The 143,334-nt window shown below is 45.7% G+C and overlaps 1 protein-coding gene across 1 annotated transcript; it reads left to right on the forward strand.

The window, feature by feature from the left end:
- Nucleotides 1-37,419: 37,419 nt before the first annotated feature.
- Nucleotides 37,420-98,856, forward strand: SLC24A3 (solute carrier family 24 member 3). The gene is made up of 14 exons (XM_059828491.1): nucleotides 37,420-37,494; nucleotides 44,647-44,731; nucleotides 46,673-46,776; nucleotides 67,674-67,748; nucleotides 72,911-72,936; nucleotides 74,638-74,691; nucleotides 76,230-76,375; nucleotides 79,007-79,167; nucleotides 79,750-80,026; nucleotides 81,633-81,799; nucleotides 83,351-83,465; nucleotides 84,367-84,479; nucleotides 97,611-97,676; nucleotides 98,707-98,856. Exons 1-14 carry the CDS (start codon nucleotides 37,429-37,431, stop codon nucleotides 98,854-98,856), a joined length of 1,605 nt encoding a protein of 534 aa, XP_059684474.1. The 5' UTR covers nucleotides 37,420-37,428.
- The last annotated feature ends 44,478 nt before the right edge of the window (nucleotides 98,857-143,334 follow it).

A 143,334-nucleotide genomic window follows, 5' to 3' on the forward strand; every position in this document is an offset into this window, starting at 1 on the left:
GAGCCGAATGGCTGATTGGACATACAGCATTTGTTAGCTTGCTGGCTTTTTAAGCCACTAAAAATTCTGGCTGTCTTTCTGAGACAGGGCGGGAGACTCTGCCGAGCAATGTGGTGTCATCGTCTCGTTTCCTCTTAAATGTCCCTGCGTCTCACCTATGCAAGAGTGAACTCTCTTGCTACCCCATTGTGCTTTTGGAAATCTAGTTTAGCCCCAGAGATGCCGATAGCAGCACTGTATATAAAATGCTGTATATGATTTTTTCCTTCCTTCACGGACAAAATCTGTCTGAGTCGGAACGTGTTCGGTTACTATCTCATTCTCACCTTTGACAGCTGTGCTTGATGTATTTTGTCCTCTGCTTTCTTTGGCGGGGGCGAGAGGGGTGTAAGGTTCAAGGAAGAACATTGGATCTGAAGCTAACCATATGATTACAAAGCTTACTGCTATGAGAGTCATCTGAGCTACTTGTGACTAAGAAGGGTATGGCAGTGCTGCTAATGTATGTGTCAGTATGCATGCTGTAGGTGTTCAGAAGTATGCTGCTGAAGTCTCGGCATTGACTCCAGCGAGAGCAGAGCCGGCCCGGGAGCTGAGCATCTCCCTTGGCTGTAGGCACCCTTGTGTTGCACGCCCTGTCTGGACCAGGCTCACTGGCTGCCTCTGCCGGCGTCGCTTCTGGGGTAGCCTGGCCGATGAGCGGAGCCTGGCTTTCAGCCACCTGCAGTGCAGTGAGATGAATCTGCTCCAAGCTCCCAAGAAGCTCTCTTGCCTTTCAGTAATACTTTTCCTTTGAAGCCATCCGGGCGTTTTGGAGGATCCTGCCATAAAGTGGGTTGTTAGCATGCACAGGAGTGCCTTGCCTGGCTGGAAGCAATCCCATTTTCCAAGACCGCTTCAGCCACAGTATTCTTCACTGTTTCGTGCCGATTTCCTAGAGATCTCAGTGACAGCCGAGTGCTCAGCAGCCTTGCGCCGTGAAGCTTGGCAGTGTTTAGTGTTGCATTATGCCCTCTGTCTTTCACAAACACCCAGAATTCCACTGCCGGCAGGACTTCCAGTCACTGCACACACACATGTCCGTAGGTCCTCCCCGCGTACATGACAGCCTGCAGGGAAGGCTGCCTTACAGTGCTTTATCCCCTGAGGGGAGACAGACCCTGGTGACAAGCGTGAGGCATGAAGTGGGAGACAAGCTCCTAATCCCCTCAGGCTCCCTGCCTTGGTTTTGACTGGGAGCCCAGCAGAAGGAGATGCTGTGTTTGGCCTTCTGCATTGCTAGAATGAAACCTGGAAACACACTGTTGGAGACCGCTTTGGGGTGCATGGTGTTTCTTAGCGTGTGCAGCTGTGAAATGGGAATGTTTGTGCAGGAGAGGGTGAGAGGGCCTTTGTAAGGCTGTTTGCAGATTATTCACTGCAGAAAAGTGTAACAGTTATGCAAAGGTTATGCCACGGAGGGGTACGTGGTATTTAGCTGTGTGATTGCCACTGAAATCCATTGCCCTTCTAGCTAAACCTCCCTGAAGCATTTTGGAAGTGCCTAGTATTTGTTCCCCGAGCGTGACACAAGAGGCATATAGGTCAGAAGAGGAAATTAGCCTGTGCAATCACCTCTTTGGTGCCTGCATCATTTTGGGGCTGAGGAAAGCCTCCTCCTCACACGCTGAATCACCAGAAACAACTCAAAGCCTGCTGGTTTGCCGCAGCTGTTTACAGTATATTACTTTAAATACCCGCTCGCATCCCAAGGCCTGTGTACGCCCTCCTTCCCTGGAGCACCTCAGCCATTTCTCCGCCCGGTGCCTTTGCAAGCCGGTGTGTTGCGAGGCCTCTGGCCCAGCATCCTTAGTGATGCAGTGCTTTGTCTCTAGCCTGACAAAATGGAGGGGAGATGCTTAGCATCCTCTTTGGCTTTGCTTTAAATGTTTTTTATCTCCTTATAGCCATTAAAACTGAAAGCCACATGTTACGCAAGTGGATTTTCCCTGTATTAATGCTTTCAGGAGCCCTAGTCCACTTCGTTTTACAGCGTGTGTGTACATTATAAAGAAATGGAGTTGCACTTGTGGGATTCAGTGAATTTGCAATATGAAATGCTTGAAGTTTAAACACTTGCGTTTTTACCGTGGATCAGGAAGGTCCCAAACATAGTTTAGGAAGAGTGCTGTTGCAAATTTCCAGAGTGGGTCATAGGAATCAGTGCTGGCTTCCGCAGGTGCCTCTACAGCAGGCAACAAGGTAACACCCCTGTTTTCATGCAGTGCCCTCTTAATTGTGTTTGCGTATGCTTAAGGTGGAATGGATGGATTTTGTGTAAATCGGGATGCAGACAACAGCTGCGGAGTTTTCAGTTTGTGCATAGCAAATATTTGGGTGCAGCAGCTGAAGGCAGTTGAGACCTCTGTGTGGGAGCCTCTCCTGAACCCATCAGGGTGCAGGGGGAATAGGTGGGTCTGTCATCCAAAGAGAGCTTCCACAGCCTCCAGTGCAGGGTGAGCTAATGGCCCTTGTTGCTGGTCTGCGTAGTGTGCTTCTTACCGAGTCTCTGGCACTTAATGAAAAGCAATGCCTAACGGGAGATTCTTGTCTATTCGCGCATCCCTTCACCAGTTCCAGCCCTGCCGAACAGCAAAAATATATGTACAAAATGTGTATTTCATGTCTTGTTTCTTCGGGGACACAGCCCTTCAAACAAAGAAACTTCTCTTGAGGATGGGAATGCTGCTTTTTTGTTTTTCCATTTTGGAGGGCAGAAGAGCAGAAGGGGGAGATAGGGTGATGAGGTGTCTGATGTTTGACGTAAAAGTGGAAGGTATTAAATAAGGCTTTGATAGGAAAACATGTCTGTGATGCTGTTCTTTTCTCTCCAGCTGTAGCTGTAACCCATAAGTAATGCAAGCACCACCCTGACAAGCGGACCTTTTGATGACGTAGGATTTTGCTGTGGAAAACAGAGCTGGGAGGGTTGCAAGAGGAGAAATAGTTTAAAACCCCCTTACAGATCGCTGTGCTGTGCCCAGGTCCCCTTCCTGCCAGCTGGCTTTTCCTTCCTCAGCTGTGTGTCGGGCTGGTGGTACCTCTGAAACCGAGGCCACCCTTCTTCCTCTTCTGGCATGTCGAAGGAGCTCCATCTTGCTCTGTACAACTTCTCCCTCTTTGTTGGGAAAATGCTGGGGATAATTGTTGACGGGCCAGTGTCACTTATGTCATTAAAGTTGGCGGTGAAAAAGCTCTGGAAGAGCACCAGAGTGCCTGGTGTGCTCTCAGGGAAGGAGAAGCCGGAGAAGGCGGCTTTCTTTGAACTCGTCTGCCATCCTGTGAACGCTTCTCATTTGTTGCTCCATAAACGTAGCCTCTTCCAGAGTAATGAAGTTGTAAGCACATCCTCTGAAATTGATTGAAAGCCTAGTTGGCTGTTGTAATGTATAATCCCACTTTAAAGACTCTCTCATTTAAAAACATAATCTTATTTTAAGACTCTTGATATTACCACGGCAATGCTTCCATTTAGGGAGGAGGGGGAGGAAAAGAATATAATTGGGATTAAAAAGAAAAAAAAAAAAAAAAAGAAAAAAGAGCCTAGTATCTTCGTAAAACAGATGGTCCTTTCTCTAGCCACATGTGAAATAGTTCTGCCCATGTGGGATTTACATGTAATTACAGCTGCCCTCTTTTCCTCTTTTTTCCTTTCCTTTTTTATTTTCTGTAAAGAAGGAGGAAGCAAATCGTCTGTGCACCATTGTCCCCCTCAGGCATTAACGGCCTGAAGGCCTCGCAGTCTATAGAGTGCCCTGACGGCGTGCGTTTGTCTCCTAGGATTTCTTGTGCTCTGACTGATGTTCAGCCAGGAAAACAGGCCTAGGAGGAAAACCCCTGCCTGGATGTGCACAGCAGCACCTGCCTGGATCTCCACTGTGGGCTTGGAGCCTGGCGCCCAGGTCCCTGTAATGTCACCAAATTGAGCAAAACCCCTTTGGTCAGACTGTAGCCTGGGCTGTGCTGGGAACCACTGGAGAGCCACCTGTGGGAGCTCACTTAGGTGGTGACCTGAAGCTGTGTCCCAGGAACTGCTTCGAAATGATTCGTGTTCAGTGACTCTCACCACCTCTTCGTCCAGTCCGTCCGAGGGGCTGGTGGAGGGTCCAGGGTCGCAGGTCCCTGGTGGGGAGCTGGATGCCTCAGTGCCCCAGCACTGTGACTCCCAGGTGCCCTGATGTCTGACTGAGGTTGCCACCTTCTTCTCAATTAGTGAGCCACCCAAAGGGCTCTGCCCTTAGTCCTCTTCAGCACCCTGCCGTGAAGGTGCACCGTTGAGGGGGGCAAGGGGATCTTTGGCCTCAAGCTTGGGATGGTGTTCAGGCTGGATATTAGGAAAAATTTCTTTACTGAGAGAGTGGTGAGACACTGCCCAGGGAAGTGGTGGAGTCACCATCACTGGAGGTGTTCAAAGAACGTGTGGACAAGGCACTGTGGGGCATGGTTTAGTGGGCATGGTTTAGTGGGCATGGTGGTGTTGGGTTGACAGTTGGACTTGATGATCTTACAGGTCTTTTCCAACCTTAGTGATTCTGTGATTCTGTGTTGTGTCAGAGGAGAATGCTAGGAGATCAGATAAGTGGGAGACCATCTTAGCATGCCAGCTTAGGATGGAGGGCTTCCAATGGGATGTACCGGAAGGACACTTTTAAGAGAAAAGGAGTACTGATAGTTCACTGATAGCATCTTTGTTAAAGGTGACTGAGGTAAGTTGGATGTATTCTATCCAACAGACGTGAAGAAATTCACTTTGAAAGACTTAATGAACTAGTCAGTGTTACCTCTAAATGTGTCTGCAGGTATTGGGGAGAATTTGTGGAGGACAGGCCATCTCTTGGGACTGGAGGAGGGCTAACATGATGGGGAAAATGAGGGTGAAGGGAGTTAAGCAGCCAGACAGACTAACTCAGATCACTGAGGAGATATTAGAACAAATTATTAAACAATTGGATTCCCCCACACATGATGCTCACCTAAGTGGTTTAGGGAAATACTGGAGTGGGTGCATGACTGATTGAGAAACAGCAACGGAAGAGCAGTTCTCAGTGGTGTCCTGTAAACTGAAGGGCCTTTCAATGGGATACATATCCCAGGCTGCCTTGGTTTTGGTCAGGTTCAGCATTTCTCATCATCCAAGCTTTTGAATACAGACAGTGCTCTCAAAGTTTCCAAATTATACCCAACTTCAAAGAGCTGGAAGACCTCTGAGGGCAAGGTTTGGACTCAGTGACTTTGATAAACTGGATAACTTGTTTGAACATAATGAAAAACAAAAGTGCAGTTACCAATAAATGAATGTGTGTGAAAGATTACTGAAACATCTCGGGCACAAATGCAGAATAGGAAAAAAAGTGGATGGTACCTGGTTAAACAGCAGAGTAACATCCATGGGTTGTAGTGGACCACAAGATGACCAGGGCAGCTGGTGGATGGGTGCTCCTCACAGGAGGTAAGGCATCAGGAGGCTGTGCTGATGGCTGGTGAGGCCTCGGCTGGCATGTGCTGTGCTGTTTGAGCATCCCCTTGCACAGGGGGATAGGCAGGCTGGGGGCAGCCCCGAGAGCACCGCTAGAATGAGGTGAAGGTTAGAAAACCATAATAAATACCTAACGTTGTGGGTTTGTTCAGGCTGGAAAAAGAAGGGGACAAAGAAGCGGGGGAAAGCAAGGAGCGTGTGGGTAGGGACCACAACAAAAGTTTCCCTGTGTAAAAAGGTTCAGATGTCCATCATTTATTCTTTGTGCAGGTAGGCCAAGAAAAAGCCAATTTAGTTTGCAGTGAGGAGGACTCACGTTGAATGTTAGGTAAAGTGTACTGAGTGGTCCATCTGTACTGGCTGCCTTCCTCAGCCCAGCGTCTGTACAAAGCATCGCCCTTCCTTCACGTTTCCAGGAGTTAATGTCAGTGCCTATTTGTAAGCTAAACCTTGTACAAGCCTAGGAGAGGAATTCACCATAGGAATCATGTGCATCCTCTAAAGTCTTGGTTTAGAAACACCTTTCATTATATGCTTAGTCCTTAAGCCTGTGAGTAGTCCCAGGGTATTTATGTCCTTGAAGGTAATTACACATGTGCCCCAGCACATTGCTGAATGGGGTTTAAATGTGTGTTGATGCGCATATAGCTTGTTACGAGCTCAGATAATTACACGTGTTTTGGTTCAGAGAACTTTCCAGCTCAAGTGACCCATTTAGTGGCGCTCGTGACGCATGTTCACTGCACCATTATTTCTTTCAGCTTCTCCCCTTTCCCTCCTGAATTTCCTAGTGTTTGAACACAAAAAAGCAGCAGTGGAAAACCCCAGCCATCTCAGTGCAAACGCTTAGAACAAGGGGCTTTGCAAGCTGAGTTGTTCTTGCAGTGTCAGCTTGGCACTTGTGCAGGGTTTTCTTTCCCCCCTCCTCTTGCTGACTGTAGATCATGGTTTATGTTGTCCTTCACTGCTACGACGTGCAGCCTTTCGGCAGATGTGGGGCTTGCAGGACAGGTGAGTTGATGGAGCAACCTTTCAAATCCCTAACTCTGATTTCACAGTCTCGCTTAGGGTTTCCTTGCTGGAGTCATACATTTTGGTCAAAGATTAATTACATGAGAGGGGGGCACACATCTAATGGGCCAGGACTCTCTGCCCAGCCTCCTTAAGCCTGTGCCAAGGGAGTAATTTATACCAGTTGAGATTCTGCTCTGTAGCTGCATCGTGTTTGGAAGGAAGTAGATGCCTGGAGGGAATAATACCAAAAATAAAATATTTCTATGAATAAGAGTATGCTGTTGCTGTCACCAGTCCGGAAAAGCTTTTCCTTGGATGCTTCAAAAACATGTAGAAGGGAAGAGGATAAAACATTTTAAATAATGCCTCAAATGACAGCCGTAGCTGCTAGAACATAAAGCTGCTTAGTGATGTTGTTACAATGTTGTTTTGGAATCGTATTAAAGGTGTGAGCTGCAAAGGATGTAAAAGTTAAAGAAAGGGGAAGACGGTGCTGAGGGAATGATTTGTTTATTTATGAACAAGAAAGGAGTTTTTCTCCTTCTTTTTAAAGCTTAGAAACAAGCAGGAAATCATGTTTGGCTTTCCCCAGTGTGCTAGGATGGACTTTAGAAGGCTGAAGGCGGTTGTTCTGATGCAGTATCAGTCTTTGGCAAAATACTTCTGTTGGTATTTTGCAGGGAGGTTGTGGAGTCTCCATCCCTGGAGAGATCCAAAACCTGAGTGGACCCAGCCCGGGGCAGACTGCTCTGGGTGACGCTACTGGAGCAGGGGTTGGACCAGCCCATCTCCCGAGGTCCCTGCCAGCCTCAACCACTGTGTGATTTTGTGGCCTTACTGAGCTGTGTGCAGGCACCGAATGCAGTTTCTGAGCCACACCTGTGTTTCCCATGTGTTTCTGCCAGGAGATCAATAGTAATCCTATAACGCAGGTGCTGCCCAAGTCCTTCATGGTCTTGATACCGTAATATTTTCTCAGGACAGTGGCTTCAGCGTAGCAGCTGGTGCCAAACCATTCTTCCCCTTATGATTTCTTCTTTTGCTGCAATAGGGTAATCATGACTTTTCCTGAATTCCACAGATTTCCACAACTTTAAGGCCAGACTGGCCCCAGGGAATGTAGTCCTACCTCATTTTAGCCAAAGCTTCCTGACTTTTGTCCAAAAGGCTTAGTGACAGATAGAGGCACATGTACACTTGCAGGGTGACAGCTGTTGGTCAAGTTACCTCAAGAACCCCTTTGGGAAGAGCAAATTCTCAGGGATCCACTGAAATCAAACTACCCAATTTTTGTGTCCAGTTTTCTCTTGATGTGTGAGGGGAGGTGGAGGGGTTAGTCCTTCCTTTCTGCTGCTTCTTTCTGCCATTGCAGCAGACAGCAGCGAATGCTTCTTCCATGTTGACAGAGAAGGTGTATAAAAGTTTGTGTATATAAAAGATGTAAAAAATCTAAACCATCACAGAGAGGAAGAGTTCTTTCACCTCTTCTATATGCAAGTAAGGCTATATTCTGATTAAATCCTTAAGATCGAGTCATTTCAGACTGAAAGTGGGGGGGTAAAGGGAGCTGCCTTCGATAATGAAGGCAGCATCCCAATCAGCGTTGTCATCTGCCATGGGACTGTAGCAGCACTCGTGATGCAATCATTACCTGCTGATTTGTCACCGTGCAATTAACCAGGGTGATGCTGCATATTTGCAGTGGCTTCTGCCACGGAGAAGCTGGGACTCTGCAGCAGTCTTTGCCATTCTGCAACCCGGCTTTGCTCTGAGGAGAGCATTCAGTAAGTTGGAGGAGGGTGTATTGTTAAGTATGGTCTAGGACATGGTTAGTTGAGAGGAGCACCAAAACACCACCCCATCTCCAGGAAGCAGCACCCGGCCCTTCTTGGCAGCCTTGCGCAGGCATGCTTCACAAAGCTGGCATGAGCATCATCGTTTGCGAACTAATAAGCGTGAGGCATCCAGATGGCAAAAATAATGTGTGTATTGTAGCAAAGCCTAATGCTAACTCTTAGTGATAATGCGATGTTCCTTGGGTATCGGTAGCAATGTTCTGTTCTGAAATGGTAATAAAGTGCACATTTGCTTATTAGTAATGAATGTCAAGCGATTCACCATCGTGGAAATATCCTATTTCCATGACTTTGATAAATAGCTGCTGAAGCTCATGAATTTTTAATAGTAGTCCTATATTTAAGGGCTTTCAGTTTCTCAGAGAGATAAAAGACTCTTCGGAGATGGAGTTCTGGAAGCACGTTGTCTTCTGCAACTGCTGGTACCTATTTAAAGCCAGTGTTGTCCTTCTGATATATGAATATTATGCTGACGTTGATTGATATGATTTTCATGCCGGAGATTAGGCTCTAAGCCTGCCTGTCACCATAAAGCAAAATGCGTAACTGCAGAGGAACCTGCTGTGTACTTTGCTTCGTCTGCATACGATGCTTGTTCACTTTTCCCCAATAATCATAGTGTAAACCCAAATGCACTGATTCCCTTTTACCATGAGGCTCCCCTACTTCAGACAAATAAATGCATGTAGTATTGCATGTGTATGCATGGGGGATGTCTGTACGTATGTGTGCATGTAGGTAAGTACATGTCTGTACATACATATATGTGTGTGTAGCCTCTGTAAGACCTTTTTATAGGCACATAAATGAAACTCGTGTATCAGTTTGTATTTCGGTGCCAGCCAGGAAAGCGATATGCACACACAGAGAGCGAGCAAGCGTGTGCGTGGTGAACACGCTCACCACAACATAACTGTCTTCTCTCCTGCCAGCTAGCAGGATTGCAGGGTTTGTGGTGCTTCTCCAGCTCAGTGTAGTTCATCACGGAATAAATATAGTTAAGCAGTGGTAAAACCACAGAAGTCTTTTAAGTATCTTCTTTGCATAGAAACCAGCCAGGACAAAAACAGAAAAGCAAACCTGAAATCCATAAGTGAAACTCCAGAGGCAAGGGCAGCCCACAGCCCACCGTGACCGAGCTCTGCTGTATGTCGGAGGGTAGCCCTCAGCCCTCCATCCTGCCAGGGCTATCAGGTGCTCAAAGCAAAGCTTGTGCATGAATTTTCCAAGGATCTTGCACCCTGACGGCTCTCGCTTTCTGGCTGAATCCCCTAAACAGCACTGAGCTCCCCCATCAAGGATGCTCTTCTGGACAAAATGAGAGCAAGACAGAAGAATGGCACTATACAGGTAATTAAAAAAAGAGGCAAAAATCTCTTGAACTTCTTCTGGTGAAATTCTGAAGTTGGGATGTGGGGAACAAAAAGTATGCACTCTGTCTGCGCTGTGCTGGAGAGGCAGAAATCTCAGTTTCACTCATCTCAGCCCTCAGCGTTCAATTTCAAAGAGGCATTGTGACAAACTTTCTGTTGGAGTCAGTTTGTAGCAGACCAGGGAAGTCATTAGAGATCCTCAGTTAGGGCTAATTACTGGGGCGCCCTCAGTTTGGACAGGGCTATGTTGGTTTCCGTCGGTGGAGGATCTAGCTTGCTGCATCCAGTTCTTTCTATGGTCATCTCCAGTTTTCAGCTGGCTCAGAGATGGTTTGCAGTTGCTGGAGACTATCCGAATGTTTTCATGCTGTAACCGGCGACAATGAGCAAGCTATAAATAGTGTTCATGTGGTGAGCCCGCAGGTGTGATGGCCTGCCCCTCCCTTGGATCAGAAGGTGCTAGGAGGGCTGTGGATGCGATGCCCATGTGGCTGAGCAGAAGCAGCGTTTTGTGTTGTGCGGTCAGGGGCCAAAAACGAAATGTCGGTGCTTGGCCCTGAAATGAGTCTGGTTTCATCTGCTCGCCAGAAGCAAAGCAGCAGTGATGTAAGGGCTCAGTTGGGAGGCTCTGGGCATTTACTTCGTCTCCATACGTGGGAGCCCTGACTGTATTTAGAAAGTAAGTGATTTATCAAACTTCTTGGGACGGCATGTGTATCAGTCCTCACTGAAATGGTCATTGGCAAGCGCGTGATTAATGGATATAACACTAAGAAAAATGGCAAAATCTCAGCCTGAAGTAAGGGAAGAACTAATTCGCTAGCTGAGAAGCCTCCCAATTGAGCCTGGGCATGATGAACCTTGTGGTGTGGGAGCTGAATAATTGGATTAAATAATCCCCAAACCCGTTAGCTGATAATGCTGAGGACCTGTCGGATGTGCAGGTGACGTAAAGCGTTGAAGGTCCTGGGGTACATTTGGAGGAGCAGACTGATATTCAAAAATGCTGATAAACTGAAAAAGTGTCTGGAGAAGATGTGATGACGTTCGAAGGGGGCAAGTAAGCGCACTGTGCTGTGGGATAACCAGCCAGGCAGAGAGCTGACTGCGACTCTCTGCCAGAGGGAGCTGGGGTTGTGGCTGATTGCACACCGAGTTCAAGCCCATGTTGTTATGCCTTGGAAAAGGCAACCCGTCAGCCTGAGAAGGCAGGGATATAGCTTAGGAGAACAGCAAAACCAATTATTTTTTTACATCAGGTAGGGTTTATATTTCACTTAGGCAGAGATCGCTCTGTCTCAAGGTGATGTCAGTCTGCTGTAGCACTGTTTTCTATGTTACTTCGATTTGCAAAGGATCTGTGCTTATTCCTGCAGGTACCTGTAAAAAAACCTACCCCCAGGTGTGAAAGCACAGCAAGAACATGGGGGAGCTGCACGGCTTTGTCACCTGAAAATCCCTCACAACGTGCTTTTTCATTGAAGGCACAGGCCACAAACTTTTATGCAACATGTGCGAATGAGGATTTTTCTCTTGGGTGCACACTTGAAAATGGCTATCTGGATGACAAGAGAATGCTTGTCCATGTGTTAGTGAATGTGTTTGTGGGAATCTGGTCCTCTTCAGATAGGTTTTTGTTGGCTAACTTCAGTGGTGGTTTATTTCAGCAGTATTGCCAATACTGGGCATCGGTTGTAAGATTGATTGCAGCAATCATCTTTTTCATTTGAGTGAATGCTACTTGTTTACATCCCCAAGAATTTCTTTTTAATGTGCATACATTAATCTATCTAAGTAAAGGATTACTCTAACTTCGTTCTTATAGATGCATCAGTTACGTACATCATTTTCACTTTGCAATCTTGGAATGGAAATTTTTTGTGTCACTTTTATATGCGACGAAGAAAAAGATGGATGTCTGAAGTATGTAACTCACTCTGATTTGCTAAATATATTTACTTAAAATCTAAGTGCCTAAGCACTTTAAGCACCTTGCCGATGATAGTGTTGGGACGGAAAAGTGAAAGGCTGGCTTTGCTTCCGTTTTCACTGAGAGGGGAAGGGAAGGGAGCAGATCCTCTGTGTGTCAGGAATGTAAGCTTAAAGGAAAAATCTTAACAGGTTTTGGGGTCCTATACTTGGTAAAACAAATAATCTTCACCCTGTGTGTTTTGTGTGTTTCAAGAAAGTAGCCAAAACAAAAGGAAGCAGCTTTGAAAGGTTGTTGCATAAGGTGGTCTTGTACCTTGACTTTGCAAACGTTCGCTCTGTAGAGGAATGGGCTCAAACGGTGGCAGAGTAGACCCCAGGCATGGGGACCGGCACGTCCCAGCAGGACGGTGCTGCGGACCATGCCGAGAGCTGCCTTGCCCATCTCCAGCACGGTGTTGTGGCACCGGGGACTGCTCACATCACGTGCTGCCTGCCATGCCAGCTGCGGGGACAGCCCGGCAGCTGGCTGATGGCGGAGGGGGCGGTTGTGCTTGGTGTGCTCCCCAGGGTGGCAGGGCCGGTGGCTCTCTGACAAAGGCAGGGCTGCCCTGCCTCGCAGACCGGGCTTCTCTATTCTAGGCCGGGCTTCTGGTAGAAAAGACAGGCCATGTGGCCTCATTGTCCAGAGTTAATCTCCAAATAATGTAAAACACTGATTACATCAAAGTAAGAAAATAGTTAATGGGATGCCTAATGTAAAATAACAAAGGGATTGTAATAGCTTTAAGCATTTAGAAATTGGAGGGAGCTTAAAGAGTATTAGAGTTGCTACGCAGATGAGCCTGGACGGTTAAAACGTTGAAATTCATTTGCGGGCAACAAATCCCTGCAATGACGGCATGTGAGTGGCAGAGCCTGCGGCAGCTGTGTGGCTCAGCTCTGCTCCCGGGGGGCTGGGAGGGCAGGGGGAGCCCGGAGCAGAGCCAGCTTCCAGGGCGGGGGCAGTGGGGCTGGCCCGCCCGGAGCTCCCTGTAGCTGCAGTGACTCCTGGCACCGTGCTTTGTCCCAGCTCCCAGCTGAAAGAAAACCGTCCTCCTCGGCCTGGAGAAGCGCTTTGGCCAGGCTTCACTTGGCATCCTCCCCTCGCAGGATCTCACCGTCCCCTTACACGCTCCTCCAACCTCGGGTGCTGGCCCTGCGCCACGCTTCCAGGTACAGGCACTCTCCGTCCTCTTGCTTGCAATAGCATTGCCATACTTTTTACCTGGCAGTACTGGCTTTGAATGACCCAAGTTGAAGCTGCCTCCTTGGAAGAGAAGAGAGTAAACAAGCGATAAGATGGAAAGAAACATTTCAAAATTGTCCAGAGGCATTTTTGGCTGTAGGCTGTGGCTGACCCCATCCCCTACTCAGATGCAAAAGAGGAAGACCAAGGCTCAGACTTGAGTACTTGGCATTTCTTCTAAAGACGTCTGAACCAGTAGCAAGGAAAGAGTTGAGAGCATTTTCATTTCTTCCTTGCTTTCTGCCTTTCCTGCTTAAAGAGGAGACTGTCAGCTTTTGGTGAAGGGTGCAAGAATAAATAGGCAAAGCTGAAGCCTTCATTCCTGGGAGGTTAAATGTCAAATACCAGGGCTGCTTGTTCACTGAAGAGCTTAGAGACTAAAGTCTGAACACCTCTGAATGTTACGCTGCTGCTCAGAAGTGGTGCAGATCACTTGCACCCATCTCAGGGTGCATTCTCAGGGAGTGAGAAGGTAGGAGACAGAAGAGCCTCTCTAAAAATGCCATCCCTCATCTACAAGGATGGGGCTACAAGACCCTATTGTCTTGTACTCAAGCAGGCAAGCAAGCAGTTAGTCGGTTCTGCTGTTGACTTGAAGCTGATGACTTCTTGCAAGAGGGGTTAGAAACAAAGCCCAGATGAGGAGCCGTGCAGGGGCGATGTTCATCACTGATAAGACACGGTGCTTTACGCAAGAGACATTGACAATTCTGTCAGGAACCGAACAAGAGCTAGCGAGTGAGGTTTTGGCTGTGTCACACCGTAAAATAAATTGGCTTAAACTGGACGTTTTTCCATCATGCAACCTGTTATTAAACTTCATTATGCCCTCTAGCGCAACAAACTGGAAGCACCAAGTGTTTCAGAATTGCTCGTGCCTGTGCAGACCAGTTGTGCACAAATTGGAATCGTTTTATTGAAAGCACTGCAAAGCCCCTATGTGCACCCTTCAAAACTTCTTTAAAAATGCTATCGAGAGTTGATCCTTTGTAAAAGTAACTAAAGTGCTAGCATTTTAAAAATCAGTCTGGGACTGCACTGGGATTTGTACTTCGTCAGCTAAATCAGTGAGGGATTACAGAATTACTTTATACCAGAAGCAAAATCCAAAGGGGTTGATACTAGGAAGGACACGTTGTCTTCTGTGCATCTTGAAATGTAAAACTGAAGTTGTTTCTCTTAGATGAAGGAGAAGGGGAGGTCTGAGAGGGGCCGGGGTGGATGAAGCATCCTGCCTGGGGTTGTGGGAATGTCTGTCAGTCACAATTGCATGCTTAAAATGTGGAGCAAGGAAATGATAACTAGGGACTCCTGAAGGCTGGATCAATAGTAAAATGAGGAGTGTTGCTTTTGATGCCAACTTACATTCCTTTGGCTTCTTCTGTGATTGCTGTCTGTGGAAAGAATAGGCTAGTTGAGGCTAGTTATTTTTCCTGTTATTTTCCTGGTTTACAAGACACATCAGAGCGGGCATCGTGAGCTGCTGCCCTTCCTTTGATAAGGGCTCCTCTGTCAGCCATCAGTCCCCTCTGTCCCTTGACGTGGTGTTTGGGTGCAGATAAGTGCTGATAACTGATAACACTGGTCTGGGCCTTTCTGTAGGGATCCTGCTCCACAAGTTGCCACGGCTGTGGGAGAGCCAGAAGACTGTAGGCAGCGAGTGGCTGGTTTTGGGCTAAGAAGCATTGAACAGACATGCGTGTCTTGCCTTTTGCTGCCAGGACGTGGGCAAGGCCCCTAAAAGGACCCATGGGTCCCCTGGCAGATTTCAGAGGTGATCTCTTGTGACGTACTGCCTGTTTGCTGTGCATCCGAGTCCCAGGAATCAGCTAGAGCTGGGCGTTTGAAAGCCACCAGGAGCTGGTTTCGAGCCTAGCAAGTCAGGTAGGCGTGTGCTTGTCCCGCATGAGGGGAAAGCCACAGCTGCCCAGGGTGGTGGTGGCATGTTCTCTGCTTGTTTGAAAAAAGTTGGCTCCATCTGTCTTCTGTTTCAGCTGTGTGCCCAAGCTTCTGCTTGTTGTGTATCCAACAAGTTGTATGCAGATCTGTGCTCGAGCAGAACGGGCTTCATGGCCCTGGGCACAGTGGTGGGTTTGCTGGTGCTGGCTAACACGTATCCCATCCGTCCTGCAAGCACTGTCATGTGGCTGATACTTAGCAGGCGGATTGAGTTTTCAAAATAGGTGAATATAGAGGGAGGGGAAAGCCCTGGTGTCTAATGACGTCAACAGATATGTCTGCAGGTAGCCTGAGCTTGATATGGCCACTACATGACCAGCATCCTGCACCTGGCAAAGGTGATGTCCAGCTGGAAGGAGCATCTGCAGTGGAAAACATTCCTGGAGCATGTGTGTAAGCTACAACTTTGACGTGTTTTGGGCAAAGTCCCAGGAGTTTGTTTATTTGCAGGAGGTTTTTTGCACTAATCCAGGTTCCCAGTCACCCCTATAATGGGGATATGGCTGAAGCATACCAGGGGAAATTTGCTCCCCTCCTTTAGACTCATGACATCCCTGCATCCAGTGCTTGGGATCTTGAGAGGTGAAAAAGTCCCTCCCTTTTCTCCCCAAGATAAGAAGAGGTGTGACAGCAGCATCTGTTCCTTTCCAGGTGGCTTTATAAAAGTGCTTCTTGCAAAAAGTTGCCTTTTTGGTTAGCCTACCCATCGATATGAACATAATGTAAATATTTGTTCCCCCAAAATAAAGCTAACGAAAGAGGGACTGTATTCTGTTCCCAATCAAAAGAAGTCCAGGAAGTCCAGAATAGCTGTAATTAAGCCAGTAAGTTATTAGGAATTTCTGGCAGTTCATGTGAGGACAGGACCTAGCCAGAGATTTGTTCTTTTCTTGCTGTAGTTTTGCTAAGAACCTCCCTCGTGCCAGTTATTCCTGACCACAGTGTGTTTCTGGTAATGGGTAACTTTGCACAAGTATTGAATTTGTCAAGGGAAACATCTTGATCCAAGGCCAGCTGTGCTTAGGTCTGTAAAAGTTACAACTGTGGGCAATTCTGCTAATGCCTCCATGCATTTTCTTCTAGAAGCAGTAATTGCTGCTAGTGATGGGGCACGGGTGGGAGACAGAAACAAAGCAAACAAAAAACTACAGCATGTTCAAATGAAACGCAGAAATATGAAAGCTAAGAGATCCTGGAAAAGAGTTGCCAGAATCTCACTGTGACAGAAGTAAGTCTTCTACTGAACAAAAGAAAATAAAATCTTCTCTTTAAAGGTCACTTGCTGTTGTTATTTGACCTAAACTCTCTCTGAACCATATGCTGTTGCATATTATTTATTATTTTTTATTTCTTTCCCATTTGTGTTTAGATACGTTTGCCTGTTGTCCTCAGATCTCAGATGTGCCTCTGACCTTGCAAGCTGTTCATTCATGTGCATTGAGGCCAAGGCAGACCTTTTTGACTTCAGAAGGGCTCTGCTTGTATGTAGAGGTTTGTTCCTTCAAGGCTATACTTTCTGCATCTGGGGAAAGCATCTGTTTCAGGGAAACCTCTTCTGCATCTGACTCGTGTTTTGTGTGTGTTACGCTTGCCATAATGGAAGAGCCACATGATGGAGCAGCATTCGAGCCTGGAGGAAAACTGCGGTACAACGCACGACCAAGAGAGTCTAAAGAAAGGGGGGGTGACAGAATATGGGGTGCCTAGGGTTGAGCGCTTTACACGTGCCTCATTTCAAAGGAAATGCACTTTGCAATTTCTGTACAACTCTGAACATCTTAAATATTGAACATGCGAAAATCAGATGTGCATAGAATTACGAGCAGGTAAGCCGTTAGGTACGCCAACAAAGCCATGCATGTTTTATACACGTGCGTGTTTTACACATAGTTAAAAGATCACTGCAATCTAAAATCACATGCCTGACCAGAGCTTCCCTTCCTAGAATTGGTGCTACAAGGCAGAAATGGGGCTTCCCAGGAGATTTAATTGAAGGGTGTTTGCATAGGCGGGTAAATGGGGAAGCTTTCTGTGCCCCGTGTTTTCAATCAGTGATTTCTCATGAGCGCTTCCTCTAGAATAGGAAGGAGCGATGTTTATTCTCGCTTCCCATGCAAATGAACTGCCAGCTCTGAACTCCCTATGGTGCATGTGGTTCATCATCTCATATTCCCATTCCTTCGTCTTCTCCCTCCTTTCTTTCCTCCAGCCCATACATAACCTACCATACTCAAAAGAAATGCAGACCTCTCCTCCCTTTTTATTCATACCATGTCTGTTTTGTCTCGCTCATCCCGCCAAGAGGCACCTGTAAACAGGTACTTGGCAAGGCTCAGCAGCTTCACTTGTGATGCTCCCGTCACTTTGCCTCTTGCTGCGATCTCTGACAGAGGAGCTGATAAGATAACAACTATCTGTAATTGAAACGTGCGTTTTGACTGGGCTATTAGACTGTCCCATTGTAAGGGAAGCTGAAGATCAGTCAGGGGAAAAAAACCCATCTGGCATGGATTAAGATGATAACCCTAACTTTATTTAACCTGCCGGTGCTGTCACCCAAAGCTCCCAAGACCACAAGCATCTCCATGTGGTTTGCGTGGCCGTTTCCACATGGCCGGGCTTTGCATCTCGTCTGGATGATGAGCTGTGGCCTCTGGAGGATCTGCTCTTGGTGGAGCAGAAACAAACCCCTGCAGCTGGGGGGTGAAAAGGGAGGGGGTTTGGGAGGCTGGTCGGGCAGGTTGTCTTGTGTTCCTGTGGATTAAAGTACGTAAAGCCTTAAACAAACACTTAATTATGCAGGTATTAGGGAGAGCAATTTTAGACTGATTTGATCATTGGAGAGGCACGCGTTGTTACGGAGAGCAGAAAAAAAAGTGATGACCGATAACGGGGACCTGTGGGCTCGCTCAGCTCGCGGAGGGGCTGGGGGTCTCTCCAGGGAAGGCGCGGCATGAAAAAGACAGTTGACTTTGATGGCAAGGCTCCTGATCTGTGCTGTATGTCTGGCCCAGAGGCAGGTCTGTTTTCCATTAGGAAGCTGCATGTTTTAAGCCGGTGAAGCAACCAAAGGCTTGCAGTGGTGTCATGGAGAATACTGGGGCCGTTCCCTCATCTCTGGTTTTTGGATCTGTGATATGAAGCTTTCTGTGGCGGTTGGCATGAGCTGGGGAGTACTCCGTGCTGGGTCCTGTTCGAGGCCGGTTCTGGTCCAGAGAAGAGGCGACCTTCAGCATGTTTGAGCAGGCAGGGATGTGTTACTTCCTTGCAGTGCTGCAGTGGGCTTGGCGGGGTGGATGGAAACCTCTGGTCATGCTCAGCTCTTGCTGGGCTCCCTCCCCGCTTCAGTGCTGCACGGGGCGCAGGGCCAGCCAGGCTCCGCAGGCGCGCAGGAGTGCGGGGAGAAAAAGTCATCGGCTCAGTGGAAGGCACAGAGCCACTATATTTTTGCTTCAGAAAACAGCCTGGCCTGCCGCCCATTCTGTGCATATCATACGTGCTAACTTAGAGAGGAAGAGCAGGGAGCCACAGGCGCCCCAGAGCAGCTGCGTGTGGTTTCGGGGTCTCTGGTATGCGCACGGCTGTCTCAGTTCTGTATTGCTGCTCCTGCGTGGGAGCGAGCTCCTCTCCCTGGGGCCCTGACCGCACGCTCCCACAGCCGCCGGTGGAGCCGTTTGCTGGCCCAGCAGCCGTTTCCAAAAGGGGGCACCGTGGGGTCCCGCACCCCTCCACCGTGAACCCCCTCCAAAGCAGGGGGACCCAACATTTCACGGCCTGGGGATGTTTCTGACCTACTGGCAAGATTCGGCGGTGTTCTCTGCTGCTTCGCCCCCAGTGCTGATGCCGGTAAGCCCCCCCCCCACTGCCCCATGTCCCAGCCAGGCGGTTCAGCATCCTTTGGCGGTGCCGTCATCTGGCGTCAGCGGCACACTGCAGCCAGGATGGATGTCTTCAAGTAAGAGCTTTTGACACAGCTGTATCTAGTCTTACTATCTAAAAAAAGTCCCCAGACTGAATAAATGGGTCTGTGTGACTAAGAGGGTGAAGTTATGATGGTATTTATGTCCTGGCAGGATCCCACAGTGTTCCCCTCTTGCCATATTTAGCTAAAGGGCTGCTTTCCAATAAGAGAACCTAGCAAATCAACCAAAATGCTTTCAGAGGAGAAGTTCATGGGATGAACGATTTGTGACGGGACATTTCTGTGTGGTTGACATCTGGTTTGAATTCCTCAGGTGGGACTCAGGGCCTTTCTGCAGCTCCTGAGCACTGCTACCAGTGTAACATGCCACCTTGCCTGCAAGGGCTGCACCTTCCCGGAGAGCTCCCAGAAACTTCAGGTGAAAAGTGTTTGCTGATGGTACGCAGGTCAAAGCCCTCTGCTCGTGTATTCCCATCTCTGTCTAAGGATGCTCTGCTTCATGTTACGTCTGCTTTGGCAGCTCTAATTTTGTTCCATAAAGCCTAATTTACAAAGGCTGCTGGTAATAAAGGTGGCATCGGGGTGGGTACGCAGCACCAGTGTCAAGGACTGGCCTTGGAGACAGGACCACTGCTAAAACCCCCGGGGCCATGCGCTGTGGCCAGAGTCGGGGGAGCTCCCTCCTGCTCCCGCAGTCTTCACCGCAGGAATCCCCTCTTCGGGCCACACGAAGCAGTGTCACTTCACCCTGCTTCCCCTCCTCCAGGAAACCTTGGGTGGCCCCACGCCTCTCCATGCATACTCCCTCCCTTTAAAAGGTGACCCGGCATCCACCCAGATGTGCTGCAGGGAAGATTGTGGCTGTTGGTGAGAGCTGGTCTGCGGTGGACTCGCTGACGTTGGCTTGTAGCAAGGCTCCCTGTTGTGACAGTAATGCTCTGGGTGCGTTGTTGACAACTGCTGAAGAGCCAGCCTGGAAAAATGTAAAAACGCTTTTGTTCAGTGTGTTTGCCGTCAGCATCCTTTGTGCTGGGCATAAGCCCATTACTCCTCTGCATGAGCAAATCAGCGTGCAGTAACCCAGGGAGGTGGAAGCATGCATAAGCTCATCGCTGCCTGAACATCCACCATAAATGTTTAATTTTTCGTAATTAGAAATTTACTACTGCAAAGGTACAGAGAATGCTATCTTAACATCCATTGCTTGGTAAGAGCCTACCCATCGCAAGGTATGGGACGGTGCCATCGGCCATGGGGGGGATGCTGCATGATATATAACGGTGTGCTGTACCCCCACATTGATTCAGCTGCTTGTTTTCAGGAGTTAAGTGGTGACAGGAGTAAAACATTAGCAATATGATTTATTATTGATATATCAGCATAGTTTGGCGCTCTTGAATTCTAGATCATGCCACTGTAACGCAAACACTATTTTTACTTGGCAGAAAGTAAAACATTTTTTTATATGTATATGAAAAAAAAAGGTACTCCACCCTCCCTCAGAATTTGACCAATCCTTATTGCTTTTTAAGACAACTGAAGATTTTCACGGTCCCTTGCTCTCCTGTACTGTGTGATTTAAAGCTGTTCCTGTGGGATTTGGCTGCAGGCACTGGTGTGCTGCAGAGCGTGGGGCCATCCACGTCTGAGCCAGTCTCTGGGTGGTGGTAGCTGTGAAGCTGAACATATCCAGCAGTTCCTGAGCCCCGTCACCTCCCTGTGTCTGCAAGCTCACCCCGGCGGGTCACTGGTTTGTGTGGACAGACTTCAGGGATGTAGTGGTTACTCTCCTGTATACTTGGGAGGATCTACGGCACTGTCAGTGTTGATACCATTCAGGGGATGCTGTTGGAGGTCAGGGAATTGGGCTAGACAGTGTGCAAGAAACCTATTGAGCAAACATGCGGGGACACTTCCTGATGCAGTTTCCCTGGCTGCAGCCGTGTGCTGTACAGGGACTTCCTGGGCGACAGGAGCAATCTTTATGTTACTAGTCTTTGATGGTCTTCTTTTCTTCCATGGACTTGTGAGTTTGCTTTGTGAAGCCATGGAAGATTCAGATTTGCAGCACCCTGTGCCCACAAGCTGAGCTGCCTGCATGTGCTGCGGGAAGAGCTGATGCGGCCGTAGACCTGCTTCCTGCTGGCCCCTCGCGTTTGTGCACCGGGAGAGCTGGTGAGCAGTTGGTCCCTTTTCTCCCTCTCCTTGCCACTCAATTTCAGAAACTCCTGCTCCACTCCGCCTTTTTCAGGTTGAAGAGGCAGTCTCTAGTCCAGCGTTTCATGCTCGGTGGCTTGTCCATCCTACTGGCTGATCCTGTTGCTGCTCTCTGAGCTGTTCCCAGCTGCGCTGCATCCCTCCCAAGATGGGAAGACCAGCACGACAGGCGCTGCCTGAGATACAGCACCGCATGCGTTTGTGCAATGGCATAATGATGTTCCCTTGAGTTCTCTGTTCCTGTTGTGGTTGTTGCCAATGATGTATTTACTTCCCTGTTGCGAGCTGGCACACTCCGAGCACCTCGAGCTGGGCACAGGAGCACACGATCTATCATCTGGGCTTAGACAAGAGCTCGCAGCCAGCTGCTTGGCACAGCTACATGTCTGAGTGTTTTTCCAGCTGCAGAAGTGTAGTTGTCTCTGGGACTTTTAATGACAGCTGAAGTAGCGTTGATATTGTGAATACCAACAGTTCCTGTATGTTGAGGTTGCGTGTCTAAATCCTAGTTTCTAATCCAGCCCACTCGTGATTTTTTTCAAGTCATGCCTTTCTGTAGCCTTATCTTCTCCCCTGTGATGGGACGTGCAGCCCACTTCTGAAGAGCTCTTTGGAAAGAAGCAACCAAACGGGGGCCACTGGGCAGAGTAATTATCTTGGAAAGCTGTATACAAATGCAGGCTGGGCCTCTTCCCACTAGGTATATGGATGCTTCAGGACTGCAGTGCCTAGCACTGACATGACTTACCTCTGGCCATGAAAGAATTGTGGGGACAGCGTGAAAAAACGAACCGAGTTTTTAAATTTATAACAGTTTTCTTTGCTGATAATTCATTGCCTAGGCTGAACATCCTTAGTTCTTCTTTTTTCTCTGAAAGCTATGGTAGATTTCCCAAGGGTTTTCTTGTCCCCTGAGTAGGTACTCTGGCTAGCAATATAAAGACTTTTTTAAAAAATGTGTATATGTTGCAGCTTTGAGAACTATTGATCCAGTACAGTGCTGGGTTGTTTTTTTTTTTTTTCCAAAAAAGAATCCTTTTGAAAAGGTAGAAACATTAAATAGGAGAGGGAAAGGAGTGGCAGGGAAAAGGGTTTTGAAAGGGTAACACCCCCTGCTGCCATCCAGAAAAATGGTACAGCAGCATCTTCTCTGTGCATCTGTCCTTGGCAGACTGTGCGAAGTGCCTGGAGTAGCTTGACTGTGCAGAACAGAGGCAAATTAGTATTGCACCAGCAAAGATCTGAGTGGTAATGCGGATCATTCTGTAAGTCAGCTAAAGCCAAAGCTGAACAGGGTTCCAATTTTAATGAATCGCACACTGATTGAGAATAAAAGTGCAAGAATTTATTCCAACTCATTGTATTATGACTAAAATAACTTTTCCCTGTCAAGCATGGATACAAAATTTTCCTCTAAATCTGGCGAGGGGAGCATGTACTGCGATACCCTTGTGAAGGCTCTCGTGTGAGTGAGCAGCAGCAGGTCCGCTGCTGCTTTATACTTGCTGGGGTTGTGCCGTGGGCTGGGGTAGATGCCGTTATGCCCTGTTCTCGAAAGGTGTGGGCTCCCCGGAATTCTGCATAGCAGCTGCTACCTGTCTGAACATCTGAAGTCTTGCTGTCAGGTCTTCGGCTAATGCAAAAAAGCACAACTTTTTACACCTACTGCTGATCTGCTCCTTTATTATTTAGCCTCCTTTACAAAGCTAATCCATAGCTTGCTAATGGTCATCTAGTTCCAATTACTTCTAAATTCTAGTAATCCTAATGTTTACTAGTAATTTTATAAGTTGCCAATACAAGATTGAACTGCGCCCTAAAAAAAGCATTGTGTTGAGCTGCACGCTCCTGCGCTTTGTTGTCTGAGAACGTACCTCATTCACTGAAAACTAAAACTGAGTTGCGTGCATCTGTAGGCTGGAATTCACACGTCTGCGGTAGAAGCGCTGTCTGTGCTGGATGCTGCAGTGCTGCTGCAAGGGTGTGGGTCTGGTCTTGGCAACTAGCATTGTACCTAATGCCAATGCAGAAAATGTCTGTGGAGGTGCTGAGTTCGTGTGAAGATCTGTCCTGCTGCGGTTTGCAGGCCCGATACTTACAAAGTCTGCAGGACGAGAGTGGATCAACTAGGCAGAAATCTTAAATTCTTTGAGTTTAGGTTCATAAACAGGGTGGTTGTTTTTTTCCTGGTGCAATCAAAATAAGCCTGGCAAAATCTGCCCTTGTTTTCTGTACAAAAGCTGAGGACTCTTTTAAGCAAAATAACGAACTGTATGAGCTTTTCTACTAGCTGAATAGGGCAGCTGTTGTTGGAGTGGTGTTCCAGCAACACCCTTTATTTCTTCTTAGAAAGGAGCTCCTGTGTTCTGCAAAGCTCTCCTCTTATCTGTGCTCATCTGCACCTGATGCATATAATAAAAATGCAGCAGATTTCAAATTTGCATATGTTATTTTATAGTTGCATACATTCAAGTCTAAGCCACTACGTGTTTGTGTTCAGATGATGTCTAGAGAATGCAGTGATGCATGCCTTAGATTTTCTCAGGTAAGAAGGTGCATTTCATTACAGCGTGGGGGTGGGGACCTGAACCTGAGGGAGGGTTAGATGTTTCTGCTGTGCACGGAAAGGACGGCTAGGATTCCCCACCTCTGCCAGTAGCGACAAGCTTATTCTATTTTTATACTTTTTTTTTTCTGTATGCTTTTACCTTAGGTGCACTTTGGTCTCCTTGAGCCTCCTAGAGACTCTTGATAAAGGGATTGGATTGTCATCGTCTCTGTCTGTTAGGAACTGTCATGGTAAAATCTCCTAGGCAGCTGCAGGAGGGAGAGAGAAGCATATCTGTCTGCGCGTCTGTGTGTGTTAGCAAACCATTTTGTATATTCCTAAGAAAATACCTCCCCACGTTTCTTTTGCAATCTCTTATGGTCTGGTGAATGGTCAGGAACATTCCTTAAACAAAACTGTGATGAAAACATTTAGTTTTCACATAATGATATTTTGCTGATGAAAGATGAATCCTTTCCAGCTGTTTTAACTTCATTGGCTTGCATCTTCCATAGCGCTTTGTGTTGTTTTTTTTTTTAGCTCCTGTCTTTGTGCTGGTACCTGTCTGACTAGTTTCTTTAGGGTGCACACCTAAATGTGTTTGTGGCAGCTTTGAGCATATCCGGCACTTCTGGGAAGAAGATAGTTACAACTCCTGGCAGGCGAATCCTGATCTGTTATAAAAGGTCACGGGTGTTGCTCGGCCTCATAAAAGGCCAAAACCTTCTGCTCCCTGGGCAGCTGGGGCTTGCTCTCAGGCTTGGCATTTCTCTTGGGAGGTGCTGGCAGCCCCTGCTCAGCCTGCCCTCTCCAGGCTTCCCCCCAACCCTGACCCCCGGGGACGGGGGCTTCCCCAGCCTGCCCGGAGGTCGGTCGGTTAGGCACGGGCAGGTCCTGGTCCCGTGGTGTGCGTGGCCCCAGGCGAGCAACGTAAACCAGGAGCCGATGGTGGGTTACCACACCAGGCTTCTCGGGAAGCTGCGGTGCGCAGCCCTCGTCTGGCGCCGTGCGGTGCTTCTGTGGCTTTATCTGTGTTGGCGACGTTCGTCACGCGTACCGGGGTATTGCTGGCGTTACTTTGTTATAAGATGAATTTTAAAGGTGCCATCTGTAGTTTGTTAGGACTCATTATAACATTTACCAATGCATAGGAATACAATTAACAGTATTAACCTGAGTCTTTGGTCAAAAGGCCGCTGATGTAAAAAAGAATGTCTTCCTCAGATAGAGTGCCTGGGTAGATCCCTTGCTTGCATTAGTAACAAAATGAAGATGTAGGTACCTTTTGCTCAGTTATTGCTTCACAGGCAGCAAAGCTGTGAGGGTGAGCTGGGTTGTTTTTCCATTTAATCATCTATGGAATTGCTAATTAAATTCCAATTGCTGGAGATTTATTAATGATAATGATGTGAAAGCCAGGAAAAACGCATCTTAATTTTTCACAACCCAAGGCTGAATGTGCAGAACTGACCATTAGGAGGAAACTATTATTTTAGTTGCTATTGAGCAATTAGAATCTGGAATTACTAAGAAGCAATTGGAATGCCAGAACATCATCTTCACACTTGCTTTTCAGTTTATAACCAAAAGCCATTCCTGCAACCTGCTTGGGAGACTGTCTTTAAGTGCTTTATAATCCAATTAACATCCAGAACAGTAATAAAGCATTTGAGTAAATAAAAGTAATTTGTCTTTAAATGACTTGCAACACCGTATTTGCCACAAAGGTTGCGTGCTCTTTTCAACTGTTCTACTGATTACTTGACTTTGGAAAGAGAACGGCTAATCTAACAAAAATGTACTGCTCTTAATGAAGGCACGTTGAACAAGCTCAGTTGCTGAGTGGTTTTTCTGGGTTGGCGTAGTGGGCCATCATCTGTCCCAGGTGCTTGTTGGTGGGTCATTTCCAAGGCTTTATGAGTTTGTTGGACTTAAACTGGGTGATAAAGCCAAGGTGAACTGCAAACCTTCTCTTGGCATAAGCTCGTTATTTTGGAGCTGGTGCTTTTCGCTGCTGTAAGGAGGGCATGAGCAAAAGCACGAGTGCTTGGGCACCCATGAGGTGATGGCTCTGCTTCCATCACTTCTCCCTGCAGGTTCCAGAATGTCCCTTTCTCCTCTCCTGATTGTTTAGACGACTGCCCCAGGTAGGAAGTAGATGTCACGGCCACCTAGCCCAGCATGCTGCTTCTGGAAGGGGCTGGTAGGGAATGCTTTGGGAGAAGTGTAAGCGACGGAGCATGTAAAGATCAGTTCTTCTGCCCATGCATACCCTTGCTGACTGCTCAAGACAGAGTTTACAGTGACTGGAATTTGCATTTAGATTACCATACTTAATACCACCGACAGACAATCCATGGAGGATCTCCTTCTGGGCCTTTCCTACTTTGTTGCCTGTCACAGCATACCTGGGGAATGAAATCCACCATTTTATAACATGCAGTGTGGTAAAAGTACTTCTGCCTGTTTGCAAAATATGCCACCTTGTAATTTCAGAAGGTGGAAGGAATTGGAGGGGTGTTACCATCTTTAGCACGTCACCTTCTGACCATGTAGACTGCTGCCTTTTTTCCTTTGCGTGGGCTGCGCTAGCCGGGGGCAGCCGATGTAGGGCACTGAGGAGGTGACAGTCATGAGAAGGTCAGTGAGGTCAGAAATGGGACCCACTTACCCTGCCAGCGGGCAGCTTTACTGAGAGAAACAGCGTCAGATTTGGGTTGCTGTTGTTTTTTCCGTGCTCTGTCATATCATTACTTGAAACAATTATGTTCCTGCATGAAGTTTCTTCATGGTTCACTTCTACCACCAGATGCTTCTTCTGAAGCTAATTCGACCATGGAGTCTGCCCGAGTCCTACAGCCTTACTGCAGAGTGAAAGCATATAGCCTTCATTCGGCTTTGCCTTTGAGTTTGCTGCAGGGAAAGAGCTGCTGCTGGGAACATGTGCAGGCCGTGCTGGGGGAGTCCTGGAATGCCGTCGTTGCATTTATGTGGACAATAGCTGTTGCCTTGGCATGGCTCTGTGGCGGAGGCCTGACCCCCAGGCTCAGCCATTTTACACAGACTACCTGACGGCCTTTGCCTGGGCAGAGCAAGGCCCGCGGGGAAGGTGGGAGCTCTCACCCCTTCTCACGGCATAGGGAACAGCAGCTTCACAGAAAAGTTACCTCCAGCATTTCAGCCGTGCATCGCCCTGTTGAAGCGTTGTCTTTAGGACTCCAGCTTGCCGTTGCACGTAGGGTTACAGCTCGCGGGGCTTTGCGGCAGCGCCGAGCCTTGACAGTGGAAATCTTTGCAGTTCCAAAGACTTGCACTCGTGCTTTTTTTTTTTCCCCTAAAAAAATATTTGATATTTCCTTCTCAAAACCTTCTTTACATCCCTAGCACCATACATGAGAGGTCTTGTTTGTGTTGAGGAGGTCTCTGAGGAGGCAGAGTGAAGTCTGGAGGTAGAGAAGAGATAAATTTTGATCTGAAATTTCCAAATCTGCCCCTGTCCTGGGCTGCCTCCCCTTTCAGCCACTGGCTAACACAGCAGGTTGTCCTCAGAGTGTTTGCTGTATGGGAAATCCTGGTATCTTGACACTGTTACTTATTCAGTGAGGGCAGCGAGAGACACCAGGGCTGGGTAAAGAAAGCAAACCACCTCTCAGCTGTTTTCAACAAGGCCTCCACTGCGCCTGCTGTTGGGAAGGCACTCGAGGGAGCTCATTGCCTATCTGGAGAGCATTAGGTCCTGCTGGAGATGAGTACATGTCATCCACGTCTTATCGATGGGGAGGCAGTGCTGGGGGCTCAGCGAGAGGCTTTCACCCATCCGTTTTTGGATACAAAATCGTAAGTCAGAAATGCTTGGTGAGAGCGACCCATCACCACCTACTCTGTACAACACTGTTGCCCTTGAACGTTTTCAGGAGAGTGTATAGTGCTGCGCTCTCGGGATTTATCTGCCCTCCCCAAGGCATCTTTGGCCATGCAACATTGTGGTTGCCATAGAAGCAAATTACACAGTAAACATTTGGGAAAAGGCTATAATTTCCAGGGGACAAGTTAAGCTAAACTAACATGGAGGCGAAACAAAGAGCCTCTGGCATGGTGGTCATAGGACTACTGCCTGGTAGAAGGGCTTAGGCAACTTTTCGCTATGTTACTTAACAGCACGTGCAGTGGTTTTGAGTGGCCGATTAAACATCTGACCTTTCTGTTTTCCCCCCTCTTTGCAGCTCTCCATGAATTCCCCAATGACATCTTCACGAACGAGGACAGGAGACATGGAGCTGTGGTCCTGCACGTCCTTTGTGTAAGTTTTGTGACTTCGCGTTTCTTCTCCTGTGGGTGCGGACAGGGCTCGGTGCGCTCGCCGCAGGCTGATGCTGCCTCCTGACCACGGGGGCTGCTGCTCTCGGCCACGGTTGGGAGTGAGTTCCAGTAAGTGCACTGACTATAACAAACTTCAGTTTTACATAAACCCCTTTCAAAAGTCCCGGTGCAGCCCGTGAGCACCGGTGCATGCTGTCATGTGAATAAACTCCTGCGGGTTACTTTGCTCCAGCCAGACTGGCTTTGCTGAGGCCGTCAGGCAGCTGTGGTCCCCTGCCCTCTGCCCCCGAGCATGAGGATGCTCGTCAGTCCACTAGACACTTAGCTAGTGTTAGAGGACCTTGTGTTCAGCAGCTGCAGTACTCTCACAGAGGGAAGTGCTGTCCCTCCAAATCCGTTCCTTGACTTCTGTTAGGTAGACGGAGACAATTCTTTTGTTTTCTGATGTCATCTTAATTTAAGAACTGCCAAGTTGCTACTTCTTGGGGGAAAGAGGCATTCTTAAGCAGCCAAGAAAATACCTGCTTTATAAGGAATGATTAAAAGCATTTCCTAATTTTTAGTCAGCTTAAATGAGCAGTCGCTGTTAGCTATGTGCAATGTTTCATGATTTCAAGTATAAATAGGATTGTATTGCATGTTCTGAGTGCTCTGTGTTACGATTTTATTTTGGCTAAATGGCTGCAATGATTTGTTGAGTAACATCACTATTGACTTTGTCAGGCAAGCTCAAGGCTTCCAAGTTGCCATGAGAACGTTGAGCTTTGAGATGTTTTGAAAAGCAAGCACTGGACCTGAGCTGAATTTTTAGCACCCACAAGAATACTCCCAAAAATTCATATAAACCCTCTCTCAAAGTAGTACCATGCAGCAGTGAGTCACCCAGAGTCTCTCTGCAGTTGGTGGAGAGAGAGAGACCTTCAGAGGATCTTCAGCTCCTCCGCTGTAGGTATGGGGTGAAGCTGCAGGTTGGGTTTCACCTGCCTGGCTCTGGTCAAATCTGCTCATCCCCGCCACGAGCTGTGTGTCGCTTCTGCCCGGGAGTGGTGCATGATTGTTGCAATGGCTGCAGCCCCTGTGCGCTGCACAGCGGGGATCAGTGCCACACGCAGTGACTCTGGCACGTCCCTGGTACTGGTGGTTAGCGTGGTGCCCTCTTCTGAATGTCCAAATGCAAGGCTAGGGCTGGGCTTGAAAGAGGCGCCGGGGATGGCGCTGGTGGAACTGAGAAGTGGTCCCAAGGAATGCTGTCCTGGAGACCTGTCTGCATGTCCAGACAGCCCTTGGTCTGCTCTCTTCAGACTTTTGGATGCTCTATTTCATGACTCAGGGTCCGTTTCACAGCCACAGTCAGTGTGTCGCGTAGCGCTGCCTGTGGGGTTTCACACCTACCTTGACATGCAGCTTGGCCGGTGTGTGATTGCATGCCAAGTGCTGATTATTTGTTTTTCTGGCAGTCAGTGCTCGGTGCCTCCAACAGCTTTTGTGTTTTGACAGGAAAAGGTCACTGTTGATCATCTGTTAATTTAAGGAGCTATATTAAGTGCTCTTAATCCATACAGAAAGTGTGTAAGTATCGTAATGTAGTCTTGAAAAATACTGGTAGGCTGTTGGCACCCTTGTAACTGTACTGTGGGTAATAAAAAAAAGTATTATGAGAAGAGTTGTTTAAGAAAGGGATTAACTATATGCAGATAAATTCATCTCTCTACTTGAAAAACAGCTAGCAGACTCCTGTGCAGCCACTCTAGACAAAAGATTATGATTATAGCAGCACGTTGCTACCTTGTAACCTCACATTTCCTAGATTTTAACATAAAATTTATTTTTTAAAAATCTCTTGAGTTACAGGAATAAGTTTATGAGGAGACCATTCAAAATATGAGTTGCTAAAATCATGCTTAATCTCTGTGTAATCCGTACCTCTGAATGTGTTTTTCCAGGCTATTTAAAAGAGACAAGATCTGGATTGTATTTTTTCATTATTAGTAACAATGAAATCACACAGTATTCTCGTACAGTTGACTACATAAACTATGAGTTAGATTATTTTCCAGTCTACTTTAAATCATGATTTGGGCTTCATAATTGCTTTCAAGATAGTTTATTTTTCCACAGGCTTTTTTGTCAGTTCTGAATAAGCTGAATATACTTTTAACGTGTATCAGAATGGGGCTTGGAGGACTGAAATTTCAAGATGAACTGCTTACTTCAGAATAAAAAGAAAAATACATTTTTAATGAGAACTAGATGTAAGCATCTGTTGTCGCAACAGAAACATGTCCAGTTTCTTCCCCTCTAGCAAGCAGCGAGATGGATACCTTGCTCCATCGTTCTCCATAGCGGTTTTATTGACCACGCTCCCGCTCATGCGTCCCCGAGGTGCGGGACCCAGCTGGATTCATCCTTTCTAGCACTGCGGTACTTGGGGGCGACCCCTTGGCTGTCAGAGGCTGTTACAAGGCATACGGGTCCAAGACAGTGGGCATCAGCTAATCAGTTTACCGCTGTCTTTCTACCCCAAGCTGCCAGCTCCGTGACTCCCAAGGAAAGCTCCCTCAGGCTTCCCTGTCTGTGGCCCTGGCCCAGCTCCTTGGGTGGAGTGGGAAGCAGAAGCAGCTTTGCCTTCTTCTGTAGCAGAGTAACTGTCCGTAACTTACTGTCAAAGAAAAAACTGATACTTAGAGAAAATAGACAACTGTCGGCGTTTAGTAACCTGCCTCTTTAGTCTGGTTCAAAGGGGTTGTCATCGTATTGGGGTGATAAACCTCTAATTCTGTTTTTTACTTTCCAGCAATACAGTTGCCAAACGTGTGATCAGATCAGAGCATGCGCAGAAATGCACTTTGTGGGGAAAAAAGGATATAGACACAGTCGCATTGTCTCCATTGAAAATTCTTTGTGGGTTTGAGGAAACCGGGCTGCAAAAGGGGTTTTGTAATGGCAGGGAGAACAATGGAGTGATGATTAGCAGGTCATCATCATGCTTCTCGTGTTTATTGACCTCCCCTTAAACTGTTTTTATTCATTTCAGTAAAAACTTGTTCTTTCTCCTCTCCCCCCTTGCCCATATTTTCATGTTTATTTCTGAAGGACATCAGGGTAAAGCTGGTTTAACAGAAGCCAGAGAACCAGGGGGCAAGTGGTATAAACTGGGGCCTTGAGGGGGAATGCAGTAGATGTCCTCTCAGGGGATTCCCGAGGCATCTTTTCCCTATTGTTTAATAAAAGTGAAAACACAAAGATCCCAGCTGTGCGGAATTACTTAACATAATCTGACGCTTCATAAAGATTAAAGTAAATCCCTAAACACTTCAAAAATCTAGGAAAAACTGGGTGGGAACAGTTTAGCAATAGTTTTAGATCTGAGCTGAAAATGCTTCGGTTTAAAGGAAAAGTGGGCCACTAAAAACATACTACAGGTTTTGAGCCATAGTGTTTAGTTTCCCCCTAGATACTTCTTTGGAGCTCATCAGCTGATTGCTTTACTGCTATTAATTATTTTCACGTCCCCTCTGAGAAGAGGGCATGCTGCTATGGACAGTAACACCCCCACTACATCGCTGATTTGGGATGTTCGGTTTGGAGGGAGCCGGGATCTGGATTGTGAGAGTCTGACGGCGTTCACTGCTAAAGGGTCAGGCATACAGCCTGCAATCCAGGAGCTCCCCAGCACTTGAGAGCTTCATTTTGCAATCTTGACGTTGTTCCTGATGGTGTGCAGGTGCCTAGGTGTTCTTGTAGGATTTTACTGGTTTTCAGTTTGTTCCAGCAGATGTGTACTGATGCCTGTGCAGACCCCCAGCCCTACCATGCTCATGGACACTGGGCAAGAGGCACCCGTTACCTCCACGAGACAGGGGAGGGAAATTGCTTTGCCGAGTAATTTGTGAGGTTTTTGCTGACAGCAGAAGAAGGAGGGTTGGGTATCACCGTGGGTTTCCCTGGAAAAGCCCGACGGGATGGGCACTATCTTTCCTCCCTGCTCTGTCGCTGCTCAGCCTTCGTCTGCCCAGCTGCAGGCTCTATCCTGATCCCTGTGTTATCCTAGTCTTTTTGAGTACAGCGTTAGTTCTCCTTTTCCCAGCCTTCTCCAGGCAAATCCGGAATGCGGTGCCAGGACGTGTTGCGCTGCTGGTGCGAAGAGCGTGTGCACGGTCGAGGTTGAGCTCCAGGGTGCTGCACACTGAGCAGGGCTGCAGGAGTGGCGTCTGCTCTTAGCGGTCCCTCGGTCCCTCATGCTTCTGGGTTCTCATTGCTCAGGGTAGCCATGGGAACGGCGTGCTCCAACGGGGCACCTGCCTCCCTTGCGCGAGCCGCTCAGAAAATGTAGGTTGCTCTGGATGTATCCTGTCTTTATCTGTTTCTGCGCAGAGTCAAAAACCAGCCGCGTCTCATTTCTACAGCACAGAGCTGGCTCGTTAGGGTGCTCTTTTTCCAGTGCCCTGGACATGCTTGCTTTAGCGATGCTGCATGATGCAGACAGCTTGCTGCTAAGCACATCATGATACCACGGGCTGCTGCTCCAAGTAAACTTCAACACTATGGGTCCCTTGTTCGGTTGTTGTGTTTTTTTTTTTTTTTTAATTTGTTTTCACTAATGGAGTTTTAGGTGGTTTTATAATGCAGTCGGAATTGAGGAAAGCCCTATGCTTGGTTACAGTGGTTTCAGTGATGGCCCTTGGCTGTGCCCACGCACCCGGGGCAGGAGGTCTGTGGGGAGAGCAGCCAGGGACAGTCACCTCTTCCTTTCCTGGCTTTCTTGGGAATAAGGCAGGGCTGTGGGAATTGCTGGCTCCTACAGCATTTAAGCTTTCTTATGAGAAGCTTTTTGCTTTAGCTTAGTAAAGGAAGTTTTAATCCGAGTATGAAGACTGGCGCAGGAAACTCAAAGGACTGCTGGACAAACATGAAAAATTACAATTTATGTGCTGTGCAATGGAACATGTATTTCGAGTAAGATATTGAATCTTCTTTGATGCAGAGATTGCAATTACTTCTCTGATGCATGTTTGTTAGAATCATCATTTTAAAACCATTCCTAATGTAATACTTAATCTGGTATTTGTAATCCTTTTATGCAGGGCCATTATATTTTCGTAATTTTTTCATGTCCTCCTGGGGAGGAAGAGTGTCTTTTAAGTAGGTTGCCTGTCTAAAGACTTCCATGTCTTCACTTCGAGCCAAACACAACTAAATGATGCTGGGGCTGAGACTTTTTTGTGTTGTGTCCATCATGTTGTCCCCTGTTGCTGTTACACGCATCATGCTCCAGCTCTGCTGTTGGCACACCCACGTTCCCCCCACTGCTGTCTTTATCCCCAATGGCTGTTTTTAGGTGGAACAGGCTTCAGCAAGTGCTGCCCTACTGCTTTCCTTGCCTGTGCTAAACCTGCTGCTCCCATGGTGCTTGCGAGGACAGACTTGCGTGTGTTGAAGGAAGAAGCAATGGGACTCTTTACTGGATTCCAAGTTAACTTAGATGGAAGCTGATACCACCTCACAGCTGCAAAATGTTAAAGTCATGCTATTTGTATTCCCCACATTTGACATACAGAACAGACTTGCTTGCCCTAATGCTGGCTGTCTTCCTTCTTTCCACCTAAAATATCCTGGACTGGCTATTTTATGGGTCTGGGCTCCATCTTCATGAGTCTGACTTGATATAAAATTAAATTTTTTGGTTGTGTTCTTGCTGGCCCAAACTCTAAACCTTATTTTGTTTTGTTTGTTTTTAAACACACAAAAAACCCAAACAACTTTCAAGGGAGTAACACTTACTGTCCTCGTGTGTTCACTTACAAAGGGTAGTTGCCAGTGTTTTAGTTTGTGAACCAAGCTGTTTTCTAGCCATTTACTCCTTAGATTTTGATACTTGATACTGTATTGCATTCAAGCCAGTTAAATAAAATTAGGGAAGACTCCCAGCTAAAACCAGATTTGTGACAACAATGAGGTCATTAAAAATAAATGTTCAAGCATATAAGTCAGTGTGGGTTCAGCCTGATCTGTTCTATCAGCCTGGTGTTAAAATTTGCTGAAATCACCCACAATAATCTTACTGACTCCAGCAGGCTTTTGCTCAGTGCTTTCAGCAGACACGGCAGCATGGCATTCCCCACTACCTCTGAGAGGATTAGAGAAAGTGTGACAGCAGTTTCCTCGTGTTTGCTTTTCTGCTCCTTATTCATTTCAGTCCCCTTTTTGTCTTATCTCTTGTACATGATCCTACAAACGCGTAAGCATGGGTGGACAAAAGAAGATTCCCTTGTCACCTTTTTGGGTTGTGGTTATGCCCTCTAAAAATCAGAACGCAATGAGATGTAGCTTTTGCACCTGCCTGTGGTTCCCGGGACGTGGATCTGCCTTGCCATTCTTGTTGGTACTGGAGACAGTGCAAACCCACCCCTCACATCATTTGAATGCTCGCTTAAAAACTCTTGGAAGGATTTTCCTACGCTTAAACTGATGGGTGTCTTGCACCTGATGTCCATCCAGACTGAATATATTTCTGGTGAGCACTGCATATGATACAGCAACTTTGCATGATCTGAAAAAACGGTGAGGAGGCAAAGACTGTGCGTGTGCACCACATGTGGAGGCAGGTGCTGAAGTGACCTGGCTTGGCTTTTGAGCGTGTGCTTTTTTGGTTTATTGTCTTCTCTCCGTCCCCATTGCCTTGCCCCTCTTTGGGAGAACTTGCCTACCACAACAGCAGCAGAATGCAGGAAGCCCAAGCAACCATATGATGCCCTGCTCACTGTGACTGTTGAATAGAGAGGATGCGCTCAATTTATAGGGAGGATGATGTACAGATTAGTGTTCTTGAAAGGCATTACTGTGTATTTGGGAAGGGAAAATGATGGTGTGACCGACTGCAGATTAATATGATTAGCAGATCAAAAAATCCAGGCTGAAGTTGGGCACCCACTATCCATTGTATTTCAATGGGATTTGGTCATGTAACTATCTGGGACTATTTCTGATCCCTCTTCCTATGATGCAGAATGTCTGTGAGCCATTTGCTTCCTTTATCTCTGTTCGGACAGTTATGTGTTGATATCGGGTCAGCAGCTGGTGCTCCCTCTGCAAGATCAAAGGTCTCTGCTGCACCTGGCAGAGCTGTAGACCTGGAATTTTGCTTATGTTCCTGCTCCTCTGGGCCATTTTGTAGTTTCATAAAGTGTAAGTTACATTTATTCATGTTTATGAGTAGTGACAGAGGGAGCACAGAAGCTGTCCTAAGTGACAGTCTAGTACTGAATCTTCAAGGTGGTGTCAAAATCATCCATTATGATGAAATTCCCATCTCTAATCCTGAAAAAAACCCAAAACCCTTGAATTATTTTTGAGCTTGAAAAGTTTTCATGGCTGAGATTTTCACAGAAATTACTGGCTTTTTGCAGCAAAGTTGTAATTAAATTCTGGCAAGTTAGAATCTGGGGTTTTGGGGGGGTTGGGGGATTTAAACTTGTTCCTGGAAAATTAAAACAAGAACAAAAACCTAGAGGACATTTTTATTGCTGCTTTCCCTCCAGAAAAAAGTATTTTGGTCTCCTCCCATCACCCAAGCTTCAACAGTAAACTTCAAAGATGAGCAAAGCAGGAGGATCTGTTGGTGATGTGGTAATAACTCTGTGCTTCAACAGGATTAAGACACTGTTTTTCTACAGATGTTGGCCAACTCTCTCAGCTGTAGTTATTCACTGGAGCTACGCTACTTGTCAGAATAATTCTATAGTGATGCATGACAGGTGTTACAAAAAGATGGAGCCGTCTTTGAACTTTAAAGTAGTTTTGTCTCACTTTGGGAGTGGAAAGATGAATGATACTGTAATGCCTGTGAACGATACTGTGAAAAAGAAAGGGATTGATGCATGCTCACCAGCTTTCTTGGACCAGATGCCAAAATTACTTCTTTCTTGGGCTGTTTGCTTTCAGGCACAGTACAGGTAGCTCTGCAGGTGAGAAGCTCTATCTTTAAAAAAAAGAAAAAAACCCAAACAACTACATGCACTGAAAACCTAGCAAAATATTGTGGAGATGTATGTTTTCAGTGCGAGGGGGCTTTATGTGATCAAGCCAGACAGGGGTGTAAACTCAGGGCAGGATGGGAATACAGATGCCCCGGGGGGACTGTGGTGCTGTAAGCCAGCCCTCAGGCCGTGCTGTGCACCAGGCAGACCTGGCCGTGATGCTCAGTTTGCCGTTGTGGTTAACAGTACCCGCTGCTCCGGAGCAGCACGTGTCTCTCAGTCTGCCATGACCTCGTGCTGCACGGTGATGTGGGGGGACATAATTTCCTTTGGTGCGCGGGAGCGGTGAGCCTGCTGCGCAGGAGCGCAGGGTGCAGCCCCTCGCAGGGCCCTGCCTCTGCCAGAGGTGGCCGGCAGAGTCCCGGGGGGAACTGGCGTATCCTCTGGACAACGCGGGCAGGGCTACCCTGTCTGGGTGATGCCCTTATTCCTCTGGCTCTCCGTATTGCTGGCTCTGTTCCTTTACCACAGGTCTAAGTTTGTGTAAGGTGGTAGCAAAAGTAGCCTGGGTGGCCTCGGATTACGTCTACGCCAGTAAACTAGAGCGGGCCAGGGCACAGGCGCAAGCCTGGCTGTGATGGTGTGCTCTGTTAGGTAGCTGGCACGCTTTTCACCTGGTTGTCCCCTATGCCAACGAGCATTTTCCTATCCAGTGCCAGGACGTCAGTCAAGGCAGGGGATAGAGATCCTTCCTGCTGCGCAATATGGAGCAGGTTACCCTCCTTGGTGAGGACGAGAGCTTAGCTGCATGGATGTAAGCCACACTGTGCCATTTGCCTGTCGGGGCAGAGATCAGGCTTTAGCATGTTCTGTTTAATAGTATGGAAAAGGCTTTCTGTTTAAGAATACAGAAATACAGATTAAATGCTTCTTGCATGAAATTGAAGAGTGATTCGCTAGGTGTCCTTTCAGGTCTCATGTTCCCCCTTGGGTTTCAGTCATTTGGAAGTTGTTCCTATGTGGAGTTTAGCAAGAATATTATCCCTGGGATCCCAGATGACATGGCAGGGCACTTCAGTCACACAAAACAAGCTCCTTTCTCCTTTTTCAAAACACTAGCATTTCAAATTACTCCTCTAGGGTTTAGATTTTCGCAGAATGCAATCATAAGAAACCCTTGCGATGTGCAACAGGGGGAAAAAAAGGAAGGGAAAAATATTTAAGTGTGGCTTAGCAATATCCAGAGAATAAAAATAAAAAAAAAGTAGTCTTTATGACGATGATAAAATGTTGGCAGCTTTTGATAGCTTGTAAGAACTTTTGGATAAATACTTCAATGATCTTTCTATTAAATCCCAGAGAGCCCCATGAATTCTTCTTGCAAGAAGCATTTTATTTTTTTAAAATGTATATACCAAAACAAACCTAAGATGAGTTGGGACACTGCAGTTTGTTTCTGCTTGACAATCTCCAGACTCAACATTTTCTCTTTTCTTTTGCAGGCCGTGTATATGTTTTATGCTTTGGCAATTGTCTGTGATGATTTCTTTGTCCCTTCGTTGGAAAAGATTTGTGAAGTAAGTATTAGAAGATGTTACTTAAGCTTGTGTGCTGCTTTAGCAGCAGTTCTCCTTGAGAGCCTCGGAACATGATGATAGTGTATTTACTATTGTCTTAGAGCATTCCCCACGCTTATTGTTTAGTTGCTCAACACTGCGCACGTGCATTGGCTCAGCTTCATGTTCTCGCTCGCAGGAGATGGGCTGGGAGTCTGCTGGTGGGTAAACTTGGCTGACGCTCCCTCTTAAAGCTAGCAGTCACCTCTCAAATAACAATTCCTATATATGCATCATACTACTTCTTAAAAGTGGAGGCAATTTATAACATAGTAAAAACCACGTTCTCTAGAGCAGTGATTCCCAAACTCAGCCCCACGCTGCGGGCTCTCCAGCGGTGCTAACTGCAGCACGGGTTTCCAGGTAATAAGCCCAGCAGAGCTTGTTAGCTTGTCCTGTGCTTTGCCGCTGATGTGCTCCTGCCTCTCCAGCTGAGAAACCTTGCCCTTGAGGTAGGATCCAGCTGTCAGAGACTGCGAGAGGGTTGGGACATTGTTCGTTGCCTATATAGGGAACAGCGCTTCGGTTCAGTTATGGTTTCAGGCATGTCACTCGGTTTTCCTGGGACTTAGAAAATTATAACCTTTAATTTCTTGACTTTTGCATGGAAATACTGATCCACGGGGTGTTTCTGAGTTTCATATACCATTAACTTAAAACTTAGAAACCTCACTAGTATCAGGCTGGGAAAGAAAAAATGCACAAGAGAGTTTAGATGTATTGGTATTTAAAAAAAAAAAAAAAAGAAAAAAGAAAAAAACACCCAGGGGAGGGAGAGATGCCAAGCTCTCAGCCAGCTGTCCGAGAGCTGAGTCCTGCCCCTGCGTGTCGTCCTGGCCCCATGGGACCGGGGAGCTGTGCCTCCCTCCTGCTCCCCCTGCCCCAGTCCGTGAGGACCTGCACACTGCTGGTGCATTCAGGCTGGGATTTACCAGCTCTCGGTGCAGCCACCGACAGGGAGTGCTGCCTAACCAGAGCAGGACTGCCCTGAGCAGACCCACACCAGAGCTGGGTCTGGCTGCTTGGACTTTGGTTGATCTTGGTTTAGGTCTAGGATGCTGCAGATGTGCAGCGTGCTTGCTTCCCGGGGCTTTTTGGCTTTGCTTGTGCAGTGCCCAGCACAAGAGTTCACGGCTGACTGCTCTCCAGGTGCTCTGACCACTCATGCTGTGATTGCTGCTGTTGCCTCATGCTTGTGTGTCATTGCAGATGTCTCTTCAAAAACACTAGGCCCTGCCCTTAGCTGATATAAATTAAAACCTCTGGTGATTTACCCTAGTAGAAACCATGGATCTTGTACCTTGCCTTCAAAGTCATGAGTTTCATAACTTGTGTTGTGTTGGTATAAGTTGTAAAGCAGCAGGGACAGCTAGGTCAGCTGTAAAGAAGCTCTTGAACACTTCCAGCAATTGCAAGGAACTCTGTCCCTCTTTTGCTAAGGATGGCATGCTGACATTTTAGAAGACAAGGGGTACATTTTAGCCTAAATCAGTCCAGACAGCTACAGGGTGAACACAGACCATATACCTGAAGTGACTGCGAGCCCTCTCCAATGTCAATCTCGGGCAATGAAATCTGTGCATGTAGAAAATATGGTTTGGTCTTGCCAGTTAGGCGTCTCTGTCAGCTGGAGGAGATGCCTGCCAATCTGCCTGGAAATAAGTGTTGCTCCTCAGGGCACAGGCTGTGCCTAGCCGTGGGAGGAAGTGTGGGAGACGGCAGGAGAAATCATTTGTGCTGACAGCTCTGATGGAAGTTGTCTCTAAACTAACCTGATATTTGTAGTTCAGCACCTTGCCATACAAGCCTTTTTTGCATCATCAAAAAAAAAAAGGTCCCTAGGAAATCCCACTCTCTTGGCGTGTAAGTATTCAGGTAACTGAAGGGTGACAACACGAGGCAGGAGCTTCTGTTCTGCAAAGTTGCTGCGCTCTCTAGGGCTGAGTCTAGGGAAAGCCACTGTGAGGTTCAGGGGGAGGGAACAGAGATGTTGCATGTGGAAGTGGGGATGGGAGATGCTGGAGATGTAGACATGCTGAGTTATTTAACCTCCCCTCTCCTGAGCAAGGGAACCCTGCTGGGAAACGTGGGTCTAGAAGGCCAGCTCGGGTCACTGTAGATGAACGAAACCTGACCTGAGTAAGCAGTGTCCAGGACAGGCTTGTATTTTGGGCTGCCGTCGATATGCCCAAGGGCAGGCCTGCCACCCAGAGGGGACACAGGTGGAGCTAGGAGATTGAGGGAGATTATTATTTCTCTTGACTGAGCACTTGTTAAATCCCAGCTACGAGTGTATTTTGATTAGTGGCCTTGCTTATGGTATCGAGGTCTGATCTAGGTCTGTGAAGTGCTTGGTCCTGTTACAACTCTGCCATGGACTCTCCGAGTGACCTCAGACAGGCTTCATTGCTTCTCCATACCTCTGTTTCCTGCACTGGTCAGTAGAAATGTTGGTCCTCCACTGTATTTACAGATTATGATAGGAAACACCATGCATAGCGTTAATGGTTTCTGACTTTACTGGTGGTAAACTTAGTTATTGTAAATGAGAGGCCCACAGACTGGAGAATTCCCTCTCCTTTTACTGTCATTAGCTTTCTATAGGTGCAGGATCTGTGCATCTCTCCACCTGCCCCAGAAGGTTGGTTACAGAGGTACGAGTGTCAGAATTATGGTGCCATTTGTTCTTTTGACAAATTCCAAATGTGTTTGGATTTGTACAGATATCTGATGTCTAAAAAGCAAACACCCTCCCCCTGTGACTTTAACATAGTATTTACTAGAAGGGTACTTTCACTTGACCAGATCTTTACTTTTTTACTTCTTGTCTTCTCAATGGTATGTAACAACTCCTCATGTGCTTTAACGGTTCTGAACCATTGTGTTACCCAACACCACCAATAAAATATAATGATAATAAATTTTATTCAGTTGTGTGTGAAAGAGAAAACTTAGCGATAGTACACTAGATCTAGCATACTTGTATTAAGAAGTTACTGTCCAGAAGAAACATACTGTGTCATTAGCAATTATCAAAATGGGTCATATAAATGGATCAGAATTTTACTATTCCTATTGCTCCTACTTGATTCTCTCCCAAAAAAGGTGGTTCTCACCCCATAGGTGACCTTTGGGGGCATTGCATGTATTTTATGCATAATTAAGCAGTTCTGGAATTACATGACGGCAAAAACACCAGGCATTCCTGTTTCCTGATCCAACTACTTTTGATTTTATCAGTCCAGAATGGCTTGTCTTCAAAACATCCAGCTTTTCATGGTTTGTCCTTGATGTTAGCACTCAAGAATGTGTGGGAAAAGGCTTGGGTCACTTCGCAAAGGCCTCTGCAGCCTTTGGTAGTATCCACCCTTGCATATTTTTCTAGGAAAGGGAAGGTTTTATCACTTCCCAGCGACGGCAGATGCTACCACCATTGCTTACACCAACCAATACTCTCCCCACATAAAGACCCTGTCTCACCTCTGTGCCCAGCAAGATCATGGAGCAGATCCTCCTGGAAACTATAGTAAGGCACATGGAAAACAAGGAGGTGACTGGTGACAGCCAACATGGCTTCACTAAGGGCAAATCCTGCCTGACAAATTTGGTGGCCTTCTACGATGGGGCTACAGTGTTGGTGGGTAAGGGAAGAGCAACTGACGTCACCTACCTGGATTTGTGCAAAGCATTTGACACTGTCCCGCACGACATCCTTGTCTCTAAGCTGGAGAGACATGGATTTGGCAGATGAACGACTCAGTGGTTAAGGAATTGGCTAGATGGTCGCACACAAAGAGTTGTGGTCAAAAGCTCAATGTCCAAGTGGAGACCAGTGACAAGTAGTGTTCCTCGGGGGTCGGTATTGGGACCGGTGCCGTTTAACATCTTTGTCGGCAACATGGACAGTGGGATTGAGTGCACCCTCAGCAAGTTTGCCGACGACACCAAGCCGTGTGGTGTGGTCGACATGCCGGAGGGAAGGGATGCCGTCCAGAGGGACCTCGACAGGCTAGAGTGGTGGGCCTGTGAGAACCTCATGAAGTTCAACAAGGCCAAGTGCAGGGTCCTGCACGTGGGTCAGGGCAGTCCGAAGCACAAATACAGGCTGGGTGGAGAATGGATTGAGAGCAGCCCTGAGGAGAAGGACTTGGGGGGTGTTGTTTGATGAGAAGATCAACGTGAGCCAGCAGTGCGCACTTGCAGCCCAGAAAGCCAACCGTATTCTGGGCTGCATCAAAAGAAACGTGACCAGCAAGTCGAGGGAGGTGATTCTTCCCTTCTATTCTGCTCTCGTGAGACCCCACCTGGAGTACTGCGTTCAGCTCTGGGGCCCCCAACAGAAGAAGGATGTGGACCTGTTGGACTGAGTCCAGAAGAGGGCCACGAAGATGATCAGAGGACTGGAGCACCTCTCCTGGGAATACAGGCTGAGAGAGTTGGGGTTGTTCAGCCTGGAGAAGAGAGGGCTCCGGGGAGACCTTCCAGTACCTGGAGGAGGGGGCCTACAAGAAAGCTGGAGAGGGACTTTTTACAAGGGCATGTAGTGATAGGACAAGGGGTAATGGCTTTAAACTGAAAGAGGGTAGATTTAGATTAGATACAAGGAAGAAATTCTTCACTGTAAGGGTGGTGAGGCACTGGAACAGGTTGTCCAGAGAAGATGTGGAGGCCCCAATCCTGGAAGTGTTCAAGGCCAGGTTGGATGGGGCTTTGAGCAACCTGGTCTAGTGGAAGGTGTCCCTGCCCATGGCAGGGAGGTAGGAACTTGATGATCTTTAAGGTCCCTTCCAACCCAAGCCATTCTATGATTCTATGAAATGAGTAGGCTGACTTGGAGAGCCAGGGCCGCTTTGTGAGGGAGAAGACCACCTGAGTCTTCCTCCGTCACCTGATGAGATAAGACCTGGGATGTTTTCAAGGGTGTTCACTTGTTTGTTAACGCACAAGAAATAATCGAGACAGAGGGAGCGGGGAGAGAGCCCCTTGGCAGGAACTCACATCTAAGAGGTTGTACTGGGTATGGCAGTACATGTAATGTGCTTAGCATGCAAGCAACCGTAAATGGTAATGCCTTGCTGCTGACCTAAGATCTACCATCAGTAATCCAACTACCACCTACTGTCATATCCAGCACAAAAGAATTCAAACCTCCTGCCTGAAGGCTTTTTTGGTCTTGGAGATCAACCAGTAGTTATTCTACAGTTGCTCACAGTTTAGATGCACTAATTCTAAAATAAATGCCCTTTTTCTGGCTTAGCTTCATCTAGTTTTGAAAGCGGTTGTTGAGTTAAACCAACAAGGCATTTACACTCCCAAATGTGTGTGATGAGAATTTGTTCCAGAACACTTGCTGTGGTAGACATTCACATTCTGTCTTAGTTCAGATGTACTTACAATAAAGCCCTGATTTTCATTTGTTTTCTAAAACAGCTTGTACTTGCATTTGCCCAGCTTCTCTCTGTTATTGGTGTTACAGAGTGTTTATGTGATGCAACTAACGTCATACATCAATTGCAAACATTTGTCTGCAAATACCAGAGAATACATTTTTGCCTCCTACATGGTGTGCTGTATTTTCTGTTCTATTGTATTAACTTAATCATCATACTCATTGCAATAAATTAGCTAGGAACTGTCCTCGAGGGAACTTACTATAGCTTCAAATTAAACCATCCCCACAGCAAGTCAGCACAGCTGGTTTCCTTGGCTGATGGTCTTTTCTTTCAAGAGACACCATCGAGTTGCAGACCGACTATTGTAGGATGACCGTCTCTATATTTCCATAGAGAATCCTGTAGAAGAAAGTGTCCTTTGGGGGTCTACTTCTGGTCCTATGAACTTCTTCTACAATAGTTTTAATCCTATTAAAAATAATTTTCATAAAGCTGTGTTCAGTCAGGTTCCACAAGCTTTTATAGCAGTGCAGTGATGCAGTGGTCTTTTGCTTTAAAAGCATTCCTGGTGAGGGCACATCTTTTCCTTTTTCCTTATCCCCGTAACATATATACAAAATTTTTTTTTAAATGTGTGTGGTCGGTGGATAGAGTTACCTTCTCTTATGGGCCTAGAATATCCTCTGTGGGATCTTGAATCCAGATAAGGTTGGTAGGAGGATTCCTGCAATCCTTGTATCTGTGCAAATGTACTTTGGTAACAATAAAGTTGCAGAGAAGCCCTGCAGCGCTGCAGAGGGAAGAAGGGAGAGGAAGGCTTCCTCCACCCTGCCAGGCTGGGTGTGCTGCTTCAAACAGCTGGTTCTGCTAGGGAAACATCCCCACCACCCTCAGCTGTCTTCCCCTTGCTCGTACAATGGCAGCCACAGAGTCGCACGCGTGCAAGCAAGCCAGCTTTGTGTAGTAACAGCTCAGCAGTTTATGGCTGTATGGTGGGGGGTGGCTTTTTTTAGCTACTCATTAAACTGTGGAAGGTGCCAGCAAGGCATGTGGTCTTTAACAGCCTTGTCGCGTTTGCTGAACAGTGACTTGGTGCAGATGGAGCAGTGGGAATGCAGAAAACATAAAGGAAGTAATTAAGCAAGTAAATCTTTGGAAACAGCATATGCCGATGAAGTTTTCATAGAGTAGTGGGTCCTTTCCCTTCCAGAAACCCCCATTTTAGATAGTCCCTGGGTGCTGCTAGGGGAAGGCTGTAGGAGGTAAGTATCTTTGATGGTGATCCAAGTGAAAGGGGGTGAGGAGACGTTAGACGTCCAAGGCTGACATGATACTAGGGAAGGCGGCTGGGGGTGAACCAAACCTGAGCTCCAGCCCTCCCCTTTGCAGGCCAAAGTAGATGGGATAACATGTGTATTGTTGGGGTCATGGAGGAGACAAAGAGCCGTGACTGGTGAAACTGCCTTGCTGTTGTCCAGAGTACTGCTCTTTCTCTCCTCTGTAAAGGGTATCACAGCCACAACCTGCCCTCTCTACAAGGACATGCTAGCTTAAGTAGCCAATGCCCATGATGACTTTTCCCCCTATACTTAAACTGTATTAACATAAACTTGATACATGTTGGCAGTTTCCCACTCTTGGCAGACAGTTTAACATTTCTAGTTGAATTCCTTCAGCCTCTCAGTGTTGTAATCAATGACTCTGATGTGTTTTTCTGCAGCGCTTGCATCTTAGCGAAGATGTGGCTGGGGCAACTTTCATGGCAGCGGGAAGCTCTGCTCCTGAGTTGTTTACATCTGTCATAGGTAACTAACCTGCTGCTGCTTCTTGAAGCCTCTTTGTTTCCCTGGCTATTTTTCAAAGTTAAAATGGGATTGCTAAGCGCATGTAACATTCGTTGTAACACCCGTCCCTTCCCTCGTGGGCACACATAGGACTAATCGTGGGGAATCCTCGTTAGGTGAAGTGGCTCTGAAAAAGTCCTATTGTCCCACAGCAGGGCTGCCTTGGAAGTGGTTTGGTCTGACCCCGTCGACCCAGGGACAGTAGGCAGTTCACCTTAACTGTCCATTAATCTACCTCGCTGCAGCACAGCCGAACTGCACAGCACTGAGCTCTGCACATGCAGCCTTCTCCCCTCCTATCCGCCCTCCTGCGCTATCTGCCAGGCCACCTCTAAGATGTAGCATGAAAGGATGCACCTCCAGCCTCCTGGGTTCATACCCAGGCAAACTCCTTGTGTCCTCAGCTGCAGGTTCTCTGCCACCTCCGGTCTGGTTAGTCTTCTAACACCCCTTCCCTTTGGGAAAGCCAGAGTGGGGAGGAGAAGAGGATTTGAAATGCTTTCTCACAGCAACAAGTTGGTCAGAGCATCACACTACCAAAGCAGCTCTCCACTTACGGGAAGTGTGATCAAGGGATTCAGCAGTCCTTAAGCGTGTGAAACCCGGGAAACTCGTGTGGTCCTTCAACAGCCTTGAGCTAAGGGGACTGCAGTCAGCTGTTACAAAATGATGCTGTACGTATGCTACCTGGTGCAAGGGGAAAGTGTTCTTGCAGTTTTACTCATCCACATCTCTTGGTAGGTGATCATCAGAGCAGCGGTTGGGAGGTTAAGGTGAGCTCTCCATCACCGAGGAGAATTATTCTCAGCTTAGGTGCTTTCTCTAGAAGATACTTTTATTTCAGTCACAGCTATCAGATGCAGAGCGCAAATTAATTCATGCGAAGCTGCATACTCTGCAGAGAGGTCTGATTACACAAGCAAAGCCCCAAAATGTAGGAACTTAAACTGGACTGAGCTAGCTGGGGTTGTGTTCCAGTTAAGGATAGTGTAGTAGCAGGGTGAAAATAAAACCAGGTTCCTTCAGACAGCATAGAGAAGGCCTAACGGTCAGATCATTATCTTGCTGATCCACCGGACACTGAGTGTCACTTGGTGGGTGACTACTTCTGTGTAACATGTTTCTGAGAAAAGCATAAAGTGGGAAAAAAAAAATCTAAACTACGCTGGCCGGATAAATAGTGTTGGAACCTTAAAAGCAAGTGGTGAATTTAAATAGACTCACAGCTAGCAGGAGATGGAGTGTTATTTTTAGGCTGACTGCCTAAGGAAATAATTTTGTGCAGTACCATGATGCATGTGTCTGTCAGTTCGTCTCCCTCACTGTTAGCCTCATTGGCCAATTTTAACCAAATTTGACAGAAGAGCTCTGAAAGGAGCTTGTAACGTAGCCCCACAACTCATCCTGAGAGGCATCATTCAGCGTGCAAGTAGCTAGTGGCCAGGCAGCTCTGAATCAGCCCCAGCTCAAGCTTCTACTTGCTTATTGAAGCTGATAGGGATGGGAATATGGGTAAGAGCAGAGTAACGGTGAGGGGCTGTCTTATGGGAGATAGTTTCCTGCAGGTTTGTGTCCAACCAGCTGCTCCCACAGAGCTTACTGTCTTTTATGATGTGTATTGCCATAACGTTGGATCAGAAGACCAGGAGGTTGGTGACTTAGAGATGTCTAAGGTATCTGGTTTTCATTAGACAATCTATCTGGGTCCCCTTAGAAAGCAAGTTCTGCCACCTTTATTCCCCCTAGTACCTTTCTCTGCAAGTTGCCCTATTAAATAGGAGAAAAAGTGGCAGAACTGGTACGTGCCTTTAGATTCATTAACAGGGTGTGAGGTCTGCAATTTTTTGTGGAAAAATTCTGCTCTTTCCAATTTACACAGCTTGCCTTGAACTTGTTTTTCAGGTGTTTTTATCACAAAAGGAGACGTAGGCGTTGGAACCATCGTAGGCTCAGCTGTATTTAACATTCTCTGTATTATTGGCGTGTGTGGGCTTTTTGCAGGACAGGTAAGAGCATTTAATGATTCCTAACAGTTCTTGCTTCATCCTGTGCCTTGGCTGTAATGTGAAATCAGCTGCCAGGTTCACAACCTTGCCACAAATTTCTCTGGCTTTCGCTTTTTTAATAGGGCCCTACGCTGTTCCTCTTGCATTTTTGAAATGAAAAGCAGAATAGCAAATGTCAACTCAGGCATTTTAAGCTGCCCAAGATATGTGGGTGGACAAAGGAATAAAAGTTGGTTATTTAACACCTACTCTTAGTAGCTATTGAGAAATGCCTTTGACATTTGCATCTGGTTCTTTTAGACTAAAGGAGTCAGGAAATGCCTGTGTCTCTGGCTGGTAAAAATGCACTCTGGTGAGCCATGCGAGATGCCTCTGAAAGAATGATGACACTTCTGGAGCATCACAAAAGATGCTGCTTTTGTGCAAGATAGTTTCAGATACATGTGCTGAGCTAGCACAACTTTGTTGGTATGACAAAGATACAGTCTTAGCTTGTAGTTATCTCATTATTTTATATCCAGAATCACAGAATGGTTTATGTGGGAAGGGACCTCTGGAGGTCTCTGATCCAAAGCCCTTGCCACCCTGACCCCCCACCTCAAAGCAAGGCTGATTTCAAAGTTGGATCAGGTTGCTCAGGGCCTTGTCCAGTCAGGTTTTGAATACTTCCAAGGATGCCCATACTTTTTTCCTCACTAGCAGTAAGGCTGTCCATTCCTAGTATAATTTCTGACTGTATTCCAGCATGTCAAACTGCTTATGACAACACAAGCTATTCATCTGTAATTAAAGTAATTGTGAGATCTGAGCTGCTGTCTGAATTGCAGACATAATTAACTGTATAATTAAATATCTGAATCTGCATTCACCTTGGCACTTGCTGACATGCCCAGTATTTTTACAATCTCATAAAATGTTCTTTGAAGTGTTACTGTGCAGACTTATTTGTAAAGAGGAGAAGCAGGATAACGTTATAAATACAGGGCAATAGGATAACTAGCTCTGGAAGAAGAACTTAAGAGAAGGGGTCTGTATAACTTGGTCAGTATGAGAAAGCGTGCAGAGAGATGGGGCTTTCCTGGAAAAGTTTGTAATCCAATTTTATTTGCATTAGCATTGAGATTTTTCAGGATGAAGGTGAGCATTTTCACTACAGGGAGGCTTCAGGAGAAGCTCACAGCAGTACTTTTTAGCCACCTAAGCTCCCTTCATTTGTATGGGAACATGCAGCTGGAAGCTACATGTGCTCAATATGTTAGTGGTTCTACTGTAATTCTTACTGTGAAAGCTCAGTTGATTCAGGACAACTTTTAATGACCAAAGCTTTCCCAGGGCATGAAGCTGTGTTCACCAGAAGTGTTCTCCTGTAATCAATAGGGCGTTTTGCTCAGGTGTCTTTTTTCAAGCAAATGAAGGCAATTAACTGTTCAGCACGATGGCAGAGGAGCTAATTCTTCTGATTTTTACTCTCCACAGTATTGATTGCATGCCTCAAACCTGCTAAAAATCTAGCTACAAATCACAGCTTTCAGTGAAAAAGGCTTGCTAGAGTTTGGGGATTGACGGAGAACGTCAGTCTCCTTGAGATACCATTTACAGGTGGGAGATGTTTGTTTCTGAAGGATATAACACAGCCAGAATGCTCTCGTAAATGCCTTCAGCCTTCCAGGCGTGGTAGCTTTCAGAAATTCAAAGGGGGGATTTGCTGCTGTAAGTCATCCTAAGCGTGGTCTGCAAGTCTCTTTCAAGCCAAGAATTGAGATTTGGACTGATTTGTCCCAACTTTGTTTTCCCTGACTCTGCTAGTGATTTGCATGTGGTTTTGTCAAGTCACTTAACCTCTGTTTCCTGTGGTTTAACCCACGGAGGGTGGGTGAAAACTGGAATGATCGATGTCGCTGTGTGGAATCATGATTTATACGAGCAAATAGGAAAGCTCAGTTTAAATAATTCCAATATTCTAGATTAAACTCTGTTTTGGTTTGTGCTTTTCACTTTTTCCCACGCCCAACCCTTCACCAAAAAGTTGTTCGCTTTTACTGGTGTCATTCATCTTTTTGTTTTGTGTTAGTATTAATAGGAATTCGGTTTTATTATCAATAATGTCTCTATAGATGCACTAACGTAGGTGCTAAATTTGGTTGGTGGTTGGGTTTTGATTCTGTTGGGGACGTGGATCTCAGTTTTGAGTTGCCTTGTAATGGGCCAGGTGAGCCCAGAGTCAGGGCGTTGGTCTAAGCTGCTTGCTGGGCTCCAGCTCAGTTAGAGCAGAGTTTTCTTGTTTGAACTCAGACCTGCAGTGTCAGCAGCTGGAGTCCTCTGATTTTCATATGAAACCAGTGAGTCAATGGGCAGGGACTTACCAGCCAAACTTTGCTGTCTTGTGAGCCTGCCCAGAGCCTGCTCAGGACACAGACCTGTTTTCGGGGACTCCTGCCCTGGAAAGTGATGTTCAGGCATCTCTGTTCAAGGCTGGAAGGATTTTGGGTTTCTCAGGTGGGAGGAAAGAAGCAGAGAATTAAGCCCGCGCCTGTGGTAGTTTCAACCCGATCATGCTCATGTGGCCTTTGTGTTCATCAAACCCGGTCATTAAATGTTCTGCTGTCGGGAGGTGGCTGCTGCAAATTGCCAGGGTGGATAAGAAGGGTTGATGCTCTGTTCCCCCTCTGTCACTTTTACCTGTGGGATGCCTCTGGCAGGGGAGGGACAATTTCAAGATGATCACACTGCGGATTTCTGCAAGGGGAATTGCGGAGAGGGTGGAGGTAATTTCACCCTTGCTTTCCTGTACCACCTGCCAGCAGTAGCAGCAGTGTTCCAGTGGGAGCTTTTATGTGTTGATGAGGGCAATTTGCAGCTGCAGTTGTGGTAGCATGTTGGGATCCTGCTAGCTGGTCAGTACCTGACAGCGTGAGCGGCTGTTTGGATGCTGGGTTGCTTGGAGATACCAGCAGTCCAGGAGGCGGATGGAGCAGCACAGGCAGCAGTGCTCAGTAAGCCATAGCTCTGTGGCAGAGCTGCTTCATGGCCTCCTGGGGTGCTCAGCTCGGAGCTGGGGGAGGAAATGTCTGTGTGCTGGAGACTACGGGGAGCTGCCTGGTGGCATAGTGCTTGGGAGTGCGGTATTGCCCACGGCTTGGGAAATGCAGAACGAAAATCTGCAGGGGACTTCTGCAGCATTTCCATAAGCACTCTCTATTTTTGCAGAACTGTTCGGTATCATGACAAAACCTTTTTTTTTAATTTGGGGGGTTTTTTGACTGGTAAAAGGTTGAATTGAAAAATAGTGACCAGCTCTCTCCAGGATATGTTTTATTTTTAAATTAGGTTGTAGTATATATGTGCAATGTTGGATGTATTATTTTTTGGCTTAAGAAAATACTGGGTTTAGCTACATGCACCTTGTTTAAAAAAAGACACAAACCCATAGCCCCAAAAAGCTGGTATGCATTTACTTGAACACCAACTCTAATGGATTATTTTTCTAAGGCCTTAATGGCTGGTAAGTGCACGCTTCTCAGAATAAATGAGAATAGACATTCCACTGCTGGAACTGGAGAAGGAAAGTACGATGCCCACACCTCTACATGACACTACACACCTGAAAACTGTATTAAAAGAGCATTGTTAAGGTTGAAAGTCAAACACTGAAGAGTTAGAAAATAGCAGCGTTAAGGTTGGTTGTGCAACCTTAACTTGCCCCCCTGATGTGTATGCGTTATTATACAGTCTTTAATTACAGGATCCCATGCTGGTTTTTCCACAGGGTCCCTGCCTCCCTCAGTGCACAGAATGGACTTTGCTCACTTAATGAGCAGCTATTCATTATTTTGTTTTCTCTTTATTGTTCAGTGTGTGCCCTTCTGCCTTATTTACCAGGCTCTATTCAAGTCCTGTACCAGAGGCAGAATTATTAATTTCCTCTTGAACTTCTGCCGATCTCATCGCTATTGTATCTCAGCAGTTGATGAACAATTAATTAATTTTCCCCAAACCTCTGTGAGATGAAGGGATGTTTTAAAGATGGGGAAACAAAGCACAGAGAGATTAAATACAAAAGAATAACTTGTCATTTTAGGGGCCAATTAGAGTTGACACGGGCCAGTTTTTTCCCCTGAATGTGTAGCATCCTGTGGCATGTTCCTCGTTCAGAGGGCAGCTCCCTCTGGCTCCGGATGCTGCTCCTGCTGCTCCACCTCAGCATTGCACAAGGCTTTCCTTGCTGGCCTGACCTTGGTTTAAGTGGCCATCTCAGTGTCCATACAGCCCAGATCTCCTTGGGAGCATTCAGCTGCTTTAGCCATAGGAACCCCTTTTCTTGTTGTAGGTCCCAGCTCATGTTCCACCTTCCGCAAGGGGACACACAAAACACCGCTGTCGTCATGAACCCTGACTTCATCCCTAGGACCGTTCTTGGCCTGAATTAAGCAAGTGACTTAACTACCTCATCTCCTAACATTTAGCGCTTGCTTTTGCTAGCGTGATGATGTTCCTTCTAAGCACCCAGATGCTCCAGGTTTCTTCCCATTTAATCTGTCTCCCAGCCCCCCTCTCTCCATTTCTTGAGGCTTGAGAGAAAAGCTTTCTCCAGACAGATTTTCCCCCTGGATCATGGATCCACCCCATAGCTGTCTCTCAAGCATCCAGCTTTCCCCCAGACCCACAGTGGTCTAGGTCCCTTCTCCTCTCCTCACTCCTCTGCTCTGTGGCTCCTTGACCTGACTCCTCCTGGCTAACTTCGCCTCCCTGGCCTGGATACCTTTGGGGGTACAGGAGCCTGCTCTAAAGCCGGGGCAATTGCATTTTCCACTGTTTTTGTCTCCTCTGCCAGCTACAGACTTGGTGTACCCCACGGGCAGTTCATGTTGTAGCACTTGCGACACATCTGCCGTTACTCTGCCCACGTCTAGAGGATCCCACCACCCCTGATTTGTAGCCACAGCCACCGTGAGTGGCTTCCTTCTGGATGCATCTCTGAAGTCGTAAAAAGGCCTATAACAAGGCTCCCTTACCCAGCATGGCAAGTCTAAAATGGGAAGCTCCCCACTGTGCCCGCGCGCTCCTCTTGCTTCAGCCGCCCAGCAGGTCTCAGGCTACGCTGCATCTCAGTTCATCATGCTACTACGGTGCTTGTCACCTCTGCCTTTGGAGTGGAGACTTCCCCATCCGTGCTCAGAGCGTGCTGGAAATCAGTGTTAAGAGCCATGAAGATCTCAGCCACCCTGCCTGCAGGCACCTGCTCAGCTTCACTGATCCGCAGCTGAGCCCTGCCTGTCTCTTGCCCTGGCTCACCTGGGAAGATGCTGCTGGGATCTGGTGCTGTGTGGAGGGGAAAAGTGCTTAATGCTTAGCAGTCAGTCTGAAGTAGCTTGGGAGCAGGCTGCCAGAAGCCCTCAAGCAAGGCAGTAATTAGAAAAGCTTCCACTTAGTTTCTTTATTTATGTGTTTAATTTTGAAATTTTAAGGAATTTATCACCTCGGTTGCTAGAGCCCCAGTCCTGCAAGCAACTGCAGCCAAACTCATTTCTGCAGACTGAGCTGCTTGCAGGATGGATGTCTAAAAGCCACACAACTTGTTTATGCCATCTGCTGTTACGCCTCACTTTAGGGTTTCCAAATAATTGTGGTGGTGTTGTAATGCTCCTGAAGAGCTGCTCTCGTGCTAAAAACCAATTGATGTAAATGAAAATCAGCTTTAATGTATCATTGTGCTCCTTTTTTCTTTGTGGCCCAGCTAGAAAGGACAAAGTTGGGCTGGAAAATGGGTTGGTTTGAATAATGTCAACAGGTTGGGGAGATTAACCATGTGGCTGTCGTGCGCCAGCCCAGAGCTGGAGTTGTGTGTGTGTGTGTGTGTGTTACAAACTCTAGGGAAGGATTAACAAATGCAACCAAGCAAAATTGCTTTAAACAACCATAAAGACATATCTGTTAGTGTTGAGTATTATAAATCCCTTCTCTCCTTTGTTTGTTTTTAAACAGTGCTGAAAATTTGAAGAAGTTTCAAATCCAGTATAAGTTACTTCTACCCATCAGACCCTTAAGAGCTGGTGGGCTTAGTAATTTCAAAACCAAGGCAGTTCTAGATTATATAAAAAATACTTGCGCCATGGTTTGTTACTGAAAAGTAGAAATGTGTGTTTTGGTAGCTTGAAAGTGACTTGATTTTCTCTTCCAGTTAGTGTTGATGACACTTTGTGGATCACCAGTGAGGATTCTGGACTGGAGGGATTTTTTTTTTTTTTTTGTTTCTGTCTCTTCTCACTGATACAAGCAATGAAATCTCCTGAGGTCTTTATCCTTGGCACAAGAGGACCAGTTTTCAAAAAGTGACAATTAGTGCAGGCTGCCCGCATTTTTGATGGCCAAACCAAAACTGCCTGCAAAGGCTGGATTTTCTAAGCTAGCACCCACACTCTGAAAATCAGATCTCTTTTTAAAATATCTTAAACTGGGCCTCTGGAAGCTGAAGAACTCAGCCTCTGATGCGTTTCGAAATCTCTGACCAAGGCATATTTAGGGAGATAGATAAAGTTTATCCTTGCAGATGGCTGAGTGGAGCCCACTTGGCTGCGGCAGTGAGCCTTGGAAGCTTTTCCTTCTTTGTTCTTGCATTCTGTTGCAATATCCTGCTGATGTCTTACATGCACACACACACCGAGGAAGATTTGCCTTATTTCATCTAGGCATTAGGTGCAATTTTTAAGCTGTAGATAGTTTTAGTATATGGAAATATATTAAGAACTGTCCTCATTCCCAAATGCTGATGTAGTGCAGGTTGGACGTGTCTGTAGCCATTTCTTCAGTTGGCTGTATGCCTGTGACACCAATGCATATTCTTTCAGTTGTACGCATACGTAAGCCACATAACCCAAACATTGTTTAGTTAGCTGCTCTGTCTGTTTTGCTTTCTATTGGCAAAGAGAGGGTACAAGAAAGTAAGACAATGCTGTAAGAGGTGAAATGGTAGCAGATGCAGACCTTCAAGTATCAGTTCAGCAGCATTTCACAGGGATGCATGCTAGACAGCAGGGAAGAGACACAGGTATGGAGTCTGCCATCTGCGTTGTGATGGATTGTATTAGGCTTTTTCCATGATTGCAAACCAACTGTGTATGGGGAGATTGACCTTAGCCCAGGGTCCCCTCTAAGCCTCAGTCTCTCTGTCCTGTCTTCTCTCACGCTCATGTTTGTTCTTCACAAATTCTCCCCTCCTTCCCCTGCCTTCCCGTCATTCTTGGTGGCAAGGATGTGGGATTCTCGGAAGCAGTCAATGCTTGCTTAATTCAGCTCTCATTCAAGCCAGCACAAGCAGAGTTTGTTCAGTTTTGAAAATTCCCCTGTCCAGATTCTTCTGTTTTTTGCAGCTCTGCTGCTCTCTCCTGCAAGTCATCTAGTCCCCCTCTGTCCTCATCCAGCCCTAAACTGCAGCCTTTTGCAGTGTTGCAGAAGAGGATGAAGGATGAGAAGAGGTTAGTGAAAAGTTCTTAAGTGAAAGCAGTATAACCATGAGTTGCTAGTCACTCCAGCATTAAACAGTAATTTTTAATCTGCATAGCTTGATTTGTTAATTACCATTTAACTGCTGTGGTTTTCATTTGAGTTCTAGTTTCCCTATTTCACCTTTCCCCAGAACAAGACAGGCTACTCTGGCTGGAGCAGGGGACCATGAATGCTGGGTTGTGCCAGAGATGTTCTTGGTTTTTCAGAGGCTCTTCCAGTTTTTTCTTCTGTCAAGAGGTCTAGTTGGTGGCCAGGTGTCATTCCTCAATATACTGGCATAAAAAAGGACTACCTCGACTGTCTGACCTGCCACCTTCTGCTTCAGTGGTATTCTTTTACCTGGGGAAATAAATTAAATTCAGATGGCTCTCCTCTGTCCAAGTAATGGTAAACCCTTGTGTGAGCTGGGGATGCCTCTCAGAACCATCAGCTGATGTACACTCAGTTCTATCTCAGTGGGAAAATATACCTAAGAAATAGGTGCTACAAATAGTGAAGAGCTGAGATGAGCAAACTGAACAGAGATCTAATAACCAGGTGGAACATTGTTTGTTGAAGAGACTGGGACTTTTGTAATCCATTTTTAACCTAGTTCTGTCATAGTTAGCTTGCACGCGTCTTAATCTTTTAAGCTTTAACTTTACTGACAACAAGTAATTCAGACTGGAGTTGTTACTGACCTTTGGCTTTATGATTGCATTCATGAACTTTATTTTTTCTTCTCCTGGATTGTGGAGGAGTTTTGGGAGGGGAGAGCTGGAATGTTGGTTTTTTTCTTCATTGGTTTGTGACTATCAGTGGAAAACATGTAAAAGTGTGGAGAAGTAGTTTAAGGAGAACTTAATTCCAACTGTTGGGACTGTACACTGTTCTTGGAGTCCAGGGCAGAATTTATTTTGTGCTGGCAACATTTCCTAGTGACTGTGGGCCTGCTCTTTCCCTGATAGAAGCGTGTTGCAGACTAGAAAGCAAGAAAGGGTCAGAGTAATAAGCCAGACAAGGATCCAGCACTGAACTTCAACTTAAGACAGAATTTGTCCCAGAAGTCAAGGCTATAGTCCTGATGGGAACAGAGATCTGCTGGCATGGCCATGTGTACGTGAAACCCCAAGTATCTGAAGAGCAGAGGGAGGATGCTGGTGGCATCTTTCCCACTGTCCTACAGAAAGTCAGGCAATCAGTAAGCAGCTTAGAGAGCAGACAGGGCAGAAAGATGTCGATGGAGTTTCAGGACAGAGAGGTGTCAGTTAATATAGTGATGCTGTTCAAGGGTCCTCGAAGTTGAGAGGTTGCAGCCTTGCTGTATGCCCTAGTAAAGTCCTTGTGCACCCCCAGAATAAAGAGGGTGCTCCCAGCCGCGGAGCCAGCAGCAGAAGTTACCGGCTCCCTTCCCTGCTACTGTCTTGGTGAGTAGCTGAACCAGCTCCTGTGCCTCTTGCATCCTTCTTTGTGTTTTATCAGAGCAGTCGAGGAGGATGTTCACCCACTGTAAAAGCAGCAGAGTGCTCTTTTTCCATGGGGTTTTCCTGCTGGGATGTTTGGCATTGGCAGACAACCGAGCGACTCTGAATGATAAAGCAAATGAGATTCCTTTCCAGCTCCCCCTTTAACACAAGTGGTTTTATCTTGGGAATCAGGGACTTGCGGATTTATGGCAAATTTGTAGCTGTTGTGCGAGCAAACATGGTTTGTGTTAACCACGCAGTCTGTTTGTTAACCAGAAAACACAGAAGGTGACTTTGTCCTGTTCTCTGTTAGTGTCATGCCTTGTCTCCACAATACTGCTGCGTAGCATCAACCTGTGTGTGGTGAATAAGCTCTGTCAGAGGCACCTGTTTCACCATAACCCTTTTGGTCTCCTTTTGGAGCGGTCTGATGAGCAATAAAAGCATTTTGTCATTCCTGAAGTAACTTTATTTCCCAGAACTAAGCCAGGAGCGTGCATGAAATCGGTACTCCTGCACTGGGTGCCAGTTTAGCAAAGTGGCTAATAAACGCTTAGCTTGAAGCGGGGCTGCTTGCATCATTTCTGTCCAGTGAGGCATGCAAGCCTCGACTGCATGGTGTCAGGGGACCGGCATCTGCATCTTAAGTCGAACCAGAAACCGCACAGTGAGGTCAGTGAGATTGGACCTACTGATAAGTTTTAGGGGTTTTTTTCCCCCTCATAAGGTCCTTGTTGCTGTTGTGATAGCACCTGGCAGTCTCAGTCGTGGATTAAAACTCCGCAGTACTGTGCATTATGCGAATACGGAGCCAGAACATAGCTCTTGAGCCTGAAAGCTGGTCATCAGAGTGTATGACGGGAGACGACAGGAGGGACTGAGCGGGCAGACGGGAAAGCACAAGGAGACCGTGACAGAGCAGCAATGTGGATGCAGCAAGCCAGCCGCTTAACACGTAATGAGTGATTTATGGGCTCTGTGGGCACTGGAGGGGTTTGGCATTGGTGAGGTGTTCATGGGAAGCTCCTCTCAGGCCCAGGGACATGACGGTACTGCCAGAAGACTGTCTTTTGCTTCAGGAAGATGTGATGGGGACTGGTGTAATGGGCAGATCAGGTGCCAGGATTACTGTCTGGATGGTGAATGATCCAGGACTGGTCTGGCCATTGTAGAAATTGCTGTGTTTTTTTTATATTAGCATTTCAAAAGCTTCTTCACGAAGTTACATTCAGTAGTAGGATACAAATAGGGGAGGCAATCAGAAGAGTAGAAAATGGATCCCTATCAGCGTCAAAACAAGTGTAGTTCCTAATCGCCACTAAACACCATCACCGAGATCAAGTTTTCTCTGTCAAAATTCACACACAGATCAATACTGTGGGTTTACGATTGCTAGGATTTTTTTCTTAAATCATTTGTAGTGTAAAAGCAAGAGAAATCACAAGATCTGTTCTTATGTCTGACGAGGACTGGCCAGTCTGAGGAGAGTGGGAAATGTTTACCCTGTGCACGCCTTCCTGTACCATGCCTACAGCTGTCCTTGAATTCTGCTGCAAATCCTGCACAGAATCGCCTGCAGTCCAGGAGACATCTGCAAATGCAGGTCTTTGAGGTCCTGCTGCCTTGGCTCTGCAGGAATCTGAGCTGAAAAGACATGCTGATCTGAATAACTCATGGATGATTACAAGTACCAGTTGAGCAGGGAAATATTTTTGGCTTTGTCCTGAGGTTTGGAGAGTGTCCACTGTTTCCATTCTAAGAATGTCACAAAGACGGATTGCGAACACAGTAATGAAAATATCAAGAGCTGCTTAAAAAAGCAAATATTCTTGGGGAAATAATGAGAATAAATTGAGTTGGTCTGCAATGTACTAACTGGGAGCCGGAGTGATGGTTGAACTCTGCAGAATGGCTAACCAGTGGTAAAACTAGGGGGCTGGTAATTGGAAGTAAGCTTTCCTCCAAGTGAGTCCATTAGATCAGAGCTGCTCGGTAATTACTTGCTTAGAGAGACGTGTATTTTAAGGCCTGGATTTTTTTTGGCCTGACCCACACTCATATTTTATGTTTCACTTAAGTTCAGTTGGGAGGGGTATTTAGTATTGGTCAAAGCCCCGAGAAGCTCTAACGCTACATTGCGGGACTCTGGTTTGTCTTTGCTGGGCGGTACTCAGTAAAGATTATGGTCACAGGACCGAGCTGGATACTCGTAGTGTCCTGGGATGTTGGACAGCCGTGACCCCAGCATGTCAACAGCAGGGAGACATCACCATGGGGTATAGAAGGGAGTGTCCCTGTCTGCTCCCTCACATTCGGTCCAGGACATCCTACTGTGCTCAGGAGCTTTCGGATGATTTCAGCTGCCTGATGGCTTTCCAGGAAGCCTGCACAGGCAGCAGTGGCTTTCCATGCAGGAATCTGTCTAAAATTTCAGCTGTTGCAGAGTGGTTCAGCATGCTAGGAGAGGACGTGGGATCAGGGACTCCTGCTGTGCTGTCGTGAGATAGTCCCTTGTGCATTTGCCTGGCGGTTTGGCAGCCAGACTCGCTTATCCTCCACCTGCGCAATGGGGCTGTCCCAGCTGGAGCAGGAGGCTGCTCCAGCCAGCGTGAAGAGCTTTCCCTTTGCTGCGGTTCCCCTTCCTCTGCAGCTCTCTGACCCGAGCTTCTCACGAAACATCCAGAGATATTCGGACCTTGCTCTCACCGATGTTTCTGTTCCCTCCAGGGACTGTAAAGTGGGAATAAGCGTGATTGACTCACAGGTTCATGTCTGAGTCTGGCAGATGATCGCTGGGGGAGCAGCAAGGGGAAAAGTATACCCTGTGATCTCTGCTGTGTTTGATTTGCAGCTAATGATTATTAGCTTGTGATTGACTGATTTGCTTATTGCAGGTAGGATGTAATAGTACCTAAAACAAGGGAAGTTTTCTGAAAATTAACTTGCAGGTCCTGATGCAGTTCTGCTCTTTGTAAACACTGCTGGAAGATGGCAGTAATTATCTTCCTTCCTGCCTTATAACTTCATTACAATTGCTATAGGACTGATACACTTAACACCAAGAGAGATAGGAAGTGCGTGCAGAATATTAAACACGCGATTGCTATTTCCCACCTTCTGTTTGGTCATGACCTTTCAAACAGCACAAAGTCTGCAGCCTCTGAATCACAGACCATCACCTTTAGCGCTCCCTTTGCTATTTTTCCTGGCGGCCGAACACTGCCAGGTGCTGCAGACTGCCTTGCGACAGGGAGTACCTGCCTCCACCCTGCCTGCATCCCCACGGGGCTGCCTCTGGAGCCGGCAGAAACACTGCCATCCCTTCTGGCAGGATTTGTCGTCTTCAGTGGGAGGAAGGATTGTGAACCTGGTTCGTGGGACATTTTACTAAGCAGGACAACAACTTCAGACATGGATGAAGTCTGCAGCCAGGAAGATGCAATTGGGACACTAGGAAAAACATCCCGCTGGTGAGGGCTGGGAGCCTCCGATGTTTGAGGACTGATGGGCAGCCTCTGAGATCCTGCTTGGCTGATTCTGTGTCTGAATTACAGAGTGGGTCGAAGCGCCACCAGGAACTCGCCACCGTCTAAACCGTACCAAGTCCTGGGTATAGGATTTCTAGCCCATGCCTCTTAGCTCAGGCACAACCCCATGTTTTGCTGTGGGAATGATGCTGGTGAAAATGAGGCCTCCAGGTACTGCTGGGAAGGGTAATGAAAGGTTTGCAGCAGCAAACAAAACAGGTGGATGCTGATAAGCTGATTAACACTAGGGCAAAAAAGAGCTAAACAGAGAGAAAATCTGTCAAAACAGAGTTGCATGTGAACAAGGTGGGTATGAGTGAGGAATGAAAGCAGTGCAACAGCTCAGTAAGTGTGATTAAGTAATCTGTGACATTTGTGGGTCCCCCATTTCTGAAGGATTTCAGCCCCATACAGTCCCACATGCATTTATTCTCCAGTGCTGCTGCTAGGTAAAAAAATTCTTTTATCTCCTGTACAAGGAAGGGAGAGTGCTTAATTAACTCACCCAGGCTTAGGCCATAGGGCTGGGGCTAGAACAAGGACTGCATTGCTTCAGTCCCAGAACACCTCACCCTCCAGGCCAGCTCTCTTCTTTAGTATAACATATGTGGATATGTCTCCCAGGAAACGTGCAGAGGCTCTGCAGTGGCTTTTTGCTGAAAGTCATAGATGGATCTACAGTGTCACTCTCTCACATTAACATATGATGCTTCATTGATGTCACAGCCAGCGAGGATGGACAGGCAGGTGGCAGGATCCTTGTAATTACCTGAGCTGAGCAAGGAGTTCTTAAAATAATAAATGGTAAAGTTAAAAGGCAGAGCCTGTGCCTTGTCAAGGGAAATTGAGAAACCCTGAGAGATCAGTCCCTGTCAGGGCTGTCCCAGAGAGTGAGGCCCTTGACAGATTCACCAAAGGCAGTCAGGAATATTCAGCTTCTCAGAAGTCAGGATTTCCCAGGCTGCTGTCAAGACAGGCAGAAAAAATTTGGCTTTTCTTGCTTTTCCATACAGATTGACAGATGCCAGAGCAGCACAAAATCTGAGGGGTCATTTTAACTTCTCTGGTTTGAGCTGCTGTCTTATGAGGGGTGTTCCAGCATAGTGCATTGGTCATGGGACAGGAGAGGGTCCCTCAGGGTGCGGACTGTCCAGAGCAGTCTGCTGTGGCCACCAGCCCAGTGATTCGTCTGGCTCGCAGCCTGCTCGCAAGTTGTCCCTGGAAGCATGAGCAGACCCTGAGGTCAACCACTGACTCTAGTCCTGGACCAGTTTCCAAAGGCTCAGAGACTTGCCTGCCATCACCCGACACGTGGGAGCAACTGATCAGCCGCACATGTATCCATACACAGATGCACACAGGGCCTGAGGAGTGGGACGGAGTGAGCCATGGCGTATCGCTGTCCTCTGCTTGCACTGGAGGAAGCTTGCTGGCTTATCTGGTGAGGGAGGTTCGGCGCTGTCAGTGTTCACCCCTGTACATGCCCAGGAAGAAAGCCCTGTTGTAGGAGAGATCTGTCTGTGTGAGAGACACCATTTCTGTGGCGAACAGCAGCCCTGGCTAGTTGGTGCTGGGCTTTGTAATGATGTAAGGGCTTCAAGGAACTGCCCCAGAAGTTTGTTCATATTCCAAAAAAGCTCCATGATTTTTAAGTGCCACCATTTGTAGGAACTGTAAGAATCTCTTTATTTCTGTCCCGTTCACATACATACCTCCTTAACTGCTATGACTTTTCAGATTTGAATGAACCTTAGACTATATTTAACCACATAAAAGGCACTGGAACCTATTGAATTTTACCTGAGCATGGTGAAGTAGGTTTTCTTCTTATTTCTACCCAGCACTGACACAGATGACAAACTGCTTATACCTTTATTTTGCAAATGAAGCACAGCTCTATCTTTAACAGAAATGTCTGGCATACAAGGGTCCATCCTTGTAGGCAGGTTTTGCTATGTCCAGTGAAGTAATCTTCCTCTCTCCCAAGTACCTGGTGGAGAAAGTGCCTCAGTCGTTTCATGGAAGATATTTTAATTTTCTGCTTGGCTTGACTGAGCAGCTGTGACTTCAGGATGATTGGTTGGATTTGCATAAGGTCATTAAGATCCAATAATGATGTTTATTGCTGAGACATCTGCCATTTATATTCATGGAGAGTAAGTAAAATTAAACCTCGACTAATATCACTGTTATTACCAACGCAGTTAATGACAGCGAAACTTATCAATAAGTGAAGATTTCACGGAGGACTGTAGGTAATTCTCTTCCTGAAGTTCTTGACCCACTGGAGTGATGGTAGGCTGCGTGAGCATAGCAGGCTCTCTTTAAATGAATGCTGATTTGGTTGTTACCGGTTGTGTTTGGACAGAGGAGGGACTGGGATCCACACAATATTAAGCAGTATCACTAGCGCATTCTGGAACTATGCACGTGTTGCATCTGAATGGGTGAACAGCAAAATATGTACGTGCTCTGAAGCTTCTCCCTTCCTAGTTCTCTTTAGCTGTGGCTCAGATACTTCAGCTTATAGGCTCTGCTGTGACCTTTTTCTCTTCAGTGGGTTGCAGCAGTGCTTGAGCTTGGTTGCTGTGAGGTAAAAACCAGGGCTTAGCTGGGTACTGAACTCTGCAAACCACGAGGAAGTAAAGAGCTGGATGATTTCATCTTCCCATAGTCTTCAGGATAAGAGCTGGTACCTGAGGTAGAGCCCTTTATATTTTTCTATAATTCCAAATGCATAAGACATCTGTTAGCTACAAACTACTGCCAGTCTGATTTTCCTGAAAATCTGTCCCCGATCTCCACCTGAGTTCACTACTTACTGTAACATTGGCCAACAGTTAGTCATTTATCTTACTTTGACATGAGATCCTATTATATTATTGCAGGGCTGATTTGGAGTTGTGTCAAGGATTTGCTGAACGGTAGCGTCAGGAAAACAACACCTTCTGGAGGGGTCCCCACCAGGCTTTAAGAGCCACGCCTCGGCTCTGAGGGTAGCTCCTGCAAACCAGGAGTAGCGTGTGAGGAGGTTCCCACTGCGTGTCTTGCTGCAGCTGATTGAAAGGGCTGACACAGCATGCTGCCGGCTGGTTGTGATGTCTCAGGGTGCCTGCAAGGTATCACGGTGAGCAAGAGTTTTGTCAGTCAGCACAGATGAGCATTCAAAAACAAGATCCCAGCCTCTGTTAGGGTGGTGTAAGAGCTTCCCTAATTGCTTCTGTGCAGTGCACATCAAAGAGGGGCAGCACGAAGACTGACCCAGATTCTCTGCTTCTGGATGCCTTTTGACAAGCCCTTAATGAGAATTTAAATGTATTGAATGAAAACTTGAGGGAGCAGCATCTGCTGTGAAACCACCTAGTTGCCTGCCTGCTCCTCTCATCCCCAGCCTAGCAGAGCCCGGCAGTAGTACCTGTTCCCTTGGCGTCCCATCTCTGAGGAAGGGGAAAGACAGCTGCAGGGAAAAGGGGCTTGTGCTTGCTGCCTGTTTTCTTAACCTGTCTTGCAGCATTGCCAGGTAAGGCTGTCTCAGTTTACAGTCATCTTTCAGGCTGTAGCTGGCTGTTAAAAGAAAAAGCTGCTTCTCCAGAAAAGAGCTTAGTGGCTCTCAGTACAGCCTCATTCAAACTTTGTAGAGTAAAATTCCAGACTGGTGATTAATTTGGAAGCACCCTTGGACCCCAGAGCTGAACAGAAGGCCTACCTAAAATAGCAACCATGGTAAGTCATTAAGGAACATTTGCTTGTGGTGCAGTGCTGTAGGAGATATGTTTGTACTAAAATTATGTCTAATGAATTAGAGGCGTTCTACCACTTCCCTTTAAAACTCATGAAAAACATTCATCTTTGCCCAAAAACGCATTCTGCTGAACAGCAATCTCTCTGTTAAGATCTAACATCAATGAACCAAACTACACGTGAGGAGTCAACAACACCGTGTGCACGTCGGCCAGGAAGGAGATGCTTCCAGCTGTGAGGCACTGAGCGGTGGATTCACCATCAGTGCATCTCTGTTGATCTCCGTAGAGTTTAAGGCTAATTACCACGGGGATTGTCTTTAATCTTTTGACACCCTCGCCCAAGCATTCCTCCCTCTCCACATTAACAAATTAAGTTATTAGCTCTTAATACCTGAAAATCCAGACCTTCTGTGCCAGAGGGTAACAGAGAAACAAGATTAGGAAGATTGCTTCCAAAGCCTAACATTTCCAGACAGTGTTTGTAGCTAATCATTCAGCCCAAGAATGTCAAGCAGAGAATGGGCCGTGAGAGGAGGAAAAGCCCTGGAACAATTCAGAGTGAAAAAGATCCCTGAAGAACATGGATGTGTTTAGATAACATTCAACATGCTTCCCCTGGAAAGTTGAGCAGAGAAAATATCCAGCAGTGCATACCCCTCTGGACTGCCTTGTTCCTTTGCTGGCAGCAGCACAAACATCCTTACTAAGGTAGCAGGAGCCATGTTCTGTGTCACACGCTTCGTCTCGGGCCCATCGCCATAATGGGGAGAGCAGGCGAGTAGCAGGCTTTAAAATGGCCAGCTGGATGGCCTCTGTTGCCAGGTCTCTTCTGGATGGGAGAAGCGCTTCCGTGCTGCTAAGGGGAGAGAAATAATTTGGAAGAGCAGAAGAGAGAAGGGTCAATTTTATAGAAGGTAAATAGTGAAGCCCTAGGATGAGGCACGGAGTGTATTGCCACTGAGGCCCTCGGTGCCCTGAGCTAACTTAGGTGCCAAGAGCAGCAGGTGCCAGTGTCTGATTTTCAGTGCTTTTCTGCCTGGTGGCTTCTCTCTGTGTGCGTGCTAGATGGAGGAGATTGTGTGTGCTGCATGGGGCTGCTGCTTCAGGAGTTAAAAACCGCAGAAATCAAACTGGAACTGATAAAATCTTGATTTCTCTGCTCTCCAGCCCTTCAAAAAGGGAATTAAGCATTCCGAGTAGTCAGTGTTACACATAAGAATTTGCAGGGTGAAAGTTTATCAGTGAGAAACCAAATATCTAATACGGGTCGTTTTACCCATAGGACTGATGCTACAGCATGCAGGTGAGCGCGCACTATGGGTCCTTGTGTGTGTCCGACTCATTGGGGATTGCTCTCATTTGAGCCTGGACTAAAGAGCTCCCCTTTCAGCTCTGGGGATGCCAGATTCAGTCCCCAGTGTAGTAGTCAAAGAGAGGGCTAATGGGCACTTGTCTGGGGTTTGAATTTTGGCTATTTCCTTCGAACGGAGGAAATGCGTAACCTGACAATCAGTGGTTTTGCAGCTGCCTCCTTATGCTCGGTTCCCAAAGGACTAGCTCTCCCCTGGGTTACGGTATTCCTGATTTAAAACTCAAATTTGATCATGTTTTTACCCAAGCTGATGGCTTCCCTGATTTCCTTTCTGCCTTAGTCTGCTAAACTGTAATTTAAGTGGTTTCCAGTGCATTAAGATTTATGTGGAGTTCTTGGTTGCTGCAAAACTATATGGCACAACTTAGGCATTAAAGGTCTTGACAGTTAGAACTAGACTACACGATTCTTGTCAGCAAGCTGAAAGTACTGCCATTTAGCTCAGTGCTAATTAGCTCCTTTTACTCTTGGTGCATGGTTACCTTATGTGCATGGCTTTCCTATATCAGATTGTTCTTCCCAGTGATCAAATGGTTCAAAGACTTCAGTTAAATTACTCTCGTCCTAAGGAGAGCTGAGATTTAATTGCCCCATAGTTACTGCATCAGGGAGACTTACTAGGATGTCTGAAATGTGAGTAGCCGGTACAAGTCCCAGGCATGAGCGTGTTCCCTTCAATGCAGTCTGAAATCAACGCAAGAGTCCTTGCGATTCCCCCAGTGTCTTGGTCTATGACTTTTGTGCACTAGGTCCCTGCTAGATAGCTGCATTTAAGCATCTAGATCTTAATGTGCTCATTCAGGTGTCTGAGGAAAATTCCCTGTAAAATATTGCAGACTACCTTCAAGATTACTGTAGAATATCAAAGAACAGGAGGGATAATAGTTTGACTCATAGTAAGGGACATCTTGCGTTCCCTGGTATGCTGTGCTGCATCGTGACACCCCTTATACTCAGGAGAGAGTTTATTCAATAGAATAGCGACAGTTGCCAGCAAGCCTGCTCATTTGTTTGTCATTTGTTTCAGAAATGTTGTAACTTTTATTATGCAGAGCTTAAGTTTACAGCTATAAAATCCTCACCAGCGTCCATGCTGAGAAAAGTGTGTAGGACCTTAAGCAGCATCATAAAAGCTGAGTGGAATAATGTCAAATTATTTTATAAACTCTCTTACAATAATTGCTCAATCAAAATGAAGGGGCCCACTATCTATAAGATATGAGATTTAATTAAGAATCTCTGAATAGAATTATGAACCCAACTCCAGGTTTCTACATTTGGAAATTTCCATCATAAAGCATCTCCAATCATCTATCCCTACATGCATTGAAATGTATTGTCAGCTGGTATAAATCTAATTTGACTCAAGGACTTTAAAGGCCTGCTTTTTTATTTTAGATAGGAGTTTCTTACCTGTCAGTGGTTGCATAAAGAGACTTTACACTGGGCATAAATTACATCCACTTTAAAAAGCCATAGTATTAAGAGGCTGCAGAGTTTTTTAAGGGTAATGGTCAGTATCTTTTTACAGCATTTGTTTTGCTAGCAGTTCTGGAAAATTCCAATATTGTAAGAGTTAATATGCAGAGAAATCTGGGAAACTATTTTTGCTAGCACTCTGAAATAGGACCTTATTTTAGATATCATAGAAATGAAAATGAAGTTACTGTTTGTCTGACTGAATTCATGCACAAGCATGACTGGAGGATGTGGTCAGAAAATTCATTTATACATTCAGGGGCTAGATCCAAATCAGTGTAAATTAGCCATCTCCCATCTGCCTCCTTGTGGTTTACACCTGTGAAGGATGTGACCCACAGTGTTTGAAATGCACTCCAGAAGTGGGAAATAAAGATTTGAGGAGAAGCTTCTACTAAGGGGACTGCCTAGGGCTGCAAAAAATATAATCATACTGAAGATCTTACCACCACATGACTGCTTTTAATCTGCCCTTTTGAATACTATTAATGAAGTTAAAGGCTGACTTATTCACCGGTATTTTTTTCTTCTAAGATCTGAATTTCAGGCTCGTTCAGCCTACAATAACGATTCCTCCTCATTTCCGTGGCTTTGGAAGGTGTCAAGTGAAATGAACTGCAGAGCAATCCCATTTTATCCTCTGCTGCATATAAATTCCTGGGTTTTGTTCTTAATGCTTTACTGGAGTGTTAACTTGAGTATTTGCCCCAAAACCTGTGCAAATGCAGATGGAGCTGTAGTGATACCCGTCAATGTGGTGAGTGAAGCTGTGACTCTACCAAGGTTCAGGCTAGCAGCGTGCTGGGGATCTGGCTGCTCTGTGCTGTCGGACTCTTGTTTCGCAGTGCGACTTCTGTTGCCCAAGTTATCCTCCCCTGAATGAGTGAGCATGGGTCAAGTTGACATTTTTAGCAAGGACGAGCACATCATCCAGCAGTCTAAAGTTCCTGAAACCCAGTGTACGAGATGCCAGATCTGGACTCACAGTGGACATAGGCACTGGGTGGGAGGACCCACACTGCATACCTTGTGCTCTTGCTCAGCGTTTCAGGCTGGTTTCCTCTCTCAAGGAAGGCAGGATTCCCAGGTTGGGGAAAATTAATACAAGAAACACATGCGAACTGCAGGGTGGGTGGAAGGAGTGGTCATGTCCTGTCCCCGAGACTGGACAGGACTGTTCGTCTCCTGTGACCATTCTCCATTGAGACACTCATTGCTGAGCGTCAGCACTGGCACAGAAGGGTCCTGCTGGTGAGGCTGAGCCCCTTCCCGCTGCCCTGACCGCAGCAGCATGCGCAGCCTCCTCCACGGCAGGCCGCCCCGCACCTGCCTGTGGTTCAGCCGCCTCTGGCTGCAGCACACAGCCAGACCTGGGGGACAGCTCAGCCTGCAGGGACTGCTGCTTGCAGGCTCTGCCGTGTGTGTACGGGAGGGATTTCAGAGGGAAAAGGATGAGATAGCCTGCTGAGCTCGTGGGAAGCTTCTCTGCCGTTCATAAATACTTGGGACTTGATTCCCTTTTCCATGGCTTTGACAACACTGGTGTGATTTAGCATGTCTGCGACTTTGCATGGAAGTAATTTGCTGCCCGTGACCCTTATACCTTTTACTCTTCAGATTCGGCCATCTCCCTGTCTCCCTAGTGGCTCTTCCTCGAGCAGCCACAGAGAGCCAGTGCGTTTCCTGGCTTGGGTCTCCTCTTCGTGTCCTAGCATGTGTGGGGACAGCTTACACAGAATGACGGGCTTAACTTTGGCACACACTGTTAGCGTGGTAGTCGTGCTGGTGAGAGCCTGGCTGACATCCTCTCTTTTGTCTGTTTTCCCAGGTTGTTGCACTGTCATCATGGAGTCTCTTGAGAGATTCAATCTACTATACACTGTCCGTTGTTGCACTCATTGTGGTAAGTTGTTGAAGGTTACTCTTCTGTGGGAGCCCACATGTTTACTGCCACCTGTAAAGGGAACCTGCTAAGAAATCATAGCCTTGTAGCCAAGATCCTAGTTCCAGGAGTCACGTGGTTTTCTGGTTGTGGAAAAATGTACTGATGATCTCCCTGGTTCTGTAGAAAGGCTTGGCCCAAGGGTAGGAGATTGAGGAGTGTCCAGAGAGCCCAGAGCCATAGCTGGGGAGAAGTGTAGTGCCCCAGTCCCAGCGCAGCCGCAGGGTGCAGAGCTGAAACCCCGTGCTGCAGCTCCATCGCCAGCTCTGGAAGGTTTGTGTTGGTCAGTCCTCTCCTGACAGCGACCCTCAAGGCTTCCTAAAAAAAGTCTACCTGATGCGTAAGGAGGCAGTATTTGTGCCCAGAGGGAAGAGATCGTCAACAACTGCAAAACATTAAAGTTAGTTTTTCTGCACATAATTGGGGCAGGTCTTGTTCAGTGCACGCTAGCAGCAAATCTTCTAATGAAGGCTACGGTTCCAGTAATTCTAAGTGCTGCTTCTATTCCAGCATTCATCAAGCTCAGTAAGTACTCCGAATCTCTCAGAATTGGGCTATACAGTGAAAAAATGTTAGCACGAGTGTTTAGATAAAGACACTGCCATCAGTTTAGCATTACCTTTGCAACCAAACCAAAGTCAGGAAATGTAACAGTTGCTACTTTGCTTTTTTTATTTTTTTGCCTTTTTTTTTCCAGCCTAGTCTAGGACTCTAGATTCCCTAAGAAAGGAAGAGTGATTTTATGAGGCTAACTTCCATACATAAGCAAGAAGGGAACTTTAGAGGCAGAAGATGAACACTTGCATTTTTGAAGTTTGCACTACTTTTACTAGTCGCAGTTTCAAGTGTGTTTTGTTTTGCCTTCATTCTGCATGTGCCTGTATATTATACATGTTCTGTAGGTGCAAAGACCTATATCTGTCTAATCTCAAACAGAGGGTTTGCCTCAACCTGTTTGTACTTTTATTCCCTACGCTGCAACGTCAGCCTTTTTGCACCTGACAAAAAATAACTTTTCTACGTAATTATTAGCAATGAGCTGCAAAACAAAAACTTTCTTTTTTTTGCTTTGACAGCTTGACAGTAACCTCATATCAAATAGTGTTCCTAAACAACAAACTTGGACACATCCATGAATTGTAATAATTTACATTGCATGAGCTTAAAGACACCTAGCAGGCATTCTCCTAGTTTACTCCACAGGAAGCACAGATGTGGGCGGTTGCCTGGCATTTAGCCTCCTGTTGTTTGCATTGGGTGTTTCATTTATTGCATGGTGGCAGACAAGTTAAAAATCTGTTGAATCTGTCATCGGTTTTTAAATTCTTAAAGCAAGGCAGGTTTTTTTCACGGCTGGTTCATCCTTGTAGCTGTCAGCTGCTTCAGGATGTTGAGAACCATTCTCTATCGTATTGTGTCCAGTGCACCCCTGAAATTCCTAGCTATGTATCCTGTGTAATGAGAAAGTTGTATGGCTCATTGAACAAACATCTCAGTTATCGTTAAGACTTTTTTCCTGTACTTTATTTCTATATGAGCTGTTCATAATTACAGAACTGCAGAAGTCCTTTTCTTTTGGGAGTGTACCCCATAATATCAGGATACTGTTATTTTTTTCCTAAGCCTCGGGTTAGTTTCTCTCCAGATGTATGTCCACTCTTCTGCTTTTCTTATCAGTTGTGAGGTTCAAGGTCCTTCACACAGTCAGGGCAGCAGGACTGTGCAACTCCAGGCACTAGTGGAGGCTTAAAGGCATTGCCAGAACTCTTATTTCCATATTACCGCACTACATGTCTAACTGTGGCTTGGGAGATGTGGAGCGCATCCCACTTCTCTTCAGCGTTACTCCACAGTAATCATTGCAAATGACTTTTAAACACCTGTTACAGAAAAACAGAGAAAGATGGGAGAAAGGAAAAATATTTAAAACGGTTAAAGATTTGGCTCCCAGCTGATTTACCAACCCTTTTGTATGCAATATTGCTCCCCAGTTGATGGCAAATGAGGATTTTTTCCTTTCAGAGTCAAACACTGCTTCAGTTTAAGAAGTTTCTCCTCCCCTTCACTCACCCAGGGACCCCTGGGTTCACAGTAGCTCGGATCTTTCCTATCCTTTTAAGGCAGAATCACATTTAGGTGGCAGCACATTGTTATTCAAATACTGACTCTCCAGTCCCTGATGGGACTCTGTGCTGGGAGACAAGCCACAGGCTCCATGCAGAGCGTAGCGCGACCTGTGTGAGGTTCCCCCTTTGTTGGATTTCTGTGCGCCTTAGAATTTAGAATGCACTCAAATGTTTTGCCATATAGGGATAATTTGCCATATCAGGGCATTCAGACTTCACTGCAGCTGAAATACAATCATCTTCCTTGAGGGGTGGTATTGCTTGTAGAAGGTTGCTTTCATAGTATTTTAAACAGCAGCTTGTGGTGCTGTATTGTAAGTTGCACTCCACTAATACTCCACTTTACTAATTATAAATACACTGAGGGGAAATAAATACATTCCTGCCAATGCTGAGATTCAGCAACTTTAAAAAGCTTGATATTCTGCTGGGTAAATCAATGTGACTTTGTCTCCTTCCATTTCCAGTAGCAAAGGAATTGCAGTGCTGCAGTAATAAATAGCAAAGCAGTATAAACTCACCTGTTTGGTGCTCCAGGCCATTTGAAAAGAATGAGTGAACTCTAAATCACAGAGATTAGAAGTGGATAAACCGCACTTAGCATACTTACCACACCTTGATTCAGCCCTGTGATTTTTTTTTTTCACCTTAAAATAATACTACAAAGCTACCTTGTCTTCTTGTAGAGCTTGGCAAAACCGTTACTCCTTATTTCCCTTGAAAGAAAAAGATGCCTATGTATCTTAACTTGAAGGGACATGGTCAGAGTCATTAGTGACAGAAGTGGGATTGGTGCTATTTTTAACCACAAAGGTCAATGCACACGCTTTCATGTCCCGTCACACCAACACATTGTAACCTAAAACAGGCCTTGTCAGATTAGATCATGGCGACTGGGAGCTGTAACTTATAACACGTATAACGTTTTGTGGTCATGTTTTCTTCCAGTAACCAATGTAGCTATTGCTTGGTGCTGGCTGTCACACAGGAGTTGCTATTCACAGGCTACATAGCTGATGGGAAGTGTTTCACTGCGCCTTCAGAGGCTTGTTCCCTTTCCCTCCCTCTTCTCTGGTGCGCTGCCATGGATGTGTTTCCCTAGCGCAAATACGGCATTTCCGCCTCTCCGCACCGCATGGAGCTGAAAGCAGGCACAGGTGCTTTGGAAGGACTGAACAGAAAGCTCCTCACCAAGGCTGACAGGGTAGAGTGGCTGGCCAGGTCGCCGGGCTGCAGGTTGCCATGTGCAACCCCAGCTCCGACCTCCCAGAGGGGCCTCATGTTGCCATGAAGGACCAGCCCTCCTGGACACCCTGCACCCAGGCCAGGCGGCCTGGCCGGCCCTCCGGCCCTCCTGGGCACCCTGCACCCAGGCCAGGTGGCCTGGCCGGCCCTCCTGGGCATCCTGCACCCAGGCCAGCAGCCTGGCCGGCCCTCCTGAGCATCCTGCACCCAGGCCAGGCAGCCTGGCCGGCCCTCCGGCCCTCCTGGGCACCCTGCACCCAGGCCAGGTGGCCTGGCCGGCCCTCCTGGACACCCTGCACCCAGGCCAGGCGGCCTGGCCGGCCCTCCGGCCCTCCTGGGCACCCTGCACCCAGGCCAGGTGGCCTGGCCGGCCCTCCTGGACACCCTGCACCCAGGCCAGGTGGCCTGGCCGGCCCTCCTGGGCACCCTGCACCCAGGCCAGCAGCCTGGCCGGCCCTCCTGAGCATCCTGCACCCAGGCCAGGCAGCCTGGCCGGCCCTCCGGCCCTCCTGGGCACCCTGCACCCAGGCCAGGTGGCCTGGCCGGCCCTCCTGGGCACCCTGCACCCAGGCCAGCAGCCTGGCCGGCCCTCCTGAGCATCCTGCACCCAGGCCAGGCGGCCTGGCCGGCCCTCCGGCCCTCCTGGGCACCCTGCACCCAGGCCAGGTGGCCTGGCCGGCCCTCCTGGGCATCCTGCACCCAGGCCAGGCGGCCTGGCCGGCCCTCCTGAGCATCCTGCACCCAGGCCAGGCAGCCTGGCCGGCCCTCCGGCCCTCCTGCTGCAGCAGCCATGGCAGGTGGGTCATGGCACATGGGTTGAGGTCCCCTGCTCTATGAGTGACCGAGACCGGCAGTGAGAGCAGCCCTCCACAGATGTCCGTCTGAGGTGGAAGGAGAAGCCGAGACACAGGGGTGTTGCCAGCAAGGGAGGGTGGCAGCCCTCTGCTCCCAGCACCACTGGTGGTGGTGGTGGTGGAGCCGGGACTGGGGAAGGGCCCAGCTGTGGAGCACTGCAGCCATCTGCCGGTCACCTCCCAACGTCTGCCTCTTCAGACCCTCCCAAAACCAGGTGTGGATGGGCAAACACCCTTCACCTCTCCAGCATAGTGTTGTTTCTTCCCCAACACCCTGCATCTTCCATGCGTGGGGAGAGACACCTTTCTTTCCCAAGGAGGCTTGCGCAGCGTTGTTACGAAAGCTTCAGTATCTGTCTGCAGGTGTGCTAAAATGGCTATCAGAGTAGTTAAAGTCAGCTAGTGTGTGGTGATCACATAGGTGTTAAGGAAGTAATACCTTGGGCCCAGTTTTTAGCCAGCAAAATTTCACAGCAGCTGTGGAGCTGGCTGTAAATCTGCATACTGATCGCCCGGTTGCCACCCAAGAGCAGGTCAGGGAAGAGGCCGTGTCTCTGGTGAACCAGCCATGCGGTTCAGAGGCAGGTGCAGCCCCTCCTCTGACTCACTTCTGTTTTCCCTGTGACCGCTTCTGCTTTGCTGCTGCAATAGCCCCGGTTATGCAAGGATCCCGTGGTATTTGGGAAGGACTACCTGCCTGCCTTTACTAGTGAGAGAAACCAAGGGTTGAAAAGTTCAAAGGCTGGGCAGGAGGGCAATGCCAAAACAGACCAAAGTTTAATCCCATTGCCCTGAGCCCTGGGTTGCTCTGCCTGTTCTGTCCCCTGCTCAGGTGATGAACTGCTTTCAGCTGTGATTTTGTGTATAACATGCGTATTTTTAAACCTTTTCTCCACAGTTTATTTATGACGAAAAAGTTTCCTGGTAAGTGAATCCCTTTTCTTTTCATTTTTTCTGGTTATACCACAAAAGCTGCAATAAGTAGGGTTCATCAGGAGAGGAGGAGAAAGCTGAAAAGTTCTGCAGGGCGATTCGGGCAGCAGTTTCCTGCTGCGTGAGAAACCTCAGCACAAGATGGGCTAAAATAACTCATTTTCTGAGCCAGAGAGGAAAGCCTAGGAGAGTGTAACTCAGACTGTTTCCCAATACAGCGGCAGCAGTTGGTGCCCTCTGCCCACCCTGCAGCAGCTGGGGGATGGCGACGTGCTCAGCAGAGGCAGAGACTGCTGCTTGGGTGCCAGTGTTCCAGGCATGTCAGCTGCCTGGGAATGGATAGGGCCACCCAAGCAATCGTAAATCAGTGTGTTCCAATATTTTGATTTTTAATAATTTAAAAAACAAAAGCTCCTAAGGTGATATTAAAGAGCAAATGACCAGTTTAAAGAAAGAAAAAATAGTATATATATGTTAATATCCCCATGAATGGGCTTAAATGTACTGCAGTAGGTAGGGTAGGCTAGGAGGGCTTCAAACACTTTTAAAAGTGTACTTTCAGTTGTTTTGCTTTCATGGTTTTGTTTTCAGCACCTCTCGGGGCTTGCAGAGTGACAGTGGTAGCTTTGATTTCACTCACAGCCAGTATTATTTGGATTACAAGCACTAGGGGGAGTCAGGCTTTTTGGGTTGCGTGTTTTCTTAAACTTGTTCTCATTGGGGGATTTATGTTTAATTTCAGAGAGGGATTTCTGAGATTCTGAGTTTTGCAATGGCTTGTTTTTCTTTGTTTCATTTTGTTTTGGTTTTTGGTTTTTTTTTTTTTTACTAAAATTGACTCGAGGCTCAATTGTATTTGACTGTGCCCTTCAACTAAAACACATCAATGTGGAAACCGAATGTTGAACTGCCAGAAGCAGGGAAGGAGATATTCATATGGTTAGCACAATGCCTCAAAATCCTGAAAGAGAAAATGGTCCACGAGATTTAGTATATAGCAGTCTGATAATGGATGATTTCCACAAGGACTACAAGTTTGCCATAGGGAACTATGCAGAATACAGCATAGAATACCTAAAACCAAGTTTAATGTCATATTGTATTTTGTTTTCATACAAATTTCATTAGTTTGACACAGAAACAGTGGAGAAAAAAACTGACAATATCTAATCAGCGGTTTAAACTGCTGCCTGCTGCAGTCTCAATGGTTACGCAGCAGCAGTAGCGAAAGAGCAGCTGCCCCTTGCTCAGACTGTCTCGACAGGATCTGTGTGCTTTAGCATACTCAGAAAGCCCAACGACCTGCTTTACACCCATGCAGCCAGAGCAGGACGACTGCTCCCCTCCCTCTGCTACAGCCCCCACAGGTATTGTCCTTACAGAAGTGTCAGTGTTCCTTGGGTGCACCATTTGTTCACTGAACTTCTGGGTTTAGTCAGTTGTTCTTAGCTGACGGGTTGATTTGGCCAAGTAAAAACGGGAGCAGAAGTCAAGAAAACAAAGGAGGCATCACACATGGGTGTGTGAGCCGTTTCTTTACACATCCCCTTTTTTAGAGGTGTGTTAAGCAGCCCAAGAGGGTCAAGCCTTTCCCCCAAGTTTGTGGTGTGACGGGTGGGGGAACGGCTGAACTCGGGCAGCTGACTGCTGTGCTCTACTCTGATGTGTTTTCTGTGTTGCTCTTGTTTGCAGGTGGGAGTCGTTAGTCTTAGTGCTGATGTATGTCATCTACATCGTTATCATGAAGTAAGTCAAATGTGCCCTCGGCTTGTTTAGATTGCAAGGCTCCCTGCTCCAGTGCTTTTCCAGAGGGAGAGCCGCAGGCTGTGGGCAGGGCTTCCATTGCATCACCCAGCTTGCATGCCAGCAGCACCTCTAATAGCAGGGGTTAAAGCACCTTGGCCTATCCTGTACTTATCTGTAATTTATCCTGATGAGGCAGGAAGGGGCTGCTTATCCCCGTTGTACAGATTCGAGGATCAGACATCTAAAGGTGGATGATGCTTTATGGATCTCGCCCTGTGTGCACTGACCGAGGCTAATGCAGCAAGTCTGTGGCAGAGCAGAGAACCGAATCTGTCTCTGAGTCCCACCAAAGCAGCCTCTTCTGACTTCGCTTTAGCATCCCTACTCAGAAATAAACACACAGGAGATTCCAGTCTGCTTTTTATGGGTGCAAAACTCCACAGCAATTTGTTCTTGCTTGCTTGGAGATCCATGATAAAACTACATTGATTTTCTGAGCATCTGACCTGTGTAACTTCTTTCACGCAAGTTCATGCTAGCAAAGCTAGTCTGTTCTGCTGTTTGGTTCCCATCCTCCTGCCTTGCTTTTAAAAGCCAGTGGAAAGGAAACCCAGATTTAAACTGGAACATTCAACAAAACCTACCAGCTGCCAAGCACACCAGTGGTCTTGTCTCAACAAGTAAGAGTAGAGATTTGTTTTGAAATGATGAATAGAATAAATATTGTGAGAGTAATTCTCAGTGAGAACAGCAAAACACTCAGGCTGGGTTGAAGGGAACACGAGTCAGAATTCATCTCACTTCTAATAATTAGAAACTTTTTCTTTAACATGGAGATTAGCTTCACCCTTGCAACAATTAACTGACCAGCAAAACAGACAGTTGTAATGTCTGAATCTAGAATGGATTTTTCTTTCTGAAAGCGATGCTGTAGTGTGAACAGATGTTTCAGACCTGTTTGGATATAGCTAGGGAGGTTGTCAGCCTGGTTAAGGACCGTGGCAAGGTGTTCACAGTGGTCTACCCTTGCCTTTGAGTATTGTGGCGAGATCCTCGCCTCATGTTTGTGTCAGCTTCTGATTACTCTAAATAAAATAAGAAACAAAGATTTTTTTTTTTTCTTCCCCCCAAAGTTGAGACGGAACTTAGCATATGGTCTTGTGTTTCTGTGGTAGGTCTTCACAGTTAAAACAACACTCATGCTCAGGTGTGATTATGTGATAAAAAAATAAATTTGGATGATGGCAAGTAATCATTATTTGCTATACAGAATATTAATTACACATAATACATAAGCATACATGTCATTCAAGATTCACATCGTGTATCTTTCATAGCCCTGTGGGTATGGAGAGATTGCATTGTTTACAATTTAGTTAGAGCTCTGCCATGCTGTGGCTAGATTTCCTTAAAACCAGAGGGGTTTTATTCCCTTCCTTAGTTGGATCACACAGGATATGAGTCTAGGAAAGGACGAGTGTCAAGAAATCCACGTAGAAGAAGCAAAGGTACGTCTAGAGTTTGTTTCATTTGTGCAGGTACAACTCAACCATACATCACTGCTTCGAAAGGAAGACAAAAAACTCTGCAAATATGGTGAACGGTTTAGCAAATAATACAGAAATGGACGATAACAGCAACTGCGATGCCACAGTGGTATTACTAAAGAAAGGTAACTGTTCCAGTAAGTCACCCTGCTTGCTTGCATCATTCTGAATGTTTACAAGTTTGTCCACTGCTAGTCATACGGTGTGGACTGCTTCTGTCTTATCAGCCATGAAATAGGCGGGGAGGTGGCCCTTTTGTAACTGCCCTACCAGATGGCAATGGCTCCTGTGCCTGGGGCATGGTGTGGTGACCCCAGCCGCCTCATCCTTTGCCACTGGAGGCAGCTCAGGCCTCCTCTGGGTAGTTCTTGCTGCTGGAAAAGTGCCTGGCTGAAAGGAGTCCTCCAGCTTCAAGCCTGACTTGCCCAGGGGCTACTTATTTAGGATGTTACAGCCATGCCATTGTAAGTCCTCCTGTAGGTGCTGTTATTCTGCACTGAAGATGCCCATTTACATCTAGTACCTCCAGTTAAATTTAACTCCATTCCAAAGCGACATAAACTGAGCAGGCAAAAAGGCCCTACTTAAACTAGCATACACTTTCCCCCCTGGTGAAGGGAGGGTGGGGACTCTCTGTTGGTCTAGGTAGCGTGCTTTTACTGCACATGCTGTCTTGAATGAGCACAACTTTTCCATGTAAATGATCTTTAAGTGGATTTCACTTTGGCTGAAATCTGCTCCCGTTTGACTTCAGTCACGATCATGTATAGAAATGATTGTATTTCTTCAGCTTAAAAAAAATTCACCCACTCCATAGCTCAGCAGCAGTAGCTTGATGTGTGCATTTGCAAGCTAAACTGTATTTACAGAGGATATTTTTTTCATCTTTGCAACACTCAACAAGCATGTGCAGTAACTGCTTGGGATTTATATGCACCTGTCCTCAGGAATAACACGCCCTCCCCCAGTCACTGGTTTAACCTGAGAAGGAGTGCTAGCTTGTCTAAAGCAGTCCTGGTCTCTGATTACAGATGGGCTACCCTTTTTGTTTCACTGGACTAAAAAAAAAAAATAAAATTAACAAAAATAGGTCTCTTTTCCTGCAAACAGTGCTTGAAAGACAGTCTGTATACAGTAAGCAACTAAACATGAAACCCTTTGAGCCTACCAGAGCCCAGCTGTCGTTACTGCCCTGTTGCTGAGGGAGAGCTTTTGTGAGTGCTCTGCACTCTGGTTTGGGGAAGCGGCTTTTATGGGAACAGTTCTCTGTAGCCTGGGGCTCTCAACAGCGAAACTGCTGGCAAGATGACTACACTCTGTACCAGTAAAGCTAGACTGGTAAAACTCAGTAAGCATAAACTCAGGCCTTAGTCATCTAGGTTTACCCGCTGGCCTCGGGGTTATGCACAAATGAGGCAGTTCTGATTGTAGGATTTGGTTTAAATCTCCCCAGAACGCATCTTTGCATGACACTGCTCAGCTGCTGGTAATTTTTTGTTTTGTACACTTGCGGTTACTCAAACTGGCTGAGGAAGGAAGACGAAAGGATTGCTTCATTTTCTTGCAGATTGTTCCTGTATTTGGCAGTGGGCCACCGGCGGCCCAGACAGGCGGGTGGTGCTGCTGCGCACACCAGCGAGTAGCATGGCGTTGCAAACAGCACCCATTACAACAGGTTGCCTGAGGGTTTCAGACACTACCGTTTGTTTTCTGAGGCCTTTTCTGAACAGAGGACCTAAAAGAATGAAATAGAAGGATTTCTGTGTTTGGGACAGTTGCCCCAAGTACCATGCAGGAAATGCCAGTGTGGAAAAAGTCACAAGGAAAAGCTGTCTGGCTGTTTTGATTTTTTTTTTTCGTATGGATGACCCCACGTATCTACCCCAATCCATGGAAACCTCAGTCAGAAAAAAAACTGACACTGAGGCTGAGGAGATACTCTTCTGTAAGACTAACAGTGATGGTCATAAGTAGTAATGCCATGAAAAATTTGCCAGTGTTCAGCACTGATTTTAATAAACCAAAGCAGGGATGTGTCAGGGAAGCCCTCACGTTTCCCTACTGCCGAGTCCCGGTCCTGGCCCAGAATTCACAGCCCGAGGTAGCATCCAGGCACAGAAGGGATGGATGCTGGCACTGTGCCACCCCAGAGGTAATAGGCACTGACACTGCCCCAGCTGGAGCACAGTTCAGGTACCTGCCCCTGTCTCCTTGTTCCTTTGCTCCCGCACTGTGGGTTGCCCCCCATGGACTGGCATGCGTGCTTGCTGCCAGCTTTGATGGCACTTCCCAGCCATGAGCTGCGAGCTGAGGATGCAGGAACCTGCTTTTCATTTGCATTGGTACCCCGCATGAACACAGTGATGATTTCCTCACCCTCGTGTATGGTTAACGGTGGGTGAGGCCAATATCCTCACAGAAGTGCAGATTGTAACAGTGGAATTAATGCAGCTTTACCGCAGCACCCTTTCTGCCTTGGTGAAATAGCTGCTGTGGAAGCAGTGATCTGCCTAATGCAGGCCTGTGATGAACTGTGCAGAGCAGATTTAATTCTCTGTAATAAGCCTGAGTGGAGATACCATGTTGGCAATTTATTTAAAGACAGAAATTAAGGACAGAGGATACATATTTTGAATGGCGGTAGCTGAAGGAATGGTTCTTACAAAGGACTTCAGGAACCTGCAGGTTTATTCTTCTGAGCGCCACGTAGGGCAGAGAGAGAGATTGCTGGAAGAAGACCTCAATTTCTCTTTGTTTCTTGGCTGCAGGAAATTTCCACCGTAAAGCCTCAGTGATCATGGTGGATGAGCTGCTATCTGCCTACCCACACCAGCTTTCATTTTCCGAGGCTGGGCTCCGGATCATGATAACGAGCCACTTCCCTCCCAAAACACGTCTCTCCATGGCCAGCCGCATGTTAATCAATGAGGTATGTCTTTTATCTGCCCCTGCCTCCCCCTCTCCTTCTGAATTCACCTTTTCCTATAACAGTGTTTGGGTCAAAATCGAACTCTTATGTTTTTTCTGGATCCCTGATAGCATTTTCCCAGGTTTTATCCTTCTGACACTGACTTTACTAAATCATCTCTTGCTTTCTGTCCCCATGGAGATTTCAGCAGAGAAGGTTTGAAGTTGTTATGTGGTTACGTTACCTGTAGCTGTTGCTCACAGGAGATGCCCCCGGCATTAATCTGATATTAGTATCATTTGCACTTACTTAATAATATGATACTCCACTGAGTGCACTTGGTCTGGCCCTGGTCTTGTGGTACTCCTGCAGTCAATTCTGCAGCCACTGTTCCTTCTTTTATAGAAGTTGTATCTGTGAGATTTATCTAGTCTTCTGCAAGCAAGCATCGAGCTATACCTGATCAAAATTCATACCCTTTGTTTTTAAAGCCAAATTTTTAAAGAACTCTGCACTCTCTTTCTCTGTTCTTCCCTTTCTCTTTAAAAAATTAAATGTTAAAAAAATCTGTCTTTCAGCAAGAATTTGTGCCTGTATTTACAGAGACAAAGGCTGATCAACAGCAAGACTTACACCAATGGTGAGTCAGAAGTAGCAATCAAAATACCTATCAAGCACGTGGTTGAGAATGGAACAGGCCCCAGCAACTCCACCGAGCGGGGCGTGAATGGCACACGGCGGGATGAAGACATGGCTGAGGCTGGGAATGAGACAGAGAACGAGAATGAGGATAACGAGAACAATGAAAATGATGAGGAAGAGGAAGAAGATGATGACGATGATGACCATGAAGGGCCATACACACCTTTTGACCTGCCCTGTAAGAAGCTCCTGGGTTTTTGTTGTTCCAGAAAGCAAAACTCATTTTGGGTGTGCCAAAAAGCATTGCAGACGTGCGTTGAGGTAGAAGTGTCCCTGAGAGCTCCCATCAGCCTGCACCTCCCAATGTAGTTCCTGGGCACAGGTAAAAGATGAGAGGAACTGGGAAGCAGCAGGAACTTCTCAGGATGCGGACTTGTGGGCTTGGATGTACCTCTGCTGCAGCTTGAGCATTGGCCCGGCGCTGCTGCTGCATTCAGAGGGGAGAGGCAGCAATCTCCATGGAGTGGTTTCTACCCAGAAAACCTGGGTCACCCTCTGGAGAGGCCTGTCTCTCTCAGCTGACTGCTGAGGAAGCTGAGGATGGTGGGGCTGCTGGCAAGGTGCCTGAACGCAGGTCAGATGCGCCTGCGTCTAGGCCTTACCTTTGCTGGGAAATGAGATGCGCTCTTACCTTGGAGGAGGGGTGTAGTGCTAGCAGAGACGAGGCAATGGTGGTGCTGATGTGGAGCAGTGACAAAAGACAGTCCTGGGCACATCTGCTTACTGCTGTTAACTAGGCACAGCCACAGTGTCTTCTTACTCTTTCTGGAGGGCATAGAAAGTCAGAACAGCTACATGACTTGTGGAAAACCACGTGTGCCTCAGGTTGCTGAGCACTGCACCTGCAGGATGGAGATCTCCTTTTTGCCAAGTCCCTCTTACCCCATCAGGGCTCTAGTCCCAGCATGATTATAACGTAGCCCTGCCGTGCCTTTGACTCACATTTGCCACAGATGGCAAGATCTGCAGTGTTGCAGACAAGCCAGAATATTGCAGGGAGTGGTCCTGCCCTTTGCAGGTGAGATACGTTTTTGGAAACTCTGCTTCAGATCTCCTCACTCAAACAGCATAGCTGTAGTTCAAATAAGGGAAAAAAACTGAGCCTGAAGAGAGTAATTTAGTAGTCATATGGACCGTGGCACTAGATTCGTATGGGAAAGGTTGGCAGGGACCTCTGGAGATCTCTGGTTCAAACCCCTGCTCAGAGCAGGTTGCCCAAGGCTGCGTCCAGTTGAGTTTTGGTTATCTGTAAGGGTGGAGATCCCACAGTCTTTCTGGGTACCTGTTCCAGTGTTTGACCACCCTCATGGTAGGAAAAAAAAGAAAGTGCACAACTTATGGTAGCATCTATTCTGAATTTCCCTTGTTGCAAGTTGAGTCCACTGGCTCTTATAATTCCCTTGTGCATTTCTGGGGCCTGGCTTGGCTCCATCTTTTCTGTACCCTCCCATTAGGTGGTTGAAGGTGAATCAGATCTCTTTCTAGAACGTGCTTTTTATGTGGTAACTGTAAGAACTTGACCCAGGGAGGGTAGCAGGTGTGCTCTGACCCATTACTTAAGAACTCTCAGGGAGGCGCTTCATACTCCTTCCCTATGCCCCTCTCTGCTCTCCCATCTCTGCCCTCACACTGTGATCTTCTGAACAAGGAATGTCTTGTCATCCCTTTGAATAGCACTTAGGCTGAGGTGTCCCTAGCATCTTGCTGGTTAATGTTAACAAAATAATAACATTCTGGACTAAAGCAGACTAGAATTGTGATTATTTCCCTTTTTTGTTTTACAGCTGGCAAGACAGAAATCTTGAAGTGGCTCTTCACATGGCCATTGAGTTTTGTCCTGTACTTCACAGTGCCCAACTGTAACAAACCCCACTTGGAAAAATGGTTCATGGTTACCTTTGCTTCTTCTACCCTCTGGATTGCAGCTTTCTCCTACATGATGGTGTGGATGGTATGTACTGACTAAAGCAGAAACCACAGCCTGGGAGAGGCAACAGAATTGGGTTTTGTCAGCTTAGAGAAATGTGTAGAAAGTTCTACATAGCTGAATTTTTAAATGAGAAACCTTAGGTCTGCTTCTATTTCTATTAGACCTGTCCACACTGAGAGAAGAAATTATGGCCAGTAGCCATGGCCTTTGAACTTGATTCAGGGCTGGAATTTCACCCAGATTCTTTAACACGGGAAAAAATGACACTTGCACCAGTTTAACACCTCCTTGTCATGCAGGACAGCGTAAAGAGGCCCTGATGCTAGTAAGAATCTGGCTTCAATAGCTTTTCCCTTTCTTGGAGCAAACAAGCTTGAGAGACAGAGTTGTAAATGATAATGCTTTTAACTCAGCATGAACAAAAGCATGACGTTCAGCCAAATTCTTGCACAACTACTCTAGTCAACAGGAACTTAATTCTACCTCATTATCCTAAAGGTAGAAGGGAATAAATAAACACAAGGAAATCCAAGCATAGTTGGCCTGTTCACAGGGGAGAAGCTTTGTGCGCTGGCTGGATCATTGAGCCTGTTAGCTTGCTGCAGGCCTCATTACATGATATGTGTAAGTGAAAAGCACAAATTGTCCTCATTAGGATTACAGTAATACTGCAGCATAGATTGTGTTTCTTTTGGGGTGGTCTTTACTCTTAAGCAGAATCAGACAATGATGGGGCATTGGCGTCAGGACAGGGTCTAACAAGGAAAGCCTGGTTTTGGGCTGCTGCATGTCTGATGGAGTGCATGATTCATGGTCTGTCTGAGCATGGGACCCAAAGAACATGGAGATACCTCGCTAAAGCACTGGCCACTGGGCCTGCTGGGAAGGGAGAGGCAACAAAAAATCTTCACTGCCTTCACAATTCATTCTTGTACTAAATGCAAAAATGACTGCCAGGCTTTTCCCTGTGAACTAATCAAAGCAGTTACAGAAGAGGGGGTTTTGTTTAGTTTTGTTTTCAATAACTCATGTTACCCTGAACAGGAAGTGAAGTTACTTGTTTTCTTCTGCTTTTCGTCTGCAGGGATGAGGTGTTTTTCAAGAAAAAAGCTATCCCAGCTTCCCATAGCTGAAATACCAGAGCCCACAGGGTCACTGTGCTGCTTCTAATATGTCCCTACATATGGCATTTTCATAGTATAATGAACCCATAGGTTTGTTTTAGTGTCTGCTTAGCTATTATTTGTATATAATAATGTCTGCAAACTTCAGCCAAGATCAGAAGACTGTTACACAGAGTAGTGGGCCACTATATAGTCTCTTTTCCAGGTTAGTGTGAGGAAAATTGTGGATGAAAGGTGTGAAGCAGCTTACCAGAGAGGGTACATAACAGGTCAGTGCTATTCTCTGCCAGGCGGTGAATATACCAAAAAAGACTGTCACTGCTTCTCTTTAAAGAAAGTGGGAGTTTGCACTGAGCAATGAACTCTGTCTCACAGAAGCTTGCATAATTGGGCCAAGCTGGTCTCTGATTTTGATGCTTATAAACAGCTTGACGGTTTATTTCCTTAGGTGACAATCATTGGCTACACACTGGGAATTCCAGATGTGATCATGGGCATCACTTTCTTGGCAGCTGGAACCAGTGTGCCGGACTGCATGGCAAGCCTTATCGTAGCAAGGCAAGGTAGGTTCATCACAGACATGTCATACTGCTATGGAAGTGTTTTCTTGTGTTCTCTTCATCTTTAGGTAGCACAGATGTGTCCTGAACGTGAAAACATACAGAGCCCTTTTCCTGAGGCTGAAATTTAAAACAAGAACAAAGAAGGAAATTAATTATGTTGCTATTGCAAAGCAGCTAACGGGTTCCTAATGACAGTGTGGAACAAATTTGGGCACTATTGTCAACTTGAAGCCTTCCCCAAAAGTCACAATGTTTTTCTTAATTTAAATATTAGTGGTATAGAATTGTTTAGAACATGGCATAAGGGTCTTTCAAGTCACTTTCCAGCTTTTCTCCACAGTCATAAGGACTGGAAGATATTACTGTTTTTAAGGAAAACTTCCCCCCGCTCCCCCTGGCCCTTGTCACTCCAGCAACAAGTGTTTTAAGAGAAAAAGAAAATTGTCAGTACTGCTTTGGGGAACAAAAACAGTGGCTCTTCATTGAAACAACTGTCTACTTAATAGACTGCACGAAGACCTAATCTAATCAGTCCAGTATAGAAACTGATGTGTCATGGTTACAGTAAAGCACCAAAAGCCCCACTGAGCATGACACAAGAGTGCCAGCAGGTCACAGCCGGCACAGCCAGTGGCCAGGGTCCCCACAGCAGCGGAGGATTAGTTGAGGGAAGTTCTCAGATGATCCTAGAAGGTGGATTCAGCCCCTTCAACCCTGCTGGTCTTGTATGATGGGGAGGGCAAAGGCGAAAGGGAAGGGATGGTGTTAGGGGAATCTCCCTTAATTCTTTGCCTTAATCCATAGAAATTGACTTAATTAGCTCAGATTAATGTATTTCTGTTTAAAAATTGAAAGACTTTTCTGAGACATGTCTGATTGTGCATGGTTTCCATTCCTGCAGGTATGGGGGATATGGCTGTGTCCAACTCCATCGGAAGCAATGTTTTTGATATTTTAATTGGCCTAGGCCTCCCGTGGGCTTTGCAGACCCTAGCAGTGAATTATGGATCGTATGTAAGTCCTACATTTGTTCACATGATTCTTATTTATTTATTTACATAAAACAAATCTATTTAGATAAAAAAAATAAAGTCCAAAATTCTGTGGATTGGATTTGAAGAAACAAATAGTTTCGCCCTGTTACTATTTGGGAGAAGTAGCAATTTATAGTCAGCGGACATTCCCCATCCTTTGGAGGACAGGTACTTCTGTTTCCTCCTTAAAGGCAGCAGTCTGTGCTGAAATAAGCTAACTCACTAGAGTATACTGTATTTTCATGCACTTGAATATATTCCAAATAAGGAGAATGATTCTGTTTTTAATAAGCCAGAGTGGATAAACACATAGGTGGAAAGTAAAGGATAGAGCAGACCCGTAGGGGTTTTGGTAAGAAAAATTCTAGCGTTACTAAATTGTTAACACACTGGAAAGTGAAGGAAGCTGTTCAATATTTCAGAACGTGGCCATCATCAGGAAACACTGTAGAGCTTTCCTGTTTGAGAAAAACTACCCAACACCGATGAAACCATCCTTTATTTCCCAAATGATAAAAGAGTCGCCCCACCACCCCCAAAGTTGTTGCAAGCTCCCTTCTGAGAAGGAAGAGCAGAAGATGCCATGAAGTCCTAGAGGGAAGTCACTGTTGCTATTGCTGTTAGCTGGACACCACTCAGACAGCAGTGTAGGACAGAGGAAAGATTCTTGGTTACAATCACTGAGTGAATGCAAAGTTAAAAGGCTGGAGAATCACAGAATTGTTGATGTTGGCAAGTACCTCTGGAGATCATCTAGTCCCCAGCCTCTGCTCAAAGCAGGGTCAGCTAGAGCAGGATGCTTAAGACTGTATCCAGTTGGGTCTTGAATTACCTCCAAGGATGGAGACTGCACAGCCACTCTCAGCAGCCTGTTCCTGTGTTTGACCACTCTCACAGTAAAAAAGTGGTCTTAAGTTTAAATAGAATTTCTGTATTTAAAATTGTATGTATTGTCTCTTATCCTTTCAATGGATACCACTCAGAAGAGTCTGGCTGCACCTTCTCTGTCTTCTCCCATCAGGTATTTATACACATCGATAAGATCCCCCTGAATCTTCTCTTCTCCTGGCTGAACAGTCCCAGCTCTTTCAGCTTCTCTCTGTATGTCAGATGCTGCATTCCCGTAAATCATCCTGGCGGGCCTTCACTGGACTCACTCCAGAAGTCCGTATCTTCCTTGTATTGGGGAGCCCAGAACTGGACCAAGCACTCCAGATGTGTCTCACCAGTGCTGAGTAGAGAAGGATCATTTCCCTCTACCTGCTGGCAAAGCTTCTCCTAATGCAGCCCAGGATGCTGTTGGTGCTCCATGCCACAAGGGTGCATTGCGGACTTCAGCTTGGTATCTGCCAAGATCAGCAGGTCTTTCTCTGCCCAGCTGCTTTCCAGCTGGTCAGCCCCAGCATGTACTGATGCATGGGGTTATTCCTTCCCAGGTGCAGGACTTTTCATTTCCCTTTGTTGATGTTCATGAGTTTCCTGCCTGTGCATTTCTCCTGCCTGTCCAGATCCCTCTGGATGGCAGCACAACCCTCTGGTGCATCAGCCACTCCTCCCAGTTTTGTATCAGCTGTGAACTTGCTGAGGGTGCCCTCTGCCCCATCATCCTGTTCATTAATAAAGACGTTAAGCGGTATTGATGCCTGGGGTAAACCACTAGTGACTGGCCTCCAGCTGGACTTTGAGTGCAGCACTTAGGCCAGTTACCAGTCCACTCCGCTGTCCACTTACTTAGTCTGTTCTTCCGCTGTTTGTCTATGAGGATGTTTGAGAGACAGTGTCAAAAGCCTTGCTAATGTCAACGTAAACAACATCTGTTGTTCTCCCCTCATCCAACAAGTCCACCTCATCATAGGTGGTTATCAGGCTGGGTAGACATGATTTCCCCCTCATAAATCTGTGTGTCTCCTCGCAGTCACCTTCTTGTCCTTCATATGTTTAGAAGTGGTTCCCAGGATTATTTGCTCCGTCACCTTCCCGGGGATCAAGGTCAGGCTGACCAGCCTGTAGTTCCTTGGATCTTCCCTCTTCTTGAATATAGGAGTGACAAAAGGAAGCAATGCTATAGGAATAAAATCCCTCTCTTTAATGAGCAGCTTATCTGTAGCTCATCTATATTTTTGCGGAAAAGGATGAAAACAAGTGGCTGAACAGAAGCAGCCAGCTTTCTTGGAGGCATAACAATGTCACTACTGTTTTGCACACCCAAAATGTTCATTGTACAGTGTGATCACATGGTTAGAAAAGGCAGTCTTGGAAACAGCCTCACAATGAGCAAAGAGAGTCTCCTCAGTTTTCACTTGCAGTTCCTGGATTTCTCTCCAAATCCTTGGATAACTGGATGTCAAAACAAAACAAGCCTCTTCCTCCATCCTCCCCCGTTATTAGTAATTAATTATTTAAGTATTTCTGAGTTGCCAGAAAAGGCTAGAGTTACCTGGGTCAGGTGTAGCCTGGTAACAGCATTAAGAGCTGCAAGGTGCCATTTGTTATTCAGGGAGCCCTGATGATGTGCCTGGCACTGAGGTCAGCAGGGGCAGGAAATAAGGAGCTCCTGCTCCCCAAGGTCCATAGGGCTGGGCCTCGGGCTGCTCCACGAGCAAGGCCTGCTCACTGGGTGGGGCTTCACAGGCTCAGGCCAACCTGCTTGTCTGCTAAATGTGACTGTGAGTCAGAAGCACTAGGTAATTTCTGAGCTAAGAGTCATGATTTAGTACTGCTCCTTTGGTATTTGGCAGGATCCAAATTTGTCTTCATCGCATCTCCTCCCAAAGAGGAATTCCTCAAAGCCATCGTGATGCCCCTGTCTTGTGTACAGAGGGAAGGAGAGATTTGTAAAAGACAAAAAGAGCTTTCTTGATCATGATTACTTGTGCATAGCCATCCAAAACCATGATTGCCTCCCCAGAATGTTTAATATAAGAGGACTGTGGCAAAGTTGAGATTTGCTGAAAGTAGAGAGTAAATGCATTCTAATAAACAAGCTCTTAAGGCAGTAATAGCTTTTATGGAAGCCAAAAAAAGTAGACTGTATGATTTGAAAGTTAAGTTTTAATACAGAAGAGCCTCCTAGAAGCCCCCTCCAGGCTTATTTTTTTGGAAGTCTAAACATTCGGGGCTTTCTCCAGAGTATGGTATTTCTCTAATATCATACTCTGTAAAAATCCCTATGTATCTCTTGTTCCAGGCTGCCTGACTCACAATGCCCTGTGGCCAAATTTTGCTCCCTGTTAATGCTGGTGTAAAGAGTTCTGTCATGTTAGCATGCAGAAAAGGAGAAGAGGATCTGCTCCCTTTTTCTTTCCCTTTGTCTGCCTCTGTGCTGCGGTGTGCACATGCATGTGGCAGCGTGGTGTCGTGTGATTACGCGCATTCTGAACTTTCTCAGCCACGTGTGGCAAAGTGGCTTCACACACCAACCAGTCAAGCAGCTGCTCCCAATCAGAAGGAGATTTATGGTGTTTCATTCTGAATGTGAAGAGCAGTCTCAATGGCGCTTTCAGCTGCTGTAGCACTCTTTGTAGAATGAGGTTGTGTTTGAGCCTTCCTTAAACACCCTAGGGGCTGGTGTGTGTTTCAGAGCCCATTTTACAGATGGTGCATTTTGATTTGAGGTAGGCAGAGAACTTTGGATGAGATGCAGCTTGCAAGCTTGTGGCTGGTTGCGAGACATCAATATATTGAAAGCATTGTCCCGCAAGGCCCTGGTTACTGCCTAGTTTTGACATATGCCTGGCTGCAACCACAAGAAGCCACATGCAGAATCAGGACTTCTTGTTTAAACAAGTTCACTCTATGAGATGGTGCCTGAGGGGGGAAAATACAGCTTGTGATCTAATAGATAAGACAGGAAAAGAGCAAGAGGAGACCTGTCAAAGAGAGGCTACTGGACTTGCTGGAGGTCACACAGTAGGTAAGTGGTAGAACGGGAAATAAACTGTGAATCTCCTGAGACACATCCTGGTGCTGGGTTGGTAAATCAGAATAAGTGCCTCTCCCACTTCCAACTGCCCCTTTCCCAGGCCCATTTTTGATGGGTGTTTCAGCTTTTTATTTATTTTATTCTTTCTTTCTTGTTACAACAAAGGAATGGAAAACCATCTTTTGCTTCTCAGGCTGCATCTTGGAAGCATGTGTCACCTGTTTTAGAGAAGGAAGTTCTTCTCTTTTCCTATTTTAAATGAAACATTTTCCTGTAGTATGTGGGTCCACCACAAGTGGAGACTGCAGGGCAGTCACAGCCCCAGCCTGAACAGGGGGGGCTGCACTCACGTGATGTGATGTAGGAAGCTGGCACACCAGGCAGCGCTTTGCAAAACCGCTGTGTGCTCCAGGGCACTGGTCTCCGATATCGTCCACACTGCCTTGCCTGTGTGTATCTGTTACCACAAAGCCAGTCTGTCTCAGTGTGATCGTCAATGTGCAATACTGGATTTTTATTCTCTTCCTTCCAGCACTGACTGTAGTCAGTCCAAACCCAAGCCAGAGAATGCTCAGTCTCATGCTTCTCCAGGAAAATGCTAGTGTTGGTGCAGAGAAGAAAAGGTATTCTGCGCTCATCCTTTGCCTTCAACTTAGTTGTCAGTGCCATAGTTCTTGATTTTGGCCAGGCCCCTGATGCTTTTCCTATCAAAAGGCAGATCTAGTCAATATCAAACAGCTTCCACATCAGATCCCTTCTCTTTCTACAATGTCTAGTCTCTAACTCAACTATATGTTTATTATTTTAAGAGTTTGTTATTTCTGGACACCCATTAACGTCCAGGCACTAACTCTGTGCCTTCCCCTGTGCTTCCCACTGGAGCTTCCATCTCCATTACTCAGAGGTCAGTTGGCCATCCTCCTGCTTCAGCTCTGGCCTTCTGTTATCAGCCATGGCTAATCTAGCATGCCAGCAGGACTTTCAGAGAAAAAGCAGCATCCCTCTGGACCTAGAGAGACCTTTGAAAGAGTTCACTTCCTCATCTCTTCCAGCTCTGAGTCCTGGACACGTTGCCGACTCTGTAATCCTCTAAGCATCCTTCCCTGGTGGCCCTGGCAAATCCAGACTGGAAGGACATTTGCTCCATGTCTTCCATCTAATTGCCTCCCTCTGGAATCTTTTTTGCATATGAAGCTGTAAACCAGACATCAGCCAGGAGTATTTTAGAGAATTTTAGCCTAAGGATAAACAGCCAGGTTCATTTGTTCACATCAACATTTGGGAGTATACTCATGTGTCTATCCATCACTCCTCTGCCTGATAACTTCAGCCAGTTTCAGCAAAATTTGACAGTAAGTTAGAAGTCTTAGAGACATTACATTCCTTTGATGCAAACAGGCAGCTAGAGAGAGGACTAACCCCAGCACGAGCCTTGCTAGACATCAGAGAATCCAGAGGGAAGAGACACTTAAGAAACACATGTTGAGATGGCAAGTGTCACTGCTTTGCTACTCGCTAACCAGTTTGCTATTTGCTGTTATAATTCCAAGGCACTATGATGAATCTTAGGACATTAGGACAAAGTTGGCCTTCATCTCCTCACAGCCAACATCTGTGTATCTGTTCCCTGCCCCATTCTGGCCCAGGTATCTACATATAGACCACCTTAAATCCTCTGAGGGAAGAGGCAGAATAGGTTCAATGGATCTGTCAGCCATCAGGGCAAACATTAAGGTCAAGGACAGCAACAGGGTGGTGACTGAGTGTCTGCAGGGGTCCGTGCTTCCCACAGCATCACCCTTCACTTCTGTAGATGTTACTCCTCTTGTTCTGGGGTGCCAGACTCTTCCCAGCTCTCACATTAGCATCTGCAACGTGATGTGCTGGTATCACTGCAGCAGCAGTATGCTGCTTGGCAGGTATTAATGGGTTAATTTATTGGCTGATCCCAAAAACCTATGGATGGGCATAGCAGCAGATGCACGCTGAAGCTAACTAGTTCCTCCAGCTTCCTGGAATAGTTTGCATGTATTGAGTGCATTTGCTCCCTGGTTTCATGACAGGGAGATTGGGATGATTATACTGTAGAAGAGCAAAAGTGTCTGGTCCCTTCCAAAGCTTCTAACAATACAGGAATTCTCTCCAACTGTAACCCCTGCATTTCTTGCTTAATATTTTGAATGTCTATGTGCAGCGCTCCATGTTGCATACTCCAGGGTGTGTACTTTCTGCAAAGTGAATTGTTGATACAGAGCAAACCAAGAATGCTTTCTTAGGAGTCTGAAAATAGTCCAGAAGGAAATTCTATTGAAACGTGCAGGAATGCAGCACAAGTCTGAAGTTCCAGTTTGTTGAGACCCCTATCTCATGGCAAGACCTGGGGAATGCAGGATTTACACTGAAATTCCACTGCCAGGCCAGGACACTGCAGGAAAAGGATCCCCAAACAGACAGAGGACCTGCTGCTTTTTCAGCCAAGGGACTGGAAACTGCTATAGCAGAGTCCTCCTAATATTCCTGAATGAGGTAATTTCTCTCGTATTTGGACTCTGGAGCAAAACTAGTTTGAGTTTTGAACATAGCTCCTTGTTTTCCCTTCAGCAACTGCCAGAAAAGAACTGAAGAATGGAATCACGTTTATTTTATTCCATTGTTTTTCCTCTGCTGTTTAGCTTCAGCCCTGGTTCCTTATTGCTTGCAGGAGCTGTATGGGAATAGCTGGAGCTGGTGGCAGCATCTTCGTATTTGCTACACAAGAAGCAGGGAGACAGCCTCCATTCAAATTCATAGATTTTGAACTTGCAAACCTTTCATGTGTGATCAGTCAAAACAGAGCATTCTTCTGGATTGTTTTAGCTGCTAGATACAAGCCAAACCTCAAAGGAGAGTTTGGGAATGTTGATTTTTCCACCTTGCAGTATGAGGGAGTGCTTCATCTGCACATGGTGCTCTCCTGGGGAAGAAGCATTTCCTATTCTTAAACGAACAGAGAACTGAGCTTTTCCTTCTATAATTAAGATGACTTCAGCTGAGGGCCTTTTTCTGCTCTTTGCTAAAAACTGAAATTATCTCCTCTCTTACTGTGAGTTTTGAACGTTTTGCTAGCCTTGTTTTTCCTGAACTTACACATTGTCACATACCCTGAGAAAACCTATTCCATTGCCTCTTGCAGGAAATGCCATTTGCCTCATGAGAAGGCTGCTTGACTGATTTCTACCCTAATTTGACAGATCGAGGACACATTTTTCTTAAGTTTTTGCACCAAATTTCAGAGTCGTCTGAGCTCCTGTGCTCACAGTTAGATGTCACGCTAAGAAATAGGGCAGGCCACAGTGATGAGCAGAGAAGTCGGCATAGTTCATCAGTTAAAACTGTATTTCCAGAGCAGTAGGCTTATGGGAAATTTGTGAAACAGCAGCAGGTAGTCCAAAATCAAATGCAGAAAAGGAAAGGATCCTTTAGGCTTTGGCAGTGGTCCTCTGGTTACTCTTAGTGCAAGAATTAAATACCTCAATGCCTAGTAGCAGATCTGCTAGAAGGGAATATGTGCTCATACTCCAAGCAATGTGGCTTCTTTGCTCAAGCCTACCTCCCTCAGCTATGGTAAATGGGGAGTGCTCCAATGTGACCTGTGCGTCATGGAAGTCGCTGCTGGCTGATCTGGCACTGGAAACCCTTGTGCCACCAGTGCAATGTTTACTGGAGAACATCTCTCCAAATCCTCAGGCTGCAGCCCCCCCACATGCCTGGCAGTGAGTTTCACCTAGCTCTGAGGAGACCTTTCTTTGTTGGGGTGAGAATACTTAGCAAGAAACATCCCTCAAGGATGAGACTACCATTGCATTTTGGACCTGAACAAACCCAGACAGCTTTCATTCTCTTCTCAATGTGAGCTATAAAGCCTGCAAGAATCTCAAAGTGCTGTATTGCTCCAAGAAACCTTTACAGTAAGAGGTATCTGGGCAACAGGCTTAAACAGGAATTATATCTGCTATGAAGGAGGTTTCTTACTGGTGTAAATCAGCTTGCTCCAGGGCTGTCTTAAATAACCCAGAGACCCTGGGCATGGTGCCTGAATGTGTGCCATTCTCCACACATGTGAAAGTCTAGTGAGGTGTCGTGGTTTAGTCCCAGCCGGCAACTAAGCACCACCCAGCCACTCGCTCGCTCCCCCCAGGTGGGATGGGGGAGAGAATCGGAAGAGTAAAAGTGAGAAAACTCGTGGGTTGAGATAAAGACAGTTTAATAGGTAAAGCAAAAGCTGTGCACACAAACAAAGCAAAACAAGGAATTCATTCACCACTTCCCATCGGCAGGCAGGTGTTCAGCTATCTGTAGGGAAGCAGGGCTCCATCATGCGTAACAGTTGCTTGAGAAGACAAACGCTATTACTCCGAACGTTCCCCCTTTCCTTCTTCTTCCCCCAGCTTTATATGCTGAGCATGACGTCATATGGTATGGAATATCCCTTTGGTCAGTTGGGGTCAGCTGTCCCAGCTGTGTCCCCTCCCAACTTCTTGTGCACTCCCAGCCCACTTGCTGGTGGGGTGGTGTGAGGAGCAGAAAAGGCCTTGACTCTATGTAAGCACTGCTCAGCAGTAACTAAAGCATCCCTGCTTTATCAACACTGTTTCCAGCCCAAATCCAAAACACAGCCCCATGCTAGCTGCTATGAAGAAAGTTAACTCTATCCCAGCCAAAACCAGCACATGAGGTCAGACTTACTGCATGTGCCAGAAAAGCAATGCATCGTATGCAGCTGGACTCCCTGCACACAAGATGCAGAGCTGCTTTTTGCATAAGTAGCAAGCCAAATTAATTGGATTATTTGTGTGCACATAGGGTAACTCCACAGCATGTATACTGCAAGTCCAGTGCATCTGGAATTACACGCAGCACCCATACACAGAATCCGTCTCCCAGCTGTCCCAGGGCAAATCTGCTTTGGGGACAGGCTTACATCAATGTTGGTTTGTTCCAACTCTTTCTGTTGGTTTTCATTCACTTCTCATTGTTTTATAGTCCTTCTCACCTGTCGACTTTGTCCTCCTCCGTCCCCTTTCTGCTTGCTCCATGGCATGGTAGGGAGATGCCATGCATGCATCACCTCCGAGCCACAGGGGAAACATCTGGAATTCTGCACAGCTTCTATAGTGCTTTGAGTTCACCAACAAGGGTTTTTACCCAAAGAGTTGCACTTTTATCTTCCAGAAAGTCTATCTGTGATATGTATCCAGTTCAGCCAAATAAGCTTCCTGACAAAGTGCATTCCACAGCTAGCATTTGCTCGCCCAAGGAAACCAGCCTTTGCTATGTATATGGAAGGGTTTTAATCCTGCTGTCCCATGGCAGCGTGAGGTATTAGGGGATGACCCTAATAAATGGTCCAATTTTTTGCAGAGCAAAAAGCACTGGGAAGTGAAAACTGCATTAGAAAACACCCTTTCACCCCTCCCAGGAAATCCTTTCTTTCTATGGGACTAGTCAAGCCTCGTAAAGGAAAGTTCTTGTTATTTAGGTTAATTGATAGCTAATTGCTTTGCTCAACCATGGGAGCTGGGCTAGATCCCAGGCCAGGAGCGTTGCTAGTTAAGCCCAAAGTGAGAACTGTTAACCTGCCGTGAAACTCAAGTGTTGTAATGCAATACCACTGCAAGGGCAAATTGGTGCTCATGCTGTTGAAGGGGTTGCCACGTTTGCTTTGCCCATGTGGGATCAGCATGACATGTGCTACTATTACATTTGTAAAGCTGTCATAAATACGTAGCATACACTTTCTACTTTTGAATAATCCTTAAGAGCAACTTTTATTCCCCTGCATGACCTCCAAAGAGGAGCCTTGCAGATAGTCCGAAGAAAACAGCTCCAAACACCTCTCTTTGGAAGCACTGTTCTCAGCGAATTAGACACAGAGGCCTTTGGAATGTCTGCTGGTTTTAGGGAGGCTAATGATGTAACTGAGAAGCAGCGTCTGCACTTCAGGTTGAATTCAGACATTTTCCATGCTAAAATAATTCTAGCTGCTTAATTTGCTTCCTTTTCCTGTAGATTCCTTTCCAACTGATGTTATTTCATACTGAGTTTTTACAGAATTGGCACTGGTCAAACAGAATTCCTGACCAAAATCCAGACAGGAATTTATTATAAAATAGTATCTGTCTTTCCTAGCCAGCCGCTGCTCATTTGGGGTAGCAGGGAAGGTGGCTTTAAATTTGTATTTTAGTTACACAAAGTTAGTTTAGGGGGTTTTTTTTGCATTTTAGAATAACTAAAATGGAAATCCAGGTTATCTGTCATGTATGGATTAGTGGAAGCAGGAGAAGAGGAGTGGATGCAGTGGACCACTCCGTCTCTACAGGGAGCAGTAATGTGTGCACAGAGCCCCCAAATTAGCTTGTCCTGGCTCCTTAGTGTAACAGGAAATATGCTGTAAGTTGTCAGAGAAAAAGGTCTTCTGGGTCAGAACCTGATGATGTCTCTCATCCCAAGAGCAGCTCTTGTTTCAGCACAACTTTGAGGTTTGTCTGGGACTGGTAATAGAAGCTGCAGTGACCTTAGAGACTTCTTCTATAGCTGCAAAAATACACTTCCTCCTGTCCGCCACTTACAACCTGCAGTTTACATTAACAGTGGGATCATTACATTTTTCACCTTCAGTTATGCAGACGGTCCCAAAATTGGCCTTCACACTCTGAAGCAATCCAAATCCTTCATTTGTTTGGAGAGTCAGTCTAGTTGAGAGTATTGTATTTTACATGTAATGGCCATAGGAATATAATGGTCCCACTTATGTCTTAAAGAAATCCTGTAATACCTTAAGAACAAATTATCATCATGGCTGTAGCCTTTTTTATGATGGCAAAAATCAGTAAAGAAGGAAAATGTGCCATTTGTGTAAGCCAGTATTTTAACATACATGAAGATAACAGCAAATCTCGGGCAGCAACAGAGCTCTGCGAATTGGTGGGACGCTTGTGAGTACAAGTGCTATAACAATTCCAGTGCAGAGTAGCTGTGCAAGACCTATTGATGCTTATCAAAGTTTATTAGAAGTACAGCAAAGCGTTGTCATGCTGAATCTTGAGCATGTACAGGATAAGAGAGAAATCCTTCCAGGACTGTCTTTTTGCAGCATGCTTGACCTTGTCTCCAACATGGATTTGCATAGAGGGTCCTGGGTGTATGGAGTTCATTCCAGGCTCAGGTTTGCAAAATGTCAGAACCAATAATCCCTTCCTTGACTCTGGAAGTCAGACTCTCCCGTCAGTTGTCCTTGGGGAATGAAGCTAAATTATTACTCTGGATTTGGGAGCAATATTTGGGTGAGAAGTTTTTCCTGGCTGTGGTGCAAAATGATACAAGTGCCTCAGCAGTCTTGCATTCATGAAATTGTAGTGTTGCTTATCGTCAAATTTGCAATACCCACTTCTCTTGCAATGAGGTTCTTTATAGTCTAACTGGAAGTATGCAAGCAGTAAAAAGTGGTCAGTGATACACTATGTACCATTATTTTCTGTGTTGACAGTTGAGAAAATAATATCATAGCATAAAAGTTTAGTTTTAATTGTTTATTGGACTAGAAACAGTTTAAAAAACAAGAAATAAATCCAGCTGTTAGAAAAAAATGTGTTGTTTGAGGTGGATGAACTTTTATTCTGGGAACTATTTTCCTGTCTGCAGATCATTTGCAGGAATGGACTAACGCTTTTGCTTTTCTTTGTATACAAATGTAGAACAAGCTGAGCAATTAAGAATTGGATACCAGCTGATTTAAGGAAGATCACTGCATTTAGTTTTGCTGTTTGACCTCAGCAGCAGACTGGTGTGACTGAAGATATACCTGCATGGCACAAAATCAAAGTCTACTAGACAAACAATAGCAATGTCCTTTTCTAAAGCATCCTTGAAAAATACTCGTACATAATTTCTTGCTAAGATTGATCTCTGCCAGGGAACTTAAACAGTCGGTTACTACTTTCAATAGTAATCGGTTTTGGTGACTGTCTGTTGAAACTCATCTTTATGTAGGGTTTCATTGCACAGAAGGTGCAGGGAGGAGTACAATGGACTGTGTTACCTTGTAGTGGCCTTAAGATAATAATTTATGTTAGCTGGTCTAAAGATGTACAGTTCAGTCACCGATGGCACCCACCCCGCAGCTTCCAGCTGCCCTTTTGCTTCCCTGGAGAAGCCAACCTTCGCTAGAAAGAAGTCTCCCTCACACAGCAGCCCCTGCAGAAATGTCTTGAGAGACTCCACCTGAGTGCTCCCTTGACGATACTGCAGGTGATACTGTTTGAGAAGATCATATAAAAATGCCGAAAAGGACAATGATTAAGCTCCCTAAAAGAAGAATGGGAAACTGAAGAGAAGCATGATCCTAGCTGAGGAACAGGGTTGAAGAGGTAGCTTTACTCCCTGTAGCCTTCCTATGTAGCTTTAGGTTTATGTCATAAAATCATGTTATTACATGTATTTAGGGCTTAAAGATGCAGATGAGTGCCTTTGGTTAGACTCCAAAGCCTCTAAAAATGGCAGTTAAATAGCTCCACAGCTTTGAGGACCTGTATCTCGGTTCTCCATTTGCGGAGTGGATGTAATTGTGGCTATATCAGAGCCTGTGATGTGCCTGATGATTTCTTTGTCTTATTGGCCTCAGTGCTAAATAATGTTCAGCCTATGCTGGTGTGCCATGATGCATTGATACAGATTTTCAGCAGCTGAGGTTCAGGCAGTGAGATTACTGACTTGTCTCCTTCACCGAGATGAGCAAGAGTAGGGAAGAAATTATGTGGTTTTGTGAGTCCTTGTTTATTTTCCCCCACTGTGAAGCACTAATTGGTGACTGAATGCAAAATTTCCTTTCCCCCCTTTGTTCTTACAGGACTCACATAAGTGTTAATTGCCAAAAAGAGAATTTAATGACATAACAGTATAAGGGATGACAAAACCCTTGTGGGGGTGGAACAGTTTGAAATACTCTCAGATCTTAAGGATGCTACTCTAATAATACTCCTCCTTCTTCGGCAATAGGCAAAATAATTTGTGATGTAATGGTGTGACTTGGTATTTACAGCTTGCAAGCCAGTGTTTACCAACTCAACAGTTTAGGATTACAGAATTAGCAGCAGAGAGAAATATTGTTGCTTGAAATGGTTACATGGTTTTATAAACTTCCTTCTTTTACAGATTCGGTTAAACAGCAGAGGACTTATCTATTCTGTTGGTCTCCTGCTGGCATCTGTTTTTGTCACAGTATGTATATAGTCTTTTGTTCTTCATTTCGAAAGGAGTGTTTTTTACAGACGTTTTCTTCACCTGTTCCTTTCTCACCTCTAGCTGTAATAATGGTTGCAAAGTCTGTTGTTAAGGGATAGGAATGGTCACTCCTATTGTAAACTTCCCAAGACCCTTAATCTGGCACTTTGCAGAAGCTATTGCTGTTACAAGATGGCTCTCATATTTGTATATTTTTCATGGGAGGACCCCAGGAGATCCATTAGTAACCATTAGCTATTTTTCATGCTAGAGTTGAAGCAGGTCCCTTGATGTATGATGAGATCCATTCTCCTTTTGGACGGGTAGACAAAATGCTGTACAGTTTGCTTTGGCCCTCTGTAGGAACCTTCTGAAATACAACACAGACCGGAACAGTGGACACGACAATGTTGCTGTTGAAATCAGTGCCTCATGTTCCCTGACCTGTCCAAGTCCAGCGTAGCAGACTAGAAATGACAGAGAGAGGAGGATTTATGTGACATCTTCCAAATCTTGAGACCAGCTGCTATAGGGAGTCCTCCTGTGTGTTGCACACCAACACAGTTCCCACGTACACAAGACTTTAATCTTTTCAGAGGTTTGCGTGGGAGCAAACTAAGCAAAGTCAAGCACAGCCTTAGACTGTGTGGCTCTGGATTAAGATGCAGGGGGGCATATGAAGCATTTTGAGTGAAGAAAAAGGAATCTGGCCTTTGAAAACATTTCTGATTGAATTAAATGGGATTGTTCTTGCCAAAATGAAATTCATTGCAGAAACTTAAGGCCCTTGGGCCAGGATTCGAGGTGATGTAAGTTAGTGTGGCTTTAATGACTGTGAGGGGGCTACTCTGATGTAGTTCAGCTGTGGTCTTCAACTCACTTGTTGCAGTACTTGCATTGTGATTGCTTCCAGGTGATTGTGATCAGTAAGGGGACAGTCATTTTTGTGCTCCTGTAATTGAGAAGGGGATTTACTAATTTATTTAAAATGTTCCTGCTGTGGTGGCTTACTCTGTGTTTATTGTAGGTTTTTGGCGTCCACGTGAACAAATGGAAACTGGATAAGAAGCTAGGGTGTGTGTGCCTTTCCCTTTACGGCATCTTCCTGTGTTTCTCCATCATGACAGAATTCAATGTTTTCACTTTTGTGAACTTGCCAATGTGCAGAGATCACTAATGCAGGTGGCAGACTGTCAGGAGGAACTTCCTTCTTACCTGTGCAATACAAACCACGGCTGGCATCTCCTGAATGCGGTGCACCTCGAAGTCGTGACGTATATCCTGTTCACTGTTCATAGGACCCATGGCCCCATCTAGGTCTGCCCTCTCCCTGACCCCCCGCAACCTGGAAAAATCCTGCATTGATGTGAAGAGTATTTTTTTCAACATTCATGTGATTTCCTAGCTCAGTTTTTGAACAGTGTGACTGGGACTCTAGATGAACTGGCTGCTAACTGGTGTCAAGCCAGGCAAAACTGGTCTGCTACAATTCCTTCTCTTTTTTAAGTTATTTGATGGAAGACTAATCTAATTTATGAGTTAAGACTATTGCTACAGTGCAGAAGAGGGTACATTGTACAGGGGCTGATTTTCAAGGAGAATCGTGGAAATTTTGGGGGTTTTTTTTTTTGTTGTTGGGCTTTTTTCTTAGTTTTGTTTTTTGTTTTTGGGTTGTGGGGGATTTTTTTTTAATTGCCAGAGGTCAACATCCTCTCTTGCAGCTTCTCCTTCTGAGCACTGGGTCTCCTGTAACGATCCAAAGGTCACAGGGCAGTGTAATATGGGAATACAATTCAAGGTACTCAGCATATGAATGGATTTACTGCATATTAAAAGAAGATTGTCAAGGCGACAGATGATGACTTTTTACCATAAATAATGAAACTTGTACAGGTGTGATGAGGAATGCAAGGTAAATGTGGATTCAGAGGGTAAACACTGCTACTGTTTTTACTGCTAATGTTGGAGTTTTCTTACTGGAGTGTTTATGGTATTTCCAAGCAATAGTTTGATCGCCAGCCCAGGAGGGCTTCCAAGGAGGTGTCCTGGCTTTAATGATCTGCATGTGGAAATGGAAGGTCAGAACTTTCTCTGCTTCATCAGATTTTTTGTTTTGGGGGATTCAGTAGTTCATGTCTTACTCGTTCTGAGAAGGACACAAGTATGTGTCGGAACTGTTGTAAATGAGTTACAGACACTGGTTTCTTTAAAAGGAAAGAGGCATATTTTGCACAGACATAGTTACTGAAGTCATAATTTGCCACTCTTTGAAGAATACACTGGACCTGGCCAGATATTTGTCTTCTTAAGCAGTTGAACTTATCTGATAACAGATCATGTGGATTCATCACACCTCCTTTGGGAGGGAGGAAGACACAGAGAGAGATGGCACTTATTTTAAAAAATTGAATATCTTCAATGCAGACTCGCTCACAGTTCTTAAGTTATTGTGAAAGTTTAGCTATTCATTGTTCCAATATCCTGCTAGATTTTGTATAATTCTGTATTAATATGCAGGCCGATTCCACCCCATGAGAAACACCATCGCAGCTTCATTTGTATGTATTGATACTGTGGATTCTTGCCAGTGCTGGCTCTTGTATTTACTTTAAGCACTGATCACTTCTGATTAATTTGGTATGTTTTTTCCTCTTTCTTGTATATGTTCTACTATGAAATGTATTAAGATACTACCAGCTAGGTGAATGTTTTTGTCTATGGTACAAACAGTGGCAAATATTGGTAGTAAAGGCACAGCAAAAACCCTATGTAAAAGAAAGAAAGGAAAAAAAAAAACCACAAAACACCAAACCCTAAACTATAGCAGGAAAAACAAAACTCCAACTGAAAAAGAAAAAAGAGAGCCCCGTTCATAGACAGAAAGTCAATTTTTATTTAATTTGCACTTTTGGAAGTTATTTTTTCGATTTAATTTTCCTTGGGCAAAATGTTGTAAATCGAAATATTTACTCCCTGTGGTTTCCATTCAGCTCAGCACCTGATTTTCTTTCTTTGTTACACTAAATGTGTGGAGGCACTGGCAGCCATTGCACTGTGTGTGTCGAGGAAGTCCAGTGGAAAAAGCCGTGTACCACTGGCCTCGGTGAACAAAGTGTGCTTGTGGATCCCTGGCAAGAAGAAGGAAGGGTCCAGGGACAGGCAATAGAGAGAGTCAGTGACATGCCTGCGTCATCATTTTTCATTCTGGAAAATGATTTGTGTTGCTACTTGTTGAGCTATGCAGTCTGTTGTTTGAGCAGCCGTCTCGTAACTATGCCCGCTGGAAGTCCTCTTCTGTTAGGAAGCCCACTGTACCTTCCTGTTGTTGTTTTTTTTTGTTGCTGTTGTTTCTTTTTTTGTTGTTGTTAATGAGATTAATAATAATAACCACTGAAATGCCTAAAATACTTCCTTAAATCAAACAATGTTAGCAACAGTGTGGCACATGTCACTAAAATCCACCCCACAAACACACAGCTATACTCTTGTAGCAAGATGCAGTTGCTCCTAGGCAGAGTGTTTCCTTGCTGACAGAACGGACAGATGGGGGGGGGGGGGGGGGGTTGCGATTAAGAAAAAAAAAAAAAGGAGACGTTTCACATCAGGGCCTATTATTACTTCTATTTTGAATATTTATACTGCTGCTCCAATGGAGCCAGTTGGATCTATTTCTACGAAATAGCCATTACCTATCCCGTGGCACAAAAACTGCATGAGTATTTTTTAGGAATTTTTCCTATTGGTGTGCATTAAATACTGTAGTATATCGTAGCTTTGCATTGGGTGTAAAACCTGAAATACCTTGTTTTGATGCTTGTGTGTGGTGCAAGAATGTTATGCAAGTTGTTTGTTCTAAGCAGAAACAAAAGGTACATTGAACTGCCATTATCTGTGCCATATGTGAACTGATAAGCACTTCCTATATTGACAGTTTCAGTGAGATGTCCTTACGTTTTGTAACCAAATCAACCGGTGCAGACCTGGTTTGGAACAGGATAGACCAACTGAATGTGCACGTTCTTGTTTTTTTGTCTCCACAAGAAAGAGCCTCTCAAGTTTTTTTTTTCCACAAAGCCTGTGGAAAATTCCCCAAAGCAAAAAACTTGAGCAATTTTTAGCATCCTTCCTGTACAGTATCTCCAAAACTCACATAGACAGTTATATTCAAATGCAGTGTGTATAAATAGCTTTACTTTATCGAGCCAAGCAGAGGACTGAGTCTGAAGGGTTCTTTCCTCCCAGCGTTAGATTCTGAAAGCTGCCAGCTGTGTACAGGGGGGACAGCCAGCACCCACCTTCGGTTTGCCGGTGCGAAGCTCTGCAGTGCCTATTGCTGCCCAAGCCGTGGGCCATCGCTGGGATGTGGGGCCACGGGAGCCTGTCGAGGGCAGCTGCCCCGTGCCCTGCACGGGTGGCTGGGCTGGCAGAGCCCTTGGAGGCGTGGGGCAGGACGGGGCTGGGGCGTGGTGAGGCTGGGGCTTGGCACCAGGGCGGTGCGGTGGTTGGGAGGTGGCTGGCTGGGGGGAAAGAGGGAGCTGAGGCACAAAGGGGCTGTGGAGAGTCCCAGGGTTTGGGGAGCTGGGGGAAACCAGGGGTGAAGCTGGGTTGGCTTGGGTTTTTTTGAATATGACTGTGGTTCATTTGCATTTTTATTCTTCTGAAAGCAAGGGTCACCTTAAGGTCTGAGGCTGCTCAGGTCTTTGGACCAGTCGACTTTTTGTTTCCACTCCTAGTGGTTTCAGACGATTCTTAATGAGTATTTCAAAGGGGAATTAAAGAGCTTTTTCTTCAGCAGAGAGCATTTCACTGCAGCTCTGACTTTGACCTGATTTAAATACGTGATCCCTTGCTAGTTTCAACTCTGCTCGACATGTGGATGGCCTTCCTTTGACAGCGGTTCAAAGGCAGAATGATAGGATAGGTTATGATGTGATATGAGGAGGTCTTAAGACGTGCTGTAAAAACTGCTTTTCCCCCTACCAAAGGTGAACTTTATACTTGTTTTTCTTCTTTTTTTTTCCTTTTTTTTTTCCCCCTTTTTTTGATGTACTGCACTTTTTGGTAGATTGTTTCTGCGATAGGAACACCAACCTGAAATGTGTGCATGAGAGGAGTTTTTCACTGATATAATTTGGGTTTTTTCTGTGGTGCTACTTGCCTGCTTTGTTTTCAGCTTTCTGTCCTCAGCTGTGTCATTAAAATCAATTGCTCGGCATGCTTTGGATTTCTGGTATTAGTGCTTGTGAAAACGAATGCTTGTTCTTAACGTTCAAATAGATGCATGACTGGCTTTTCTCTTGACGAAACAAATCAGGTAGAACAGCAATCTAGTTTTAGAAAAACAACGTTCAATGTAGGTGGAGCAACCTGAGGGTAACATTTAATATCCTTCTGTCAGAACAGGAATTTTTATATGCCTTTTCCAAATAACCATATTAATACTTGTGAGATAAAATGTAGATTGAATATTGTTAGATAACTTTTTAGAATACCCTAACTTTCTGCTGATTGACAAATGTTTCTTATATCAAGATTTTTGGAAGCCCTAATCCTTTCACATAAACCTCACAGAGATGCAATAATGCAAGGTTTATCTATTTCAAAGTTGCACCACGGAGCTTTAAACTTGTTTAAATAAATACTTTAAAAATCAATCTCAGTGGATCATGCTTAGCTGGATTTAAATCTGCCCTGTATTCGTGAAGTTTCACTTGATCAGTAGCCACTGTAAGTTAGTTTAAAATAGACTTAAAGCCAGGTAAGAATGTCTGTATTAGGTTTGTACAACTTTAACTGAATCAGTTTAAAGCCATGCTTTTAAGGAAAGCAGTGGAAATTTGAATATTTGGAAGACCTCAACCACTTCAGATTTAAGGAATTGCAGAGTTTGAGTATGCTGAATGGGTGTACCAAGTATAATGCAAGGCTTAAAGGAAGAGTTTTCAGTATTCACTGACTTAAGTGAAAGTTGATCTCTATTGAAATCAACGGCAAAACCCCAGTGATTGTTTTGTAGGGTCAATGTACGTGTTTGCAGCAGTAAGTCCCGAAAGGGACTGTTGCACTTTGTTTTTTAAAGATGAATGAACTTTTTATTTTCTTATCTGAACAGACAGATGAATAACTATTAATATGACTAGGCACCTTTAAGGGAATTTATGTGAATATTCTGTTAGCACTTAGTGGCCTCAAATCTGAAACGTATTTCATAAATGCATCTACTTCCACCCAAACTCCTCTGACTTGTTTGGCTGAATCTCCAGAATCAATCCAGGTGTGGACAAATCCATGCCTTTTGGAAAAGTTTTCTTTATTTGTTGGAAAGCACTGAAGGAGAAATGGCAGTTTGTTTCATTGTGCACCAGGGGATATAATTTGGCTGTGAAATCTATTGTTCACCGCCCTGATACAACCTGAGATCTAGGCCAAGTTATGCAAGTTTGGGCAGAAGCATCTAATTTCAGGAAAGCTTCTAAAAAAGCACGATTTGTTTAAAGCAACCGATTTTGTAATGTATTTATATAGTTAAAATTACTTAATCATGGTATATTTTAGGTAGTTTTTTATTTTACTTTTTCTAATAGCCTTGCAGAACAAGTTTTAAACCTTCCACACCCAAGCAACCTGACAGAAATCTTGTCAATATAATCTTCGTCTGCTGGGTAGGATTTGAATGGTGCTAAAAGTGGTAATTTTACAGCAACAGTTTAACATAACCTTTTTATTGCCAGTTGAGGGAAAACATAACATTGCATGCCTGAACCTATGAGGATGGTTGTAGTTGATTACAGATCTGCTCAAACGTTGAGCATTTGCCTCTGAGGTTTTCCATCGGCATGCCTGGCGAGCAAATCAAGGAGCTTGGATTCCCTGAGGAGTAATCCCTATTGCTGGACATCTTGTCTATCTCATGCTGTAATGAAAGGAGGGGGCTGCTGGTGCACACAACCTTTTGGTTACTGGTTACTGCCTACTAGCTTGGACATGATACTTGCTCCTTTTTCATAGTAGAAACACAGATTTCCCTTAGGACCAAGTCTTACCTTAATTCTGGTCAGTGTTGTCTCCTGGTCGATAAGCGCTGGAGCAGGTGAGGAAATTAGCAGTCCGTTCACTTCATGCACATAGAGACAAACGTTTAGTTGCGGAAGGAGTTAACTGCAGAAATGTTTTGTGGAGAGAAAGGCCCATAAGGTAAGCACGTTTTAGTAATCATAGGGATATGTAGCTGCCATTAGGAATGAAAAACAAAGATCTCTGCACTCATGCAGTGAGATCTACATGCAACTGGTGGGGCTGTTTCAGTAAAGCAGTCCCCTGGGTAGCAAACCACCCCATCTCTGAAGGAGACCTGTTGTAATAATTCCTATCAAAAAGTGGTACCATCAGCATACAGGTACATGGCTACCATACAATCACTGTCATTTAGTGAGTGTTGGAATTTCAAAGGTTTAAAAGGGCAGTAGCCATGGGACGGCAGGAGCACCGATGTCCTTCATGTCCTCTGGGACGTGTCTCCGTTATGGGCAGTCTCCAGTTCCCGTGGCTGGTGTGGTTCCTGAGAAAGCTGGTCTCGGGCAGTTCTTGTCCCAGCCGGCATAGCTGTGTGCTCTGGCCAGCAGCATGTTATGGGAGAGGCTGTCGGGGTGGCTGCAGGCCACGCAGCCCTCCGCCAGCGCTGTTCAGCTGGGGCGTACTTCGGAGCCCAGCTCTCACAGGCTGCCCAAAGTGCTGCTTCCGAAGGAGGGCGGGGGGAACACTCTGCCTGTTGTTCCTGGGTAATACCCACCCCAGTGCAAGGGGCCGGGGGGCGTTTGTATCTCCTCCCTGGGCTGATTCAAGTCCTGGCACGCTTGGGCAGGCTCCTTAGTTGCAAGTCCAGAAAGTATCAGAGCCCTTGCTTAATTTGAAGCACATACCTTGTCGTGCAGAGGTTAGCGAAGCTAAGTACATGCTTAAGTGTTTTGCTGAGAAATTTGGTTTAGCGAATCCAGCTCTTCGGCATCAGAAGGGTTTATTTAAGTGGCCAATGAAAGCAGCACGTGCAGTCTAAGAGTGAGGGCTGTCGTAGGGAGCGACTGCAGCAAAATGTTGCCTTTTGGGGCGGGGGGTACAGGGGCAAAATCCTCTGTGGTCAGTGAGCAGATGACTCTGATGAGAGCCTGCAACGAATGTGCCTTGGGTTATAATGAGGGAAGTGACTTTTAGAAGACTTTGTAAAAGTTTTATGAACTGTTCACTGGGAGTCAGCTGCTGAGGTTTTTATTGCTGATGCTATTTAGGAAAGGAGATTTTCCCTCATAGATTTTGCCTTAAGGTGGCCTATTGCTTTCTTGTATGCCTCTCTAGAAGTCAGTAGCCCGTGTTAGTAGCTCCCCTGTGCAAACAGGACCTGATGCTGAGCTTCCTGAAGTTAAAAGCAACGTTTTTTAACTGAGCTAGAAGGGCTTTGGATCAAGCCCAAGCCCGGGGCAGGCTGCTGATGGGGTTGTGCAGCGTGCTTTCTGCTGCGCTCTGCAGGCAGATGTCCAGCTGGTCTGCTAACAGTGCACACCAGCAGCGGGGGCCCCTCTCGCCTTGCTTTCTCAGCAGCTCCTGCTAGCACACAAAGGAGAGCTGGGCAGTTCCTCTGCCTGCCACATAGCGGTTAATTCATTCCGTGTTCTCTTGCACTTACCGAAGCATGCACAGGACATGGGTGGGGTCTTTTGAATTTGAGGGTCCAGTTTGCTTTTGGAGGAGATGGAGAAAGAATTTTGCATTGCAAACTTTGGGCTAAGATACCACAGCACTACTTCTCTCCCATATCCGAGCTTCGTGCAACTGCATCTGTAGGCATGAAGATGGTGAAGTATGAAGGGTCACATCCAGGACCCTCTGACACTATTGACTACTCTTGAGCCAGGACTTGAAATTAAGTTAAAAGTCATGTTACAAAAACATGCTTTTCCATCCTGACTTTGAGTCCTAGTGCAACTTGTATGTAAATAGGACGAATTACTCTTGGCAGGACTATGGTAGTGAAAGACAGTTTGCAGGACCTGGTCCTATATTAGCATCCATGCCACTTCTTGACTTCACTTTGTTGAGGACAGCCTTTGTTGAGAAAGGGTTAATTTTCTGTAGAATGGCTAAGTTGGATGCCACACTGTGGCTATAGAAACCCAGTGCAGTCCCTAGCAGAAGGCAAACCTCCTTCCTGGCTGTTACAGCCTTAGAATTACATCTTGTAATTTTCTTAGCAAATGCTAAAATAACGAGAACTAAGCTGTTTGGTAAGAGAAGAAGGGAATGAGGCTGGGGGAAGGCAAGGGAGAAGATAAACCTTGCAATACTGTAGTTTGTGATCATTTGAATGAAGAGGGCTTGAGTTTTCCTCATGCTGTCTACAAATACAGAATGCACCCTGCCATCCCGCTATCAAGGGCACAGGTGTGTAGACAGATGTGCTCTGGCTGCAGCTGTGCCAGATGAAGAGGTGGGGACCCTTGTCCACCCTCTGCAGCAAACACCCATACCTCTTTGCTGAAGCTTACCATCTGTCTGGCAGAGCCGCTTCTATGATTGCGCGCTGGTGAATGTCAGAACAACAGGAGTTTGTTTAAGCAGTTCAGTGGACAGTTACTTCTAGGAGTACAGCTGTTTTGGGAGGGCACATCTCTCTGGGACCTAAGATGCTGTGTATAGGAGGACTTCTGATAGAGATGAGATAGGCAGACCCTATATAAATGTTGGGACGTGCCATGAAATCTTTTTCAAAAGCAGACATCCCTGTACACCCAATAGCCATCTGCTTGTTTCCTTAAGGTTTTATCTTGCTCCTTGAGTTGCAAGGATTCAAGATTTTGCTTCCACTTTCATAAGCTGAAGCCCTCTGTCTTTGAAGGCTGACCTAAGCCCTCCTTAACACAGAATTCATGCACTGGGCTAGCAGAAATAGGATGTAGTTTTTGATCCAGTAAATTGATGGGAGAAAATGCAAGGACATCTTTGCTTGTAAGCCTACTGTCTGCCTTTAAAATGCCCCAAACCATTGAAATAACCACTCGTTACACAGTACACGTAAAGACTTTTCATAGGATGTCTTTTCAAAGAGAAATTTGCACATATGAGGGTACTTTATATCTTACGTGACCTCAAAATGAATGAAATGGATACAACCCTGCTCAGCTCCAGTTACGCAAAGACACTCATCATACAATAAACATAATTGATCTGATTAAGTGATTATAGATCTGACCTAGGCCTTTTAAGCTTTATGAAGCCAGACTATATTATACTAGTTTTACTGAGGGACTCAGTCTTAAGTTCATAAAATTCATTGGCAGATTTTTGGCAGGCTTTTTTGAAATGTATGAACGTAGATTTATATTCAAGCAACATTAGGTATATACTTCACCTAGTATGTCCACTTTTGTTAAAATGAAGCCCTGCGGTAACCAGCTGCCATCTGCATAGGAATAAAGCCCTATCATGGCAACTGCTGAGATGCTAAGTGTATCAGTATTTAAGATAGTCTTACACACATCTGTTTATAAATGTAAGAGATGGTTACTAGGTTTTATTTGTTTCCACATTGTATTAGCAAGGTATGTGAGTGGTGCATGGCAGTTGCATATCTATAGTATAGTAGGTCAAAAGCTTAAACAGCTTACCTTTGTACGTTCAGTAATATTTCTAATTGTAATTATTGTTAGTCTTTGAAATTCCAGTTGCATTTTCTGAACATAAAGACAGCTTTGAAAAAGAAAAAAGAGCATGTGCAGGGCGTTGAGGAGGTCAGGAAATTCTGCACTGAAGTATTTATACATTTTATTTATTTATTGTACGCTAAGAGCTCAGCCCCTGGTTCAAGAAAACATTTCCCCATGCAAAAGATTTAGGAACCTAATTTCAGTCCCCATCTAAAGCTAAGGCCAGGTTTTCCTGAATCAGGGACCAAGCAGACTAAGCCATTAAAAGCATCCTACCATCCTTTTGAGTGGCCACAAAAATTGGCGAGACCGTCTTGGATGTTTCTTGTAACTTACATTAGTAGAGAAGCTGTGGAACGCTGAGAGACCCAAAGATGCTTCTGCAATGCTCACCTCTTGATCTATAAGAGTAGAAACGTATAAATACCAAATACTCATCGCTCTCTAATGTTTGTGATATCACTGTCACGAGGTACCATTTGCAATAATTAAAATTCACATTTCGTAAGATACCACAACTAGGGTTTGGGCTTTTTTTTTTAGGTTGGGGTTTTTTTTTTTTTTTTTGGTAATCTTTTAGTGAGGAAGTGATCTTCCTTTGCCTAGTTTTCCCCAGCTCCCTTTAACAGTGAATGGCTCTGGTTAAATGCGAAGATCTCTCTTTAAAACAGATGTCATGTACTAGCAAATGCTTGGGTGAAGCTGACATTTATTGTCCCAGCTTTATGACAGGGTGGTTACTGTTTACAGCAGGCAAGGATCTCCATCTTGAAATCGTGCAGTAAAAACGGTCCCACCACTTGCAAATGCAATACTTCCCTATTTCCACTGCGTTGTTTTGGTTTCAGGTAGGTCAGTAGCTCTCCATTGTAGAAGAATACATCACGTCATTGCTATTGGTGTGAATTACTGTAGGGCGTGTTGTTGGGAAATCCAAGAGCAACAATGGAGTCACTATACAGACAATGTATTGGGGGGAAAAAACTGGAAGCCTGTATTTCATCAGCTCTTAAAGACTTGGGGATTTTTCACATTAGAAAAGGAAAAAAAGGGAAGAGAAAGGCTGATTGCGTAAAGTACTGCATTAATCTTTCATAAAGGTTTGCATAATGTTCAAGATTTGCATAAAGTGAGCTTCCACATTCTGTCAAGCACAGAGCTCAGCTGAGTTGTTTGTCCTAGATTCTCAGAAACAATCCTTTTCTTTCAGTAATTCTCACGGTGAGTCAAAACCTCTGAGTGTAACATACATTTCTGTATCTCAAAATTGTATTGTGAAATTGCGCAATGCTTAGGTCAAATGAGCAAGCACAGAACTTGAACTACAACAAGTTCTCGAAAGAAGCCAAAGCAAGATGTTTGTGGAATAACTTTGTTCTTCACGTTTTTTTTTTTAAATGGATGACAGAAGCAAAGGACACACAGTGTGATTCTGTAATTACTCAGCACGCACAGAGAGCAAGTGCAAATGAGAGTAATATGGCATCACAAAAATCTGGTTATTGTGTAATTAGGATACTGGCAAGTTTTGCAGTGATTGCATTTATGCAGAGGTTTGCCTGAATACTGTTTGATCTTTACAACTCTCACCCTCCTGATGAAAGGTGTTTCTTCCTGATGATAAATACTGCATCCCTTTGTCAGGGAGAGGGGGAGAGATACGCCAAAAACAACATCTCCAACTCGGTTCTTACGCTAGCTTCACAAGTATGCGTTTTATCTGTTACATAAAGGGTTGGGTAAACATGCTGGTAGCAAACTGCGTACCTGAGAGATGAGCTGGTATGCAGTGAACTTTGCCATGCATTGAAGGTTTAGGGACAAATTTTACTTAATGTTCCCTTGAGGAATAGTTTGATTGACTTCACTGTCTGTCCTTGTAAAGCCAGGAGTCATTACTAGGCCCTTAATGCAGGCAGTATTTGTAAGAGATGACTAAAGGAATGATAGATTACGTTCATCCTCACGTTGAATGTTTGTTTTCAAGACTGAAACCAAACTAGGAATATGTTTGGGGGATTTGGGGGGTTTTTTTGCTGTCTGTCAAAGTCCTGTGCAATCTGAAATCCCTCGGTAAGGTTTGACAGTGGTTCAGGTGTTCCTGTTGCTAGTGCATCCATCAGAGCTTCAGCCAACGGGCATGTGCAGGAGGGCAGGACTGGTGCTTCTCTTCAGTCCATGGTTCATCTGGTCACAGACATGGGTGTGTGGTGAGCAGCCCCACAGGCTGAAGTTCGCTTCTGCCTACAACCCTGGCACCAGCATGGCAATGGGAATTTGTACACTGGTACATCGGGGTTTCACTAGAACAAAAAGGTGAGCAGGCTGACCCGTTAATCCTCAGGTATGTTGCACAAGTTTCAGGGGCTCCTGCCCTCCCCTGCACCTCCTCCTCCTCCCCCCTGGCTCTTCTAGCATTTTTTTTGACCAGGCTTTCATTAGCTCGGCACTTTTGATAACTCCCATTTATGCACTTAGAAACGTGGCTGAATTCTCAGAAGTGTTGGGCTCCTGCTCACCCCTAAAGGGCAACGGGTGCTGTTGGGTGCAGGCTCTTTTGAGAAACTTCCCTTTGTTTTCTTTGCATGGGCTTTGCCCACCCAGTGCCCCTGCAGTTGAGGTGAGTTTACCTCTTACAGGTATGTACCTGTAAGAGAGCCAGACAGCTGGTGTAAGGACAGACAAGTTTCTTTGCACGTGGGGGCCACTTTTAGCCCCTTCCAGCCTTTTTCAGATCCAAGCCCAAACTGTCGTATTGACATGGCGCTGTGCCTGACCTAGTAAGTCCTGTCAGAGCCAGCCTCGGTCTGGACCCCGTAGTCAGCTTTGCACCACCAAGGCACGCAGGGAGAGCCCCAGCGCCAGCAACTGGGAGTGGGGTGGGTGTGGTGTTTAAATCATCTCATGGCCCAGCAGTTGGCTCTTCAAGATCTGATAATTTTGTGGAGCTATTATGGAAAACTTGTTTTTGTACCATTGCTAAAGTCTTAGACCGCTGAATGCAATCCCTACCGTGGCTTGTTCTAAAACAGACTGTGATGAAACCATACAGATTTCTTAGAATTGTGTGCGTGATGAGTTTTCTACTTTATGGTGCAGACATGGCATCAAAGCTGCAGGAAGCACAGCAATAAAAGTGACTGATATGAGCACCTTTTGTTTGATTTGGGATCAAATAACACTGTCTGGGTTCCTTTTCACTGAGTGGAAAGATTCTGTGATGCTTCTAACTGTAAGGAAGCAAATGTCGGTGGAACTGAGTGCAAATGTGCGTATCATGTATGTTCATTTACAGCCAGCCAGAAAACAAAATAATCAGTGGTTTCTAGTAATATGATTCTACTCAAAATAGCTTTTTATCAAGTCAGCTTAGAAGTGTTAAAATGGTGGAGCCACAGACAAAACATTTGTTACCTTTTGAAATGAGTTACAATTGTTCTGTCATACTTGTACAAGTATTATAAGGTCAGCCTTTCTGTATGTTTGTTTTACAACTTGTTGTAGAATAGTCTTCTATGCATAGCTCTTCCACTTGCCTGTGTAAGTTACAAATTTAACAGAAATTAAAGCATGCATTTTTCTCTGTTTGCTGGTACCGTATGAAATTAGAAACTTGTATTTCTGTGTTGTTAATGTGTTATACTATAAAAAAAATTCACAGCACTATTGTCTATGGAATATCAAAAAGTTTTATTAGAATGAATTACTTTAAATGTTTTGTCATTTGATTTAATAATGTGTCAGACATCTACACTAAGACAATATAATGTTTATCAATAAAAATATCCTCTTTGTACTAACTTAACATTTCAGGGTGTGCTTGGACATAGGAGTAGAGCACCCCTGTGGGTCACAATCCCAATGATTTATTCATTTTTGGCATAATTCTGAGAACACTTTGTGCCACGCGTTTGACCTGAGCATTGAATTAGGGAGTGAAGGAAGAAGAAAAGAGAGGTTTCATACTTTGTATTTCCTCCACCACTTAATGTGCATTTGCTGTAAAGGTGTGTGCACCACAGTAGTTCACGTAGAAGTCGGCTGGCTCCTGTGACCTATGCGTGTCGGAGTCCATACAGAAACAAACAGTCTATACAGAATTTTATTTGCTGTTGTATAATGAGCCACATTCTGCTCTGTTACAACGATACAGATCTGAAATTGCTGCACTGAAGTTAAGTTACCTTCTTCCAGACATAGGGTAGTGGGACTTGATTGTCACTTTCCCAGCTGGAAGGATTCTGTGCCTGTGACGGTTCAGCCATTGACAGCCATGGTTATGAGATCCAGTCCTCCCTCTGAAGTTATTCCTGGAGTAACATTTTCAGTAATGCTTGGAATAATAATGAGGAAGAGGTGCTGATCCAGCTGGTTTCCATTACAGAAAGCTGCAGAAAACCTGTGGAAAGGGCTTGTTAGAAGGCATACTTCTAGAGTAGTAAAATAATTGTGCTGCTTTTATGCTCTGCACCAGCTGAGCAGAGACTGCAGTTTCCCTACTAAATCTGAGCCTGCCTTGGTAACAGGACTCTCCTTGCTTCTACCTCATTCCATGAGAAGGTTGGGACTCTTCAGCTGACCTCCCCTCCCATTATACTTTCTCTGAAAGAAGGGCTTGAGATCCTTGAATGAAAAGGCATGTACCTGGGACTGGCTACCTCACCGAAAATACTTTGCTTATGGCTGTATAACAGCTGCTGCCAAACTACCTTTCTTCTGAAGTACCCACCACGTCCACAAGAAGCAGTGGTATGTGTTAGGCAGAAAAGGTTAGTTATTTACACATCCACAGCTATTTCCAGGTGCGGAAGAGTCATGTGGTGCAGAAAAGGCACACGTGCTGATGCGAAGTCTCTGTCCATGAGTACAGGGATCAGGTGCAGCCTTTGATGTTAACGCAGAAAATGTCTTTGATCAGTGCAAGCCCAGCAGTTGTCTTGAAAATATTTTCCGTTGGTTCGATTGTTTGCTTTCCAACTCTGTGTGCTGGCAACCCAAAAGATATGTTGGATTCTATATGGATGCTGTATCTCTGTAGAGACTTCCCCATGACTAGCTTTCTGGTTCAAAGATAATTCTGCTTTTCGTCACAATTTGGAGCTGTTCCAGTTGGCTGTTGGACTCTGAAGATATTCTCACTCCCTATCCCCTGCCAAGGTGATATGCCAAATATGCATTTTTTTGATTCAGCCTTGTGATTACTTCACTTTAGAAAAATTTTGTGTAACTTACAGCCTGGAAAGTTAGAAATGGGTTTTCAGAGGCCAGGGGGAGTAATTGAAGTTCTAGCAGCTTTCATTAAAGTTAGGAAAATCAGGGTGTTAAGGCAAGCCATCATTGCTTTTGCTGGAGGAGTTATTGAAGACTATGCATTTTATACTCATGTATTCACTTTTGCTTTTTTAGAAGCTGTTGCTGTGTCGTCTTTGCAGTTACCCTTCAGCCATCACAAACCCTGCCTAAGCAAAGATGTGGATTTTTAGTGCAGAACAAAAAACAAAACATCAGAGCAGAAGTACAAAGCAGTGAAAAGAAAACTAACCCTCCTCTATCACCTGGCCATCCTTATCTATCATAAAGATGCAAAACTAGGGCACAAATCCTATTTATTTTCCCTTTGGAGGTCACTCTTAGCTTGCTTTACAGAGGCCCACCTTGTGTCTTTGCAGCCTGGAAAGCTATTTGCTTTGAAATACCACTTGCAGAGATAAGAGATCCTTTCTCTGTAAGTTGCAGATAACAATCTCCCTCCAGGGTCTGCCCAATTCATTTTGACCTGTTTATTACATTCTGTGCTGCTTGAACAAAACTGCATCTGCCTGTCTTCTTAGCATAATGTCCTCTGATTGATAACTCTGAAGTCTTCAGTCATCTCAAAACCATGTTTGCAAGAGGACTGATTAATGAATGTCTCTGAGGGAAATGTCTTTTCTTCTTTGTTTTAATCTTTGGAATAACATCTTTAAAAAAAAAAAAAAACAAAAAACACACAAAACCAAAACCCCAAGATGCTGGTTTTGTGGCTGATCTTTCCTTCCCTTTATACCACAAGGCCAATTATACTATATGTACATCCGCAATACATACCATAACCTGTACCGGAGCATCAGACTAATTTTCCTTCCAAAATGTCATTCTTAAAGCGAAGGAAAACCCGACACCACGCCATGCTCCCTAAGCCTACCTTTACCTGCCGCAGCGCAGCCGATGATCCAGCTGCACAACTGCCCACATCAGCGCTGTGGACTGCGGCATCTGAGGAACCAGGACTTTTATCTCATCCCTGAGAAATTCGAGCACTTGCCTTCCTTTCTGTTAATCTAGTGATTGAGGGAGTGCTTGGAGGCAGGCCTCCACCCAAGATGCTTTTTAGCCTATTGATGCTGCAGCCTCCCAGGACACAGGCAACAGAAGGAGCATGCGCTTGCAGAGCAGGACATACCGCCACCACTGCTTGGCATCCCAAAAGAAGTGCAATGCCCATTCAGTGGCAAAGAGCTGTGGGCAGAGCCACCTGTTAAGAGAAGTGATGGGGTTATGCATCCCAGAAAGGCTGAAGCATTTCCATAAAACTCTCTGTCGCAGCCCTGGGGGTTCGGCTGCAGGCATCTCCCACCTCGGTGGGCTGGCTAGTGAGACTTCCCACCTGAGACTTCTCCCCATCCTTGCATGGGGTGACTAGACCACACCCTGGAGAACGAGTGTCTAACAGTTAGGATTTTGGCACTGAAAGCCCTTTATTAGGCAGCCTTCAGGTTGCTGGTGGGCTGCACAGCTCCCTGAGACTGCAACTCCTAATCCTTGGTACCGGGAGGTGGATGCACAGCCAGCACATCGTGCTTTCTAGAAAGCTCCTGAAGCAGAGGCAAAATATGGCTGTGCCTCTGAAAGGGAAGCATGCAGACACAGGACTTGGGACAAACTGCAGGTATGTTCATTTTGTGTGTGCTTTTCCTCCCTGCTGCAATGGTAATCAGGCCTCTTAGCACAGCTGAGCATCTGCCCACTTCCCCTCCAGCTGCTTTAAGTGGGCTGCAGTTAGCATTCAGAGAGAAGGAGGCTCATCTTCAACCTCTGACTGTCGGGAACAAATAGCACTCTGTAATTGCTGTGAGCCTTCTTCACAGTGCCAAGTGAATCGCTAGAGAAGAGTAGCATGGAATAAAGAAAAACAATTAAATACCACAGCCTGGAGAGAGCAGGTGCAATGAAACCACTTCAAACCAGAGCAGTTGCTCGCTGCAACGGCTTGCACAAGAAGATTTTACAAGTGAGCCTTTAAAGAATAAATGAAAAAAACCTAAAGGCATAACTAATGTATCAGCTGCAGTGGAAATGTCTCAAACAAGTAACATTAAAAAGAGAACTCTGCTATTATCTTTGTGTATGTGAACTTAAATCAACGCTTGTCCTGCCTGAAATTCTTTTGTGCTGACTGCAGTGAGAGCTTGGATTTCAGAAGTATATTTTCTAATGTTGCAGAGCAATGCCATCTAGGGCATATAGACTTACAAATACCCACAGGAATGCTATCCATCCTTAGTGACAGAGCTTGCTGGATTGACTGTTAATAACTGGTTCATCACATATGTATTAGGCCTGTTGGGATTTGCTCATTTTCAATATCTGCTTGCAGTTTTCCAGAGTATGCTCTGTGTCAGATATTAATGGATAGTTTTGTCTCAACTGGAAAATAATGAGTTTCTGTATACACCTTATTTCCTCCGTAAATCTACTTGATAGCTTTCATCTGTGCAGCACAGCAGGGATTATCGATGGTCTCTCTAATCTTCAACTATTGAAGGACTCCACTACGGCTGTGATTAGAGCAGCGATACACTTAAACAGCAGATTAAAATATTAAACCTAATAGGCCAGATCTTGTTATCCTTATTCAAAAAGCTGCTTTCTCTGTTACTGAGATCCTCCCATTCAAACCAAGGCGCCTCTAGAATGTGGGACTTCATTAACTGAAAATGTCTCAAGAACCTGGCCCAGTTGCAGCTCTGTCCTCATTCCTGGCTGTCGCAGCTCTCTCCTGCCATTTGACATCGTTATGCTTGGCCTTTCTAAGGAATGGTAACGATATTTAGTGGCATTTCAGACAAATACTGTTTAACTCTGTAATGGGTTTTCTTGTTCTACACACAAATTTGCTCCCCACTGGAGAAGAGCAAGGTCTTTAACTCTCAAGTCAATCTGAGGGGATCCTTCAAACTCCAAGGCGGCACACCAGCTTCTGGACCAGCCAGCTTCTGCCCACTTCTGTAGGAGTTATGCTCGGAGCTGATCATCGTCATGTTATTGGCCTTGTATGACTTAGCTGTTTTTACAAGCAACTCCAAACTGAAGGCAAAATACTTGACTGTAACTTGAAAGGATGTTGGGAAATGGTAATACTTCTATGAATAAAGACAAGAGCTTTTAACATAGCTACAGGCATTTTTTCCCCTCCCCTTGAATAATGGCAGTCTTGTTGCTACCCCAGCGAAGGGAGGGCCTGATTCTCCTACAAGTTTGTAGTGGTTTGGTTTGGCTGCCAAGAGATAATAAAGCAAATGCCTGCTGCCGCCTTAGAATGGCGTTGCCTACGGGCACAAAAATGCACATGCATGCAAGCATAGTGAAGCAGTGGAAGTCTTGGGAAGCAATGGGCAGATGTTAACAGTATTAATTAAGAAGCAGAAATTACGTTTTTGTAGGGTCTAGTTAGACAGTGCACTGTTAAAACATCATGCTGAAGTGACAAATAATTAGTTGATCACAGTTCTCCTTAGTAATCTGTTTTCCCATAAATTGGTGTGGTGTATGTCAATTCTCATTGTAACTGGAGATTTGAAGCACAGTTGACTTTATTTAGCAAACAATTTTATGGCCAGGCTACAAACACTATATTTTTTCGCCTTTTTTCTTCTTCAGTAGTGTTGTAAAGATGAAAGAATGACTCACAATCATTGCTTTCCTGGAAGTTAAGACAGTTGGCGAGAGAAGGACTGGAAATGCCAGCCTGTGTGTTTTGGAAGGTGATGAGAGCATGTTTTTGGTTGCCAGTACCACAACCACCATAATGAAGGCAGAGGCTAGTTTACTCGGTAGCTGAATCTTCCGAGGGCTTTAAAACTCATGCCCAAACTTGAATAAATTCAAGTTGCTGTGCTTTAGCGGTGGGTCTGAGACGGCATCAGTGATTCAGAATTCAGGTGGAGTGAGGAATCGATTACCCAAATACAGGTCCTACCACCCCTTCCCTCCTCCCCATACAGTGTCACATAAAAAAAGGTACATGCTCAGCGGTGTGATCAGAATATGTCTCTGATTCTTCCCAAGTTCATCAGGATTACTCACAGCTAGTGTCTGGCAGCCGTTGTCTCCCTGGACAGAGATCTCATCACTACTCTCATGTCACTTTGGCTCGGGCTGTAGAGAAAGGAATAGCTTTTGGCACGTACGCAGCTGGAATGAGCTTTCATTGGCAGCTGGAGGCTCATTATTGCACCTTCCCTTCTTGCTCCCTGATCTAATGAGGCTGATGGTGAGGAGATGGGATTAGATGCCATGGCCCTTGCATCTGCCTTACATGGTGCTCAGAGAGGGCAGGACGTGCGTGGTGCTCCTGCGTTGCTCTTGGCCTGCACTCTGCAGAGGCTTTCTGAGAAACTTGGGGTTCTGGTCCACACGCTCTTTGAGAGCTGGGATGTCAAAGTGCTTCCACATCCCTGTACGGATATAGCTTTTATTTGAATACTGTTTTCAAAAAAATACTTCAAATTAAAGAGAGGGAAGGTAGAAAGTAAGTGCTACTGAGCTGAAAATGCAGTTTTGCAGCATTTCCACTTACTTATTTCCTGGCTGTCAGGAAGACGTGTGAAGACTAGCTGCTGTCTGATCTCTCATCAGAACACCACGATGGAAATCCATCTTGGTGTGGCTGAGTGTTGAAAAGCTGTTGGCCAGATCTCCCTTCATGGGACAAGGCTGAGAGTTGAACTTAAGAGCAGAGCACCATGAAATAATAAAAGAGTAATTTCTTCCCATGGATGTAGTGACTAGCCATCATAAACAACTTGATTCTAGTCCTTTGCTATCAACCTTAAAAGGAGGAAAAAAAAAAGAAAAAGCAAAAAGAGTGGCTCTGCAATGAGTACAGAAAATAGAAGACACGTTTTCTCCTTCCATACTGGAGAGGCCATATGAAGAAGCAGAAGTGACCTGGAGCTTTTTTTTCATAACATTTGTCCAACCTGATTTTTATCCCATTTGTGTAGCCTTTAGTTCAATAAATACAAGAGCCCTGTATGCTTTAATAAAACCATGCTAATGCCTTGCAGTTAATGGCGTGACCAGTAAAAGGAGTTACTTGTTCAGAATTGCGCAGGCAGAGCTGGGAAAGGCACTGAAATCTCCTGAAAACCAGGTTAATCCACAAGACATTATCTCTTTCAAGAAACATCCTCCAATATAATTGTCAAGCTTTTCACTGAGAGCAAGCAGGTAACAATCACACACGACATGGGTGAGTATGCTAGGCTCATCTGAGTACTGAGGCAAGTTTTTACACAGTAAGAACTTTATCAAAATACAGTAATGAGGATGTAAAGCGAAGTGCAGTATTGGGGAATTACTGTATTGCTTCAGGAGAACTGACAAGTAGGACATAAGTCCCAGTTCTGAAGCTATTTCTTTGCCTGACATTGGTGTCTGTGCTCATGGAAATGGCAAGAGGCAGCTATCAGCCAGGAGTCAAAGGGTTCAACCTCCAGCCTTCTCAAAACGCACCCTCAGAGATTAAGTCACATCCCTTTGCCTGCTCCATTCATTCAGACGGTGGCTCTGCCTGTGCGACAATTCAAACAGTGCCAGACAGCAACAAGGTAAACCATTTTCTCGTTTGCAGGATGTCAGCATCTCGTCTCACCAATTTCAGGCCCCAGCAAATTAATGATCAGCTCTATTTTATTCTCATATTGGCAAGATCGCTCAGCCCAGGCTATCTGAAAGGACCAGGATCATTGTCCTATCCAGATGCAGGGAATATCCTCGCCTACAGCGATAATAGATGTTTGCCACATTCACGCTGAGCAGCGTAACATAGCCAGGAGGTTGCTCTTGAAGGGGAAATTATTTTTTCAGGGGGAGAGAGGGCAAGATGGCTCTGCAACATGTACCAGGCAGGCACAGATTAGCAGTAGAGCAAGCGATGCTCACGGATAGCCAGCCTGAACAGCACCAGCAAGGCTATGTTGGAAAGGCTGCTTTTGGGGAATCCCCAGAGGTGGGAAGGAGCAAGCATGGATTGCGCTGGCCTGGGATCCAGCTGCACCAGCTCTGCCTCGCAGCCCTGGGGAGCTGGCGCTCCCAGCTGCCTGGGATTTCTCTTGGTGCTCACCTTCCACTCAGCTTTTTGAGGTTCATGGTGTCTCTCTTGTGGCTTTTGACTGTATGAAGTTTTGGAGTATATGGCTTACAGGATCAGGATAGCTGTCTACCTTGGCACTAGTGAATCCTGAACTAGGAAGCACTCTCTGTGACACCAAAATTTTGATGAAGATGGAATATCCTCTCTATCTGGAAAATGAAGAGGTGGAACAAGGAGAGATTCTGCCTTACCGTAAATGGCAGGTTATGCCTGAGCCCAGAACAACTCAGGATCCCAATACCAGCCTTGCTACAGCTTGCAGAAAAACTAGTTGGCTCAGTTCTATGGGTTTTGTTCACTTACTGGTTTGTGGGTTTGTTTGGTGTTTTTTTTCTTTCCATGTGTGTAAGTATCTATGTCTCCTCTGCTCACTGTGTGAAAAAGTCATTAGGAAAACTAAACAAAACAACTAGGTCTGTTTTGCTTTTCAGCATTTTTCGCTGTGCCTCCTTCATGCAGTTTGATTCTTGTCTCTCTCCTCCTCTGTTATAAAACACAGCTGAGCGCCAATGTTGTTTTGCAAGTCGGAACAAGAAATCCGACTTGCAGCCCAAAGTGTAATATGCACAATACTGCCAAGGGATAAGATTTTGAATGTACTGAAGTAATTGCTGTCACATGTTATAAACTGAAACACGCATCATGTTTTAAGGTGAGAAAAGATCGCTCTGAAGTCATCAGTGAACATGACCAGGCTCTGGAGGGCTGAGGTGGATGCACCTCCACGGCTGGGAGACCGCACAGGTCTTCTTGTGGTGCAGCAGCAATGCGTTCAGCCCGCAGGAGATAGATCCCAGTGACTCATCTGCCTTTCCTGTAAAAAAGTGCTGCAGCTTCTCTTCTCCCTCCTGCAGAGCTCATGGAGATGTGGCAGGCTTCTAGGATAGGAGCCAGTGGAATAGGAAAGTCTCTTGATGTAGGAATCTTGGCTACCACGAGAGAAGCCAGCTGAAGGAATTAATAGGTGCTGCTCCTTGCTGCAGTTGCCAGGGTGTGAAAACAGATAAGCAAGTCTGTTCCCTATGCCCTCAGTATCTACTCAAGATGCTGGAGATCACAGTAACAGTTTTCCTCTGCACTTGCAATGGAAACAAGAAACAGGTGTTGTGATTTTTAGAGCTAAAGTAGATACTGCCCAGGCCCAGTCAAAACCAAATTATATGGGAAGGCTTCCCTCACCTCACCTCACCTCACCGGGGTGTACAACACAGCGATGCAGCAGCTTGGGGAAGGCTAAGTGCTATTTCTTGTCCAGACTAGTCAAGTCCTCTAGGGAGCCTTCTGCCAACACATTGGTCTCTGCCCCGCACCCATATGATAAAAAATATAGCCCAGCCACTCAGGGCTTGGGAAAATCTGCTTTTCTGCAGGCTTACTGTATGTATAGAAAAATCATGTCAAGCCCATGCTCACAGCTGGATTGAGGGGGGTCTCAATCAGGGATAAATAAGAAATACAAGACATGAAACTTCACCCAGTATCTCAGGTACTTGAAAGGCTGTATGCGGCAAAGTCTTTTCCAGTAAATTTCCTCCAGTCCTTGGAGCTCAGTTCTGCTCCAGTTCGGCAGGGCTGGCTATGTCCTAACCTGCCTCTCATTTACTTCCTCTTGTTTGCTCTGGTTTTCCTCTGTGGCTGGCAGACACCTGACTGAACTGCTCCCAAACGCTCTCTGTAAGGGTAGCCAAGGGCTCTGACAGCTATGCCCAGCCAGGCATTGCAAAACTGGGCTTCTGTACCATCTACTAGGCTACCTGAATAAACGCCTGCAGCTTCCAGAGGTAGCAGGACTGAAAAGTCACTCGCAGTATCCCTTGTGATAAATGCTTTTTCATGTTGAAGTTGTGCGTGGTATGTATGGCAAGTGGAGCAGAAAGGTTTCAGTGGCCCTTGAGACAGCTTGCAGAACTCACCACTGCTTTCACAACCGGCAAGCAGGATTACTTCACCTGCCTCCAGCTCACGCCAGAAAAGTTTCATGCCTCTGTCAGAAGACAGCTATAGATTACATGAAAGCTGCAGCAACAGAAGCTGCTCAGATCCATTAGGCGGCTGCATCCATGAGCCAGCCAGGGCTCTTATGCCTGAAGATTAGTGACCACTTTCGCAGAAGCCATGGATTAATGTAAATGTCACCACCTGTAAGTAAGACAGCATTGCTTTGTCCTACTTCCTCAAAGCTAAGTAGGCTTCATTTCAATGGTCTGAATTTTGGAATTGCTATAACCCCCTTTAGGGAGATTTTTCCACTGCTGTGTGTCTTTGAATACGTTCCTAATCACGCTTGACATGTCAGCTGCTGTCTTCAGTGTGGTTGCTGGCATTTTTAATGGGTACTCTATTTACAGAGAAAGCAGCTGCCAGACTGGAAGGAAAATCTTGCTCTCGTTGTTGTGTTACTTAAATAACTTGCACTGAAGTAAATCTAATAAACTTGTGAAACACTGAGTGTTTAAGATCCTGGAATGAACTGTGCAACGTGCACATCCTAACGGCATCGAAGCTGTAATTTATTCACTCCAGTTCGTCAGCTGAGGTCAGCGAAAAGAGTTCATCGGACGAGTCCCACAGCCGGCAAAACGGAAAGGCATCCGAGAACGCCGCCGCTCCCCCCCGAAGGTAACGCCGTGCCCGGGCCGGCGGTGGCGCCGGCTCCGCGCGCTGCCAGGGCCACCTCTGCGGGACGAAGGCGGCGGGGCGGCCCCGCGGAGCAGCAGCGCCGGCGCCCTGCCCGCTTTTACGGCCGGTCGGTGAGAGGAGCGGCCCAGGCATGGCCGTGCCCGGGCTCCGGGAGCGCCTCTGGCGCACGCCCCGCCTCTCCGTCCCCGGGGTCTCCCCGGTGCCGTTACCGGCGCCTCCCGCTGCGCCCGGCCAGGAGGGAGCAGCAGCCGGAGGGGCGAGCGGCGCCGGGAAGCTCCCCTCCGCAGCCCCCGCGCCGCGCGGCGCCGCCTCCCGCGGCCCGGGGCAGGATCGCGCCGCCAGCCCGGCCGTGCGGAGCGCCCCGGGCCCGGCGGCTGCACCGGGCGGGCCAGGAGCGGAGCGGGAGGCAGGCGCACGGCGCAGGCGCCCGGCCCCAGGCGGGAGCTGGCTGCGGGGTGAAGGGAGGGGCGGCCCGAGCGGAGCGGAGCGGCGCGGCGCGGCGGGCGCAAAGCCGCGGCCCCTCCCCGTCCCTCGGCCCGGCCCGGCCGGGGGCGGCTCCCGCCAGTGCTGCCCGTTCCTGGCCGGGGCGCGAGGTAAGGGGCGGGCGAGGCGCGGGGGTCGGGCAGCTGAGGGGACCGCGGGGCGGGGGGCGTGCGTGCGTGCGTGCGTGCGGGCGGACCCCGGGCGGGGCGGCGCGGCGCTGCGCTGCGCTGCGGGGGACGGGCCGGGGCGCGCCCCGCGCGGGGCCGGAGCCGGGCGGCGGGGGCCCGCGAGGACGGAGCTGCGGTAGACGTTTGAAACCCCCTCCCCGAACACGCGCCGCGGGAGACGAGGGCCGCGGAGCAGGCCGGGGCGGCGGCGGCGGCGGTGGCGGTGCCGGGCGCGGGCTGAGCCCCGGCGGCCGCTGGTGCTGCGGGGTGCTGGGAAGTATCGCCCTCTGCCCCGCCGGGACGCAGGTGAGGAGCCAGGCTGCAGCCGGTGCTCTCTTCGTCGCCCCCTTCCCCAGCTGGGCCGCCGCCTTCTCCTGCGGTGGCGGCGGGCAAGGGAAGGCCGGGTCGGGCCCGTCTCCTCGCGGCCGTTCCCGGGGGACGCGCTCCAGGGCCCGCGCACCCCGCGCTGGTGCTCGGCCGCTCGGCGCCAGGCCTCTGCTCGGGGGCTGGGGGCCGCCGCCTGCCTGGCCGGGGAGCCCGCTCGCGTGCTTCCAGCTGCACCGTCGGGCCAGCCTCCCTCCTGCTGCCCTTCCCTTCGGAGTAAGTAGGTCATGCAGGCTTGGACGGAGATGCTTGGTGCGTGTGTGCAGTCTAGCCCGGCGCGGGGCCTGTGGGCAGTACAGCAGCACATGCTGTAAACAGTAGCGTAGCCAGGCTTAAGGAAGAGTTCTCAGTCTGGGCATCTGCATCCCTTTTCTGGCTGGAATAGGGGCTCCTGGGGCCCAAAAGATGGGGATACAACGTATGTCATGCCAGTTCCTCCTCTTAAATATTTCCTTATAAATATTATGGTAAAATTTTATTTTAAATCACACGGGACTGATTTGATAGATGTGGAAAGCAGAAGGTGTACTTTCCTTTGTTAGCTTGATTCCTTTGTCTTCTCATCCTTCCAAGCTACTCAGCTCACATTTGTTTTATTTGCTTATTTCCTAAAGTGTAACTCTTAAGCCCTTTTAAGTGAGGAACATCTTTATGTGCCTTTGCCAGCACAGCTGTGATGGTGAGGATTGAGCAGAACACCATTTCCACCTGGTATTTCTGTGTGGGCAAAACCCCCTGGGGGTAAACAGGCCAGTGCTTGGGGGGGTGCCCTTTCTCCCTTCAACACAGCTTGTGAGGAACAGCTGAGGGACTTGTCAAGTGGCTGGAGTCAGTTGTGCTTGCCGAAGTGCATGTTTGTCCGGGTGTAGGCTATAGGGCTGATGAGGCAGTGCTTAGAAGGGCAGGTACTCCGAGCTGTAGACTCCACCACTCCACAGCCACTCTGTCTTCAATTCAGCTATGTTTGTGCTGGCTCTGTGAGTAATTCTGTGTTTTGCTGGGGTAAAATAGGCCAGTATAGCGGTGGAACCGAGCTCTTGCCTTTCCTCAGGCCAGATTGATGTTAAGTTTCAGTAGTTTTAGATCTATTTAGCTCTGAAAACACTTAGTTGTTAACAGCTTGCTTGGGACCTGAATATTTAATTAGATGAGCAGGAAGACTATGGTAAATAGAGTTGTCTGTTAATCACACAGCTATGCAAGAAAATTGTGCTGTGATTCTGAAGACATTTATATGGAAGTCACCTGTGTTTTACCATATGTAATCCTAGGATGCATTTAATTTAATTGAGAGGCTTTGTATTCGCTTCACTGTCTTATTCTTTGTGTTAATTAAATACATAAACTAAGTAATAATTGCCAGGAATATCAGCAATATTGACTCTTCTGAAAATGATGGTGGAACAGCTATGTGGAACAAGATTCCTTTATGTTACCAGGAATGCATTAACTAAATGGGTTTTGAGGCTAACATTTCTTCAGTGGATTTCTGTGGGTTTCAGTCTGCTTATATTTGGTAAACTTGTAAATACTTGGATTTTTTGTTTGTTTTTGCCCCTCACCAGGTTTGGGATCAGACAGTACTTTTGGAAATGAGCTTCCAGTGAAGGTATCCCTGGTAGGTCAGTCTGTCAAGACTGAGTTGTGCCGTAGCTGTAATGCAGGTTTCCTCTCTGGCTAAAGCTTTAAAAGGAGAGCTAGCGTAAATAGTAGTCTGTGCTGAGAAATTGATCCTGTTAGGTTCAGGATTTCGAGGTTGCTTGGAAAAACTTCTTGTGGCTTGAGAACCTTTTGTGCTGAATAAGATGCAAACCCAGGAAAGCATAATCTCTGCTATTCAGAGCACAGGTGGCACAACTGTGGGTGGGTTTTCTTTTTCCAGAAGTTGAAATCCTCTTGTGTCAGGGCTATGCCACATGAGTGCTATGAGGCTGTGCTCCTGGCGTGGCTGGGTAAGGTATATTGGGGGAGGGCGATGGCTCTTGTGCCTGACTGCGGTGGATTGCTTTCTCACCTTCTTGCGCTCCCAGCCAACTTGGTGTCCCTTGCTTCAGCTGGGAGGTGTGGTCATGGCCTCTGTGTGAAACTGTGCTCCAGTGTCCCTCTCCCTAGCTCACTGAAGCATATAGTGTGTCATCAGCTGTGTGAGGGTTTTGGTGTGTGGCTAACAGGACCAGGAAAGTTTGCTGCTGTTGCTCTCAAGTATGTCTAATGTAGAAGACGACTAGCACTTTTATTTAAGGCTCGGGGGCATTTTTGGATTGTTTATAAAGATAGATCAAACGTAGTAGTTACTATTCATTCAATGCCTTAGTATGGTGACTGAATTTTTCCCAAGGGAGCTACTGCTTAAAAAAAAAAAAAAAAAGGCGGAACAGTGCTGTCAATATAGCAGTTAAGAGCTTCTGTTATCTACTAGAGTAATGTAGCTGTCGCATTGTAGTGGTAAGTAATGTAATTCATCTCCCATCAGCAGGAGGGAAATTGATAGAGTATTATATGAAGTAGATATGGTCTCAGTCCTTTTCTTAACACACATTACCAAACTGGTGTCACAGCTTATTAGCCCTGTAGAATCACTGAGGGGCTCTGGATCAGGAGCTGAAAGGGGCTCAACAGCAAAATCTTGGTCTTAACCTTCCAGACATAGTGACTCCAAGCACAGAGTGGAGAAACATACAGAAAACTGGTTCTGTGGTCATGTGTATTGCAGGCTCCATGGTTGTGCCTGACTTGCCTGTGGCTCTAAATACTTGGCATACCATATAGATCTCGAAAATAAGAGGTTCACATACCTCTAATCTGTAATTGGAGATTTATCAAGATGTGTCTCTCAAAACTCTAAAATTCCTTACTTAAGAGTTGCTTGGGGAGAATGCTAAGCGGAGTCAAGTGTTGCCAGTTAAATTGTTCATTTCATTTAAATCACTTATTCAATTGGTAGTCTGTATCAGGAGAGGGGATGGAAGTGTAACTAAATATTTGTCACCCTGTGTTAAATGGGGTCATTGTGTAACAAAACACAGAGGTGATGTAGTAGGAATTGGATGGATATGAGGCTCTAATTTCCAATACATGTCTTAGTTTAGAACACTGAAAATAAAATTCCTGACACATAAAATGCTATAGCAAGACACTTAATGCAATACAGTTATCCCATATCTTCTTATGGAGCACGTTACTGAGAGCTGGGAAGGATGTCATGTCTACTTCTTGGCATTTATGGTGCTTATGACCTAGAGTAGGACTACTTATGGTCATTAGTTTTATCTGATATTCTACCACCTGCAGTTACCCATCTGAAGGCACGCCGGTTCAGCCTACCATACTTGCTCAGGGGTCTGAGTATGTGCAGTTTGAGCAGGACAAGGAGAAAGGGCTGGCAGGGATGTGGAATTTCCTTTGTTTCTCAGCTGCTGTGAGCTGCAACACGGTTTGTTTGTGGAAGGGCGGTTTGTTTGTGGAAGGGCGGCTGCTACCACTTCACATTCTTGGCTGTAGAGTCTGAAGTGCTTACGTGGGCTGATCCTGCTTTTGGTCCAGGCCCTGTGTGATACTTACCTGTCAGTGGAGGCATTCTATTCTATAACCCAGCCTGTTTTAATTTGTCTTAGAGGGCCTCTTGTAGATGGACCAAGACAAACACGCAGTCTTTTCTCTCCCTTCTTGTTCCACAACGCTGCCACAGAAATGAAAGGTGATGAAGGACCTACCAGGCATCATGGCGAGTCTCAGCCCATGGCTGCCTCCACACTGGACTGGCTGCACTGAAAAGCACCCGCTCTCTCCGCTGATGATGTGGTTGGCAAGATGGATACAAAGGTTCGTGGAGCGTGTGCTCAAGTCCTTTCTTCATCTGGGCGCTGCGCTACTTGACACAGTCGCAGCAGCCGTTGTGAAAAGCGTGTGTAAAATGTGCGCTACTGCTCTGCGAGCAGGTGGTGTGTGTGGAGCCGCCTCGTGAGAATACAGTGACAGGGAGGCGTTCGTGCAGCACAGGCCGTTTTGTGAGATGTCACCCCATGGCGCTTTGTCAGAGAGGATAAGGGTCGGCTCATTAAGCAGCAAATGTTGTCCTGATGGGTGTGCTCTCTGGCCTGTCCAGCTGGGCAGCAGTGGGCTTGCAGCTGTGGGTCTGGCTGGTGGTGGCGGAGGTGAGGGCCTCCCCCTCGGTGGCAGCAGCCTGTGCCCCCAGTGCTCCCTGTGGCATGGGCAGGCGTGGCGGCCCCGGGCTGGCCCCATTGCTCCAGCAGCTCTGGCCCTGCCTCCCCTTTGATGCCCATCTTGTGGAAACAGGGCTGGTCTGCCTTTCCTGTCCTAGGGTGTCCTGGCTGAGCAGAGCTCCTGGGCGGGAGCTGGAGGAGCAGGATGTTAGTGAAGGGGCTGGTGGCTGGGAGGGGGGCTGTTTGGCTCAGCGGTGGGTAGGGGGGTAACTCCGAAACCCGCACCTGGCGCCCGAGGAGGCGGAGGAAGCAGGGTAGGAGTCTTGGCACAGAAATGTTATAACTGCCTTCTTCCAGCCAAGTGTTGTTGCCTAAAGTTTTCAGGCAAAACAAAAAGCAGAATTAATGTAGCATAGCATTCCCAGGATCTCTAATGCTTGCAAAGTCCATGGTTTGTGAGGATCATTCTTCAGTCGAAGGAGGGTGGGCCTAGTTCTCTCTTAACAGAGTAAGTATAAAACTTACTGTCAACTTCAAGGGAGTTGTTCCTGAATTTATGCTATTAGTCGTTAACGCTGAATCAGGCCCAAGGGCTTGGTTTTATCCTTGTAATTCTTTGTTGCCTTTTGTAGTTTTTATGACCCTCTGTATGTAAAGCCCATGCTTAAGTCTTTTAAATAAAATTGAAAATTTTGCAGGATGGCTAAAGCCATATTTCTGTCCATTTTGGTTTTTTCTCACACATCATTTATTGAAAGATTGCAGAAAGATTTAAACAGGTTCTCTAAGAAAAGTGACTAAAATTTATTGTCTTGTAATTGCAAGATTGATAATGTATCCATTCGTTGTGTGCTTAGGAGAAGTTGGAATATTTTTTTTTGTCTGCTTTTCAGTCTAAGTTTGATTTTTTTTTTTCAATTATTTGAAAATGGTCATCTGTCTACTGCAGTGCTGTGAAAAGAAGCTAGCTGATGAAGCAGGTGTGGATTTTTGGTGGTTTTGTTTTTCTGCCTTGATCAGCAGAGAGAAATTATACATGAAGGAAAAGAAATTGTGGAGCTGCAGTCACATTCTCTCAGTAGGTTCATTCTGGAAATGCTTCATTTTTGGAAATGCTTTTCTAAACAATTAGCTCAGTCGAAAATTACTGACTGTTAAAGCTATACTGTTCCCTTTGAAGCTGGTAGGGATTCTACCATCAGTGTGAATATGGGAGAGGAGTATGAAGATCTTGCCATGATAGAGCGAAAGTAGCAAAAGGAAGTTATTGGAGTCCTACCAGTCCTCTGGCAGTAATAACAGTATTTTGTGATATGTAATTATCATATATGATTTGGAATTAGCCAACCCATTTGTGTTGGGTGTTGCATGAAAAGACTGTTAATGATGCTGCACAATGGAGGATTCTCGTCTGTGAAGATGATGTGTAACAAGAGGGTAGGATGAGACAAAGGAAGTGTGTTTTTCCTCCCGATCTTGGAACAGGGTTTCTAAGATAACCTTGTAAATGAAAGTTCTTGGAAGATGTCTTTGGTGGGTTGACCTTGGCTGGATGCCAGGTGCCACCAGGCTGCTCTATCACTCCCCTCCTCAGCAGGACACAGAGGGAGAAAACAAGAAAAAAACCTCGTGGTTCAAGATAAAGGTAGTTTAATACAGCAAAAGCAAAGGAAAACAAAAGATTTATTCTCTACTTCCCATCAGCAGGCGATGTCCAGCTGCTTCCGAGGAAGCAGGGCTTCAGTACACGTAGCGGTTGCTCTAGAAGAGAAACGTAAATAACTAATTACACACACACACACACACCCCCCCCCCAGCCCCTTCTTCTTGTGTTAGCTTTTGTTGCTGAGCAGATGTCATATGGTATGGAATATCTGTTTGGGTCAGCTATCCTGGCTATGTCCCCTTCCAAGATCTTGCCCACTCCCAGCCTACTGCTGAGGGGGGAATGTTGGAGAGACAGCCTTGATGCTGTGGAGCACTGCTCAGCAGTACCCAAAACACTGGTGCCTTATCAACACCCTTCTAGCTGCCAGTAGAAAGCGCAGCACTATGAAGGCTGCCATGGGGAAAATTAACTCCATCTCAGCTAGACTCAATACAATGTCTTACCTGTGACTTGTCTCTGAAGAGTAAAAGCCCTGCTTTGCACATAAGCAAGTGTTGTCTTCCTGAGTTCTGAAAAGTCTGAAAGCACTGAATCATTTTGTATGGGTTTTAAAAACTAAGGGACAAATCCTTAGCTGCAAATTCCTTTTGCTGCATTACAACAGTGGAGCACTGCAAATTGAGTCTGGTGAGAGATGCTAACAATTGTCTCCCCCAGTCTCATGTGTACAGGCTTCGAGGCAGAAACAACTTTATTCTGAGGGGCTTTCCTCAAAAAAAAAAAAAAAACAAAACAAACAAAAAAAAAAAACAAAAAAAAAACCCCCTAGTCTTGCTTCTCACTCTACCAGCTCCAAAATGTGAATGTCACCTGGCCAAATGCCCAGGACTAAACACAGTGCTCTAAACATGGTCTCACAAGTGGCTTGTAAAGGAAAAGGGGAAAAAAAACCCACCAAAACTTTTTGGACTTTTAAATGCTTCTCTTGCGTTTTTTGCATCCAAAATTATGTCTTTGGCTTTTTCTTTGTATTTGCTGAATACAAATCCGTGCTTTCCAGTAATTAACTCCAGGACTTTTTGACTCTGACTTTGTTGAAACGTACTTCCAACATGAAAATAACCCAAAGTCTTACTGTTTTTCCTTTCACGCATGATGTGTATTACATATGCTGACATTCCCTTTCTTAACTTGCCTGCAGATCCATCATCTTGTCTTCCTCTTAATCCTTTGCTTAATAGTTTCTCTTAATGGATTATGCTTTTTGAGCATATGCCAAAATATGTATTTAAATATATTTGGCAATGACTGTGTAGAAAGCAATGGAAATACTTGCTTGACGGACTTGACTGTGTTCCTCACTGAGCTTATTGGCTCAGATAAAGACTCGGAGTTGTGGAGCGTGCGAGGATGGCAGAAGGCAGGTCTGAATGGGTGATCAGAGCAGTGCATTGAGTCAGTGCATGGAGAAATGTTGTTTACCATAGAAGAGGGCCCTCTTTTATCTTCCTGCCCTGCAGATGCCTGGTCAGGTGCTTAAGGCAAAAGCCAAATGCTCTGGCCACGGGGTGGTTTCTCCTGTGTGGAGCAATGGACAGAACTGTGAGCTTTAGTTTACCAGCTCAGCCTGTGGCCCTGGGCCAATGTGGCAAGGTGCTGCCTTTTACTCAAGCTTCCTGCTGCTTCTGTAAGTGAACCTTGAGACAATTTCAGCCTGGGAATTAAATAAGGCCCAGACTGAGGCCCTGGGTGTGCCTGCTGCCAGGTTCGGATCTGCTTGTGTGGGAAACTGCTCACTGCTTTTTGCGAAGAAGTTAAGTTTTTAAACTGCATTTCTCTTTTTTTTTTTTAATACAATCACAAAACCATAACCTTCACAGAAATAAACGTGCATCCTTTTGCCAGCTGGGGCCTTGGCATGCTTTATGATGCATAACTTGCTGAGACTGTAATCTCTTAGGAAAACAGTTAGATATTGGCAACTATGAGGTGCCAACACTCAGTAAATTGTCATAATAAGCTATTTTAGCTACAGCTGGGGATTTAAAAAATAGTAACTTCACAGTATTCATGCTAGTTAATGCAAGATAAAAAAAATGTAATTTGAACACTTTGAATAGCTTGGGAGAAGGAAGCCGGGTTTCTTGCAGCGTGTTTGCCAAGGGCCACTCCTGTTTGGTTTGCCTGTGTGGGAACCTTCAGGGTGCTCTAGATTATTTGAATTGTGTCTGCTCCTGTGCCACAGTTTAACCCCAACTTTGTAGTTAGTCTTTACTAGCATCTGTCTAGAGACAGCTGTTTAAAGTGGTGGTTGTTTTGGAAGTTGAGGAGAGTTCAGTTTTGGGAGGTGTGAGTAGAAAATGTGAATTTTCAGTCCTGTGACTTATACTGCTAGTAGTTTGAACTGCAGTAAAACTCGTATCCTGAAGTGTTTCTCTGAACGTGTGTTAGACCTGGGAGTTGTTGCTGAAGTCTTTGTAAACTGCCATGAGTAAACTTTTCCACTTGTAAAACTGTTTAGTTAAGGCAATTACAAATGTGGGTCAAGAGTCTACCAGCCCCTCTCCTGTGTCCCAGAAAGGTGCCATCCTTGCCAGCCCTGCCGTGTGAGAAATAGGCTGTGGCTCTACTTTAAAGTGGGGTGGCATCCAAGAACTTTTAGTACAATAAAAACAATGGGTGAAAGTTATTGCACAGCAGCAATGTTTGAGTCTTACCAACTTGTCGTGAGGAGTTACACAGAAAGCCTCAGTTCTAACTTGTGTTGGTGGTCTTCATTTTACGTAGTATATACTTCTTTGCAAACTGTGTTGCTTGGAATTTCTGGCTTATTTGATCAGAGAAAAAATGAAGATTGACCATCAAGTGAGCAGCTAGCTTTCCTTTGGCTAATTCAAATTTTCTATTTAGTGGTTCTGTAAAAATTCTTAATTCATGTTTGTTGCACTGATAAATGCACAGTTCATCCATTTTGGCAGGAATTCCCTACAAAGATATTCTCAGCATTTGTTTTGCAGTATGTCACTTAAATTATTTAACTTTATTGCAATTTTTTTTCTAGAAGGTATGATCTGCCAAGATAAATATTTGGTTTGTTATAGTGCAGATTCATTTTTGGATGTCTATATGAAAAACATGTTTTCATCCCTTGGTATTTCATGAATGATGGGGCATATGTTAGCTATCACTTATAGTGTATTTCCCATACGGTTAACAACAGCTCTGGAAGCCAGAGAAGCATTTTAGCTCTATCTTGCATGTCTTGTTCCTTGCTAAAGATAGTATACTAGCATGTGCACACCCTTTAGCAGACATATTGGGCATCTTCCTTCCATCTATTTGCCATGCCATAGTCTAGACTTGAGAACCACTGCATTTACTACTCCACAGTGAGCTGGAGGCGTGGTTTTTTTGTTTTTTTTTTTTACTATCACAGCCTGAGAGCCATGTCTAAATTCAGGCTTTTATTTAAGGCTTGTTTCAGGCCATGGAATACATAATACTGTGTCAGTTTCACTGATGCTCTATGTGTTGCTTTCATACTGTTCTGTGTTTTGCTTAGCATTTGAAGTTGTTTTACATGTTTTGAGAACAGACAGTAGGTGATAGCTGTCTTTCAATAGTTACTAGTAATGTTCTAATAATGGCTGGAACGTTATTAGTTCTAATGTTGACCATCTAGTAATAATGTTCCTGGCAGGCTTTTGGTCACACCACTGGAGTATGGAATGTAAAACCAAGGAAAATTCTTGGGCCTTGGGATAAGCTGAGTAGTACATTTAACTGAGGGTTGCTGGATGGAGACAGTAACTTGAAAATAGTAAACTGAAGAAAGTAGTCTTAATATCAGCACGTTGTTTCATACCACCTTTGCCTTAACAAACAAAGGCATGTGTTTATCAGTGTAGGTAAAACTCCTGCTAGGAGGCAGTGCATCAGTTGTGATGGGAGGACTCCTTGGGTTTTTATTTTGTTGGGCCTTCCAGTTCCCATGCATGGGTGGACATCGCGTTCCCTGTGCGGTTCTGTCCATGAGGACGTTTCCTTTCCAGGCAGGGCTGGGCTTGTAACGCTGGTTACAAGTGTTTCCTCTGTGTCGAGGCGGAGCGTGCCCTTTGGGCCCCAGACAATGGGAAGATAGCCTTTATTTTGCTGGCGGAAATCTTCATTTGGAACATTTTACTGGAATCTGGTGCATCAAAAGGACAATGAATTTAAGAAAGGTAGATCATAGGTTCAGCTCATGCTCAGTGAGCTTTCCATTCAGCAAGGTGTTTAATACTTTATATATGTATAATCTTAGCTATGAACGGGCCATCAGTTTTTGTGTTAGTGCTTTTCCTAGTTGATGCACTTTGTTAAATGAGCACTATGCAGCATAGGCCAACAGATCGCGTTTAACTCTTGAAACTACGGTAAAGGTTCTGACTAAAATAAAACAACTAGCAACTTATAGGTTGTATACATGATCCTTGACAACTGTAAAGCCCTATTTAGTCTGAGTGTACAATCCCCAAAGAAAGATAGCTCATGTAAAGGTTTGGCAGAGTTCATTTTGTATGATGCCTGTAGGGTCACTCTTCCAGCATTTTATGGAATCCCTTGCTTTTATTCACCCACTGTCTGGTGGCTAGCATAGAAAGCTGGTTGTCAGTTGAAAGCTTTTTTGTCTCGAGCTTGCCAGCTTTTAATTGAAGGCAATGTGGTTATTTGCTTGGCTTCTTAAATCCACTTCTAGGCTAGCAACTTTTCCCTGCCTTTCAAACAATCATTAACCCCGGCAAGTCAGACCTTCCTCTTTCAGATCCAGTTCAGTAAAGTACCTGCACTGGAGTTGGTGCCACTCTAGTGTGTTGAGTCCTTGGGTCTGTGTTGTGAATGTGTAGGCTAATTCTGAATGGCATATAATATGATCATAATTTAAATGCTGGACCTCCCAAGGCTACACGTAAGTGTCTTGGGTTGTTGGAAAGTGGCGAAGTTATCATATCCAGGGGCAGTCTCTTAAGTTCCAGCCTTGGTGGTCATGAAATGGCAAATTAAACTGTTACTGTTCCAGGCCTGAATGTGGTACAGTGGTGTCAGTGTAATTTGTATGTACGTGTGAAATGTGTGAGTGCAAGGATAGGTATGTTTCTATGTGAATTTACACATTTGAGGAGATTGGAGAGAGATGCTTTTTTGCAGCAAGCTGCTAAGAAGCATGGCAGTTGTTTGAAGGTGTTTGTGGGCTTGGAATGCATTTCTGATCAAGAGATTAACGAGCAGAAGTTGTCAAAAGTTCACTGAACATGCAGGCTTCAAGTAGCTGTTGCTGCTGAATTCTGCAACGCTGGTAGCAAGGGTAGTCGGTGTTTGGTGCTGTACAAAGAAGCAATGGCAGAAAGCTTAGACTAACATGTCACTGGCAGGATGGGCAAAGCATGGAAGGAGAAACGGAATTGCAGAATGAAAAGTGATTTAGATGTTTTTAAAGCTGGATTACAGTCTGGGTCTCTTTCCACTATGCATTGCAGAACAATAGATTCCCTGGACAAGAGAGGGACCGCTGTAGTTATATACTGCAGAATATAACTTTTATCTGAAGGGGAGAAGGGGAAAAAAATTGGTTCTAGCCCTTCAAGCTAAGAGAAAGTGTGGGAAGCATGAGGTGAATGCAGTCAGACTGGCAGCTGACAGCAGCTGCTTCTGTTGCAGTTTGGGCTGTAAAGGCAAGCGGAAGAGCTTTTGCTCCTGCTTGAACCCTGTAGTGGCATTAGGAGGCCCAGCTGATTGTAACAGCCCCTCTGGGCTGGTGAAGGAGGGGATGGGAAGAGTGGACCAGCAGTCCCTCTAGGCTTATGCTTCCCTGGCTGTCAAGGGGTACTCAGCATCAAATGCCAGCTAATTCCTTGGGGGGTGGGGCTGTTGGCCTCAGCAGGGTCTTTCTGGGCAGCTCCAGTTGTCCTGTGCGTGGGCCTTGGGGGGAATAACGGAGTATGCTTGAGTCCTGTCTTTAGGAGGAAGCTGGTAACAGCTCCTTGCTGGGCATTGTTGGTGTTCACCTTCCCCAGTAGGGGTTGTAGGGGCAAGTAGGAGGAGACACAGGGCAGTCATCCTACTCATCTAAAGTCATGGTCCACGAACTGTGAAAGAAATAGGTTGATTTCCTCCTTTGCCTTTTCGTGCTGTGGTTTTGGAAGGAAGGCAGAATGCGAAAGAAATAATGAGTTTTAGGGGTGGATTGAGTTCCCCTAGCTCAGTCACAGCAGGTCAAGTTATTTGCTCGAGAGATTTCTGACTCCCCAGAGACATGGGTTTGTGTTTGTGCAGGGGATACATCATAGTTGAGGTACAGAAGAACAGAGAGAAATGAACTTGTTTATTTTAAGAGTGGTTGATAGACTTTGAACGTTTTCTCATGTTGCTGAATTTATACAAAGAAGCTGTGTAAAAATAACTGGCACCAGATGTAGAAGCAATAAAATAATGCCGTGTTAAGTCTTGAAACTGTGGTATGTAACCACAAGAACTATTTTCACCCATTGGCAGCTTTCTCTTTATTATCTGCAGAAAGAGGATGATGGAATTTGTTAGCAGTTAAACAATTTAATTTTTCGTTTGTAAAAGGACCAAGTTAAACCTGTATTCCAGTATGCTTAGTCTCAGCTCCCCATATGCAATGATTGCCAGTGTTTTTTGCTAGCAGTCGTGGGAATCTTCTGGTACCAGTGTGTCAGCAAGAATTAAACCTAGAAAATACCTTGTCATCTGATTCCTGCCTCACTTTCTTGGTTTGATTGCATTTGATTCAGATCAGAAAGAAAAAAGTGACAACAACAAATTCTTTATCTGACCTATGTACATAATGTAGTGCCCTGATACAGTAAACACCTGGAGTCGCCAATGTGTTTTACTTCAGAATGGTCTGCTGTTGTCAGTACTTCGACCCAGTTTCACCACTTCAACACATGAGGCTTACTTTCTTCTAAAACACTTATTTCAAAACACTTTGTCCCAGGAGAGAGAAAACAAATTGTTTACACAAGCAAACTAATAGTGGAGAATTAAACACCCACACTTCCTTCTTCAGGAGTTCCCCTGCTAGTAGTTTCTATGAACTCATAAATCCAGGGAGGAAAAAAAACTTTTAGTAATCAAATGGGTCTTTGATGTGACTGCTAATGCTGCTGAGGAAGCAAAGTTTGGTGATGGTGATATTCCCTATACCACTGGGGGATCAAAAATAGGTTGGACAGAGAAGGGAAAACTGTTCATCCCAAAATCTAGGGAGGGGGAGGACCTTCTTTCTTCTTTGTCTGGGTGAAGACAGCCTGGGAGAGGCTTTAAGCCTTTCTCTTTACTGTAAGAGCCAGTTGGTGGCTGTAGCATCAATACCTCCCTCTTTATCTACAGGAGCGCATATGTCCTGGTCTTTTGAGGGACTTGAGGAAAGAAGCAGGTAGGTGAGTTGTTGGGGTGATGATCTTGGACCACCTTCTCAAATACAAATGGGACATTGGAAGAACAAGTCTTATGAGGAGCGGCTGAGGGAACTGGGGTTGTTCAGTCTGCAGAAGAGGAGGCTGAGGGGAGACCTTATTGCGCTCTACAACTACCTGAAAGAGGGTTGCAAAGAGGTGGGTGCTGGTCTCTTCTCCCAAGTGACAAGTGGTAGGACAAGAGGAAATGGCCTCAAGTTGCGCCAGGGGAGGTCTAGGCTGGATATTAGGAAAAATGTCTTTCCTGAGAGAGTGGTGAAGCACTGGAAGGGGCTGTCCAGGGAGGTGGTGGAGTCACCATCACTGGAGGTGTTCAAGGAACATGTGGACGTGGCATTGTGGGACATGGTTTAGTGGGCATGGTGGGGTTGGGTTGATGGTTGGACTTGATGATCTTACAGGTCTTTTCCAACCTTAGTGATTCTGTGAAGAAGGGAGAGGGATGAGAAGGCTGCTCAAACCTGTGTAAAATGCCAGATCTTTGGGATGTACTATAATATGAAATACATCTGTCTTTCCAGGATCCTTATGCAGATGGCTAGGGAGAAAGGTGTAGAAAAGGAGAAGAGCTTTAGTAGGAAGTAGAAAATAGTGAAAACTGCAAAATATCAAGAGAATCGGGTTGGTGGATGGAAAACTTACAGGTACAGGCAAGAAAGCTGGCAAAGTCATGGGGTTTCATTCCCAGGGGTGCAGCTGAAAGAGTGAGGACAAGTTGGGTGTAGCGGCTGGGGTAGGAGAGAGTGGGGCTGGTCAGGATAAGCAGAGTGAGAGAGCTAGTGATGGGCAACCTGGTGGGAAGAGGGCCAGGAAAGCAGCAGTAACCTTTGCACTGCTGATGAATAGCAAGTCAGCAGTGACAAAAGATGATGGAGGTACCCAAGATGGTTATCAGAGGGAAAAGTTATAGGGAGAGGTCAGAGGGAACAGTAGTCCCCTGAAGGAGGATCAAGAGCAGCAACATGAGGACAGGAAGGATGACCTGTGTTTACGTGACTTTGAAGTTATACAGATTGAGACCCAAGCCAGGAAGCTTGGTTGAGGCTAACTTTGCCAGTCCCATGGTGTATACATAAAAAACAGGAAGAGGAGTGGAATTAACTTGGGACAGATATTTCAACAGCCTTCACTTTGAATTTCCTGGGTTTCACTGGTGTGTGTCATAACCTTTTTGGTTTTGCTACTTAATATTATTTTCCGTAAAGAAATAGGATGGAAGAATCACAGAATCACTAAGGTTGGAAAAGACCTGTAATATCATCAAGTCCAACCATAAAAAAAAAAAAAAAAAAAAAAAAAAAAAAAAAACCACACACACCCCCACAAAAAAACCAAAACCACCCACAAACCACACCACAACCCACAGGAGAACAACCCACCCACACCACACAGCACCATGCCCATCAAGCCACATCCCACAATGCCACATCCACATGCTCCTTGAATACCTCCAGAGAGGGTGACGGGTGACTCTACCACCTCCCTGGGCAGCCTATTCCAATGTTTCACTACTCTCTCAGTAAAGAACTTTTTCCTAATATCCAGCCTGAACCTCCCCTGGTGCAACTTGAGGCCATTTCCTCTAGTCCTGTCACTAGTCACTTGGGAGAAGAGACCAACACCCACCTCTCTGCAACCCCCTTTCAGGTAGTTGTAGAGAGCGATAAGGTCTCCCCTCAGCCGCCTCTTCTCCAGGCTAAACAACCCCAGCTCCCTCAGCCGCTCCTCACAAGACTTGTGCTCCAGACCCCTCACCAGCTTCGCTGCCCTTCTCTGGACACGCTCCAGCACCTCAGTGTCCTTCTTGTAGTGAGGGGCCCAAAACTGAACACAGTATTCGAGGTGTGGCCTCACCAGAGCTGAGTACAGAGGCATGATCACCTCCCTGCTCCTGCTGGCCACACCATTTCTGACACAGGCCAGGATGCCATTGGCCTTCTTGGCCACCTGGGCACACTGCTGGCTCATCTTCAGCCGGCTGTCAATCAACACCCCTAGGTCCTTTTCTGCAGAGGAGCTTTCCAGCCACTCGTCCCCAAGCCTGTAGCGTTGCCTGGGGTTGTTGTGGCCAAAGTGTGGAACCCGGCACTTGGCCTTATTGAACCTCATCCAGTTGGCCTCGGCCCATCGATCCAGCCTGTCCAGATCCCTCTGCAGAGCCTTCCTGTCCTCAAGCAGATAAGAAGAAACAATAAACAGTATTTATCAGAATAGTATGTCATGTTTGGCTTCTCTCATTTATTTGGTGAAAGTATATTTAGAAACTAAATTGTAGAATCTAAATATTTGAGTATCTGAAACTCCCTTGTCCCTCAAAAAGAACACAACTCCGAAATGAATCCCCCCAGCCCCCCACATAAGCAGTAATTCACTTGTATGCAAAAAACATAATTAAAATAATATTTCAGAGCATAGTTGGTCAAAGTTGTGGGTGAATTTTGTCATAAACCAATCACTCTTTATAACCAGTTTTATAGTCTTGATCCTTATGGGAAATGTACAGGTGCCTCAAATGATTTTGAGGATTTAAACTTCCTTCCTGATTTTTCCAAGTAGGTCAGGTAGGGGCAATATCTTGTTTTATGCTACCTGGAGACTTTGTTCTGAAGAACTGTTAGATTGCCCTATTTATGCCTCCCCCCTAGCCCCAACCAGATCCTCAAACAGGCAGGAAATAAAGACTGTTCAAATTAAGTTTGTTTTCTCCCTGGGATCTTGTGTGGTTTTTGTGTGGGTTTTTTTTTAAATCCTAGTAACATTATGAAATAAGTCTAGGCATTTCACCTCCTATGATGTGTATATGGCATAGCTGAAAGGACAGTGAGAATGCTGTGCTTTGGGGTTTATGCTTCTGGCTGTGTTGGCGCACTTGTACGATAGTGAACTGACTCACAGGCATGTCTCAGTCTGTTTTTGCCACTCTGCATAGTCAAAGTGTGGTTCAGGAACATCTTACAGATTCTGAGCTTGATGGTAGCTTTCCCTTTACATAATACAGGTTAGCAGCACTGTGTTGTAGTAGTGCAGAAGTTGTGAAGTCTCTAGTGGGGCTAACCCAGTTCACCAGTCTGTCTCTCTAAAGCCAAGACAAACAATGATGCAAGCTTTCTACACTGAGTAGCTTATCTATTCATTGCTAGTGGATCCTAACTAGGTTAGGTCAGTGAAAACTCTGTCTGGTATAGGCATAAGTGTTTTGTTGTCTGGTATAGTTACGTAGGAGGTCTTTGTATGGAGTGTAATGAGTTTGGTTTAAGTGAAAGATTTTTATTTTTCTGTGCACAAAATAAATAGATCAAGACATAAGCACTGTTCTTTCAAAGTTTTTCTAGTGAAAATATTTTCTTTTGTTCATTGAGAAATAAATCTTTTACTTTCTACTCAACTTCATGCTTTGCTGTGTTTGTGCACTGATTCTACAAGAAAAGTTTGTAGAACAGCTTTGGAAGTGTGCCACAAAAAGCGGAGCTTAAAGCGGTCAATAGTGTTCTGCAAAAGTTAGTAGGGAGTGCTGAGTGAATAAAGAAGCAAATGGTCTGTAATGTCTATGATGTGCAGCTGTTTAAAATGAACAGTGCAACCACAAAAACTTGCATGTGATTTTCCTCATATGGGCTGTTTGATTACATTAATCTCTTGGTCAGAAAGCAATAGTGGAAATGTAGCTAATGACATGCAAATACAATTGTTCTTGAACAAAAAGCAAATCCACAACTGCATAGCTTGAGTCAGCTCAAGTTAGTCACTTGGTGCTGACCTGGTGTAATTCAGTATGTAGGAAGCTTTGTGTTCTTAAACAGGCATGTTGAAAATGGATCCTTTCAAGATCCAAGAATTTCAGCAGATTTACAGTAGCTGACCCAGGACACTTAGTCTACCTATTTTAGGAGGGCAAAATGAAGTTCAATTCCTCCATTTTTTTCCATTTATTTAAAGTTAGATAAAGTTTGCATATCACTCACTAGGTAAGCTGCCTATTTCTTGTACACATTTGCTGGGGTAGATAAATAATAGTTGTGGTTTGTTTGGTCAAGTTGTCCCTGTAGAAAATGGACATCCAAACTTTTCTTGCTCCTTCTGATACATAGCTCCAATAGTGGATTAAATTGTTTGCTCAGAGTTTAGAGCTTTCTGCACCTGGAGATGTTTTCTCACCCAGCCTGCGTGTTTGTATACTCAGGTGTGTATCATTTGCTAACAAGTACAAAGCTAAAAGTCTTATTTATTAGTTATTTAAGCTGATATGATGCCTTTTGATTTTGTGCTTTCTGTTGGGTTACGTAAATGTAGTAATTCCTGTGCAATGAAAAGTAAAAACGGATTTTTGAGCAGTGGGGGGCTCCCACCCCTGTGAGAAACTGGGAAAGAAAAAATAATGCTTTTCCTCTGATAACTTGTTCTTTCAAAACAAGCAAACAAATAAGCCAAAAAAAAAAAAGTGAAGCAATCTGAAACATGAGGTCTAGTTCTTGATTTTATTATTTGTTGTGTATTAAATAGAAAATCAAGAAAATACTCCAGTGGTGAATGGGAACACACACACCTTTGAAGTCTTGATGAAAACCAGAGGTTGCAGGGGGCCTCCAGAGGTCAGCTAGGCCAGCTCTCCTTCCAGTCAGATCGGGGTGCTTGGGACCTTGGCCCACTGAGTTTTCAGTATCTTCAAAGGTGGAGACGCCTCAGCTTCTCTGGGTCCCTGTTCCAGTGTTTGAACGCCCTTGTGGTGCAAATCTTTTTTTCTTACGCTGAGTTGGAAGCTCCTGTTTTCCACTTTGCCCTTTGTCTGCTGTCCTTCTAGTAATGTGCTTTTGAGAAGAGTTTGGCTCTCTTATCTAGACCCTCCCATTAGGGAGTTGTAGACAGCATTAAGATGTCTTGTAGCAGAGCATTACAGAACAAAGAAAACTTCATCAAAACGAGCCAAATGGGTGTATCACTTTGTCGTTTGGGGGTAATGAGCATGTGTGTCTCAGTGGAAGTAAGCTTCCTTCACACGCACTTTGGATATTCATTCTTCTTTTATGTGGTCTCTTCCCGTTTCTTTGTGATGTGTCCCACTCCTCTGATCATACTTTTATTTCCTCTGTATATGCACTGATGACAGTAAGGGGTTATCATATGTCACCCCCATCATTACAGTATCTGAAACTCTGTCAGTGCTAAGTGGTTTACTCCTTGAAAAAACCCTGTGAGGTAGGGCAGTACTGTTCCTAATTTACATGGGAAACAAAGACTAATTATATATCAAAGTTCTCACCGAATCTGAGACCAGTTTCTTAAATCTTGAGTGCATTAACCACTGGGACTTTTTGTCTGAATGGAACAGACGTGGGGTCGAAGGGGGCACATACGCTTCCTGAAATCACAAAAACATCATTCTGTTTTAAAGATGATGCCACACTGTTTAGATTTGTCTCATTTTAGATACATATGTAATCAGAAAAGTGATTTCAGTGCTCTCCTTGCTGTTGGACTAATTATTTTTAAAGTGGCTGGAGGATGGAGTATCAGCAGGATTTGCAAAGCAAGCCAACCTGGGGTGCTGACAGTGAGAGTGTCAATGCTCGCCGGTGCTACAGAACGTGATGGCGGTTTTCTCCACCGCTGCAAGCGGTGAAGGCTGTCACTTTTGCACTGATGCTACTTTTTGTATTGTTAAGGTAACTTAACCTGCTGGCTAATATGTAATCACGTAAGTGAGGCCTGTGAGGACACTAGTGTTGAGTACAGGCTTGAACAGCTATACTATCCCATGGGTTGTATGTCTTGGGATGTGTTATCGTGCAGCTCCTTGATACTGTGAACATAGTTTTTGGTATACAGCCTGAGTCTGTAAATTACTATTTTAAATTACTAATTTTACAAAAATACTATTTATGTAATATGCTAATAGCTTGAATAAAGAAAAAAGGGTGCTGTTCCTAACTAATACTAAGGGCTAAATTGAGAAGTGACCCAGGTGGTTATATGTCTTGACAGTTTTTACCAAGAAATTCAAATATTCGCCCTTACCATGGACTCAGCTGAAGTAAAGCTATTGTATATTTAACTGCCTTAACTTATTACGCTCAGAGGAAGAGTAACCTGTTTACTAAAGAGTAGCAGCTACTGTCACTGGGAGCTATTCTGAAAAACAAGGTGTCAAGTGTAGTACATGTCTGATGACCTGATTCCATAGCTAATAGGTAAAACATTAGATCAGTGGGGGTCCAATGGCACAATTTACGTATTTTCCTTTGAATGTGTCACATGGAAGATGAGCCTAAGGTCAACACCAGAATAAGAAAATGCTGTTTGTTCCCCAGTTAGTCACTGCCTTGATGTCTCATGCCATGCTGAAGTTGAGGTGCATAGCAAATGACACTTTCAGCGTTTGTATTCAGCGGTCTCGGGGTGAGCAGTACGAGTTTTTAAGTAGAGCTTGGAGTAACAGATATGCTCAGTGGCTTATGGGTTTCTTATAGACTCTTCTTGCATACCATGTAGTGTGCTCTATACTGAACCTCATTCCACTACTTGTGGACATTGATGGAAATCTTTCTATTGATTTTATGAAACATAGGATGTAGCTTCTTAGGCTTTGGCTACCTCCTGAACAATAGTTTACTATTTTTAACT

This window comes from Gavia stellata, chromosome 23, assembly GCF_030936135.1.
Source record: "Gavia stellata isolate bGavSte3 chromosome 23, bGavSte3.hap2, whole genome shotgun sequence".
Lineage (NCBI taxonomy): Eukaryota > Metazoa > Chordata > Aves > Gaviiformes > Gaviidae > Gavia > Gavia stellata.

Excerpts from the sequence above, each read along its gene's own strand:
- SLC24A3 (XM_059828491.1), top strand. The coding sequence starts at position 37,429 with ATGTTTTATGCTTTGGCAATTGTCTGTGATGATTTCTTTGTCCCTTCG. Across the intron at positions 80,027-81,632 it reads CACACCTTTTGACCTGCCCT|CTGGCAAGACAGAAATCTTG; the intron begins GTAAGAAGCTCC and ends TTTGTTTTACAG. Across the intron at positions 83,466-84,366 it reads CCTTATCGTAGCAAGGCAAG|GTATGGGGGATATGGCTGTG; the intron begins GTAGGTTCATCA and ends CCATTCCTGCAG.